Source organism: Bos taurus, chromosome 4 (assembly GCF_002263795.3).
Source record: "Bos taurus isolate L1 Dominette 01449 registration number 42190680 breed Hereford chromosome 4, ARS-UCD2.0, whole genome shotgun sequence".
Lineage (NCBI taxonomy): Eukaryota > Metazoa > Chordata > Mammalia > Artiodactyla > Bovidae > Bos > Bos taurus.
Window position 1 is genome coordinate 69,715,439 of NC_037331.1, and position 144,179 is coordinate 69,859,617.

Sequence of the window (144,179 nt, forward strand, 5' to 3'; positions counted from 1 at the left end):
TAGAAATTATCAGAAGTTTAAAAAACATTGATGAGCACAAGGGAGACCATTGCAAATTATGTGGGGGTAAATGAAAGTAGGCTTCATGATTTTGAAATTAAAAAAAAAGAGTGAATATTCCCAGATGTATTTTTATTAATTCAGGCACTTGACTTTCCCAAACTACAGCACTTTAAATTTTAAAATATATAACTTTGCCCTTTTCAGCCTTAATATGAGGTCCATATACAGAGCTTGTTTGATTTAGGGGTTTACTATTTTTTGCCTTTTAAAAATTAAGCTAAAATTTTTTGTTGAAGTATAGTTGATTTATAATGTTGTGCTACTTTCTGCTGCACAGAGTTGGACACGACTGAAGCGACTTAGCAGCAGCAGCAGCAGCAATTTTCTGCTATACAGCATAATGACTCACTTATGCACATATATACATTATTTTATTATATTCTTTTCCATTATGGTTTATCCCAGAAAACTGGATACAGTTCCTTGTACTATGCAGTAGAATCTTGTTTCTCCTTTCTAAATGCAATAATTTGCATCTATTCTAACCTCAAATTCCCAGTCCCTCCTCCTCTTGCTTGATAACCACAAGTCTGTTCTTTATGTGTATCTGTTTCTGCTTTGTAGGTAGTTTCATTTGTGCCTTATTTTAGATTCCACATATAAGTGATATCATATAGTATTTCTTTCTTACTTACTTCACTCTGAACGATAATCTCTAGTTGCATCCATGCTGTTGCAACTGGCATTATTTCACTCTTCTTTATGGCTAATATTCCATTGTATATATGTACACCTTCTTTATCGATTCACCTGTCAGTGGATTTTTCCATGTCTTGGCTTTTGTGAATAGTGCTGCTGTGAACATAGGTGTGCATGTATCTTTTTAAATTCTAGTTTTGTGTGGGTATATGTCCAGGAGTGGGATTGCTGGATCATATGGTAGTTCTATTTTTAGTTTTCTGAGGAACTTTCATAGTGTTTTCCATAGTAACTGTATCAACTTACATTCCCACCAACAGTGTAGGAGAGTTCCCTTTTCCCCATACCTATTTTAGTTTACTCTTTTGAAAGATCCTTTTGGAATTTTTGAATGGTAGCAACACTATATTTATTACAAGCCCCAATTTAAATCCAGTCTCCCCCCACCCCCTCGCTCTCTATCACTCCCTTCCTCAAACTGATGCCAGGCCCTCTTATAGGGGCTAGACACACTATAGTAAAAGACAAGTACTTGCTCCCATGACACTTATATTCTAGAAAACGACAGTTCAGAGTTCTTTTCTGCCTTCATTTGGTAACATCCACCTGTAGTGAGATCAATATTCTATTTATCCATGCTAGTATAAGAAAATATAATTTAAGAAGCCTCTCCTATTAGGGCTCTGGTGCTACAAAGTTGCTGAGGATGGCTTTCTCTGGAGAAAAATTGGATTTCAGAGTAAAACTGAGTTTTCCTTTGTATTGCCACTCTGTACAGCAAAATGCAAGAAAGCTACAGTATTCCTTCTGCAAAATTTACAGATTCTTATCCCTTTCAGCACATCAGAGATACATTTCCAGAACTCTGAAATTCCTGGTGCAGAGGAATTAGATGTCCATGAAAGCTAAATAAAGAGACCAGAGGAGTGAGGTGTGGTAGGAACCTTATGGTGACACTATTTGCTAGAAAGATGAATTCACTTAAAAGTGAGTCCACCCTGGGATCTATCCAGATAGAGTTACTGAAATACCAAAAAGGCCTTGTGAATGCTGGGAGGGATTGGGGGCAGGAGGAGAAGGGGACGACAGAGGATGAGATGGCTGGATGGCATCAGCGACTTGATGGACGTGAGTTTTGAGTGAACTCCGGGAGTTAGTGATGGACAGGGAGGCCTGCCGTGCTGCAATTCATGGGGTTGCAAAGAGTCAGACATGACTGAGTGACTTAAGTGCAGGCCTGAATCCTGAATGAAATATGTATCTTTTTTTGGCTTATTAATCACATTCTCAAATTTTTCAGTGCCCATTCTCATTTAGATTCTGCCCCTACCCAGACATCTACCTCTTGTTTCTCATTCCACTTGATTCTCTCCTACTGCTCATCAATGGCTAAGAGCTTTGAGATACTAAAAAGTGAACTTGGAGAAAAATTTAAGCTATAACATATCACAACAACCACTTCAGGACATTGTATTACGGTGCTATCAGTATCCAGTAAAGGCATCAGGGGAAGAGGAAGGAGATGGTGGATACTAATGAGCCTGATATATATAGTCACATTGGAGTATCATGGTAACGAAAAAGGTTGCTATGAAAGGTCACTTTAGTTTCAGTGTCATTATTTTCTCCTTTAAGAAGCTAAAATGCAGGATTTATGAATAATGATAAAAGATTGAATGTATGGTTTTAAGAAGTGAGGAATGACATCACCAAGATGGCAGAATAGTCCATTCCCGACTTTGGTCCCGCTGACAAGAACTTAGAACCATTCAAGAATAAGACATCACTGAGAGAATCCTAGATCATGAGAGTGAGACCCCTGCACCACATGGCCATGATGAGAGCTCTCCTTTGAACTTCCAGTTCCTGTAGCAGTCAAAGAGCTAAAAGCAGTTTTAAATATCAATGTTCTTGTCTTACTCTCGCAGGTCAATTTTCCCCCAATACTTATACATTTTGTTCATAAAAAATATCTACCATTTTTTTGGAAAGCACTTTTCCAGTGATTGATCTAACTGTATTTCTCCACACCTCTGGTTATAGTTGATAGTTCCAGGGAGGGCATCTAACCCAAGCAGATCTCTTACAGGATTTTGAATTGGCCATCAGAGAAATAAAAATTGTTTCTGTAGAAGCAGACTTGGAGATCTGGGAGCTGTCAGCACTTCTGTTTTTGATTTGCAGAAATCAGTTCCAAAGAAGAGAGCCAATAACCAGAGATGGTGAGTCTTGGGGTTGTGCCAGTCCAGGGTTGCAATCATCCTGAGGTTTACAGTGGAGAACAGTAATATTTATCTGGTTCTTATTAAGTATTGGAGATTCAGCTCTAGGTATTTTTCACTGAACACTGAAAAATCCTATGAGGTAAAAACTGTCATGATCATCCTCCTAGTTTTATGGATGAGAATATTGAAAAACAGGTTAGGCTTCAGAACACATGCTCTGAACCACTGTTCTTTTGTCTCCAGGCCAGCAAGTAACTTCCCTTATTAAAGTTTGAGTTGGTTATCTCCCACTTTTGGCCAAATTATGTAATATGTGTACTAATACACTAACCAAAGGAATATCTCAATATATGTCCAAAGCCACTTTTACTATTCTCCCCAAGCTTTTTCCTAGCTTCCCTTTCTCACTAAATGACATTGTCATCCATTACAGAAAAAATGGCATCTTAGGAATCGTTCTGGATCCTTCTTCCTAACTTCCACATCACCTCATTTTATATGCAAAACCACTTTATTATACAAGCACATACTGGGCAGTTACTACGGACAAAACTCTTACCTTCAAGCCAATCCCCTTCTCTTTATTCCCATAGTTAATGCTCTGGCTCATACAATTTACCTTGACCTTCCTTCAGCCTTTTTGTGCCCTTTTTCCTTACCTGTAATCTGGGGTCAATCACACCTATTCCAGAAGGCTATTTTGAGAATTAAATGTGATAAAGTATAAAAACCAGTAGTCATTCAACTATCAGAGTATTTCTTCTAAGAATGAAACCATTCTTATGTGTGATCAGGGAGATTTTCATACTGCTTGCTTTTACAGTAAAAACATGGGTTGCAATGGTAAAGATTCCATGAACACAATTTCTTATTTTTGTACTTTTCCAGTTAACATGATTGCCTACAGAAATCTTTTAACATAAATTCTTAGAACACACACATAAAACCCCACCATAAAACCCAACAACCCTAAATCCCCCCTCCTTATACTCTACTAGTAGATATGCTAAAGATTGTTATGTACCTGAATAGTGCAGCACGTTTACAGGAAATACAGTCACGAGGAGAACTGAGCTATGAAGTATTATTAACAGGATAGATAGGCACCTACTACAACCTCCTTGCTGCTGCTGCTGCTGCTAAGTCACTTCAGTCATGTCCGACTCTGTTCGACCCCATAGACGGCAGCCCACCAGGCTCCCCCGTCCCTGGGATTCTCCAGGCAAGAACACTGGAGTGGGTTGCCATTTCCTTCTCCAATGCATGAAAGTGAAAAGTGAAAGTGCAGTTACTCAGTCGTGTCTGACTCTTCGCGACCCCATGGACCGCAGCCTACCAGGCTCCTCTGTTCATGGGATTTTCCAGGCAAGAGTACTGGAGTGGGGTGCCATTGCCTTCTCCAACCTCCTTAGTTATACCAAATTACCTACTGGTGCTTTAAGTTGTTAAAATTGCTCTGCTTGTTTAGCAAATGCTCAAAGGTACAAATTCATTTATTTAACAGAAGAAAAGGGTCAATGTATCATATATGGTTGGGCTTTCCTGGTAGCTCAGCCAGTAAAGAATCTGCCTGCAATGCAGAAGACCCTGGTTTGTTCCCTGGGTTGGGAAGATCCCCTGGAGGGCAGGGTAACCTACTCCGGTATTCTTGCCTGAAGAATCCCCACAGAGGAACCTGGCAGACTTACACAGAGTCCATGGAGTTGCAAATTTGTTGGACACAACTGAGCAGCTAAGTACATCATACAGTGTACATATGTACACACACACATATTCACATTCAACTTATAGAGATTTTTATCTTTTCCTTGATGCCAATCTGTTCAGGTATTTGAACACTTTTCAGGCCTTTTATGAAAAACTTCAGTTTTATATATGCGGCAAGTTTTTTTTTTTGTAGTGGCATTACTTTTTTTGATCTATGAGATCAGGGAAACTGCTATCTACACATCTGACTTCTTCAAAGGAATTGATGTCCATCTTGGAAAACAAAAATCAGAAATGTTCACAATATGGAACAAAACCTTTGACTAAACACCTGACTATAAAAATGCAAGGAAGAAAATGAAAATAGATGAAATTTTAAAAGACTATCCATGTAACTTCAACTTCAGAATGGGAGAGGTATTTTCAAACATGACATGAAATCCATAAGACAAAGACTGACAAGAGTTTCCCTGCTGGTCTAGTGGATAAGATCCAGTGCTCCTAATGCAGGGAGCCCAGAGTTTGAACCCTGACCAGGGAACTATATCCTGCATGCCACAACAAAAGAACCCATGTCACAACAAAGATGGAAGATCTTCGTGCTGTGACTAAGACCTGGTGCAGTCAAATACTTTTTTAAAAGGTTGACCACATAACATTTGTTACAACAAAAGGATCTCATAAATCGTGTCCAAAAAATTGGCAGGAAAATTATTTGCAACACAAAAAATATTACATAAGTAATATACAGAGTGAAGTAAGCCAGAAAGAAAAACACCAATACAGTATACTAACGCATATATATGGAATTTAGAAAGATGATAACAATAACCCTGTGTACGAGACAGCAAAATAGACAGTGATGTATAGAACAGTCTTAGGGACTCTGTTGGAGAGGGAGAGGGTGGAAGATTTGGGAGAATGGCACTGAAACATGTATAATATCACATATGAAACGAGTTGCCAGTCCAGGTTCGATGCACGATACTGGATATTTGGGGCTGGTGCACTGGGACAACCCAGAGGGATGGTATGGGGAGGGAGGAGGGAGGGTTCAGGATGGGGAACACATGTATACCTGTGGCGGATCCATTTCAATATTTGGCAAAACTAATACAATACTGTAAAGTTTAAAATAAAATTAAAAAAAAAATAAAAATAAAAATTCTAAAAAAAAAGTTTGTAAAACTAGCAATTTATTGATAAGGAAATGCACAGTATGAAAAGGATGCTCAACAAAAATATTAGACATGCAGATTAAAACAAGATGCCACTGCACTGGCAACAAAATCAGACTCTATTAATTTGCAGTACAAATGAAGATGTGGGATAATGACTACTGATAGAAGAGTACACCAGTACAAGCTTGACTTCAAAAATTTCTGGGAATCCCATCTCTATCTACTCAAGTCTTACTATACATTATGTAAAAGACTGTTCACAATCATCTAAAAGCAGAAAACTACAAACAACCTAAGTGTTCATACTCAGTAACTGATTCAGTTGGGGAACCTCCATACAACAGCTTACAGTGTCCCTATTAAAATCAGATAAAAAAATTCTTATTACCACTTACAAGACACTAAGTGTCTCACACAATTATTATTTCATCGTGAATCGTGTTTCACACATGAGGAAACTGAAGTACAGAGAGGTCAAGTAATTTGAGACACTACACTACACTGCTAGTTTTGAAGAAGGAAGGGGCCGGGAACCAAGGAAGAGATGGTCTCTAGGAACAGAGACAAGCAGATTTTGCCATCAGAGCCTCCAGAAGGAACCAGCCCTCACACTGTATTTTGGAATTCTGGCCTCCAGAACTAGAACAAATGTGTTGTTTTAAGCCATTCAAGTTTGTGACTTTTAAAAGCACCCACAAGAAAGATACAACATAAGGAATATTAAAATACATGGACAACAGTTTGCAGAAATCTCTAACGCTTAACGCAGGGTCATCAATTTCTGATCAAAACAAAAGGTTCTGTATTGCTTACAAACCCACTGTTCAGAGCAAACAGGTCTACAAAAAGGTTAATAAACAGTTTAGTGTAATTTTTCCTTTTCTCTGTATAAACTTTCAAAATTAGTAGAAATGTGTCTGTCACAACAGTCCTCAGAATACCTATGATTCAAGATGGCAGTTTCAACAGCCTAGAATCTAAGTATCAAAATTTCACTTTGATGAAAAAAGTTCCTCTTAAGCATCACTGGAAACTAATTTTAGTAGAAAATCTTTTCATGTTAATACATATTCCATTTGAAACTACTAAACTCAAAAGGGTCTAAAACAGGTACTCTTAATGCCTTAGTGGTGAGTCAATTCCCAGGTAGGTTCATCAGAAGTCCAGGGTTCCTGAGGACAAACAGGTCTGGAGCCCTAGAAAAGGAGAAAGGGGTCTGGGGCTCTCAAGGAGAAAAAGACAATTTCTTTTCTACATTGCTTTGTCTTAGTCAATATAACAATGTTATCTTGCTAGAGGACATGTTTCTCCTTAACAAAAACCTTCTGACTAATCCTGTCATCTTAAAATGTATATTATGGAGTGGGTCTAGTAAAATCTATTGTTCATTCTAATCCTGTTAATTTAAGATGTATGTGGTGGGAGTGGGTCTGAAAAAAGTATATAAGGCCTTGATAAGACTAGCTAGTGGGGCATACCCCATCCCCCTTCTGATGTCTGTGTCAGAAGCTTCCTCTGCCCCTTTTCTTACTTTAATAAAACTCTGCTACACAAAAGCTCTTGAGTGATCAACCCTGGTCCCAAAGCTAAATCTTCAGCAATCACAAATCCGACACTGTTCACAGTAAGCTATCAGTGATACCACTGATCATATTTATAAACATGATGTTATTAATTCAGTGAATATGTCTCTACTCCCACCATAAAGGTCACCAGACAAAGAAAAAAAAAGTCTAATCACATAAAGGAATATAAAACTATTTATTGACCACTGTTCACCAGTATTTACAATAAAGTAAACAATATACAGTTGAATAACAGATTCTGATTACTACAAAGTTATTGTTTTTCTTGGCTTCTGCTGAACTAGTAACCCAAAATACTGAGAAAATTGAGCCTTCATGTAAGGAATGGATTGGAGTCAAGTCTGAAAAAACATGTAGGTCAAGCGTAGATTAGAAAAGTTTGTTCACTCATTTATTCCTGTAGATCGTAAACTGCCAATATTTAAAAACTATCTGATTAGGTTTCCATGAACAAATCTGAGACATCCCATGTATCACAACCTTTCCTAAATACAGCACAGAGACTTCAATTTCTTGTAAAACAATGGTTCACCAGAAGGAATCATCAAGTGTCCATTTAATTAAGTTTTGCTTTGCTATATTAAAACATACCAGAACTTTTATACTTTTTTCATTTGATTGGGAAGGTGGTTGATAGTGATAAAAATTTTCCTTCCAGGGTTTCTGCATATAAAACTGCATTTATATGCAGATTCTGATAGGGATGCTTTAAAAAATTACCCAATTTAAATTCCTTAATGTGTCTAATTACAAAATTATTTAATTTGAAAGGTTAAGACTTAAATTTTTAATCTAAGTTGAAGTTATTTCTTATATTGCTCAAAATGATGTACTTCCAGAACATGTGCTTATCCATGGTTATGAAAGGCTGTGATTTAAATATATTTACCAAAACAAAAACCACAACAAAAAAATTAACTTCCAAACCATTTACATATGTCTTTTATGTATACATATAAAAAACTTAGAATGGTCCTCAGGCATATGTGAGTTAAATGCAAATTCTAAATTCTGATTGAGTAATGACTATGGAGATTTCCTCCAACATTTAGAAAAACTGTTCTCTAATGCTGAGGAAATAATATACCATGGTATCAAATTATTTCCTACTGAAGGAGGCAACTACAGAAAGCTTTTATTTGTTCAAAGTAACCAGTGCTACAGATGGAAAAAAAAACAAAAAACCCAATGTAACTTTCCCAATATTACTTCAAAACAAACAAATCAAACCTGATTTTCATTAGAATGTAGTTATTTCTTCACACTAATAAATCAAAAAACCAAGACCCATGTTTTATATATATATATAAATATATATAAAAGGCAATGCAAACAATTATTGAGCCTCATCTTCTGGACAAGAATGCCAAGTTAGTCTCTCTTCATAAAAAGCAATTACAATTTGAGGACACTTCATATTTGCCTCTTTTGCCAGTACCAAGTCTGCCTCATCGGAATCTTTCCTGTCATGAGAGAAAAAAGTATTCAGTTAAAAAGCCTAAACATTTTTTTGTCAACTGATAACCATGCATTTAAAAAATTATAATTCAATCAAAACATGTTTAAGTGCTTCAAGAGGGTTATGTGGTTACTTGTGGCTGTATTCCAATAAAATTGCATTTTGCAAGACAGGTCACAGTTTGCCAATCACTGCTTTAGCTAAGTAACGCGAATCATTCTTTCAACAGATAACTACTTTCCACCTAGAGCTTCCCTGGTGGCTCAGTGCCAAGAATCTGCCTGCCAATGCAGGAGACAAAGGTCTAATCCCTGGGTCAGGAAGATCTCCTGGAGAAGGAAACAGCAACCCACTCTAGTATTCTTGCTTGGAAAACCATGGATAGAGGAGCCTGGTGGGCAATAGTCCTTGGGGTTGCAAAGAGTCAGCCACGACTTAGTGACTAAAACCAACTTGCTACCTAATGATGGTGAACTATTTATAAAGCCTAGATAGACAGGTTTTTTAAAAAATTCACAAGTTTTTTTGTTTTTTTTTTTTAATAAAAAACATATCTATTCTTACTTTAAAATATAATAGCAATTCACACTCACCATTTCATGAGGAACATTAATTCTCCACTGCTGTCTGTGGCTCCAATTATTCGTTCTGGATCAAGACCTCTGGCAAAACCTCTCGGTTTATCAGCCTGTTCAGAAGAAGTTAAATGATTATATAAATGTTTCCACACATTTCATCATAGAGCAAACTAATATTAACTTCCAATTTGTCTTCAAGACATACAGCCTTCTGATAGTGAAACAAATGACTAGATCAAGAGTACTAAACACCTTTTAATTTCCATTAAACTTATAAGCAGAAAAAATAAATTTGGATGTCTATAAAAATATTCTGAATCATAAATCAAGAAAACAGAATTTTTTTCAAAGACACCACAAGGCAGGAAAAACCCCAAATCTCTTATTTTTAATTAATGATTATAAACTCTTGAAAGTAGTATTTCAAATTACTTCTAGGAATCAGTCTAAATTACATATTTTTAAAAGCACAAACTATAAATAGCAAAATCGTAAAAAGTTTAAAAAAATTGACAGTAATCAGTGCTGTAATCAATCTGAATGATAACAAACCTTATAAAAATAAACCCGTGGCTCTCAAAAGTGTGGTCTGAGGGACCCCCAGGGATGCTGGAAACCTTCTGGACTATTTATCTTCATGATCTCCTTTTTTCATGTATCTGTGACTCTACATAATCTTCACATACTTCTACCAAGCAACATATCACAGCAAACTGAATACTGAACTAAAGTCTTATTAAGACAAACACTGACAAAATTTGCAAAAATGTAAAATGTCAGGCCTTGTTATTCTTAACTGAAAATACGGTATTTTATAAATTTGTACTTTAATTTCAAATGCAGTTAGTACTGAAAGTTACAATCCATATAAACAAGTTTTTTGGGATCCTTGAGAATTTTCTAGAGTGTAACAAATCCTTTTCCCCCCCATGAGACTTTTACATCATTACCTCAAGCTCTGGAGCCAGACTGCCTAGGTTATAATGATGTGCCTAACCTCTGTGGCTTTGGGCAAGTTAACTTGTGATTCAGGTTCATTTTCCATAAATACATACTATTAATACTATCTGTTTCATAGACATTTCGAAGTATCTGAAACACAAATTTAGTTATTCAGAACACTGCCTGGCACATTACATGGGCACAATACAGGATAACCATTGTTCCCTGGTGGCTCAGTGGTAAAGAATTCACTGGCAAATGCAGGAGATGGGGGTCTGATTCCTGGGTCAGGAAGATCCCCTGGAGAAGTAAATGGCAACCCACTTCAGTATTCTTCCATGGGAAATCCCATGGACAGAAAAGTCTGGCAGGCTACACAGTCCATGGGGTTCCAAAAGAGTACCATAGGACTTAGCAACTAAACAACTGTTATTAAATAGTGCTCCTGTGGAGCATGTGGTAGACTTTCAATTTACTTATAACTGATTCTTAACATTGCCACCTTTTTGCTTTGGTTGCTAAAGCATTCAGAACCAAATCTATAGCCCACATCTGTTTTCCTTCTATAAAAACAAAAATAATACACCTACGATCTTGACAGAGTTGCCATTAAGTTATTGGAGTACCTGTAAAGTACTTTTTTAAAGTTGAGGGTAGAAGCAAGGATGTAATTTGCCCAAAGCCACAGAGAAATCAATAAAGCAAAGGTTGGTTCAAAATACACACGCAGTGAATGAACCAGTTTTCTCAATTCATGCCAATAAAAAACTATTATGCAAGATTATATACTTCAAAATCAAAGCATTTTGGGGGAATACTAAGAATCATATGCCAAAGTTTTGGTCACTACCACTCACTAATGATTTATAATCAGAATGTGCGATGTAGACTGTTTTCACTGTATTGTAAGTGATTTTCGATGATCTAACTTGGTATTGTTTTTATTTAACACAGCTGGTTTAGATCAGAGGAAATTATCTCATCTGGCGCCAAATCCATCACTGTACCCGAAATAACAGTAGCACAATGATTTAAAGAAATTTAAGTGCTTACTGGACATTTACACAATGTAGGGTTAAATCATGCCTCTCCTTTCATCCTAAATATTATGTATTTAAAGAGCCTTTTTAATGATATTTTTGAAGTACTAGTGTCTTAAAAAGTATTTTAAAAAATCAAGCCATCCTTTTACAAAGAAGCCAGTCTGCTGGCCAATGTTTTATACTTACAGCATCTCTTTTCTTCTTTGATTTGCTATCATCAGATTCACTGTCAGACAAAGATTTTCTTTTTGTTCCATCTTTTTCTTTACCAGCTTTTTGAGAATTAAGAAATGCTTCAATTAACTCTGGACAATCTAAATTTTCTTCAGGTTCCCAAGTATTGTCTGCACTGTGTTGTTTAAAAGAAAAAAAAAGTTCTTGGTTAATAACCACTATCCAGATCAATTTAATAATACCTGACAAAAAGCCATCTGTACTGCAGATACTTCCCCCACATGAAGAATCTGTACTTCATTTTGTGTCTACTTCCACAGTCCGTGCTAAGTGGGTAATGTGTTGTATTACCTCCTAGGTAACTGAACCTGACTAGCAGAATAAATGCAGCTAATATTTTTCCAAGTTACACAGACAACTCACTTTGGAATTTCTCACTTTCTTTCAGAAAAGTGAATTCTGGATCCCACCCCAAATTACTTTATCAGGTAGTGCCCAGGGTTAAGGCCTCCAATACTGTGTTTTAAAAAACGTAGTTCAGAAGCATTCTCAAACATGAGACAGTACAGCAGAAATTGAAAATACTGTCTCGTGTTTGAGAATGCTTCTGAACTACGTTTTTTAAAACACAGTATTGGAGGCCTTAACCCTGGGCACTACCTGATAAAGTAATTTGGGGTGGGATCCAGAATTCACTTTTCTGAAAGAAAGTGAGAAAGAGTTGGACTGTGAAGAAGGCTGAGCGCCGAAGAATTGATGCTTTTGAACTGTGGTGTTGGAGACGACTCTTGAGAGTCCCTTGGACTGCAAGGAGATCCAACCAGTCCATTCTGAAGGAGATCAGCCCTGGGATTTCTTTGGAAGGAATGATGCTGAAGCTGAAACTGCAGTACTTTGGCCACCTCATGTGAAGAGTTGACTCAATGGAAAAGACTCTAATGCTGGGAGGGATTGGGGGCAAGAGGAGAAGGGGATGACAGAGGATGAGATGGCTGGATGGCATCACTGACTCAATGGACGTGAGTCTGAGTGAACTCCAGGAGTTGGTGATGGACAGGGAGGCCTGGCGTGCTGCGATTCATGGGGTCGCAAAGAGTCGGACACAACTGAGCGACTGATCTGATCTGATCTGATTTCAATTCTACTCAAAGTGGGAAATGAAGAAAGAATGTTTTTTACATTTTTAATTGGTTGGGAAAAAAACTTCAAAATAAAAATCATGTTTTGGAACCCGTAAGCAAAAGAATTATTAGAACACTGTTTACTATATTGCCTATTGTTGCTTTTGTACTATAGTCACAAAGCGGCTGGGACAGAAAGCCAAAGCCCCAAAAGCTCAGATTATCTTCTAGTATGGGCTCTTTAGGGAAAAAGCTTGCCAATCCCTGATATAAGGCCAAGATGACCATTTTCATGTTTTTCAGAAGGGCTGGAAAGAAAATGAATATCAATTACCAAATATGAAAGATCAGCCTACAACATTTGTGACAAGATTGCCAACTTTGTGTGCTTTGATTCAAAAAACTTTTACAGAACTACACACAATGAAATGAATTATTTTAGAGATGCTAGGAAAGATGCTTTAAACCTCTGGTTACAACAAGGTCTGTTGATGTCCTGAGACTCTAAAATTGGCAGACTTAAGAGTAGAGGAGGACAAAAGAGCTAAAGTGGAGCCTCCATTCTGTAGTGTTATTTCAATCAAATATTACCTAATACATTATACAGGAGATAGCAGGTCCTTAGTCACACTAGTGGCCTCAACCATGGAGAGAAAGAGGGAGGAGTTAATTTTCCAATGTTTTGATGGGTAAGATACAAACAGCTTTTAATGTCTCATAGGATAAAATAAACAAAACCCACAAAACTGTCTGCCATATGAAGGTAATCACTTCTTTAGCAAATTGGTTAAGTCTTACTTAAAATACTGCAGACTTGGTTCTAATTGTAAGAAATTTTTTTCTAGTGCCTAAATCACAAACTTACATATATATATTTAAGCTCAACTAAGGGTACTGCAAAAATAAAACAGAGAAACATAAATCTTCCACTCAAATCATAATTCCCAAATTGCTGTGGAGGTGATTTTAAATGTGAATGGTAAAAGCAGCAGTAGATAAGAGAACCATCATACTCCCCATCTCAACCAAGCTCAGAAAACTGTTGTCCACCTCCACCTTTCCATTTTCAATAGTCACTGCTCAGTCTTGTTGTTTTTGTGGTGTAAGATTAGAATTCAAGTAAACTGTACATGATAAAGTTTGAATATAATTTTTGCATGTAAGTTATTCACAAAACAGTAACATTATAAAGACTGGTTTTGATAGCAATTAGTAACAGGGAATATGAAGAACCAGGTTGCTTAAAAAATACCCAGGCTCTACTTAGAGATTAGGAGAACAGTAAGCCTAGGGTAGGATCGGAATTATGATGAGCACTTCTGTTTAAGACCCACTAGTATATCTTATATAGCGTCAATATTTTTTAATGTCCACTGTAGGGAAACAATATAATTAATTAGCACAGTATCCAACTACATTAAAAAAAGCAACCTGTACTCTATATATTTATATAAATTTGACTCTCCAAGGTAATCAACTAGTCTCAAATCTACTTGTTTACAATTGTAGGCTAAAGACTTGACTCTTTAAACAAGGTACCCTGGATTAAAGATGCCTTTAAATTCAAAGAAACCTATGAGAAAATGGATAAAAAGATTTTAGGCTAAAAATAAACATTAAACACTACTTAAGTACAGTTAAACATATAATAAAAGCACTGAGATTTCTTACTCTGTAAATCCCTTCCACTTCAGGAAATACTCCACTTTCCCGTTCACTACACGGCGGTCCAGCACTTTTTCTACTACAAATTCTTCAGGTTCTGCCTCTTCAACTTTTTTACTCTTTCCATTTTGCTTCTTTCCCATTTTTTGCTAAAACAAGAGAGAGAGATTTAAGAGATGTCTTTTTCTTGTTTGATTTTTGAGTACATTTTAAAGCCTAAAATTGCTGATATTATCATTACATTTAACACCTAAACTTTCACTTTTATATCCCAAGGCAAACACTTTCTGAAAAAGTTAACAGATAATCCACAAAATCAAGGAATGGTTGATTCTGTGGGTTTAGCTCAAACCTATCCCCCTCTACCCTTCACTAAAATAACTTAATCAAAGACATTTCTCTTGAAAATTGTTTTATCTTTTCCTAGTTTTATTTCTACATAATCTACAAGACCAAGTATAGTAGTTTTCACTCATTGTAACTATAGGACAGCAAAAAACGACTATTAGAAACTACTAGAGACTAATACAAAGGAGAATAACAGCGACAGGTCTTATTAGGTGAACCATACACCCATTAAAAATACAGCTACCAAACTCTAAGTAAGAACCCCCCTTTTCAATTCAAACACCAACGTTAAAATCTGAACAAAAAAGAGAAAAGATAGCTGCAGAACGAAAATGTGGTTCAGAACCCTGATATCAATTGCAGGGTCAACCAAGGAGACCATAAGTAGGTTTAAGAAGGACAAAATCGTTTCCCCACAATTTCGGTAAATATTACTGACCACTTGGAACAAATCTATAACACTGTTACTTCAAGAGGCCAAAATGCTAGATCACTTTAATTCTCTAATGAGAAAAAAAATCCTTTTCTTCTTGGTTTCTCAAGAGAAAGACTCTAAACTGGTCAATGAAATTCACTTAAAACAAGGTTTTAAGTGTGTGTGTAACACTATTTGAGAGCGGCAGGACACCAATATCCCAATCTACTTTCCAGTAACTCAAAATGGAGACTAAGGGGGGAAACCCCACATTATGCTCCTCTTGGAATCATTTCACCTTAAAACAGGTGTTATTTAAGAAAAATCGTAATTGTCCAATTACTAAAGTCATCCCGCACATTGCATGAAAGCAGGGAAAATTAACACCAATGCCTCAAGATTACAAAGGACATTAAAAAATACGTTATCATTTAGAAGTGTATACACACACTTCGAAATAAATATCCTATGAAAGAAATAAAAATCCTGTGAAATTTAAATAATGCAGCAAGCATCTGATTTTGTTGGATATCATTCTCCATGTTAGGGCATACAACTTTCATTTGTCAAGATACTTGGATATTGTACTTAGTCCAATAACTTTCTGCCTCTGTACAGTACAAAAAAGGTAGTGGTAGTGGGAAGAAAGAAGAAAAATTAACATAGACATAAAGCTTACTAGATACTGATCTTAAATGAAAAAACTATGTCCACGAAAGCTAAGAGGCTAACGGAGTAAAGAGACAAAAATAAACACAGAAAATTAAAAGATAAAAAAATTTAGCAGAGGAAACAAAATATTTACTACTATAGCACTCATAAGCTGGTTTCAAACGTTCATCTTTTTCAACAGAAAATCCACTCACTTTCCCACTTAAAGCACACATTACCTCACAACACTAACAAAATTATTTTAAAATGAAAGGTAGATACTGAAGACTATCAAACTGTAAGCAGGAGCAATTTAACTTTAACAGAAGCCATCTACTTCTGTATCTATATATCCAGCCCCACAGTCTCAGGGACAGGTAGCTCCTTTCCCATCCAATACTTTAGATACTGGTGATTGTAAAGCCAATTTAATTACCTACATTTTAGTTTACTGATTATGAAATTTGAAAGAGAGTTCATTCCTGAGAAGTGTTCGAAGATGCTTTGGGCTTTCCCCATGGATGACCGGGAATAAATAATGCCACCAGACAGGCTTTATATTTCATATTTAAACATTTCTCAGGATGTTTGACTTCAAAGTGCAATCTAATGATGAAACAAACAAAAAACCCCACCAACTTGTCCTTTTGTTGTGAAACCCAAGGGGAGAATTCACAAACCAAAATGAAATGTTTTGCTCATTTAGATGTTAAAACACTAACCTTCATATACTTGCAATTATTAACACAATGTATTAGAATTACATATTGTGGGAACCATAACTTTGAATTTTGTGGTTTTTATGTGACTATTTCACAGAGCTTATGTTAAAATTTGTAACTTAACATGGCTGAATACACATATGTCAACATATCTATAGAACTTTTAATGAAACCTAAGAATGCAAACTGTGGGTTTAAGAAACTGCTGGAGAGAAAAAAAATTGCTCAGAAGATCTAGTCTTCTCTCTTTTCTGGACATGTGTGATGTTTTTCATGCTGAGTATTTTAAAAAACTGCACAGCAATGATTTAAAGTCCCTCTGTAGTTCAGAATAAGCACGTTTGAAATATGACAGTGACCAAAACAATTCGAAAGACACAACGACTTTTGTCTCAATCTAAGTGTACAAGATATCTATTCTTTAAACAGGGCAATACTGAAAATACCTGCTTTCTCTAGAATTCAGTATAGAGTAACTTAGAGAACAGTATACCAATCAACAAGGCTTTATTGCTTTGTCTGTCTATGCTTGTAACCGTACTCCATGTCACATAAATTTGTGTATCTTTCTTCCAAGACAAAAATACTTGGTAAAATTCACATTGTGGTACCCTCCCCAAATTAGGTTTCTTTAAATGAATCAAAACACCATGAAGTCAAGTGAATATAATAATTTCCTTTTTTGCTAACTTCCCATAACAGTTGTGGGGGAGAGGGGACTTGGAAATATATATGGGTGTAATTTCCCAACCACAGAGATGCAGTTATAATTTTGGGAGGAAAAAAGTTTGAATTAGATCCTTAAATATTTTAGGTTTTCATTAACTTACCAATGTAGTTTTATTGGAGGCCATCTTTTATTGCAGACTTGAAGAGCTATTACTAGAAAAATGCATGACAGTTAAGAAGTTTGTAAGACATAAAAAGATACCTACATACAAGTTTTTGTTTGGATTCCAACCCCCACCTAGGTAAGCTCATGTCATCAAACATATATACAAGTCCATAGAGAAGCAGTTTTAAGATTCTGCGTAAACTAGTGATACGTGCCTGAGAGTATCATAAGTGCTGTAACTTATCTATACAATCTTACTGAGAACCTAGTATCCGCGAAAGCTTTACAGGGTAAAAATTTGACCAATTTTTTTTTTCCCCCAATCCAAATCCCATTTAAACCATAGTCAGCATTTTTAAAAACCGGCAAAATAACTTGGTTCAAAATCAGACAAGTGCCCAATCGATTACAATAATTAGTGTGAATTTTTCCTCTAGACATTAACAATCTGAAGAGTCGTCTATGTAATTTAATTCTAACTTGGGTTTCTTCTTAGAGACCTTTCCAATCACTAGTTGAAAAACTAAAACATACCGAGATGCTCCAGTTACATTTCGTGCCACTTATGAAAACAAATCAGCTATTTCTGCACTTGCATCCGCTCCCCTTAAACCCCTACCCCACCCGGCTTAAAGAGGCCTTAGCGCCCGGCCCCTAACCCCGCCAAAGGAGAGCGCGGGCCTCGTGGTCAGCGCATCCGAGGGGAGAAACAAAAGGCCGCGGCGCGGGGGCTCAAGGGCACTGCGCCACGGGGCCCGAGCCTCTCCCCACCCGCGGCGGCCACGTAACGGAGCGCCCGCCGCAGTCTGCGGACACTCGGCTGCGCGGATGCGGGAGAATGCACCGCCCTCCCTGGAGGCCCAAGTCGCCGACCAAGCACGGGACGGGAAGGAAGGCCCCCTCAACCTCGTCCGGGATGGGGGAGGGGAGGGGAAAATGCGCTTTGTCTAGAAATAAGGCGGTTGCCGCCACAGCTTTCAACCTTGTGAAGAGTCTCATCCCCTAAACCAACTACAGACGCCGGCCCGGAGCCAGGCCCGCCACGGGGTCTCTGTTCTCTTCTCCTTTCCTTCCCGCCAGGTCCTGACTCGGGGTCCGGCGAGGAAGGATAGGAAGCGGGGAAATGGGGGTCTCTGGGGCTTATGTGGCATCTTAAGCAACACCACCGAGTGAAAGCTAGAGAAAAAAAAAGACACCGACTTCACCGCCTCTGAGCTGCTCCGGGTCCCGGGTCTGCGACGTCTCCGGCCCTGCGCGCCTCAAGCTCCAGTCACATCCGAGGGGGAGGGGGGCTGGGGAGCAGCGCTGCGCGCGGGGCCGCCACTGGGGGGAGGGGAAGGTGGCACCGCCCACGCCAGGCAGCCGCGAGGGGCGGGGTGGGCGCGCGCCCCGGGGGGGGTGGGGCCGCGCGCCGCGCAGTGCCCGCCGGGAGCCCGAGCCCGGGCCCGAGGGAGGGGGGAAAGGAGGGGGGCGGTGACGGCGGCTCTTAAAGAGTTCGCGGCGTGGCGTCTGGTGGTACCCCGAGGGGAGGGCGAGCAGGGGGCTGAGGGCTTCGACCTAAGTGTACTCGGCGGGGGTGTTTCCTGCTTTGCTGCCGCCTTAGCGACTGGCGCCAAAACAGGACTCCGCCCACTTCCTCGCCCCTGGGGTTGGGTGCCTCCAAAAGCTGGGGGTGGGTGGGAGGAATCGGGAACTAATAACGAGCACCACTTTCGACTACCTGAAATGTGGACCCCAAAAACATTGGCCAGGGTTAGGGTGGTGGATCGTTAAGTGTAATTCGTTGACTAGAAGTCGCTTCGGGTATTTCCGGAAGGGGCCAGTCGGTTCTCCGCGCAGACGGGGTAGGATAGGAGAAGGTGGGGGAGGGAAAACACAGTGGAAGAGGCTACAAAGATTTTTTTAAAACTGGGGGCCGGGGAAAAGCTATCGAAGCGTTGCTGTAAGGACCACCTCCTGGGTTGAGGGGGCTGGACCTTTGGGTTGAGGATTAAGCTCCTCCCAACAGCGTTAATTTCAAACTGCGCGACCGTTTCTCACCTGCCCTGCGGGGGCAGGCCCCAATTCCGAGAGACAGAAATACGCAGGACTCGAGCCTTCCGCAATTTACAGAGCCCTTTTACGCAACTGACGTCCAGCACCAGTGCTGGCCTTAAAAGGGGAGGGGCACGTACTTGGCGCTAGGAGGTCGTAGAGCGTTCCCGCCATTGGCGGCGGTTAGGACGTTTACGCAACGGCCTGACGTAGGGGAAGACGCGTTAGTCGGGGGGAAGGTTCTAGAAAAGCGGCGGCAGCGGCTCTAGCGGCAGTAGCAGCAGCGCCGGGTCTGGAGTGGAGGTGCTCCAGCGGTGTTGTTTCTCGAGCAGCGGCAGTTCTCACTACAGCGCCAGGACGAGTCCGGTTCGTGTTCGTCCGCGGAGATCTCTCTCATCTCGCTCGGCTGCGGGAAATCGGGCTGAAGCGACTGAGTCCGCGATGGAGGTAACGGGTTTGAAATCAATGAGTTGTTGGAAAGGGCATGGCGAGGCCGTTGGCGCCTTATTGGAAGTCGGCCATCCGCCTCCGTGGGAGAGCGGCAGCGAAATTGGGCCACTTCATGAGCGGTTGGTCTCAGGGTATTTTTGGAGAGGGGTCGTTAGCAGAGGCCTAATTGTACAGCACCTTCCCCACCCTCAGCCTCACGGCGCCATTTCCCTTTGCTGTGGGTGGGGGATGGGGAGCTTCCACATGGCGGACGCAGCCCCTCTTTACTGAAAGTGGGGCGCGGAGGCAGGAATTCCTACATCGTTTTTAAGGAAGGGTGGTTTGGGGGTCTCGGCGTCCCCGCGTTGGAGCGTTTTGGCGGGTTTTGGGTCCTAGCGAACCGGGCTGCGGAGCTTCCCCTCCCCCCTCCCTGGAACCGGATTTGGCGGCCGCCATTTTCATTTCTCTCCTTCCTCGCAGCGATTTCTTTTTAACTCTCTAAATTTGACTAGCTTGACTTTTTCAGTAAGGACTAGAAGTGGGTAACTATTTATTTCTCTTTTCGGACTGTTTTCATGCTATTTCGAGGTGGATTCCGAGTGTTTACGGAGCTTGGCGCTTTAAAGTCCTGCGCACCTCATTAGAGGCTCGCTCCCTTCCCCTCGATGAAATGGCGCCATTGCGTTCAGGAGCCGCACCGAAGGGCGGGGGGAGGGGCGGCGTTCTCCTGGGCGGTTTCTCTCGGCCTAGGAGGTGAAACCCTCTAGGGTGTTGGGCCCGGTTTCACGCGAGCCATGGTATAAAGACCTCACGTTTTGTTTTTCAGTCCTTGTTTGAGTAACAGTTTTACCTGCGTTTCCGGTGATTGAAAAGGCAGTTGAATCGTAGGAAAATAAGATGAAAATTTTAGAGAAGATTATCGTTTTTGCGGGAGGCCGTGGGGAAGGTGGTCTTTGGGGGTGGGCGGTGTTCAGTACAGAATCCTTTATTTTCCTGACGGATTCTTTTTTAATCGTATAATTTGTATTTTAAGTAGTATTTTTATCGGGGAATTTAGTCTTTACTGGGTAAAACTACGGGTGTTTTTTTAGTGATAAACTTGAAATTATGAGTTTAGTTGTACTCTAATTAAAACATGGCTCGGTCCCTCAATGCGTGTTCTGCTGTATACAAAACTTTTATTAGGCTGAGCCACTATGTTTTTGAACTTTGTCACTTGCTTTTCTCGTTTATGTTTGCAATCATGGTTGATGATTACATTGATAAGCATAAGGTCTCAAGCGAAGGGGGTCTGCCTGGGTATTTTCATTGACCCTAAGCACGCTTATAAAATAACTTTGTTTGTAATCGATAGTGGACAGCGGGTAAGTTTGGAAAATGAGGTAAGTAATGAGTTTTTGCCTTTTAGTGATTTGTAATGTTGTAGATGTATTTTAGTCTCTCTATTTGGGTTTTAAAAGGCCAGTTAACTGACAAGTATTTGGAATAAATAAAATATGCTTGAGTGTACAAATACCAGTATGCCAAGTTACCGTTTTAATAGATCTTTTAAGTGTTTCGTAAGCTACTTTGAGAATTTATTTGTCTTTTCAAAAATGTCAGAATCTTAAAAGTAGCTATACAGGCAAAGAAATCTCTGAATTATCACTGTTTTCTGAACTGTTGGGATAATATCATGCATGGAGAGAAACTTCATGGAACTATGGGTTGAGTGTTGTAGTTCTATTTAATAAATTTAACTACATGCACTTGGTGGCTAATTTTCTGTGTTTCTATGTTATTTAACCTAGTCAACTGAAAACCAAATACAGTGGTCCAGGCTTCCTTAACTGATAGCGCAAAATACAGAGCTATTAATGTAGCTTATATGCGTGCTGGTTTGTAAGGATTGAGATTTCACCTCAGGCTCTCTCTTCACGTGAAAGTTGTTTTATGCTGTGTAATTTGCCAGAAGACCACTGAGTTCTACATGGTGAAGTGTAAATCGTAGTAGTGATATTTTGTAACTAGAGGGGATAGTCACAGTGGTCATTTAAATATTTTTATGGTTTTTGAAAAAAGTGATTACAGTGTCTTTTACTGTATTTGTCTTTTGGTTCAGTAATAGTTGATTGTGCCGTCAACAAAACCAGCTATATTAAAGTATGTGCTTTAGACACCGTTAATCATAAAAGTCATTTTACCTTGGTCAGAAAACATAAATTTTGAGGCTATTTTGCCACATATATTGAACATTTAAGATTTTCTCTGGAGAGTTGGTATATGAGAAAGAAAGTCAATACTAAGTTTTCCAGGGTTTTGAAAATTGAGTTACATTATAGTCACCACCAGAGGGAGCAATGACGGGAAACTCATTTTTTAAATGCTAAATCCAGAAATAAATGGGAACTGTGGGTTATAAAGCAAAAGTTGTTATATTTTAAGAATTTGTATTTGAATATGTAAAAGTGAACTTCTCTGTTCTGAGTTATAGGATCGAATGCAGATGTTGATAAGACTCTTAACTTTACAGTCACCAGGGAATAGATTTGCTCTTCTTTCTTCAGAAAGATTTTTTTTAAAACTAAGTGATGCTATATTTGTTTAAACTCATTTAATGTCAAGTAAATTTATATCAAGCATAATGGTTTTGAAATGTGTAGTTTGGTTGAGGCATTTTTTTTTTTTTGGTGTAACACAACTAATATGCAGTTTAACATATGGTTTAAATTTGATGTAAGTTTTTTTTTTCCCCCCAGAAAACTTTAGAAACTGTTCCTTTGGAGAGGAAAAAGGTACTCTGCCAGCAGGTCACCTCATATTTAAGAATTTTATTTCCAGCATACAAAAAGAAAATGTAAATAAAAATTGAAATGCTGTTTTCCTTTGCAGAGAGAAAAGGAACAATTCCGTAAACTCTTTATTGGTGGCTTGAGCTTTGAAACTACAGAAGAAAGTTTGAGGAACTACTACGAGCAATGGGGAAAACTTACAGATTGTGTGGTACGTTAATTGTGGAAGTGCTTAGGGGTACTAATCTTTCAACTGTTCGATTTCTCTGAAAGATGTTAAGTGACTTAGAGAAACTCACTTAAATTTATGTTGATTATTTTTAAATGCTGTAAGTAATAACATGGTAACATCACTGCTTTGTATTTCAAGGTAATGAGGGATCCTGCAAGCAAAAGATCAAGAGGATTTGGTTTTGTGACTTTTTCTTCCATGGCTGAAGTTGATGCTGCCATGGCTGCAAGACCTCATTCAATTGATGGGAGAGTGGTTGAGCCAAAACGTGCTGTTGCAAGAGAGGTGAGCAAATAGGCAACTTGTTTGTTCAGTAAACAATTTGGGCCTAAATTCTGTTTCACAGTTAGTGGCTTTTCAAAGAACAAGGTTCTTTATCATAAAGGTGCCTTACTTAGTATTTGGCCATAAGATAGAAGCCATGCTTATTACCCAGATAGTGTGCTCTTACTCCTGTTTGTGGTTTCTTCTGTCAGGATGACTTTTTTCCTCTTATTTCAGGAATCTGGAAAGCCGGGGGCTCATGTAACTGTGAAGAAGCTGTTTGTTGGTGGAATTAAGGAAGATACTGAGGAACATCATCTTAGAGATTACTTTGAGGAATATGGAAAAATTGATACCATTGAGATTATTACTGACAGGCAGTCTGGAAAGAAAAGAGGCTTTGGATTTGTTACTTTTGATGACCATGATCCTGTGGATAAGATTGTGTGTAAGTGTTTATAAGTGCTAGGATTGTAGTTCTTGAACATTTTGGGTATATTGACACCTACAACTTTGTTAAAAAGTGAGCTTGAAACTTAGCTATTACAGGATGCTGACTTAATGGACTCTGAACTTTTCATTCCAGTGCAAAAATACCATACTATCAATGGTCATAATGCAGAAGTAAGAAAGGCTTTGTCTAGACAAGAAATGCAGGAAGTCCAAAGTTCTAGAAGTGGAAGAGGAGGTAACTTTTAATTCCATATTTTTCTTAGGATTTATTTGTATAAATGTTCATTACTAACCAGGGTGTTTATTGTAGGCAACTTTGGTTTTGGAGATTCTCGTGGTGGCGGTGGAAATTTTGGACCAGGACCAGGAAGTAACTTTAGAGGAGGATCTGGTAAGTCCACCTTCTAAGCTTAGGAGGGTGAATGTGCTTGATTGAAAAACAGTTTTGATTGGAATCTAGGAAGTCCAACCTACTTTGTTATCTGTAAGACTTAAAGTGAGATCTGTCCTAATGGGATATTCTAATTTGGTTGGCAAGAGGTAACATTTAAAATCAGATTTGTATACCTCTAATCATGGACAGATAATGGCAGAGATTGTTTCATGGTCTTCACTTTCTGGAAGAGTTAAAAGGACATTGTAGCCATTTTAAATTTAGGAGACATTTTATGAATAGTGAGGTTTGAAGAGATCTAAAAGTTTCTTTGTTTTAGGCTTTATGTATGGGTTAATCTCAGTTAACTATGTAGTAAGTAGAAAAACTGCCACTGTCCATTGTTAACTGCTTTTTAAAAGTGGACAACCTGGAGGAAGTAGAAGCTAAAAAATTGAGTGACATAAACCAGAATGAAATAATCCTCCTTTTCTTCCGCCCTTAACAGATGGATATGGAAGTGGCCGTGGATTTGGGGATGGCTATAATGGGTATGGAGGAGGACCTGGAGGTCAGTTTTTTCTACTTTTTGATAATACCTGTCTAAAATCTTAAGCATAAACATGAAATGTCTCTTCTAAATTTTCATCTTAGCTGTTGAAAATTACCAAAAAAATTACTTGGAGGTGGTGTTATACTTTTGCAACATTAATTGGATAGATTTTAAATAAGAATTTAAAAGATGCCCAATTGTTTCTCAAGCAAAAGAATTGGAGATAGTGATATTTTGTATAGTGTTTTCCTTAAAAGTATTAAAAAGTGGTTATTGGCAAGATGAACATAATGACAGGGGAGTGTTTGTAGGAGCACTGTGTTGTCTCATCTCTTACCAAGATGAATCTACCAGGACAATGTCCCAAAAGTCCCCAAGAGAATTTTTCCAGAACATACCTAGTGTGCTGCTTCTGTGTCTAGCTAAGGTTTTAAGCCACTGTTAAGTTTTAGTTCATGTCTTTTATTGAAGTACAGAAAAGATAGGTACTTAATGACAAATGAAGAGGTTTGAAACTGAGCTCAGGATGCCTCATTCTGGTTTTGCACTGATTAGGCATGATTTAAGTTACGCTCCTACATGTCACTATTTCCAGCTTTGCTTTGAAATCCAAATATTGATTTGGTTTTATGAGAAAGATGAGTTTTTACAGTTAACTGCAAGCAATCTGAAACTACCGATTGAAGTTTTAAGTCAGTGTGAGTTTGCTAATTTCTGGTTCTTCCCCCCTCCCCCCATTTCTACTGAAGAAAAAGGTATAGTGGGCATTTTATTTAAGAGAAATGGTAGGTAATTCGCATTAGCCCACACGTCTTGTCTGCCCCAACTTACCCCACAAACTTACACAAATATAATTATTTCAAGATACCGTCAAGGGAATCCATAATATATTTATTTAGTTTTTGGGGGAGACCAGTGGCATTACAGATAATTATAAAGGTTTTACCCAGTTGGTTTGTGGGTAGGCCATCTTCACTGGCAACTGTTCACCAAGGTGGATATTCAGAATCTGCCCTTGAGGCTATTAGAGAAGATGTTATGGAAAGAATCTTGCAAAATTGAGTTTTGGAAAGCTGGAAATGGATATAATAAGACAGTTCAAATGGCGTTGAAAATACTAATTACTTAAAGGCTTATTTTATAATAGGTGGCAATTTTGGAGGTAGCCCTGGTTATGGAGGAGGAAGAGGAGGATATGGTGGTGGAGGACCTGGATATGGCAACCAGGGTGGGGGCTACGGAGGTGGTTATGACAACTATGGAGGAGGTAATAAATTCACCTGCAACCTTTATGTGGGAATTTGGATTGGAATTAATGGATTTAACACGTAAGATTTTTCATTTCATTGTTGTCAATAGTTGTCTTTAAAAATGTAGAACTGTAGATAGGTGTTTTGCATTCTGCTTTGTTTTTGTGGGAAATTTGTCTAAAATACCTAGCATGTATCATCGGTTTAATACTTGATTGTATGAGGTTCATTGTGCAAAAATTTCCAAATTTTTTTTACAGGAAATTACGGGAGTGGAAATTACAATGATTTTGGAAATTATAACCAACAACCTTCTAACTATGGTCCAATGAAGAGTGGAAATTTTGGTGGTAGCAGGAACATGGGGGGACCATATGGTGGAGGTAATTAGATTTTTCAGATTAGTGATGAAATGTTACTAACTTTCATGACTTGAAGATGACAATTGTTCATTATTTATGTTTGGGTAACGCGTCCCACCAAATACAAAGTGTTGCGGAGATTAAAGTTGTGGGAAAATAAGAATGCAACATCACTTTGGGAAATTGTAGAGGTTGGGGTATCTAGTAGTGTAAAATAAATGAACTACATGTTTTCAGTGGGATTTTTCCTTTTGGCTGACTAAGAAAAAGCCAAATTTGCTGAGAGCACTTTGCAAGTGGTATAAATTTTGTATGACTTGTATCTTTGAAAGCTAGCTTAGTAAATCTGAATTTTTAGTTCAAATTGTTACTCTTGAGATAGATTTCTTACATTTTCTTAGGCTGGTTATACTTTAAAATCTCTTAACTTGTATGATTATGGGAAAGAGCCCTCTAAAAGAATAGCAGTGATAATCTATGAATCTGGATAATTTGTCTCTTGAGTAAAGAGGTTAACTAGAAACAAGTTAATGGTCTGTGATCTGCTTGTTTTAAAGACTGGTTATAAAATAATTTGGGAAATTAAGTGTGTTTTCTCTTATTCCATTAACTTTAGGAAACTATGGTCCAGGAGGCAGTGGAGGAAGTGGGGGTTATGGAGGGAGAAGCAGATACTGAGCTTCTTCCTATTTGCCATGGGTAAGTAGCTTTTAAGTTTTACATTGTTAATGTCTTGGGAGACCTAGCTGCCAGGAGTTAAAAGCTTTTTAGGATCATGTTATCTTTCCTTAAAATCTGGTTAGATGGATAATTTCATAACCTATTTTTTTTTTACTCTTTACTTCTGTTGAAACAGGCTTCACTGTATAAATAGGAGAGGATGAGAGCCCAGAGGTAACAGAACAGCTTCAGGTTATCGAAATAACAATGTTAAGGAAAATCTTATCTCAGTCATGCATAAATATGCAGTGATATGGCAGAAGACACCAGAGCAGATGCAGAGAGCCATTTTGTGAATGGATTGGATTATTTAATAACATTACCTTACTGTGGAGGAAGGATTGTAAAAAAAATGCCTTTGAGACAGTTTCTTAGCTTTTTAATTGTTGTTTCTTTCTAGTGGTCTTTGTAAGAGTGTAGAAGCATTCCTTCTTTGATAATGTTAAATTTGTAAGTTTCAGGTGACATGTGAAACCTTTTTTAAGATTTTTCTCAAAGTTTTGAAAAGCTATTAGCCAGGATCATGGTGTAATAAGACATAACGTTTTTCCTTTAAAAAAATTTAAGTGCGTGTGTAGAGTTAAGAAGCTGTTGTACATTTATGATTTAATAAAATAATTCTAAAGGAAATTGTGTAATTATAGACTTTTTATTTTAAATAAGTTAAGGAGTGGGTAGTATAATTAAGGTCTATTGCAAAGCTGTTGTTATATTTGTGTAAGATAAATGCTGGTCAGATATAAGTGTGTTGTCTGCAATTCATGAGGATTAAATTATCTAGATAACTTAAGGGATATCTCTGCAAGGAGAAACACCTTTTTAGATCTTTTAGATGCTGCTGCTTCAATGCAAGGAAAGGAAAATAACCCCAGCGAGGTACTCTTCAGGGATACAGGTCTAGTACAAGAGAACTCTTTGACGGCTACTAAGGTCAGCCAGTCTTAAAAAACTGTGCTGTTTCTACAAAGCTTTAACTACAGTAGTTTTTAAGGATGCCAACGAAAGCTGAGGGTGTAGAGCAAAATAGTTCTAAGCTTCAGTTAAACTTCTTTAGGTAAGATCTCATTTACTTTTCCTTTCTTAATTTTCCTCCCCCAAAGATAAACTAATACTCTTCAATGGTCTTTCAGTATAGTTGGTTCTTATGTAGTATAACATAGCTATAAATTGAGTTTAACAATTTTATAAACTCAAGAGAATAATTTTATAAACCCTGTTTTCCAATCTGTCATTTTACTTATATTATTTTGGTTGTTTTTTTTTTTCCCCCTTTTTTTCCTTCTTTCCCACCCCCTCCCCCTCTATGAAGATTCAGGTGCTTAACATATCATTTTTTTCCCTGCTGGAATTTTAGCATTGATATGAACCATGGACAAGTATATTCTGCTGCCACAAAGACTGTAAAGTGCTTCATTTCAACAGCTGAGGCAAGCCAAGTGATCATTAATAAAGCTTTTCTTGGTTCCTTCAGTGGTGTTGGTAGTAAAATGGTAGGTAAAAGTTAGGCTGCAAGTTAAATCATGAAATTTCCCATCGTTAACACCCTTCTGTATTCACATTTCTTGGATCAAGCATTTTGAGTGAACTAGGGCTTTTTTTTGTTTGTTTTTAAAATAAAGACTTTTTTTTTTTTATTTCGATACTGTTCTAGCTTTACATGCATATCAGGATCAGGCTAAGGAAAAGGTAGGGCAAGATGGTTGGATCTACTTTCAGATAATATGTATTTATGAATAAAGTGTCTGCATTATAAATCTGTACATATCCAATTCTAAATACTTGGGTTTAAATGCAGTAATTCTTTCCCAATCCCTACCCTATAGGAGAGAGATAGCTTGGCTGCTGAAATTTCATTTCTTAGATGTCATCAGAGATTGATTGCCTGGCTTTATTGCCTTTTCAGGAATGTGATAATCAGGGCATATTCTACTGTATGCACCTGAGTCTTCTTTGATCCTAAGACCACCACTGAAGTTATTTAGGTTCTTTGGACAAACATGATAAACTTCTTCAGATACTTTTTTTTTCCTTTGGCAGGAAGGTGTCTTGCTGCAGGTAACTAATGAAGAAGTGGTCAACCACAGAGTCTTCAAGAAATAAGAAATTCTGTACCATCTGAAAGTAGTTCTTGTTGGTGCCTTCATTTTAAAAAAGCACTCTTTTAAGATTAAAGGGAAATGTTTTCTGATAAAACAGACTTCATTTAGTTACAGGGTCTTAATATAAAACAATTACAAATTGAGTATTGTTTGTAAAAGAGTAAACATCAAGTCAGCTAGAGAGATAAATGTTATCATGTTTTGAATTAGGTTTTGTGAGTAGACAGATTAAAATTCTATTTTAAATATAAAGTTATAAAATAAATACTTTTGTATTCAAATACTTGGTGTAATGTTTACACATAAAATGTGAATCTTGTTCTATGAACATTAAGTTGTCTAAAGGATTGCCATCCCCTAGATTTTTAAAGCAGTTTCACAAAGCAAATGCATATTGCCATTTTCCTTTCAATATTGATAGACAAATGAGAAAAGCATTGTGGACATTACTGGCTGTCCCTAATAAAATGCCATTCTTTATACACTGTATATTCAGCGTTTGAATAATGCTATAGATTTCTGGCTTTGCCTTGTATGTTTAACGTTGCTGGTGGTGGTTTTAAAATTACAGGTTTTAACCAGCTAAAGTGGTCCAAAAGAGGTGGCTATGCAAATGCATGGAGACATAAAATCTCTGAATTAGGTTTGTTTTGTTGTATTACACTAGTATCGTGGTTGTCTTGAGGGTTAAACATGATGGTATACCTGGATGTTAACTTGAAACAATGAAAAACCAAAGGGGACGAAGTAAAGTTGACGTTTTTACTATTTTGGTTCTTAATGAGGTATCTCACAGGTAAGTCAAAATGATGGCTAACAGAAGATGAGCTTTGTTTAAAATCCATCCATTATTAACTATGAACTTGTTAACATCTGGCTGTGGATTTATTAGGAAAAATAAGATGTTAAAAATGTCCAGCTCTGCGAAGAAGTTAAACTTTGAAGATAAATCAAGTTGGTATAAGATGATCTTGGAACACCCAGCACTTAACACCAGCACAAATAGGGGAAGATATTTTAATATGAATGAACAGGCTGAAATGAACTAACATTTTGAAATAGGTGATGTGGAATGTTGGTGTGTCCTAAGTGTTGAGCTGCTAATTTTCTTTTAGAAATGAGGTTTAAGGAAGTTTCCTGAAAGAGGGGAGTTAGTTCTGAGTTCTGTTAAATATATTCACCTCACTGTATTTATACATAAAGCGTTTGGAAACAGCTTAGCTGAGGTTCTAGCTGAAGCTCAGGGTTGTATAACCTGAGCTTGAAAACATAATTGGGGCTTGAAAATTTGAATCCAAAATGGCCTAATGATATGAGTTGAAGATAGCTGCTGGCTCTTTACGTCACCTGTAGTGAAGCAACAGACTTAACAAATGCAACACATGTTTGAAAGTTGTCTTGTGATCATGTCGGGGGGGGGGGGGGGGTGGGAGGAGTTGCTCACATGGTAAACAAAAAGTGCGCATTACTGGGAGCCATCTTGGGGGGGTTGCTCCCACCCCTGGTGAGTGTGTGTCTGGTGAAATGTTTCGAAACTGGATATTCTTTGGTTTTCACTATCCCAAGTAAGTGTGTGAGTACAAGTTAAAGTTGGTCTCAAATTCTTTTAATTATATTCAGTTACTGTTCAAGTGTGGGGTATATGGTGCCTTTGCAGGAGGTAGAAAATATCACTGATTTCAGTATACCTGAACTGATTTCAGTATACCTGAAGTGCATGTATACAGTTTTGTCTTGGTTTCACTTACGTGTCTTCAAAATTTGAAACATGTTCTCAGGTAGTATGTACCCGATGATTTTAATGCTGCTCTGCTGTTACTGCAAGTAGTAAAAGAAACATTCAGATCTTTGAAGATGATGGGTGAAGGGAGACTAAGGTATTTTAACATTTAAGTGAAATGTTTAAATTGTCAAACACTGATACATATTCCACAGGATGACTTTTTCTGGAGTAGGAATTTTGGCATTTAGGCTTTCAATGGCTTCTGTATCCTAAGGGTCAGTGCTGAGCTGGAGCCAGCCTTGAAATGGACCCCAAATATCCAGATCTTGTTGAGCACCCATTGTTTCAACTGCCTGGTGGCTCAGGAAAGAATCCTCCAAAGAAATTTGGGTTTGATCCCTGGGTAGAGAAGGGGATGGCTACCCACTATTGCCCAGAGAATTCCATAGGATCCCAGCAAATCCAGGGGGTCAAAAAGGGAAGACTGACTTAACATCTGCATTGCTTGAATTACTTACAGTAGTTTAATTTCACCTGGGGATTTCATCATGGCCTGTTAGGTGCCAAAAGGGATGTAAGCTTTTCATAGGAAGAAAAAGAGATTGAACCAGATTTCACCTGATTTTCAACTAATGTAATTTTATCACAAAGGGATGATTTCAGGACCAACAATGTCCTATAGGAAAGGAAAAGGGACTACTTTAACGTTGGAAGCAATTCAAAATGAAATGTTTGGGTCAATGTGTGAACTCAAGATGATCTCGGAACTAGAGCAGTCCGATTAGTCTCGGGGTATGAATTGCTAAGTAGGGAACTTCAACTAAAATGCTGGGATGACGCTTTGACTGCTAACCCCTGGGGAGTAAACATCTTCAGTACTGTACCAGAGTCCAGTGTGTGTCTTGTACAAAGTGACTGTCCAGACAAGCCCATGGCAAGTGAGATTGAACTGGCTGGTGATTGCTTCATTCATATATCTTTGGGGACAATGCACCAAATACCTTATATCTTGCAATGTTTAAATTTTACTGTGAATGTTTTGAATTCCAGCTCTTAAATTGTACCCCTTTCTTCCTCGTTTGATGTTCTATAGTTCTTTGTGATTTTGATATTTTCAGGGATTGGGGAAGATGCTGAGCCTGAAAAGGACATTCAATTGAGCAAACCAGGATAGTTGCATAAACTTTCACAAGTAAATTGGTTTTGTGGACATTGTTACAAACTTGAAATAACTTGTGCCTCTTAAGCCAGAACACATGAGTTGTGTTGCCTTCCAAAAAGCAGGCGGGTCAGCACTGAAGTGGGCATTGTTCAGAACTGGTCAGAAGAGCTGAACTTTGATCAGGAATCATTTTGCTTTGAAACAGATTCTTAGGTTCAGTTTAAAATGGAAGTTTTCTGTAACTTACTCCACAGTTCAGTAACCTAAAATAACTGACTTGTGATACTGGGTAGTGAAGATTCTAATGTCTAACCTTAGGTTTTTCTAATCAGATACTGTGTGTGTAGGAGTTCAGTTGTGCCTGACCTGAGTGAAGTGGGCAGCTACTTGTTCCAGGATCAAAGTTGGCATCTCTTGCATTGGCAGGTGAAATTCTTTACCACTAGCACCATTCAGGGAGCCCTGTCAGAGTGGACGGCATTTGTGCTACTGTTCTCAAACCATGATAGTTTGGACAGCTGTCCCCATGTTAACTCTATTCGAGTGCTGTCATTTCTAAGATGACCAAGTTTTCAAGTCTCCTTTGTTTTTATGAAATCACTTCATTTTGCTTTTATTTGTTCAGTCTACTCATTTACTGATTTATCCCTTAGTGTAAGTCTTGAGTTCTTGTATGATCCATAATGTTTTCACATTTAAGCAATTTGGTGGGGTGTTTTTTTGTTTTTTGGTGTGAACTTGACAATTTCCTAGATAAGGGAGCCAATCCCTACAGGCTGGCTTTACTGCCAGGGAGTTCCAGTTCCCCGTATGCATGTAGTTACGTGGGGGAGGCTCTTTGTCCTCAGACATTAATGTAGTACAGTATTTTGAAAGCTCCTGGATAATTTGGCGGGGGGTGCATCCTAGAGTAGAACCTGGTCTGTTTCATGTCATGTGTTAATTTTGGAGGGGTGGGGGAGGCCAATATTGTCAGTTCAGTATACTGACTTCAGTTTGGCTAGAGTCTGATCAATTTGTAATTTAATACTATTGCTGTCCTATTTGCTGGATATTCACCTGTATTTTTGTGGGTGTTTTGGAGGAGAACTATAAGGTAAATTTGCTTAGCATCTATAAAAGGCAAAAGTGAGCACTTTATAAAGTCAAATATAAAGTTTATTTCCACAGAAAAAGCTATATAAGTTAAGGATTCATAAAAATTAAAAAGGCTCTTGAAAAAACACCCAACTTCAGTGCTAAGTGAAAAAACTTAAGGTTAAATTGCATTTTAAGTCAAAAAACATTTTGAAATAATTTCATCCAGTGTTTGCTTTTTAAAAGACCATCTTAAGAAATGGCTACCAAAGTAATGCTGTTTTCATGTCACATTGTACGTACTGTTACGACTTCATGAAGTTGTGGCTTCTGCCCCAGGTCTGATACTGATACCTAAACTTGTCCACATAAGCTTGAAGTTGTAGTACTTAAAAGCTAACATGAGCTAAACTTGGAAGCAGATGTGTGAGCCTTTATCAGTTTCTGACTGCTTTTATGTGTATTGGTGTAATCCATCTTCAATTTTTTCTCTCATTTTTTCGTTTTCCCTTTTGGTTTTCCTTTTTCTGGCCTGGAATTATTAATTCCTTGGGTACAATCACAACACTTCCATCGTGGGTGCACTGAAGAGCATACTGGTTTGGACTGACTGGTCTACCTTGATCATCTCTTAACCTACTAAAAACATCACAATAGAGGTGGTGCAGTTTCTGTTTCATTATGTTTATAGCTTTGTGACACTGGGATTGCTCTCTTTTAAGGGTTTCCTTCTTTGCTTGCAAGCTACATACATCATCTTCCAGATTCAAAATTACATCCAGTTTACGCTTTCGGCAGTTCTGAGCAGCAACTTTATTTTTCCCTCTTCGTCTAATGTCACGGATGAGCGACACTTGTAAATCTGTTAGATAATGCCTGCTTAACATGCTGTTGAAAGAATCTACAGGCATGCGGATAATTTCATCCACAGAAAAAGGGATATGCAAAGCTTTAGCACGTTGTTCATCACGGCTTAAGTTTCTGTCTGTGTCATTCAGGTATCTACTTATTTTCTGTGACTTCCCAGGCATTGAGAAAGATTCTGAAGTGGATTCTAGTGCACTTGGCTCTAAGTGGTAAGTGTGGTTATGTGATACATGTTGAAATACAAGGTCTCCGTGAAAATGAGAATCACTTTTGTCATTCATGTAACAAAGCTTACTGGGCTCTGGACAGTATCCTCCTACAGCCCCTTCTAGGTCATGGTGGGAAAGGTCACTGCTAGAACCTGTAGCACCTTCACATATAGAGTGAGAAGAATTAGACTTGATAACAGAGGTGCTATTGTTACTTGAGTCTAAGGAAAGCCCAGAATCATAACCTGGTTCTTCAAGCAGCCAAGAAACTTCCATGGGATCAAAACCTGTGGCCAAAGACATTAAGTTTGTCTCATCAAGTATGTTTATATCAAGATCATACAGATGGTCTTGGCTTAGATTCCTCATCTGATTGTCAACAAATGGAAGAAATCCTGTCAAATTAGTTCCAGGAAGGGTCTGTTCAGTATTGGTAATAGAACTTAACTGTAGAATTTGTTCTTGTGGCTGTGAAGTCCTTGCTACTGGATCCCTTCTAAATGTATTGTCAGAACACCGTAACATGGCCTCGTGGAGACTTACATCATGACTTACAGCTTCGCTAAAATTTACATTATAATGTGTGGGGGAATTCATGCCATCATTGATACTTCTGGGGAGAGGAGCAATATCTCCCAGTGAGACTCCCTGAAAAAGGAGAGGAAAAATGCTGTAAATACATAAAACTATTTCAACACCAGTTCTAATACATAAAGCAGTACTTACAGTTCTCTTTGTTAACGCCTCTATACAAATAAGGATATGCTGTTGGCTGTGAACAATTTCCCTTAAATGCAGGCAACCAACTACACAATGTGAGCTCAAATGAGACTATGGTATAGTGGGGGAAAGACTGTCTTTGAACATCACATTTGATTTTTAAATAGATTGTCAATATAAAAGCTGGTCTTACATCTAGTATTATCTTCCTGTTATTTTTATTACTTATCCTAGCTGTTTATAAGCTAAGCTAAATCCACCCTGTGGACTGTCATGTAAGTACAGTGCTACCAGAAAGACTAAGGTGTGCCTTAATTTGTCAAGTATGTACTGTCTATTGATCCAACATGGATTTTATGAATCCGATTATACCTTTGTGATTATTTGGAAGGGGGAAACAATGTACAGTGGAGCCTGGTTACAACCCACGGGGTTGTAATGCACTAGGAACCATTACGTATTAAAGCTGTATATCCCAGGTAAAAATGTTAATGTTTACTCACAAAGAGGTCAGTGCAGATATTTTCCTGCTAGGATAAAAGCCAAGTTTCTAATTACCTCCAGTAGATTTTCAGGCTGCGATGAAAGCAATTGAAATAAGTCTTCCAGAGAGAAAAATGCATCTGTTCCATTTTGATATCTCTGTAGAAAAAGTCATTTAAAAGGTTAAAGTGGTTGCCTGGGACTTTTAGACTTAATCTAGAAAGGATAACCAAGTCATATCTAAGCTGAATTTTTTATCTTTATTTTAGAATTTTTATATTCCCTTTTTTAGTACTCAGTATTTTAATATCCTGCTTTCAACATTTAACTCAACTTTTCCTCTATTCCTGCCCTAATAATCTTCCATCAATTTTTTTGGCTTGTTAGTTCCACATTATTTTGTCCCTCCCCAGCCAACCTTCCAGATTGATTGAGAGGATATTGTAATTTTCAGTCAAACATGTATTTAGAGTTACCAAGATTTATCAACCTCTTTATTCGCTATTGCTTCATCTCCTGCCTTCCTAAAGGGTTTAAGTTTCTTGTTGAAATGATTTCATAGTTTTCTAGAGTGGCTTAATGAACTCTTTAGTCTTTGTAATTTGGAACTATTTTGCCTTCATGCTTAGGTCAGGCTTAATATTTTCCCTCAGCACGGTCTTGTGGCATTTAGTTATAAAATGACAGACCTATAGTAAACTAGTCTTCCACCACCCCCTTCAGTTCAATTGTTGAGTCGTGTCCAACTCTTTGTGACCCCATGGACTGCAGCACATCAGGCCTCCCAGCCCATCGCCAACTCCTGGAGTTTACTCAAAATCATGTCCATTGAGCCGGGGAGGCCATCCAGCCATCTCATCCTCTTGTCATCCTCTTCTGCCTTCAATCTTTCCCAGCATCAGGGTCTTTTCCAGTGAGTCAGTTTTTCGCATCAGGTAGCTAAAGTATTGGAGCTTCAGCTTAAACATCAGTCCCTCCAATGAATATTCATGATTGATTTCCTTTAGGATGGACTGATTGGATCTCCTTGCAGTCCAAGGGACTCTCAAGTGTTCTCCAACACCACAGTTCAAAAGCATCAATTCTTTGGCGCTCAGCCTTCCTCATAGTCCAACTCAGATCCATACATGACATGGAGAAATCATAGCTTTGACTAGACGGACACCTTGTTGGCAAAGTAATGTCTCTGCTTTTTAATATGCTGTCTAGGTTGGTCATAACTTTTTTCCAAGCAGCAGGCATCTTTTAATTTCATGGCTGCAGTCACCATCTGTAGTGATTTTGGAGCCCCCCAAAATAAAGTCTGACACTGTTTCCACTGTTTCCCCATCTATTTCCCATGAAGTGATGGGACCAGATGCCATGATCTTCGTTTTCTGAATGTAGAGCCTTAAGCCAACTTTTTCACTCTCCACTTTCATCAAGAGGCTTTTGAGTTCCTCTTCCCTTTCTGCCATAAGGGTGGTGTCATCTGTGTATCTGAGGTTATTGATATTTCTCCCGGCAATCTTGATTCCAGCTTGTGTTTCTTCCAGCCCAGCGTTTCTCATGATGTACTCTGCATATAAGTTAAATAAACAGGGTGACAATATACAGCCTTGGTGTACTCCTTTCCCTATTTGGAACCAGTCTGCTGTTCCATGTCCCAGTCTAACTTGCTTCCTGGTTCAGGATGGGGAACGCGGGTATACCTGTGGTGGATTCATTTCAATATTTGGCAAAATGAATACAATATTGTAAAGTTTAAAAATAAAATAAAATTTAAAAAAAAATAACTTGCTTCCTGACCTGCATACAGATTTCTCAAGAGGCAGGTCAGGTGGTCTGGTATTCCCATTGCTTTCAGAATCTTCCACAGTTTCTTGTGATCCAGTTAAAGGCTTTGATACAATCAATAAAGCAGTAATAGATGTTTTTCTGAAATTCTCTTGCTTTTTTGATGATCTAAGGAATGTAGGCAATTTGATCTCTGGTTCCTCTGCTTTTTCTAAAACCAACTCGAACATCTGGAAGTTCATGGTTCACATATTGCTGAAGCCTGGCTTGGAGAATTTTGAGCATGACTTTGCTAGTGTGTGAGATGAGTGCAATTGTGCGGTAGTTTGAGCATGCTTTTTGGCATTGCCTTTCTTTGGGATTGGCGTGAAAACTGACCTTTTCCAGTCCTGTGGCCACTCATGAGTTTTCCAAATTTGCTGGCATATTGAGGGCAGCACTTTCACAGCATCATCTTTTAGGGTTTGAAATAGCTCAGCTGGAATTACATCACCTCCACTAACTTTGTTCATAGTGATGCTTCCTAAGGTCTGCTTGACTTTATACTCCAGGATGTCTGGCCTTAGATGAGTGATAACACCATCGTGGTTATCTAGGTCATGACAGTCTTTTTTGTATGGTTCTTCTGTGTATTATTGCCATCTTAATATCTTCTGCTTCTGTTAGGTCCATACCATTTCTGTCCTTTATCGAGCCCATCTTTGCATGAAATGTTCCCTTGGTATCTGATTTTCTTGAAGAGATATCTAGTCTTTCCCATTGTTTCCCTCTATTTCTTTGCATTGATCAGAAGGCTTTTTAATCTCTCCTTGCTATTCTTTGCAACTCTGCATTCAAATGGGTATATCCTTCCTTTTATCCTTTGCCTTTCTCGTCTCTTCTTTTCTCAGCTATTTGTAAGGCCTCCTCAGACAACCATTTTGCCTTTTTGCTTTTCTTGGGGATAGTCTTGATCACTGCCTCCTACACAATGTCATGAACCTCCATCCATAGTTCTTCAGGTACTCTTATCAGATCTAATCCCTTGAATCTATTTGTCACTTCCACTGTATAATTGGATTTGATTTAGGTCATACCTGAATGGTCTAGTGGTTTTCCTTACTTTCTTCAATTTAAGTCTGAAGTTGGCAATAAGGAGCCTTGATCTGAGCCGCAGTCAGCTCCCGGTCTTGTTTTTGCTTACTGTATAGAGCTTCTCCATCTTTGCAAAGAATATAATCAGTTTGATTTCGGTGTTGGCCATCTGGTGATGTCCACGTGTAGAGTCTTCTCTTGTGTTGTTGGAAGAGGGTGTTTGCTATGACCAGTGCATTCTCTTGGCAAAACTCTATTAGTGTTTGCCCTGCTTCATTCCGTATTCCAAGGCCAAATTTGCCTGCTACTCCAGGTGTTTCCTGACTTCCTACTTTTGCATTCCAGTCCCCGGTAATGAAAAGGACATCTTTTTTTGGTGTTAGTTCTAGAAGGTCTTGTAGGTCTTCACAGAACCATTCAACTTCAGTTTCTTCAGCGTTACTGGTTGGGGCATAGACTTGGATCACTGTTATATTGAATGGTTTGCGTTGGAAATGAACAGAGATCATTCTGTCATTTTGGAGCTTGCATCCATGTACTGCATTTCATACTCTTGTTGACTATGATGGCTACCTCATTTCTTCGAAGGTATTCTTGCCCACAGTAGTAGATATAATGGTCATCTGAGTTAAATTCACCCATTTCCCCCCTTGGGTAGTTTTATTTCCTTAGTTTTTGTTGCCCTGTCATTTCACTGTGATAGATCTGGGACTTAATTTTTTTATTTAGTCTGCTTGGGATTCTGTGTATCCCTTTAATCTGAGTCATAAGATCATTTTAATTTTGGAAATATTTTGGCATAAACTTTGAATACTGCTGCTTCATACTTCCCAGTCTGTCCTAGGACTTAAAAATGGGCCAAAGAACTAAATAGACATTTCTCCAAAGAAGACATACAGATGGCTAACCAACACATGAAAAGATGCTCAACATCACTCATTATCAGAGAAATGCAATTCAAAACCACTATGAGGTACCATTTCACACCAGTCAGAATGGCTGTGATCCAAAAGTCTACAAATAATAAATGCTGGAGAGGGTGTGGAGAAAAGGGAACCCTCTTCCACTGTTAGTGGGAATGCAAACTAGTACAGCCGCTATGGAGAACAGTGTGGAGATTCCTTAAAAAACTGGAAATAGAACTGCCTTATGATCCAGCAATCCCACTGCTGGGCATACACACTGAGGAAACCAGAAGGGAAAGAGACACATGTACCCCAATGTTCATTGCAGCACTGTTTATGATAGCCAGGACATGGAAGCAACCTATATGTCTATCAGCAGATGAATGGATAAGAAAGCTGTGGTACATATACACAATGGAGTATTACTCAGCCATTAAAAAGAATACATTTGAATCAGTTCTAATGAGGTGGATGAAACTGGAGCCTATTATAGAGAGTGAAGTAAGCCAGAAGGAAAAACACCAATACAGTATACTAACGCATATATATGGAATTTAGAAAGATGGTAACAATAACCCGGTGTACGAGACAGCAAAAGAGACACTGATGTATAGAACAGTCTTATGGACTCTGTGGGAGAGGGAGAGGGTGGGAAGATTTGGGAGAATGGCATTGAAACATGAAAAATATGTATGAAACGAGATGCCAGTCCAGGTTCGATGCACGATACTGGATGCTTGGGGCTAGTGCACTGGGACGACCCAGAGGGATGGTATGGGGAGGGAGGAGGGAGGAGGGTTCAGGATGGGGAACACATGTATACCTGTGGTGGATTCATTTTGATATTTGGCAAAACTAATACAATTATGTAAAGTTTAAAAATAAAATTTTTAAAAAAAGTAATTTTCTTATTCTATCATTGTCTTTTCTTTTTAATGCAAAAGTTCATATTTGAGAGCTGTTTTCTATAGGAATGCCACATACAAAGTGTTTACCAACTCAGTTTTATATTTTTCTCTTCAAGGACCAGTTTTTCTATCACTTTCTACACCTTTTCTTGACTCAGGATTCCTGACTGTGATGGTAGTCTGAATCCACAACACTTGGTGGTCTGATTTCTAAAAGTTGGATGGACCGCTTCCTTGCTCTGCCTCCTAGCTCATGGCCAGAAGTGTCCTAGCTGTCATTTCCTAAACTAGAAGAGCCTTTAAACATTGAGCTTTAAAGCGGGGAACTCAGGTACCCACAGGCATGGACTTGTGATCTACTCAACCCCAGCCTCCGTCATGGCATCTGATATCTTCAGCTTTTGTGCCTGATTTGAAGATAGTATCCATTATGCCTCATCCAGGAATTCTGTATCTGGTGTGTCTTTACATGTTAGTAAATTCACATTCATGACTTGTGCTGTGTATAACTCCCACCCATAACTTTTTATTCAAGGGTTTTCTTTTTTGAAGATTCAGATCAGCTGGACTGATTTTGTGGTGGTGGTGTTCAGTCACTCAGTCGTGTCCGACCCGTTGCAACCGCCTCCCAGCCCGTCGCCAACTCCCAGAGTTTACTCAAACTCATATCCATTGAATCAATGATGTCATCCAACCAATTCATCCTCTGTTGTCTCCTCCCCCCGCCTTCACTCTTTCCCAGCATCAGGGTCTTTTTCCAATGAGTCAGTTCTTCGCATCAGGTGGCCAAAGTATTGAAGCTTCAGCATCAGTCCTTCCAATGAATATTCAGGATTGATTTCCTTTAGGATGGACTGGTTGGATCTCCTTGCAGTCCAAGGGACTCTCAAGACTCTTCTCCAACACCACAGTTCAAAAGCATCAACTTTTCAGCACTCAGCCTTCTTTATGGTCCAACTCGCACATCCATACATGACTACTGCAAAAAACCATAGCTTTGACTAGACCTTTGCTAGCAAAGTAATGTCTCTGCTTTAATACGTTGTCTAGGTTTGTTGTAGCTTTTCTTCCAAGGAGCAAGTGTCTTTTAATTTCATGATTTTGTGTGTGGTACAAATGGGTTTGCCATGTTTTCAAGGTTTCTGTGTGTCTTTCTTTGGATGTTTTAAGACATATTTAAGATAAGCTGGTGGATAGTGTTTCTTGTTCTTTAATTGGAAATTATGCATCCTTAGTGGGCAGCAAACTTCTTCACCAATTGGTGAAGATTTTAAATGATATTTTAAATGATACTAAGAAAGATATTAAGAAATTTCAGAAACTTGATTCATTCGTCCTGGCCAACCATTGACCAAAATTTGCCTGATGGTCACAAGTGTGAGAATGGGTAACATCAGCACAAATCTATATTCATTCCCCCAAAAAACCCCTTAATTATGGGTAAATAACATTGTTTGCAGAAAAGAAAGCCTTAATATTTAGAACATGGAAATATGGGTATGAAGATCATTCTGTTTAAAGTGAATTATGGACTGACCCTTCAGGCTATTCCAAGATATATCTGTCTCATTAGATCTTTTTTACCTGTTTGTTCCTCTTCAGTGCCCATCGATGGAGGCTTGAGAAGCTAACCCCTTACAACCAGCATTCTGGTTGATTCCGCAGGAGATGGGAAGATGGAAAGAAGAAGTGACGGGGTCCCTTAAACACCCATTATCTCACTATTACCACATTACCACCTCTTACGTCCACTCTCACTGAGCTGTATTTTTCCCCAGGTTCCTTTCTGCTCTGAGGGCGGTTTTGGGTTCAGGTAGTTGCTAGTCTATGGGGGTCTCCCTATTTCTTGGTATTGCCCTTAAGCCTGCCCTTAACTTCCATTACAAAGAAAATCCCCTCACTTCTCTTCAGAATCCCATGAGCCTGTACCTTTTACTTGAGGGCCTAAACTGTGGACTACATGACTGCGGTCCTACATCTTCACATAAAAGTCCTCCTTCCTAATCAGTTCTGTTTTTGGCCAAGAATTCACTGCATTTTGAACAGAGATCACTAGGAATGTAAAAAAAAAATATGGACACATTTTCTACCTTTACATATACACAATGGAGTATTACTCAGCCATTAAAAAGAATACACTTGAATAAGTTCTAATGAGGTGGATGAAACTGGAGCCTATTATACAGAGTGAAGTAAGCCAGAAAGAAAAACACCAATACAGTATACTAATGCATATATTTGGAATTTAGAAAGATGGTAACAATAACCCTGTATATGAGACAGCAAAAGAGACACTGATGTATAGAACAGTCTTTTGGACTCTGTGGGAGAGGGAGAGGGTGGGATGATTTGGGAGAATGGCACTGAAACATGTGTAATATCGTATATGAAACGAGTCGCCAGTCCAGGTTTGATGCACGATACTGGATGCTTGGGGCTGGTGCACTGGGATGACCCAGAGGGATGGTATGGGGAGGGAGGGGGGGTTCAGGATGGGGAACACGTGTATACCCGTGGCGGATGCATGTTGATGTATGACAAAACCAATACAATATTGTAAAGTTAAAAAATATGTATTGTTGCATTTTTTTTTTTTTTACTTTTTAAATTCAACTTGTCTTTAGTGAGAAAAATGTGTCTTCAGACCAATTAACCTGTATATATTTGTGTATTTTTCATTAATAGCAGTCTAGGCTTGCACTGCAGCTAGAAGGAAGTCACTGTTAATGAGTAAATTATGTCAGTCATCCTAAATATTCTCAAATGCCAGTGATTCCCTGTGGTCAGAGTAACTCCTTTCTGCTTTATCATTAGAAGTTCCTACAAGAAGTGTAATTTAAACACTGACACAAAATAGAAACATGGACCTACAAAAAAGGAGCTGAGTCTGATAATTAAGAACCAAGGCACAAATGCCACACTCTTAAGTGATTGTGTTTCTAGACAGTTTTGTCCAAACTGATGTCTGTCTGCAGTGAAATATTTCAAATTCTCCAAGGAAGCTCTCTACTTTATCTATCACTTCATTGTTATTTAATGAGTGCCTATTACCTAGCAGTGAGTGAGTTACTATAGGCAGTTCAAAAAAGGAGAAAATAAGGTCCTACTTTTCTGGGAAGCCTTGTGAAGGGGTATAATTGCAAAGACATACCCAGGAAAAAAATGAATCAACAGCATAAATCTATACACAAGGAAGTGGCAGTAAGACCAGTTTAAGGACATCTTTCACCTCAGAAAAGATGGTCTGTGAGGCACTCAGTAAAGTGGCCTGAAATGTCTCCTCCAAAACAGACATGGTTATTTCAGTACTCACTGGCACCGATGTGGCAATTCTCTGGCATTTGTGTGTGTGTGCGTGCGTGTTCACATAAGGAGCTGGTAAAGCCACATAGCAAGGTACACTAATTACAAAGGAACACAAGGCCTGGGGAAAATACCAGTGGGTAAAAGCAGAGGCAGCTGGGCATACCTCTGCAGGTTACAGTGAAATGCCAGGCTGCAGTGGGGTCTCATTTAACTAGCTCATAAAAGGGTTGAATAGCCTGAGGTAAAGTGAAAATGGAAAGGGGTTCCTTGGGGTGAACTCCACATCTTCTAAAGACTAGCAAAAAAGGATTCAAAGAGACCACTTAGAAACATGGTGTGTTTAGGGAACAGAACAGATGAGCATCCAGAGCTTGCCTGAAAAATAATCCAAGAGGCATATTTCTAGATGCAAGCATGGGTTGCAGCTAGAGAAATGATTGACAAAGGAGGTGAGGTGCAGGTTTCCAGGACCAGCAGGTGCTTGAGAGGCCACTTGGAGGTGGAGGTGCATGTGTCCTTGAGAAGGACAGTGAGAGACTCCTAGCTGGAGGGGACTCGGAGGGGTCTCCAAAGAACCTGCAAAATGAAAGTGCCTAACCAACAGAAGTGGTTTTAAATACATTCTGCAGTCCAGGGAAACCAGTTTCAGACTGGCAACAGTAAAGGAACACCTTTTCTGAGCTCTTACCACCCATCACACCCTCAGCTTCAGAGAAGATGGCTGAACAAACAAGGGAGGAAGAACTGGGAAAAGCCAAGAAGCTGGCCACACACCCTTTTCCTCCCCGCCAGGCTTTGAGGTTGCAGCAGGGAGAGGAGTGGGAAAACTACAGACTTGCTGAGAATTTACACTGGTTCTGTCTACCAACTGTTGCACTGGGATGAGCAGAGAGGTTTTGGGTCTGATTATTTAGCATAGGGCCTGTCCTAGAGTTCACCCAGCATGCAGGGAAGAACTAGTTCCCTAAAACAGGTTAGAACAGGCTGGAGGGGCGGGGGAGTGGTGAGTGAGCAGAGGGAGCAGAACTGCTTTCAGGCTTCATTCTGTCAATCATGTTATGTTCAGGGTGATGTTAGAAAGTCAAGGCTACAGTGATGATGGGCTGCCTGAGAAGGGCCAAGGCATAGTACTCTACCCTCCATGGGTGTTCAAAGCACAGCCCCAAATTCCACCTGGGGCAGTGCAGGGCTGGGAGCCCTGTCAGGCAAGACCTGCAAGGGTGCCACCTGCCAGGGGAAGTACTAAGTGGTTAAATGTCTGTGGAATGCTCACCTGTCTGGACCACTGCTGAGTAGAACCCAGATTAGGTCCCATGTTAAAGAAGGAAGGAGTTCAGCCTGGCTCCTGGAGTTCACCTTTCTCCACTCTCTCCACTACTCATGAGTGTGGTTATTAGTTGCAAGGAGTCAATGAGGCTATCTGACTCCACCTAGGCCAAAGATGCAAAGTGGGCTCATGGATGCCCAGTGAGCATGGTGCACCAGGAGACTGAGCGAGGGTATGAGCCCAAGTTCCAACCGGATTGAGAGTGATATCCCTGTAGGGTTCTCTCCTTTCCCAGACCTAGCCAACCTGTCTACTACTTCTGAAAGTGGCTGGTTTTGATTGAGGATTCCTGGGTTCAGGATGCCAGCCATCTCTGGCTGAGATGCCAGAGATGCCGGCATCCTGAACCCAGGAATCCTCAATCAAAACCACAACAAAACCTGCTAGCAGGTTTCTGGACGGGTGTGTGGGTTTAACCAGATATAATGGTCTATGGCTAATTCCTTTGTAAATAAAATAACCACATCCACAATTTTAAAAAATATGTATTTTCATATATCAAATTTACTTCTAGTAAGGCACACATATATAAAATCCATTCTCAACACAAATTGTCAAAAGACATAAAATCTACCTTAAAGCCAAAATAGTATGGTTGGAATATTCTGACATGCTTACCTCACTTCTAGATTCAGTGGTTTTTTCTGCCTCCCAGGCAGGCTTATCTGCTACTTTATTTTCATCTTCATTCTTCTGCTGTAGTGATTTTTCCTTCTGGGTTGATGATCTTTGCTCATTTTCTTCATGCTGGGGACTGTGACTCACACCTCTTAATACCTCATTCTCCTATAAAAAGGACCGACCCCAAAATGTGCTAAGTACAAATCCACATTTCATCAAATAAGTAAAATCTTTAAAACTGTTTTGTACTTACTGCTCAGTGATCAGGAAAACCCACAAGTCGAAAGCTAAGACTGACATTTCATTATTTTGGTATCAAAGAAACATTTTAATTCTGAAACAAAGGTCACTTTTGTGTCCTGTCCTTTTCAAAAACTCACTGTGAGACAGGCTGTTCTGATCTGGATAATGTAAATTATTTGCATTTATAAACCCCCTGACTTCAGGGAGGGTAAAGAGAGTTGACTTCATTTTATACATTTCTGTACTGTTTGAATGTTTTACCATAAACATGTATTTTTTTACAATCAGAAAAAATGTAAATAAATTTTTATTTTGAAAAAAATTTAATGTAAAAGCTTAAACTAACATCTCCATTGATATTTTCAACTATGCTTATTTATACAGATGAGTCCTTCACCTTTAACTTAGGAGACAGATAATTAAAAGGAGACAGATAATTAAAAGGCTAGAGAATTCTTCTGAACATTCAAACAGTTGCCATTTAGCATATAATATATATTCTGATACTTCCAATTATATTAAAAATTCTCTGTATACCATTTCCCCACTAAGCTCAATCGTGTCCAACTCTGAGTTGTGTTCCACTCCATGAACTGTCGCCTGAGGGAATGTCGCCTACCAGACTCCGGCAAGAATACTGGAGTGGGTTGCCATTTCCTTCTCCAGGGCATCTTCCAGACCCAGGGATCGAACCTGGGTCTCCCGCATTGCAAGCAGACACTTTACCATCTGAGCCACAGGGAAGCCCAACATAACATCAAGGCCTCTTAAATTCTTTCCAAGGATCTGTTTTTAGTTTCTCTCTTCCAGCAACAAAACATACTGGACTAACTCAAGGACAGCATTACTGCCCCCTACTCTAAACCACAGGAATGTTAATCTTTAAAAAGAAAATAAAAGTCAAAGAAATGTAAATACACAGATGCTAAAACAAGGAGAGAAATCAAAGCAAGAGCAAAAGGAAAAGGAGGCTAATGTGCTGATGGCCCACTTGGTTTTACTTGCTTCTCTGTTCTCTGTACCAAATTCTTGACACTGTACATGTTGGTCTTCTTACCTCAATGATCTCTTGTTCACATCCTCCATCACAAGTAGCTCATGTGCTCGAAGACATTGCTTCTGCTACCCTATCCTCTTTTCTGTATCAACAATACTTCCTTGTCTATTGGATAATTCCCATCAGCCTTCCAATACACAGTAACTAACACCTATATCCGTTGAATCATTGAAAAAGAGAGTTCCAGAAAAAAAATCTACTTCTGCTTTATTGACTGTGCCAAAGCCTTTCACTGCGTTGATCACAACAAACTTTGGAAAATTCTGAAAGAGATGGGAATACCAGACCACCTGACCTGCCTCTTGAGAAATCTGTATGCAGGTCAGGAAGCAACAGAATGGGACATGGAACAGCAGACTGGTTCCAAATAGGGAAAGGAGTACATCAAGGCTATATATTGTTACCCTGTTTATTTAACTTATATGCAGAGTACATCATGAGAAATGCTGGGCTGGAAAAAGCACAAGCTGGTATCAAGATTGCCGGGAGAAATATCAATAACCTCAGATACACAGATGACACCACCCTTATGGCAGAAAGTGAAAAAGAACTAAAGAGCCTCTTGATGAAAGTGAAAGAGGAGAGTGAAAAAGCTGGTTTAAAACTCAACATTCAGAAAACTAAGATCATGGTATCTGGTCCCATCACTTCATGGCAAATAGATAGGGAAACAGTGGTAACAGTGGCTGGCTTTACTTTTTGGGGCTCCAAAATCACGGCATATGGTGACTATAGCCATGAAATTAAGGCTCTTGCTCCTTGGAAGAAAAGTTATGACCAACTTAGACAGCATATTAAACAGCAGAGACATTACTTTGCCAACCAAGGTCCATCTAGTCAAAGCTATGGTTTTTCCAGTAGTCATGTATGGATGTGAGAGTTGGACTATGAGGAAGGCTGAGCGCCAAAGAATTGATGCTTTTGAACTGTGGTGTTGGAGAACACTTGAGAGTCCCTTGGACTCCAAGGAGATCCAACCAGTCCATCCTAAAGGAAATCAGTCCTGAATATTCATTGGAGGGACTGATGCTGAAGCTGAAACTCCAATACTTTGGTCACCTGATGTGAAGAACTGACTCATTTGAAAAGACCCTGATGCTGGGAAAGACTGAAGGCAGGAGGAGAAGGGGACAACAGAGGATAAGATGGTTGGATGGCATCACTGACTCAATGGACATGAGTTTGAGTAAACGCTGGGAGTTGGCGATGGGCTGGGAGGCCTGGAGTGCTGCAGTCCATGGGCTTGCAAAGAGTTGGACACGACTGAGCGACTGAATTGAACATGTTATTTTATTTGTTTATTGTCTAATCTGTCCCACTAGAATGCAAGTTTCCTGAGGGCAGGGACTCTGCTTGATTCCTGCTGTATACCCTCTGCCTACACCACAGCCTGGCACACAGCAGACCCTTAATAATAGTTGCTGAACAGATGAACTCCTAGATACAACATCCTAAGAGTTTGTATGCAATTTCTGATGAGTGAGATTCCATAGTCTTGCTCTTTTCTGCAACTGAAACTCTGATTCCCATCTAAATTCAGGGAAGAAGGGAAAAGATAAGACTCGTCATCACTCTTTTAACCTCAATCTTTTGCCAAGAGAAGGTTTCTTTTGTTAAGCCTTCAGTTCAGTTCAGTTGCTCAGTCGTGTCTGACTCTTTGTGACCCCATGAATCGCAGCACGCCAGGCCTCCCTGTCCATCACCAACTCCCGGAGTTTACCCAAACCCACGTCCATTGAGTCGGTGATGCCATCCAGCCATCTCATCCTCTGTCATCCTCTTCTCCTCCTGCCCCCAATCCCTCCCAGCATCAGAGTCTTTTCTAATGAGTCAACTCTTCACATGAGGTGGCCAAAGTACTGGAGTTTCAGCTTTAGCATCAGTCCTTCCAAAGAACACCCAGGACTGATCTCCTTTAGAATGGACTGGTTGGATCTCCTTGCAGTCCAAGGGACTCTCAAGAGTCTTCTCCAACACCACAGTTCAAAAGCATCAATTCTTCGGTGCTCAGCTTTCTTCACAGTCCAACTCTCACATCCATACATGACTACTGGAAAAACCATAGCGCTGGCTAGACGGACCTTTGTTGGCAAAGTAATGTCTCTGCTTTTTAATATACTCTCTAGGTTGGTCATAACTTTAAGAGAATCTAATTCAAAATTCTAAATTCCTGAGGCAGTTAACTTTGTTTACAAATAAATTTGCTGCTGGTGGGCATAGAAGCTTCTAACCTCTAAATCACAAGATCTATTTTAGAACCATGAAGCAAGGTCTCCTTAGTCTGTAATATCAGAATTAATACAACACATGTAGAGAGACACATAAACTTGCAAACATGAGAATGTTATCTATAACAATACATAAATAAACAATAACAGAGGAAACCAGTGGCTAACACCTAACTAGATCAAGCCCATAAGGAAACTTTCAAAGTGTTTAAGAGTTTGGTAACAAAAGTCTGTAAGATGGCCTGCCTTAAAACTCGGGAGAAGAATGGAAGATAGAGAAATTCTGTATGACCACAAATCACATGGCAAGAAGCAGAAAATAGGTTAAAAATCCTATTATATCATATAATAATGGATCATAACTCAATAAATGTGTTAAATAAAAGGACCGAGTTCATTTCAGTATAAACAAGTAAATGAGGAAAAAGGGAAATATCTCCCTTACAGTAGAATGGAACTAATAAATATAGAAGAATGATGGAGTTAGAAAATCATGAATGAATACTGAAACTAGGGAATAAAAACTTGATGAAAAATAAAAATATTTAAGTAGCCTCAAAGTATCACCCCAGATTACTTTTTAATTACAAAGAGAAAACTAATAACCCTTCAGGAGAAACCTGGCAAACACCATCTAAACCAAGTGGTCAAGTGTTACCCAGCAGCCCGGATGGGGTCACGGGGGTTGGGGGAAGAATGTGTACGTGTATGGCTGAGTGCCTTTGCTGTTCATCTGAAACTATCACAACATTGTTAACTGGCTGCACCCCAACACAAAATAAGTTCAAAAGAAAAATAAACTAGCAATCAAATCTATCATCACAATATGGCAATAAAGCAAGATGCCTCCTCACACAATATGAAGGATACAATACCATTTCTGTGGTGTTCATAATCTCAGTGTAATGAGGAAACATCAGACAAATCAAAATTGGGAGCCACTTTACAAAATAAAGATATTCTTCCAAAATCTAAAGGTCAGGAACTGAAAGAACTTTTCCATATTAAAGGTGATTTAAGAGATTTGACAAGTAAATGCAACATGTGCTCCTGGGTTAGATGCAGACCCAGGAGAAAAAGTAGTTACATAGGATATTACTGGGGCAATAGATAAAATTTGAGTATGGACAATAGATTATAGTCTTAGATTCATGTTAAATTTTCCTGATTCTGTTTAACTGGTTATAGATCATACTAGGAAGTACTATACGTAATGGCTGCAATTCATTCTTAGGTGTTTCAGAATGAAAGAACTGTATGTGTATATAGATATAATTATAAACAGGTAACTCAAATGGGGCCAAATGTAAACAACAGGCAAATCTGAGTAAAGGATATATACTATTCTCACAACTTTTTTTAAAGTTTGAAATTATATCTAACTAAAGTTATCCCCTAAAATTCCTATATGGCAAACTCATTTTGTCCAAGGCAACAACAGAAGGTAGTCTCAAAAAACTATTCTTCCATTATAATTCCTGTTAATTTCTATTTTTTCCCCCAAAGTGTATACAGTCATGTCCATTGCTTTACTAATTATTTTTCACCTCTTCCTTCTCACGATTTAAATTTATTTCATTTTCTTGTCTAATTGCTTTGCTCATGCTTTCAGAATACTGCTCAATAATAATGATGACATCTGATGTAAAAGAAAACACTGTGTCGTCCCTCCATTCTCAATGGTCTGCTACTTCACTTCTGGCAACAGATGTGTGGGCTGTTCATACACCTAGCAGTTCTGGGACACCACCTGCATGTTCTATAACTTAATTCAGTTCTGACACTATCTACCTAGAGGCAGCATCAGATCCCACAGGTTAAAGGCTCAGTCTCAAAACTGCTCTCTCTCCCTCCAGAGGTCAGTTCCAAATCCAGGTGGTTACCTTGCTTCCCGCCAAGTGCCTATAAATTAAAGGTCCCCATAACCCTCCTCCTCCTCTGGTGTGATTAGTTTGATAGAGTGGCTCACAGATCTCAGGAAAACATTTTACTCACTAGATTACTATTTTATTACAAAAGGACACAACTCAGAAACAAACAGATGCCTAAAAGCAAGGACTGTGGAAAGGTCACAAGCTGCCATGCTCTGCACCACTCTCCCAGCACCTCCATGTGATCACCAACCTGGAAGATCTCCAAAGTCCTCCTTCTGGCTTTTTATGGAGGTATCACTACACAAGCATGGTTGAGCGATCATTGGCTGTTAGTGACTGAACTCAATCTACAGCACCCTCCCTTCCCCAGAGGTGTGGGTGTGGGTAGAAGGGTTTAAAGTTCTAATCCTCTCATCATGTGGTTGGTTCCCCTGGCAACCAGCTCCCATCTTTAGGGGGCTCTCCCAAAGCTACCTCATCAACAGAATGAAGGGACTTCCCTGGTGGTCCAGTGGCTAATACTCCACAATCCCAATGCAAGGGGCTCAGGTTCAATCTATGGTCAGGGAACTAGATCCCACATGCTGCAATTAAGACATGACACAGCCAAATAAATATTAAAAAACAAAAAACAACCCCGTAAGTCAGGTGTGGTTAGAAGGGGCATGTTATAAATAAGAAAAACTTCCTTTCACCTTCAGGGCTTTGGAACTATTTCAGGACTGAGGACTGAGAGACCAAATATTATAACAAAAGATGCTCCCATCGCTCTCATGCTTAGGAAATTCCAAGGTCTTTGGGAGCTCTGCCACATAGGGGTGGGGGTGGGGGCAGATGAGGACTAAACACGTATTACATCACATTATCACACCTGCCATTCTTATTTTTTACTCATAATGTTCCATCAATAAGGGTATCATGCAGCTTTCCTTATTCATTCACTCATTCAATCAATACATATTAAATCCCAAATAGTATACTGGATGCTGGGGATACAATAGTGAAAAAAAGTCTAGACTGCCTCTTCACAGCTTAGATTTGAAGGGAGAGGAAGTCCAAAATACAAGTGAACTAAGAAAATTACTGCAAGTTATGGCAAGTGAAAGAGAAGAAGGGGGGACCCACCTTTAGAAAGACTGGTTAGGGAAGACCTCTCAAGGGAGTGATATTTTAGCAAAGATCTAAAAACAGAAAGAGCTGTGTACAGAGGAGAGCAACCAATACATTCCTGTCACCACAATGGATTTGATTAGTTTCTTAATGATGGATATTTGTCTCCAATCATTTCTTAAAATTAAAATGTCCTTATGCATACTTCTTTGCACACATGTGTTAAGTAAAATAAATTCCTAGAATGTATGCTCAGTTCAGTTCAGTCACTCAGTCGTGTCTGACTCTTTGCGACCCCATGAATCGCAGCACGCCAGGCCTCCCTGTCTATCACCAACTCCCGGAGTTCACCCAGACTCACGTCCATCGAGTCACTGATGCCATCCAGCCATCTCATCCTCTGTCGTCCCCTTTTCCTCCTGCCCCCAATCCCTCCCAGCATCAGAGTCTTTTCCAATGAGTCAACTCTTCGCATGAGGTGGCCAAAGTACTGGAGTTTCAGCTTTAGCATCAGTCCTTCCAAAGAACACCCAGGACTGATCTCCTTTAGAATGGACTGGTTGGATCTCCTTGCAGTCCAAGGGACTCTCAAGAGTCTTCTCCAACACCACAGTTCAAAAGCATCAATTCTTCGGCACTCAGCTTTCTTCACAGTCCAACTCTCACATCCATACATGACTACTGGAAAAACTATAGCCCTGACTAGACAGACCTTTGTTGGCAAAGTAATGTCTCTGCTTTTGAATATGGTATCTAGGTTGGTCATAACTTTCCTTCCAAGGAGTAAGTGTCTTTTAATTTCTTGGCTGCAATCACCATCTGCAGTGATTTTGGAGCCCCCAAAAATAAAGTCTGACACTGTTTCCACTGTTTCCCCATCTATTTCCCTAGGTCAACACATACATGCATTTTTTTATTTGATGGATTCTACCCAATGGCCTCTGAAAATGTTTGTGGTAATTAACTTACACTCCTACCAGTAAACGTGCCAATGTGATAGATGAAAACTGGCATCTCGCTGTAGTTTTAATTTCTACTTCTCTTATTATGAGTGAAGTTGAACATCTTTCACAAGTTTAAAAGCATTTGTATTTCCTTTTCTGTGAACTCTGTGTGGTCTCTGTCCATTTTTCTTCTGGGGTCTTTTCTACTGGGTTTTCTACTGGGGTCTACTACAGTAGTAGCATTTTTACTCACCTTCTCCCATTCAGTCTCCGATCAATGTATGTATGAAACAAGTTGCGACTATGAAGACAGTAAGGGAAGAGTCCTAGCCAGGAGTAGGGGAGAGACTAGAGACATGACAGAAAGCCTGAGTTCTCCTAAGGATGGAAGCATGCGCAGCAAAAGGGCCAAGACAGGAAAAGTTACAGTTAAAGTAGGAATCTGAGCTACAGTTATTTCTTCTTCCTCTGCAACTACAGAGAAAATCCAAGCATGGAAGTGGGGAGACCAGTTAGGAGGTTACTACAGTAATTAATTGACAGTAGGTAACAGTCTTCCCAGATGGCCTAGTGGTAAAGAATCTGCTGGCCAGTGCAGGAGACATAAGTGACCAGGGTTCGATCCCTGGGTTGGGAAGATTCCCTGGAGGAAGGCATGGCAACCCACTCCGGTATTCTTTCCTGGACAATCCCATGGTCAGAGGAGCCTGGCGGGCTATAGTCCATGGGGTTGCACAGAGTCGGACATGACTGAAGTGACTTTAGTGCGCACGCGTGCACACACACATGCACACAGAAATAAGAGTCTGGAAAAAGGTGGTGGTGACAGAGAAGTGGAAGAATCCATGATACGCTGTGTAAAATGAGACAGGGCTTGTTGATGGACTGGAAATGGGAGATCAAGGAAAGGGAAGAAAATTTAGAATGACTCCTAGATTTCTGGCTTGAATAAAGATGGTGGATAGTTACAAACAGAACCATTAAAAAGGGAAACTGAGGGGTCTTCCATTTTGGAAATGTCAAGTTTGAGACGTAAAAAGTCAAGCAGAAACATCTATTACATTACTGAGATGAGAATCTGGAATTTAGAGCAAAGGTCTGAACTGAAAGTAAAAACTGGAAACACATCAACATAAACACACACACAGGAACTAACAAGATTCCAACAAGCGAGCACAAAGCTAGAAGGGGCTCAGGACAGGGTCCTGCAGAACTGAAACATTCAGAGGTCAAGCAGAAAAGCTGGTGAGAAAAGACTGAAGACAAGAAATGAGTTGCAGGGGAAGACAGAATAGCAGTGTCTCAGAATCCAAAACTGTTTCAATAAGAATGGAGTGGTTGATTGTGTTGAATGCTGCTTGGAGGTTGCGCACAGTAAGGACAGAAAAGTATCCAATGGATTTGGCAATAAGAAAGCAGTGTGTGGGTGGCCTTCGAAAAACTTAAGGTAGAAGCCCAGTGATACGGTGTTGAAGAGTAAATGGGAGATAACAAATTGGGAACAGTATACAGACCATTCTTTCAAGAATTTTGGCTATGAAGTGGCTGGGGAAGTGGGTCAGAGCAATATTTTAAAGATGAGATGCTGGAATATGTTTGTAAGGCAATGACTGAGGAGAAAGGATAACATTCAGAAAGCTATAGATAAAGACTCCAAAGGACAAATGGCAGGACTGAGTTTGAAAGAAAGAAAAATAAAGCCTTCATTTCAGGATAAGGAGTAGAAAGTGGATACAAGACTGTATCTGAGGATTTGGTAGTATGAAGCTCTATCCTTATTTTTGAAGGGCATTTTTAAAAGTAGAAATGGATATTGAATACTTAGGTGTTTCAAAAATATCCACAAATTATATATAACACTCTTTTCTTCTTCTTCAAGAAGATTAACCCCCCTACTGAGTTGGGGCCAAACTTAATGAGTTGTTTTTAACAAAAGGAGTATTATTATGTGGGCGTAATGGTTCAGCCCCGTGGCTTCCTCTTTGCTCTCCCTCGGATCACTCGTACTGGTGAAAGCGAGCACTCACGTTGCAAGGACATTCAAGCTTTCTACAGAGAGGCCTTGGCCTTTCCAACTCTACTTGGAGTAGAGTTGCGGCCTCCTGACCACAGCTGTCAGTGGTCCACCTTGGAACTGGATCTCTCAGCTCCAGTTCAGCCTTCGGATAAATGCACTCCAATCACCATCTTCACTACAATCTCTTGAAACCAGGAAGGAGAACCACCCAGCTAAGCCACTCCAGAATTTCTAGCTCACATAATAAATAGGATAATAAATGTGGTATTAAGTCATTAAGTTTTGGAATAATCTCCTCTGCAGCAATAGATAACTAATACATCCATTTTAAAAAATGCTTTATGCACCTATATTTCTGTATGACTTGCTAACATTTTATTTAATGTTTTGCAGGAATATGCATAAAAGTAATTCCTGGATTCTTTCTTTTTTTTTTTTTTTTTTGTATCATTGTCATGCTAGTTTTGAAGAAAAAAGAATTGGGAAGCTTTATGGAACATCAGAACTCCTCACTGGAAAGTTTGAAAGAATTCTCCTTGACCTGGGAGCAAAGAGCCTCCAGCTGGGCCTTTACAGAATGCCTCGCCTACCTAGGGCCCCCTCACCTAAGGTGACACTGTTCCTGGGGCACCTACATCTCAGGACTGAACAGAGAGAGCACAAAGGCCTGGCAACCTCACCCATCATGGGACAACTGTGAAGGGTCACTTAAGCCCCAGAGCTCCTGGCACTGCCCTGCTCCAGTTTGACTCCTGCTTTTGTCCAAATTTGCTTTCTTGTATTCCCTTCCACAGCTGTAAACTGGAAATGTACTCCCTTAGAAACATCCTGCCCACTCAACTTGGGCTCAGAGAGAGTCCTCTTCCCAGGGACCGATTTGTGACAGTTAAGCAATTCTATCTTGGGGTGGGGTGGGGTGGAGACACCACGAACACAAGACGAGGAGAGGGAGGTCCAATATTATTTCTATTTAGAAAGTGAAAAAGGGCTATTGCACTTGTATACTCTGCACAGTCTACAAGGTCCCATAAAAGCCTCCTGGCTAGGAAGACTCATGTCCAAAAACAGCTGAGTAAGAGAGGCCACTCCTAATCCTACCAGCTGTGACCTTGGGCCACTCTGACTCTCAGTCTCCTTGTCTGTGACATGAAGGGTAACAGTTCTAATTCATATTTTAAGGAAGTGGTTGAGGAAAAGCACTTTATACATTTTAAGATCCTATGCAAACATCAGTACTTTCTACTGCTTTTTGATTCTGAAGAGTTGTAATTAATGACTAACTTCTGACAACTCAATTAGAACCCCAAGAGAAAGCGACCCCAGCCCCTAGTAGCCAGTAATTACTATCTCTTTGCTTTCTTCTTTTCCTGTTTTCCTCAACTCAATGACAAGGAGCTGAAACAGACAGTACAAGTGTTTTACAAGCACTGTTGTATATACTGGTGATTCATGGTCCATGCTCTTAAAGAATGGGTAAGCAAAACCCATCATTAAGTTACTTTTTATTTGTGTGTAGGTAGGTGATTTTTACTCTCAGGCTGGGACTCAATTTAAAAAAAAAAAAAAGAAGAAAGTTTCCATGCTCACCACAGGAAGCCATCGTAAACTTGTGAGCTGGGGTGCTCACCACCACCCAGGGACTTGCACTGAACTGGCAGCTGGTGAAAGGCAGGCCCTCCCGCCACAGCCCTGACTGCTGGGAGCCTAGCCACCCCATCCTCTGCATGGATCCAGACCTTCTCAGTTTGGGCCCCTTAGTTAAAACTGGGTTCTTCTGTCTCAAAAATCCCATAGCCTGTAGGTTTCTCCTATGACATGCCTTCTATTCTATGTAAAATTACAATTATATGGGTCTTTTCTTTCCTACTGGGCTGTAAATAATTTTTTTAAATGTTTATTTTATACTCGAGTTTAGTTGATTAACAATGTTGTCTTAGTTTCAGGTGGCAGTAAGACATATACATGTATCTCCCTGGGTCGGGAAGATGCCCTGGAGAAGGGCATGACAACCCACTCCAGTATTCTTGCCTCGAGAATCCTATGGACAGAAAGCCTGGAGGGCTACACAGTCTGGAGGGTTGCAGAGGGTTAGACATGACTGAGCAACTAACACTTTCCCTTTTTCTATACATGTATCTATTCATTCTCAGATTCTTTTCCCATTTAGGTTATTACAGAATATTGAGCAACTAAACAACGTCCTTGTGCTATATACGGTAGGTCCTTGTTGGTTATCTGTTTCAACTACAGCAGTGTGAACGTATCAATCCCCATTCCTAACCACCCCTCTCCCACATCCTTCCCTGCTGGTACCGAGGGCTGTATCCTTCTGACACCTGTCCTCCAGCTGTTAACTCATCTTTGCTACCACAGATGAGTTAGGGAGCAGAGCTGAGCCTCAAAGGAAGGTTTTCAGAGACAACGAAGGATAGTGGAGAGGGGAGAAAGAAGCAAAGCTGGACTCTTCTCTTTGCTGAGTCTTAGAAGTTCTGGTATCTGGCAGCATGATTTCTGACTCGGTACTTACTATCCTGTGCTGAGACCGGAAGAGGACGATGGAGAGTTCGACGCTGAAAACACTCTTTGTGAACAGTTCCGGCTGGCTTCACTGGCTAGGCCTTTCATTTAGTGATCTGGGGGAGGAGAGACTAAGACCTGGTGTGACCTTCAGGGTTGGAAGAACCTTCAGAGACAAAGAACAGTGTGGGGCCTACGAGAAGGATGATATCAGAGGGAGAGGGATGAAGGCCAGAGAATTCTGAGGCCCTGGCTCTAGGCTGGAGGCAAGCTGGAGTCATCAGGTCTAGAGAGAAACGAGGAGCCAGATAAAGAGAGACTGTGTCCTGTCTAGCCTGGGTGGTTTGCTGCAGCAGTTTATAATAATTATAGCTCACACTGATTGAGCACTCACTCTGGGCCAGGCACCACAATCATGATCTCACTGAAGTTGCCTGGCATCCCAGGTACTGCTCTTTTCTCCTCTTACAAAGGGGGAAACTGAGGCACAGGGAGGTTAAGCAACTTGCTGTTGAGTCACTGACCTGGTAAGTGACTTAACAGGGTGTGGCTGCAGGCGTTTTTACTTGACAGCCTGCTCATGGACACTGTCCTGGTTCTTATTTGCCCCCCCAGGTCCCCATGTGTTCCCCCAGAAACTGAGCCCTGCACACTCTGGGGCTCCCAGCAGGATTCACTGGTGGGAGGGTACAGGAGGAGGCTGGAGAGGGTGATGGGGGAAACAGGAGAGGCCTGGACATTTCTCCCCCTACCCGGGGCTCCGCCTTTCACTGGTAGTCATTGGGTGTCCCAACACCCCTGTCTGCTGCTGTGAGAAGTCATTCGCTGAAGGCTCTTCATTTCCTCTTCTGTAGGACGAAGGGTGCCTTCTTCCTACCGGAAAGCCAACTGCACCACCACCCACGATGGCTCCCACTTGTTTCACACAGATAAGAACTGCAGACATGGGAAGAGTTCGCTCCGTACGAATAAAACAAGTCCGTCTCTGAATATCAAGCAGAACAGCTGGCTACAGCGCATGGCACTGATCTTATTTGGATTGCAAGTCCAACAAACCAACTGTGAAAAAATTTATCATGACATAACTGGGGTTGAATACGAACTAGACCTTCAGTGGTAACAAATTTTTGCTGATTTTTTTTTAGGTGTGGTCTTGGCATTGTGTTGATGTTTAGAAGGGTCCTTTAGGGATATATACCCTAAAATATTTATAGAAGATTTTCTGAGTTGATGAACGTAGTGGGAAGAACAGGAAAGGAACAAATCCAGGCTTTTTTCTCCTCTTGACTAAGTCTCTGCAAAGAGCTGGCACAAGAATCACAAGAAATGATGTCTGGAATTTGTTTCAAACTAATGGGGGGAGGGACATGGGGAGCGACAGATGAGCCAAGACTGGCCCTGCGCTGGTGATTGTTATGCTGGTGACAGGGATGGGGGACAGGACTCCATTATCCAATCTCCATTCTCTCCATTTGCTATTATGTGCTGGAAACTGCTCACCCTAAAATGTGCTATAGACTAAACTCACTTCTGAAGGCTCCTAGAGGAAGCAGCTAAAAAAATTGGCAAGCATCCTCCACGAGGCTGAAACTAAGCCATTCAGTGTGACAGCCCACCAGGAGAAGCTGGGTATGAAGACAGCCAGTGTTTCCAAACAGGAGACTCAACACCTGGGACACAAGGGCAGGCTGAACTCCAACCTGCAGGCTTTGATTTTAAAAGGAGCTGCTTCTCCCACAAGTAATCCCCATGTGTAGGCTGAGAGCCTGGGAGAGGGGAGGGCAGAGGGGAGTGGGAGAGGGGGAGCAGAGGGACCAGGAGAGGGCAGGGCAGAGCAGAGGGGAGGGGGGGAGGGGGAGCAGGACAGATTCATGTAATGCTACATTACTCCAGCAGGCAGGACAGGCCAAGTGGCCTTCAACATGCATGATGTTTTTGTATTTTCTTCACACTGGAAAATTTCAAACACACAAAATAAACAGAATACAATATAGCAAGCCCTCCATGAACCCATCATCCAGTTTCAAAAATTATCAACAATCTTCTGCTATTCCTTTTTGGTTTTGTTTTTTGGCTACACCCTGAGGTATGGGATCTTAATTCCCAACCAGGGATTGAGACCACGAAGAGACTGGGGATCGAACCCAAGCCCCCTGCATTGGAAGCGCGGTCTTAACCACTGGGCCACCAGGCAAGTCCCTTACCTGTTGTTCTTACATCACTAATCCCACCACCCTTCCCCTCCACACAACTCAATCACTCTCTCATAGTTTTTAGGTAGGGTATACCTGGCCAGAACTGTATAAACCTTAACTGCACAATTCTGACAAATGCAGGCACTCATTTAACTTGTACCTCAACTGTGAAAGAGAATATTTAAAGTTCTCAGACACTCCCAGAAAGTTCTCATATTTGTACCCTAGCTTCACCTATTCTAGAACTTAAGCATGAGTTAATTTTGAACTGTATGTATTTGCAAGTTAGTTCTGCATTCATTATTAGTTATTTTTGCAAGTTAGTTCCTCATCCCCAGCAAGGAACTAGACAGGTCAGGCTTTAACTTTAAAACAACATCTGGCAAACCAGGGCTCTAGCCCAGGTCCTGCTGCTCAAGCAGGTAACTTTGGCTCAGTCTACGAGCTCTTTTGGGCTTTAAATTCAGAAGGATAGTTTTCAACCAGGCACCGTCCCCCGCCCACCCGCCTCTGCCCTCCATTTCTACATTGCTGGGCATCAAAAAGTCCTGCGGCAGTAACACCATGGCTAAGATCAACATAGGGTGGCAGAAGAATCATGTGGAAGTCTGAGAAACTGCAGACCCATCCCAAGCCCCATCTGAGAGGCTCTGATTCAGCCAGTCTCAGGTGGGCCCTGAAATTTACATTGTATCAAACAACCGGGTAATTTGACACAGTCACTGGGATGAGAAACCCAGCTCTAAAGTAAGGCTAAGCAGCTCTTTTTCCAGATGAGCCTTAAGGGTTCTGCCTCCTCAACAAGCCCAAGGCCTCCTGCAAGACCTCGTGGTCATCTGCCATTTCCTCCATATGTCAGGGGTTTCCTGGGAGTTCGACATTCCCCAGCTCTGGAGCAATGACAGCAAATCACTCACTGAATATCTATTACTATGCCAAAACCTGCACTAGCCCTTTAACATAGAGTATGATTTAATGCTGAAGGAACTTTCCCAGAAAGAAGTTAATATTCACCTTTTACAATTTGGACACCAAGCCTCATGGAGGTTGCCCAGGAAGAGATGGAGCTGGGATGGGGTGATGACTGGTTTTACATGTCAGTGTGGCCAGACTACAGGACTCAGAATTCCATCAGATGCTAACCTAGTGTTGCTGTGAAGGTACTGAGGTACTGTGCAGATGTGGGTAACAGTGGCCCCCAACCAGGTGACTGAGTAAAAGAGAGTGTCTTTGATAATCCAAGTGGGCCTCATCCAATCAACTGAAAGTCTTTCAGGGCAAAATGGAACAAAACTAAGGTCTCCCTGGGGAAGAAATTTTGCCTCCAACCTGCATCAGGAAACATGGGTTTGATCCCTTGGTTGGGAAGATCGCCTGGAGGAGGACATAGTAACCCACTCCAGTATTCTTGCCTGAAGATCCCATGGACAGAGAGGAGCCTGGTGGGCTACAGTCCATGGGGTCACAAAGAGTTGGTCATGACTGGAGCTACTTAGCACACATGCATGTACGCATGCACACACACACACACACACATGCACATACACACTCTGACTCTGTTCTCTAGAGAACCCTGGCTAATGCCAGGGAATCCAGTTGCACCCAATCACAGAAGGCCATGCCTTCCTTGCCTCTACAACACTGACCATGGTCTGCCAACCACCACCTGCAACTCAACCAAAAACCACCCAGGTATGTACTGGAGCCTCAGCCTGCTTCAGCTGCCCAGAAGTGTATTTGAATATCACTGTACATCTTTAATTAGATTTTGAGAACAAACTATTCATATCGAAAGGCTACCACAAATGTGAGAAGCTTGTTTTTGTTTCAATTTTTTAGTGGGTGGAGGGCGGCATAGTCTACCTCAGCACTTAAGAACAGTAACCTGTCTATTCTGGGCAAGATCATACTTTAAGCAATCCTGAGTTTCACCTCCTGATTAATTATATGCCAACCTGAAAGTCTGCTTTCCACTGCCCCATCCACTCAAATCGGCATTAAGCGATCAGATAGCCCATCAGGATTTCGTATATTTCGTATATTTGCAGTTGGAACTCTGGCCTGGAAGGTCTCAAGACACATGAGCTCTCAGCACCCGAGAAGCTCTGCAGAGTCAACGTGGAGGATGAATGAGGAGCTCAACACAGGCTGATTGAACGGGCTTCTGCTCCTAATCCTGTCCCTGGGTGCCACTTGCACATTAGAGTGAAGACCCAGTTTCCACACTTAAGGCGCTGCAGTTCAAAGTAGAGAACACAAGTCCCATAGAAGAAATGTCACAAAATGCAGTAGGGCACAAAGGAAAGAACAGGAAATGCTTGAGGTAATAGTGGAGAGGAGTGAGAACTTAACAGTAAAAGACTTGAAAGAAATGAAAGGACACATTCTGGGCAAAGGTAACCGAGTCAAAGGCAGGAAAGAACCGGCTATTTGGGGAAGAGGAAGGGAGAAAGTCAAAGTAGCCAAGTAGGCTACAGGTGTGGGCCAGCTGGAGAGATGAACTCAGAACAGGGAGCTGCATCAGATGGGGAGCCTTGAACAACAAAATAGCAAACTGGTAGGCAATGAGGACCCCCGGGGGGCTTCCCAGATGAAAACGGGAAAGAACAAGGCATGCTCTGGAGACCTGTATGTGGCAACAAAGCAGAGAGGGATAAGTTAGGAAGGGGCACTGGAGCGCCTCCTGCCCCCGCTGAGTTAACAGCAGCTGCTAACATGGAGGGCTTACCAAGTGCCAATCCCAAAGAACGCGTGTGATCTCTTTAATCCTCCTGAAGGGACTCTTACCAACCCATTTCACAGATAAGGGAACCAAGGCACAGGGAGGTTAACAAGTGTGCTTCGGATCATATAACCAGTCAGCAGTGAAGCTCCAGGGCCAGCACACTGACCACGAGAGCAGCCTGCCTGAGTCTGCCCATACGGCAGGCCTGGGCCCTGCGCTCCAATTCTGAGTGAAGCCGAGAAGTAGGGCAAGCGAGGGGAGACTCAGACACTGGAGGGATGATGTCTCTGTAACCTACCACTTTAGGTCAAAGGCTGACTGGAAGAAGTCTGGGGTTCCTTGGGGTTGTGGCACAACAAGCCAGCCAAAAACCAGCTTTGCTCAAGAACTTATACCAAGTCCTGCTGCAAATGGTCCCACATGTAGTCCAGCTGCTTCTAGACACCGTGGACTTTCAACAACTGGTACCTAGTTGGTAAGCAAGTGGAACACCCCCAAGAGTTCCCAGAAAGGGGAGATGGTGACAGCATAACGGATTGAACTGAGTCCCTCAAAATTGATGTGTTCAAAGTCATAACCCTCAGTACCCCAGAATGTGGCCTTATTTGGAAACTGAGCCATTGCTGATGTAATTGGTTAGGATGAGAAGGTGGGCCCCTAATCCTATATGACTGGTGTCCTATAAAGAGGGAAATCTGGCTACAGGCATGCGTACAGGGACAGTGCCATGTGAAGAAGGCAGAGACTGGGCTGATGCAGTAAAAAGCAAGGGCCGTCGAAGACTGCCAGCAAATGACCAGAAACCAGGAGCGAGGCCTGGAAACTCCCAGAACCTCTCCCTCACAACTTTCAGCCTCACCATCACAGCCTGGAACCTCAGAACTGCTGAGACCCTCTCTCCACCTTTTTCCCTCCAGAACTGTGAGACAGTACATTTCTGTTAAGTCGCCTGGTTCACGTTACTGTGTCGCAGCAGCCCTAGGACACTAATAGGCTTCCCAGGTGGCTCAGTGGCAAAGAATCCCTCTGCCAATGCAGGAGACACAGGCTCAATCCCTGGGTCAGGAAGATCCCCTGAAGGAGGAAATGGCAACCTACTCCAGTATTCTAGGAAATCCCATGGACATAGGAGCCTGGCGGGCTACAGTCCATAGGGCAGCAAAGAGTCGGACACGACTGAGCAACTAAACAGCAACAACACGAATACAGTGACCCATGCTCTTCTTTCCCATGAGAAGATCATAGGTGCATCTTCACTGCATATTTTAGTAAGTAAAAAGTCTACTGTGAAACGTCGTACTGCAATGCATATCATTACACAAAAGACTATTTCTGTATCATGGTTGTAAGTTGAAAACAGGCAAGTGTTTGAAATTTCATCTATCTCCAACTGCCCAGGCATCAGGGACTATCTTTGATTTTGAAACAAAAACCAACTTTCACTTTAACAATCACTTTAACAACCTGCTTTCTCTTCCCTTTATATACTCTTAGAAGCAAATATTGACTGTATCAGATTCTTCCTGTGACCTCAAGAAACCAACTCCAAAGGTCAGAGGTCCTGCTGGACCCCTCACCGGGCAGAAGGTCCCCATCTGTCCCACGGCATGAAACCACATCAAGATGACCACAAGCCCTCTCAATTGTAAAGTGGCAACAGCTCTCTGAAACACGGCTGCTGGCTCTTAAGTAGGCACCCCATCTTCAAATATGCTCACACATTCAATTCCACAACTACCGTTGATTTCTTTGTTTAACCAGTACATGACTTTGAAGAACATGTGCCTTATAAGTTGTGAGAGAATGGTTGTGGTCAGGAAGGGAAGCTTGTCTGCCCTGGGGAATTCCACATTCTGTTTGCAACTAATGATTAGCCTCACTAAGAAATGAAACCAAAACTGTACTTCTTTTGATACTTGGAAAATCCCCTACTCCAAAATATCTTTGCACATGTACAAAAATTATGGAAAGTTATACTATAAAACCAGAATCTCCTACAACTCAAATGTAAGCCATCAGAATTATCTGTAACAAACTTAAGATGTTCTTATGTCACAGCACTCCCTCTCTTTGAAGTTAACCTTGAGCATTTAAGACGGGACAGGCACAGTTCTAAGCCTATTCCATGGTATGAATCGTTTAATTCTCACAACAATCCCCTGCAGTAGGCACCTATATTATTCCTATTGTGCAGGTGAGAATAAAGCACAGATAAATTCAGAAATGGCCCAAGGTTACAGAGCAATGCATGGTGTAACTGGGATCCCAAACCAGGCAGTCTGGCTCCAACCCACCCCACCTCCTTAACAGACAACCAATCAAGCTAGACACAGAGACAAACAAGACAAAATGTTGAGTGGGGACCGGTTAAGGAGGGTGTGTTGAGGATGGGGGCAAAAGAAGAAAACAATCATATCCCAGGCACTAGGCTGGCACTTCACATATGCTTTTCCCACTTAATGGGCACGGCACCCGAGGGAAGCATTACTCTCCCACTCAACAGATGAGACACTGAGGCCTGGAGGGAGTAAGGCAGTCCATATGAGGGCACATTATTATGTGATGCCCCCGCACCCAGGTTTGCTGATCGCAAAAACCAGAGCTGTTTTGTTTTTTCTGCCCATTTTCTCCAGAGTCATGGTTTCCAAGTCTAACCTCGGCATTACTGATGGTACAATTTGCTTCTTAAAGTCAATCCAGCAGTGGAGAGCAGTGGTGCTGCGGTCAGGAATGGGGGTAATGCCCATTCCGCTGCACGCTTGCACACAAAAGTGCAGTGGAGATGCTTAATGTGCCAGCCTGGGAGTCAGGGGGGCTCAGAGTCTAGATCCACTTCTAGTACTAATTAACTGTGCTGGTTTAGCCAAGCCCCTCAACCTCACTGGATCTCTATTTTCCAAGTATGAATTGGATATGAGGATGCCTGGCCCGTGGACCTCACAAGGGGCATGTAAAAGGTGTTATCAATACAGGTGAACTGGCTGTGAAAACTGTAAGGTGCTCGACAGCTAATTATCACCAGAATGAACAAAACCAGGTCATCCCAGCAGCGACCACAGTCCTGCAGGTCCGCACATGTCAGCTGGAGGAGGTGATACCAGGAGAATGGCCTGGGGTGAACCTCACCCTCTTCCTTAGGAAATCTGGGCTCAGGGCATCCAAGGTCTGGCTCTGCCTAGGTCCCCAGAGCTTTCCCCCATGGCAGCCTTGCTGGTCTAAAGAGATATCTACCAGGAGAGCCTGGGCAGGGGAGTGAAGTCCTTGAAGAGTAGCCTCCTGTGCCTCCAGGTCCTCGCACACTTCGGAGGCCGGTTGGCACTGAGCGGTGATGGGGGCAGGGTGCCATCTGGGACAGCATCCAACACTGGGTTTCATCCCTGGGTGGCACGGAATCGGGAAGGGGAGCGGCACAGAACGCTCCACCCCTGAACTGGGAGAGATTCAGGTGAGACCACCCCCCAGGGTGGAGGCTGGAGCAGCGAGCAGAAAAGACCTACCCACCCCTACCCTCCGTTTGTTCGGAGCCCACCGAGACTCCCCCACCCCCATCCCATTAGTTCCGGCCCCAGGAAGAGGCAGGGATCGGATACGTTTAACACTGAATCACCCGGCACTTGGACACAATGACCCCTCTAGGAGAGGGCGGAGAAGCTCGTCTGGCAACTGCCTACACAAACAGGGCAATTCTGAAGAGCAGCAAACAAACCAGTCTGGCCCCATTTTGCATAAGATTGCACTCCACAAAAACAACGTCCAGGGAACTCTTGCGGATCAATACCAATTGCTAACACTGAGGTGTGGACCAATTACAGAGATCCCTTTGGAGGAACTTTGGATAAGGCGATTTTTTGGAAATTGCTATCCTGTGTCTGTAGACACCAACTCGCCGTTGGGAGCACCAGACACTTCAGTCAATAGATTCTGGTGAACTTTGTTTTAAAAGGAAGTTAAACTGAAAGGTTTGAACCTACGAACCAAAGGAAACTTGTTAGTCACTAGATGACTGTCAGGGTACCCGTGTTCTTTATGCTAAGGGGTTACACAAGTTCTGGGGGGAGGTGGATTGTTAGGTGTGGAGAATCGTTAGGTAAGAGCAGACCGGTCTGTCTGCGGGCCTCGGAGTGGACACTGACCATAGCCCCTCATTCCAGAGAAGCATCTAAAAACGAACTGCAATGGGTTCATATCCGAAGGAGGTGAGCGCGTTGGGCTGAGAGCGCAGTTAAGAGAAACGTGTATCCTCCGGGAGCCCAAGGCCGCCTTCGGTTCCGGAAAAAGATATGTCATTTTACACGAGGTACTAAACGAAGATAGTGGGCCAGAAAATTTCCAGCATACCGTCCTCCCTCATAAGCTAGCTGATGACTTCACCCACTTGGTTCCCAAAAGCCTAAGAGCCATAGCGACAGCACTAAGCCTTCTTCGGTCGAATTCACAAAAAGGAGAGGCTCACAGTTATCCTCAAACCTGCAAACCCCACCTGCCCGGGGGCGACGGGTGGAGGTGCGCAGGCGTGCCGCCCCACCCGCCCGCCATAACCAGGGCTCCCGGCCAGGTCCCCCAGCACCAGCTCGCGTCCCGCTCTCCTGTTACCTCGCTCGCGTGTCCGTCGGCGTCCGACACTTGAGCCGTCCGTTCCGCGGGTGCCTTCTCCTCCTCCTCCCCGGCGGCCAACGGGCTACTCTGAACCGCTCGCGGACCCCCGCCGCCACCCGGCGCAGCCTGGCTAACGCCTTCCACGCCGGCACCCACTCCCCCGGCAGACGAGGCGGCTGCGGCGCCGAGCAACGCGTGCGCCCCGTCGGCGTCGCCTGTAGCCACGCTGTGCACCAGCCATGCGTCCACTCGGATACTGGGGATAAAGGGGACCCCCAGCGCGCGCACCTCCCGGAGCAGTCGGCCCTCTGGCGGCGCCGCGGGGTCCCGCTCCCAGCACTTGGGGTGCAGCAGTTCGGCGCGCCCCCACCCTCCCGAGGCCGGGAAAGGACTGAGCGCGGAGATGTGGCTCGTCTGGCCGTTCCGGAGCAGCAGCTCATCTCCAAGCAGAGTGCGCGGCGGGAACAGCAGGTAGAGGTCGAGGTCTAGGTCTAGGTCCAGGTCCAGGCGGAGCTCCGCCAAGCTCAGCAGGATGGTGAGGTGAAAAAGGCTGCCGCCGTCCGACCACCACGGCTTCAAGTACTTCATCCCCCGCCGCGCGCCCGAGGACGCTCCAGCGGGCGCCCGCGGATCCCTAGGGGCGCTCAGGCCGCGGCTCTGGCACGTGCTGGCCCCGCGCGCCGCCAGCACCTGTCCGGAAGAGACAGAGCGGCGAAACAATGGACCTGGGCGCGCAGCGGCCGTCGCGGGCCCCCGGAGGAGGGTACAAAGGCGGTTCCACCGCAGCCGGCCGGGTACCTGCGGCTGCGGAGTGGCGGAGGAGGAGCCACCTACGGCCAGAGCTCGCCCTCTCGGGCTGCCTTGCAGCCCCGAGCGGCAGCCAGACTCCGCCCCGGGCCGCGGGCGCCACCGCCCGGGACACGCCCACGGCCGCCCCGGGCCGGCGCCCGTGGGAGGGGCCCGCGCGGGGCGGGGCGGGGCCCCCGCGCTCAAAGGCTCTTTATTCCGGGGGAACGCAAAGCTTCCTGGGAGCAGAAGTAGTTCTGGGCGCGAAGTGGCTTTCAACCCTGTGGTGGTCGGCTGGGCGATTGTGGCTGAAACCGCGGGATGGGAGTAGGGGGTCCGGGGTAAAGGTGGGGAGGAAGGGACAGGATGTATAGACTGAGGTGGGGGTGGGGGGCGGGAAGTCGAGGCACTGGGCGGCATGCAGAGGGCTTCCACCCACGTGAGAACACTGAGCTGGCACAGTAGGTTCAGATCCCAGCGCCACTACCAGTCGTGTGACCTTGAAAAGTTACTTCTCTGTGGCTCAGTTTTCTTATCTGTAAAATGGGGATAAAACTACCTGTTAAATAGGATGTGGGGAGATCAGAGGCAATGTATTGTAAAGCCGAGAGTTTGACATATAGATTACAAAGCTGCCATAAGGATCAAACAGAACTGTTATCTGTTCCCTCTCGCTTCCCCCGGCTTGCCCTGCCAAAGGCTAGGCCTTCCCTCACCATCTCCTTTGCTCCTTTAATGAGATAAGAGCGCTAGTGCTCCATCGTTACCCTGTATGCGTCCAAATCCCCCCTCTACTGCTTACTAGCGTGGACCTTGGACAAATCGGTCACTCTCAGTACCTGTTTCCTCACTGTGAAGTGGGACTAATGAGAGCACCCCTTCGGGACACCTGTTGTGACCCCCTAAATGAGGTGTGTATACCACCAACCACAGCACTGGGTAGATAGGAAGTGGCCTCTGAGTGTTACCCATCATTTGTATTACCCATCCTCCAAGGCTTAACCCAAAGATACATCCTTTGAATTTTCACCATTTGGAATTCTCTTCCCCAATCTGTTCTCCCACAGTGATTTCTCCATATGCCAACATTGCAACACTTGGCACATTTCACTTTGCATTATAGTTGAAATTGACCTGATTTGTCCATTATACATTCTTGAGGGCAAAAAAAACCTGTTTGGCTTACCTTTGTGCTCAGCACTGGGCCTTGCCATTGTAAGTTTTGCTAACTCACTCCCTTCCTGGGGAGGGGGCAGGGAGGGAGAGGGTGGGCATACCCAGCTGAGGGTTGGCAGTTGTGTAAGAAATTGAGCAACACTTGTTTTTAAAGGCCCCTTCCTCTACCTGGTTTTCTCCTCTGTCTTGGGGCTAATGTAATGAGAACTCCACACCAGATGCCAGTTTGCTGTATGAGAACCAGGGGAGCAGAAGCAGACTTCTGAAAAGTCGGCTTCTACTTTAAGCCCTGGAGAGTGTGTTATCAGGTGTGAAGAGGCTGGAAGAGAGATTCTCTGCCAGATTAGTGAGACTGGGGACACTTAGTCCCTGGACAGGGATTCAGGTTCTGGGCTTGGTTAACATTGCTGAATTCAGACATCTAGCTCAGTGTTTTCTGAGGACCCACTGAACTGCCTGATGGCGTGAAGGATGGGAAATGAAGTACTTTTGCTCTGTAAGTTAATGGTCTCATTGGGGAGCGAAAGAATGTTCTCAAATGCCTAAATATTTTGGAGATGTAAATGATCATAAAGTAAGTGCCGTAAACCAGGTGATAACAGAGTTGGTACCTTCTTCAAGGTAGTATGTCCCAGAAACTTTCACTCAGTTGGTACTCAAAACATTTTTTTTTCAGTTGAATTGAATCTTTTACACTTGAGATGTGTTTTGAAGGATCCCAATAGATGAACAACAGGAAGGACTTTCAAACTTCCTGATATAGTTGGAGAAGGGGCTAACTCCTCACCTTTAAAATGTGAGCTGATAATCATAGTATCTGTCAGACTTGTTGTTCAGTCACTAAGTTGTATCTGAATCTTTGAGACCCCACAGAGTACAGCACATCAGGCTCCTCTGTTCTTCACTCTCTTCCAGAGTTTGCTCAGATTCGTGTCCACTGAGTTGGTGATGCTATTAACCATCTCATCCTTTGCTGCCCCTTCTCCTTTTGCCTTCATCTTTCCCAGCCTTTGGGTCTTTTCCAGTGAGTTGACTCTTTGAATCAGGTAGCCAAAATATTGGAGTTTCAGCTTCAGCATCAGTCCTTCCAATGAATATTCAGGGTTAATTCCTTTAGGATTGACAGGTTTGATCTCCTCACGGTCCAAGGGACACTCAAGAGTCTTCTCTAGCACCACAATTCAAAAGCATTAATTCTTCAGCACTCATCCTTCTTTATGGTCCAGTTCTCACATCCATACATGATTATCGGAAAAACCATAGCTTTGATTATATGGACCTTTGTTGGCAAAGTGATATCTCTACTTTTTAATACACTGTCTAGATTTGTCATAGCTTTCCTTCCAAGGATCAAGCGTTTTTTAATTTCATGGCTGCAGTCACTGCAGTGATTTTTGAGCCCAAGAAAATAAAATCTGTCACTGCTTCCACTTTTTCCCCTTGTATTTGCTATAAAGTGATGGGACCAGATGCCATGATCTTAGTTTTTTTAATGTTGAGTCAGACCATGCAATTCAAATCTGTGGCTTACAGACTGGTGAGAATGCAGGCACAGAAAGGACCTTGAAGCCAAATGTTAAACAGGGGACTCATAATCAATCCTACATGCCTTTGACCTTCAACATAACAAAAGATCCCATTTTTAGGAAGTCAGAGAGAGTGGGGTTTGTTTGTTTGTTTGAGGTTTTTAAAAAATTTTTTCTAGAATCCCTCTTCCCAGGAATAGCCAAGTGAAAAGTATGAATCGCTGACTTGTAAAAGCCTTGAAAAGCCATCTGTGTTTATTCAGATCCTTAAGCCATTGAAAGGATGGTCCATTACTGAGATTAGTCCATAAACTATTTGTTTCTGGTCCAGATGAGGTAAGTAATAGAATTGAATGTTTAGAAATGTTTACAGTCTTTTGACATTGTTGTAACAATGAAGCCATGATCAATGGGTTTGCTTTTATATACTGTAGTTAATTTTTCTAAAAATGAATTTTTTTTTATTGTACAAAAGTACTGACCTATAACAGGGGAAAGAAAGCTGATCTATCGCCAGGATTAGTTTGAGAAGCACTGCTTTAAATGCATTCTTGTAAGGCAGACATGTTCTGAAATGACTTCCTGTCTTCCCCTTTCCTCGGGTGTGGGCTGATCCTGGTTACTCGCTTCTAACAAATAGAGTATGGCCAAAGTGATGCAATGTCATTTCCAAGATTGGGTTATAAAAAGACTGTGTCTTATATCTTGCTTACTATCCTAGTCTGTTTGGGCTGCTATAACAAAATACTATAGAACTGGGTAACTTATAAACAGCAGAAGTTTATTGCTTACAGTTCTGGAAGCTGAAAGTACAAGGTTAAGGTGCCGGCATGGTTAGTCTGGTGAGAGGCCTCGTCTGGGTTGCAGACAGCTGGCTTCTTGTATCCTCACAGAGTGGAAGGGACAAGGGAACTTTCTCAGTGGGTTTTTAAAAATTAATTAATTTATTTATTTTTGGCTGTGCTGGGTCTTCCTTTCTTCGTGGGCTCTTCTCTAGTTGTGGCGATTGGGGGTTCCTTTTCGTTTCTCGTTGCGGTGACTTCTTTTGTTGCAGAGCATGGGCCCGAGTGCTCTCGGGCTTCAGTAGTTGTGGCTTGGGGGCTTAGTAGTTGCGGTTCCCTGGGGCTCGAGCACAGGTTCAGTAGTTATGGTGTGCGGGTTTAGTTGCCCTGTGGCATGTGGGATTTTCCCAGACCGGGGATCTAACTGCATTGGCAGGAGAACTCATTACCACTGAACCACCAAGGAAACCCCTCAACAGCTTTCTTAAGGGGGCTCATCACCTAATCACCTTTCAAAGGCCCCACTTTCAAATACCATCACCTTAGGGGCTAGGTGTCAATACATGGATTTGGGGGCAACACAAGCTTTCAGACCAAAGCACTTACCTTCTCTATGCATCTCTTGCTCTCTCCCTCTTGGAGAGTAGCCCTATATAGAAGCTCATGTGGCTGTGCAAAATTGATTGCTAGTAGGAAGCTGCTATGTAACACAGGGGAGCCCAGCCTGGTGCTCTCTGATGACCTAGACGGGTAGGATGGGAGGGATTAGGGAGGCTCAAGACAGAGGGGTTATATATATAATTATTGCTGATTTGTGTCATTGTGAGGTGGAAACCAACTCAACATTGTAAAACAATTATCCTCCTATTGAGAAATTTAAAAAAAAGAAACAGCTCACATGGAAAGGCACTGATATCTTCAGCCAACAGCCAGTGAGGACCCGAGGCCTGCCACAGCCACTTGAACAAGCTTAAAGCAGGTCCTTCCATGCTTAAGGTTTGAGATGATGATAGCCCTAGCCAACTCCTTGATCACAGCTTGTAAAAGATCCCCAAGTCTAAAGATGTATGTAAGCTGCACATAGATTCTGACTCAGAAATGACTCTAAGATAATAAATATTGTTTCAAGCCACTAAGTTGTGGAGTAATTTGTTACACAGTCTCATTAACTAACACAATCGGTGTCAGAAGAGAACATCAGACAAGTGGAAGGAAAATCTAAAAATGCAACTGCAGCTGTGTAATATGGTTAGTGAAATATTTCATGAATAATTAATGACTGAATTAATAACATTACAATAGTACATTCTGAGTCCTTCATGCAATAATCTGGCTTATTATTTGTATATATTATAAATAAATATAAGATTGCAACTTGACATGAAAGAGATCACTGAAACATTTCTGGTGTGAGGTGAACACAAGTATTTTTTCTCATGACAATTTATCTATTTGAAATTAGTAGGAAAGAGAACTGGTCAAAACCTTGTATCCTTCTTTTAGAAAATTTCTGCTAATATGAGCCACAAGAAATATAAATTCGTGGTAAAAATTCCAGGGTTAAGCAAAACAATTTCCAGGATTAATAGCATATTTTAAATCTAGGATATAAATTAAGATATAAATCATATTATCTACGAAGAATTACATAGCTATTCTATTAAGCTATTAGGATAGCTATTAAGCATAGCTAGTTTTGTAACAGGCATAGTCACAGGAATTTAAATGAATCTGCAATTGTTGAGACATTTTGCCAAAGGCTTCTGCAAAATACGTTCATGAATGACCTGATTTGTAGTCTAATATCTACCAGTCTTGATGAATCAATGATACTTCATGAAGAGGAACTTTATTCTTGCTCTCTTGTTAGTCTGTAATCTTCTGAAAGTTGCTTTGGACATTGGGATGGTGATGATCACCATCTGTGAGCCATGGTCACACACGGCTTTCATTAGAAGAGCTGCAATGTACTGAACCCCACTCTTCTGGGACCTTTCCAGGCAGGATCTCATTTACTCCTCACAGCAACTCTATGAAGTAGGTACTACCTCCGTTCTGTATTGTCTAGACAAGGAACCTGAGTTTCAGGGTCGTGACCATGGACATGCCCTCGGTCAATGCCAGAGTCAGAATTCAATCTCTCCACTTTCCACCACAGTCCACACTGCCTCCGTGCTGTTCCTTGTTTACTCCTGACTCATCCTCCTCTTCCTGCAGGAGAGGATGCCCTTTCTCAATCACTGCGTTCTTCCCACGGCTTTTGAAGGTGTAATATCTGCTCACATCTTATCTTCTCTGCAAAGGGAAATGAAGTACTGTTTTTGTCTCTTAGTTCATCATTGCTCTGTCCTTCTTGATCTCTTACACAAAAATAACCAGCCCTGTTTTTACAGCAGCCTGTGTGGTGTGGCTCTTTGGTGATCCCTACACTGTTTTGACTCCTATTCGTCCATGTCAGCCTCAATTACTATCAGCAACACAGTAGGCACCCATTGGTGACAGTCACTGGGATACAAAGTAGGGGAGGACAAGAGCTTATAGTCCTATTAGGGAAGCAGGATGTGAACGGGGCAAAATGCTGCCACTGATCTGGGCATCTAAGTCTCCTCCTGTGAGAAGTATGCTTGTGTAAGGCCAGGCTTATGCCGGGAAACTCAACAAGCTGAGTAGCTTTGCTGCCCCCATCCCCACCCCCACACCTTGTCTCTGTATGTGAATTGGAATTCTTAAAAGTCAGGTTAAGGTTTCAGAGTTTGCAGTTGGGTGGGTAGGTGGGTGGGTGGGTGGGTGGGTGGGTGTATGTGTCTGTGTGTGTGGCTGTGTGTGTGTGTAAGGGAATTGCAGGGACACAAAGGGAATTAAGAAAAGAGGTCCAGGAAACAATGGAGTGAGGTCAGTCAGCAGCGAATGACAAATCTACAACAGTTTGCAATAGAGACACGTGAGAGTAAAGGGAAACAGCTGTAACCAGCCTTGGTCCTGTCTATGAATGGTGGATCCCTAAACTATTGTGGGCCTGTTCTGTCTAACCAGTCACACAAACCTAGTCAGGGTGGCTAACCACTATCATAAACAACCCCCAGACTCAGTGACCTAACCCAGTGAAAGTTTGCTTTTTTATTTCACAGTCCAGAAAGGGGTTTACAATAGAGGAAGTCTGTGCTCTTTGGGGTCATTTGAGGACACAGGCCCTCTTCTCATTGGTAGCCTCCTTTAGGTCCTCAGCCTTCTCTCCATTCAGCTGGCAGATGGAGAGAGTGAAGATCAAGCCCGGTTGGGAGGATTTTATGGGCCAAGCCTGGAAGTGGCCCCCATGACTTTTGCTCACATGTCATTGTCCAGAACTCAGCCATGTGGCCTCACCTAAGTGCAAAGGAAGCTGGAAGATGGGGCTGATGGTCTTCCCAAGACCAGGGTGGAGAGGGTGGATATCTGTCTTTGGCACATCAGGTGAGCTGCTGCCCCTTGGTCTGATTTTTGTATTCTACTCATTCAGAAACCATTTATTCAGTACTACTGGGCATCTAGTTCTTTTTGACTAAAAATATTATTTTAGCCACTCATAGTAAATTAACATACAAATGTAAAACCAGAATGGTTTGTTCAAAGTAGAGCAGCACTTCACACTGACAGTCTGAGTATTTAGGAAATGCTGCCTAAACAATATGGATGGACCTAGACATGATCATACTGAGTGAAGTCAGTCAGACTGAGAAAGACAAATATTATATGATATCACTTACATGTGGAATCTAAAATGTGACACAGAAGTAGACTATGAAACAGACTATCTATGAAACAGAAACAGACTCACAGACATGGAGAACAGGCTTGTAGTTGCCAAGGGGAACTTGGCATTGGAAGTTTGGGATTAGTAGATGTAAACTATTGGGAACTTGACATTGGATTGGGACTTTGGAGTTAGCAGATGCAAACTATTATATATAGCATGGATAAACAACAAGATCCTACTGTGCAGCATAGGAAACTATATTCAATATGCTGGGATAAACCATAATGGAAAAGAATATAAAAAAGAATGTGCATATATAATTGAATCACTTTGTTGTATAGCAGAAATTAACAAAACATTGTAAATTGACTTTACATCAATAAAATAAAACTAATAAGAAAAAAAGAGCTGCCTGATCAGATTGATCATAGCCTATGGTACATATGTGGGGAGAGCTTGGGATTTTTCAGTTTAATCCTAACTTGCCCCAAGCAAGGAGAAGGCAATGGCAACCCACTCCAGTACTCTTGCCTGGAAAATCCCATGGGCAGAGGAGCCTGGTAGGCTGCAGTCCATGGGGTCAGGAAGAGTCGGACACGACTGAAGCGACTTAGCAGCAGCAGCCCCAAGCAAATCATCTTGGGAAGGGTACCTACATCTCTGGACCCTGTGCCTCTTGCCAGCGCAGTCAGAACTTGAACTGGACAGGTTTCTAAGTTCCCTTCTCACCTTGAGTGTCTCAAAGTCTTGGTGAGCAATGAGGAGTTATGTCAGATTACAACCAAATTCATGTTCTTACTTAATTATGAGGCTTTCAGTCTGATGACACCATCACACAGCTTTAGAAAATAATTCTTAATAATCTCCAACTGGAATAAGAATCTGAACAGCATCCTCTCTGACAGCTTTCCATCTTTGTGATGCATCCTCCTTATTTTTTGCACACGCCTCTGCCTGATGACATTTTGAAAGTCTAACACTCACATTGGTTTTCACTCTCCAACTTTACACTATTTGATGAGGGAAGCAGCAGATAAGGTGGATTGTAGGGAAAGTCACTGGTCATCCACAAAGTAGGAAACCCAAGCAACCAGCACTGAGAATTCATATAAGTGCAGTTTGCTGAGGACCGATTTACCGCTCCTTTGTTAATAAGAAGCTCATTTTGAGGCCAACAACCCTGATCGTTATTTAATAAGGTTGATGGTTTTTTTAATTATCTAACAGAAGTTTAGTTTAGCACCTGAATTCTCTCATTTGCTTAATCATCTCTCAAGCATATTTGTATTTTTGATCGCAGCTATACTATTCTCTTTACTAATTCACATCATTAACCAAGTCCTGCCTGTTTCTTTGTCCTTGCTGGTTTTTTCTAATTAGTAGCTTTATCTTCCCAAATTCTGGAATCTCTATCTGATCTTAACTCAGCAGCAGCTTTCTGATTGCCAAACTACAAGAACAGAAAGCAGGCCTTCCTGGGCCATCTAGATCTGCTTCTGAGCCCCCGCCAAACTTTGACTGCCTTCATCTACCTTTTTTAAAATAAAATAATTTTAATATTTATTTATTTGACTGCATCAGGTCTTAGTTGGGACATATGGAATCTTTTCTGTGTCACTTGGGATCTTTCCCTGTGGCACACAGGCTCGGTACCTCCATGGCATGTGGGATCTTAGTTCCCCAAGTTCTCTGCATTGCAAGGCAGATTTTTTTTTTTTTTTACTTTACAATATTGTATTGGTTTTGCAAGGCAGATTCTTAACCACTGGACCACCAGCTAAGTCCCTTTACTCACCTTTTTAAAAGATAAATACTAGCCATAGTTTCTGCTTGCTGACCAAATCTGGTTTGTGATTTTGTAGTGGGTTGAATGTGCATGCATGCTGAGTCGCTTCAGTTGCGTCCAACTCTTTGTGACCCTTTGGATTGTAGTCCGCCAGGCTCTTCTGTCCATGGGATTCTCTGGGCAAGAGTACTGGAGTGGGTTGCCAATAGACCCTCCTAATTGATGTCACCATACCAGACCTCAAAATGTGACCTTTTTTGGAAATAATGTCTTTGCAGGTCAGGACTGAGGTAAAGCACACTGGATTCAGGGTGGGGCTGAATCCACAAGACAGACAGGGACACACACAGCCCTACAGAGAAGAAGGCAACGTGAATATGGAGGCAGAGGTTGGAGTGACGAGCCACTGGAAGCTGGAGGAAGCTCAGAAGGGTTCTCCCCTTGAGCCTGCAGAGAGCACGGCCCGGCCCGCCCTTTGATGTCAGACTTTCTGGTCCCTGGAACTGTGAGAGAAACACCTTCTGTCGTTTTAAGCCACCAAGTTGTTGTGTGGTAACTTGTTAGGGCATTTCTAGGAAAGTAATAAAGATATTTTTCAATTTTCCTTCTGTTTTTGTTTTGTTCTTGTTATTATGTAAGAACGATATTTTTTCCTGAGTAAAGACTGCGATACTCTGGATGCTGCCAAGTTACTGGCAAACTCAGAGCCAAGGTAAAGGAAGGAGTGTTGTGGAACAGGAGTTACAACAATGATGTCAGCACTCTGGAGGCCTGCTCAGGTAAGGGCAGACAGGTTGGGGGCTTGTCTGGGAAGCCGCCTGAACCCTGTACCTCATGTCTTACCTTCAAGGCTCCATCTGCACTGACTCTTGTCCTGTCCCCCACCTCTCACCCGCTGGGAGGTCCCAGCCAAACAGTGTTGGGCTTTTGTAAGAGAAGTGGATAAAACTTATCAGTGACTTCCTTTCTACAACTTGAAATACTTTTTAGTTTTTCTCCTGCTGATAAAAGCGATCTATGTTCCTTGTTAAACAACACCAGTAGATAATACAGAAAGGTAATAGGAACTTAAAATCACCTAGAATTTCACCACCCAAGATAAAATTACTTTTTTAATGTAATACCCACACCTGTATTTATATTGTTTTTATAAAATAATTTTTATAATTTATATAACTTACCATATGTAAGTTATATAACAATTTTTATAAAAATAATTTGTTTTGGTAACAATATTTTTGGTAACTGCTTTATAAAAACCACTTATAATGCTTACACCACTTATTGATCTTCCATATAAACAAATATAGTTCTATACTGTCATCTTTACAGGGTGCAAAATATCTCAGAATACACATGTACCTTAATTTAAATAGTTTCGACTGATAAATAGGTTGCTTAGTTGTTGTTATATTCTATTATAAACTACTTCACGATAGACTTCTTTTATATATAATTTTGGGCATGCATCAGATTATTTGCATAGCATAAATTCTCCCAAATTTTTGAGTGAAAGAATATAAACTTTTGGAGGAATTAGACATATTATGCCAATTGCCCTCTAGGAAGGACAGTGTATGATGGATTTTCAGTGCTTTTTACCAGTGTATCCTAATTTTGAATTACAGCAAATATCCCCTGATTTTCTGAGTAAAACTATCATAGCCTTGCTGTTACTGACATCTAGATTAGAAAGAATCTTTAAAAAAAAAAAAGTTTCATACAGTAATTGGAATTTTTTTGGAGAGCATTTTCCTTCAGTTGTCTCCTCTTTCCCTCTCTGTCTTATTTCTGTTTGAAAGTGCTTTGTGATCAGTGTGTTGCTTACTTGGTGCCTTTTACAAGCATCAATTAACTGTGAACATGACTCTCCCTGATGTATGTCTTTCTTAATTCAGTGGCAAGTGCACTTTCCCAATTCTGCTGCCCTATATCTCTCCAAACCTTCAGGATTGCCAAGATGAGTTAGGAAGAAACAGTATCTGGATCTGTTTCCTACAAAAGTGTCAATATTTGCTAAAACAAAGAGCTGGGAGTACCCCCATGGAATGCCATCTGTCCTTGTCTTTGAAAGCCTGCCAGAAAACCATTTCACAGCCAAGAGATGGTTACTTGGCATAAATGACACTGAAATTCCGCAAGGTGGCTTTCAGAGCTGAAACTGGTTGATGTAAAGAGAGGCTTTGCTATGGGTAAACCGGAAAGTATAGAAATGCAGTTCATGTTTGAAACTCTAAACTAAGGGTTGTTTACCAAAATATTTCCCATAGGAATCTTTGAATCAGCAGGATCACCTAGCTGATTGAAACATTCAGATCATGAACATGTCATTTTCTTGTATAGTTTTTCAGGACACGAGCATCTGGTAAGATGAGACACAGTTTCCTTCTTACAGTCCAATTATTTCACCCATGCTGTTTCCTAAGCAAATAAGCCTCCTACTTTCTTCTACGACATATGGAAGCTCAGTTCTGTTGCAGTTTTAGAGGGGAGGCATAAGACACAGAGCCCTGCTTCTGAAGTACCGTTGGTTGCCTGACTTAGGTTCCATAGGGAACCTGGCTACCTGATTTCCCTTGGAGAAAACCCAGATTCCCATGAGCCGGAACCTGAAGAGTAATTCAAGACATCATCTTGGGTCTGAGTGAAATCCTTCAAAATACATTAGATGGCTTTCAGGGCCCGGTCCTCCTCCTTCTCCAGAGTAGTGCTCAGTGGGATGTTTGCCACTCAGAATGTCAATCCATCTGTGTGTTGTCCAGCTCTCCCCAAGAGAATACATTCATTTGGGAATCTTGAACCATCTGTAGAGCCCGAGTCCACAACATTCTCGTGATCCCCAAACACGCCATTCAGCTCAGAGTCAGACACAACTGAATGACCAGCACTTTCACTTTTCATCCATTGGGAGCAGACAGACAATAAACAAATAGTTTGTCAGGGGTTGAAATATGCTAAAGATAAATAAATAAAACAGGGGGGAAAGGCTGCAGGGAGCAAATTGGGTGTTCAGGTGAACATTACATAAGGAGGGAGATATGGAAAGTCTGACCTGCAGGAGGTGAGGGAGTTCAGTTGGGGGAAGGAGAACTTCAGGAAGGCAGAATAGTAAGTTCATAGGCTCTGAGGCAGGAGAGCACCAGCTATGTTCAAGGAATAAGGGGGAGGCTGTGCGGTATGAAGGGAGAGCAGTGTCAGGTACCAACTCATGCTGGACATCACACCATCGTGAAGGTTTTGTATTTTGCTCTGAGTGGGATGGAAAGCCAATAGAAACTGTAACAAGAGATTAATACATGTAAGACACTTAAGGCTTGCCAGGAGGCATTAGTGGTAAAGAACTTGCTTGCCAATGCAGGAGACATTAGAGATGTGGGTTCAATCCCAAGGTCAGTAAGATCCCCTGGAGGAGGTCATGGCAACCCACTCCAGTATTCTGGCCTGGAGAATCCCATGGACAGAGGAGCCTGGCGGACCACAGTCCATGGGGTTGCAGAGTTGGACACAACTGAAGGGACTCAGCATGCACACAAGACACTTAAAACACCGTGCACAGTAAGTATGCAAAATTCTAGATTTTTACTTTCCTTGACTCTAAAGGTAACCTCCATTCTGCTTTATGAGAAATCATTTTTATTCTAAAATATGGCAGAAGGGATAGAAATCCTGATCTTAGAGATGAGATTTGTGGTTGCCAGTGGCAAGGGGTGAGGGGAGTGGGGTTTGGAGGGCGGGGGGTGTCAAAAGACATAAACTTCCAGTTATAAGACAACGTAAGCACGAGGGATGTAATGTACCGCATGATAAATACAGTTAACACCACTGGGCTTCCCCGGTGGCTCAGTGGTAAAGAATCCACCTGCCGGTGCAGAAGACACAGGAGAGATGGGTTTGATCCCTGGTTCAGGAAGATCTCCTAGAGGAGGAAATGGCAACCCACTCTAGTACTCTTGCCCGAAAAATCCCATGGACAGAGGAACCTGGTGGGCTACATTCCATAGGGTTGTAGAGTCAGACACAACTGAGTGAGTATGCACGCTTGTCATGTATGAAAGTTGTTAACAGAATAAATCCTAAGAAGAAAATCACAAGAAGAAAAATTTTTTCTATTTCTTCAGTTCTGTACCCATATGAGATAATGCATGTTTGTTAAATACTTAAATACATGAAGTGATAATCACTTCATGATGTATGTAAGTCAAATCATTATGCTATGTGTTGTAAACTTACCTGTGTAAGTGCTGTATGTCAATTATATCTCAATAAAACTGGAAGAAAAAAACTTCATTAATATTGAAAAAATCCTGATTGTACAACTTTAGGTCCAATTTTAACATCCTCCATCTACAAAGAGGATTGGTGATTAGAAAATTATCCCATATTCAAGACTGGGTTCTTTACCTTTGCTGTTTGACGATTTATTTTCTAAAAAACTTCTTATTATGAGTATTTTCAATCTTAAAATTAAGCTAGAACCACCCAGCTTCAAACAATTATCAATTCATGGCTAATCTTGTTTCTCCTATATTAGTGTCTATATTCTTTCCCCTCCTCACACTGAATTACTTTACAAATCTCAGACACATCTTCATCTGTGAATGGCTCAGTATATATCTCTGAAAATAAAATCTTTCTTTTTTGCTTTACCACATTACCATTATCACACCTACCAGTTTAATGATAATTCCTTGAGAGCATAAAAAAATCCAGTCAGTCATCAAATTTTCCTGGTTGTCTCCTTAATGCTGTTTAAAAATAGTTGATTTGGGGACCTCCCAGGTGGTCCAGTGGTTGAGACTCAGCACTACCAACGCAGGGGGCAAGGGTTCCATCCCTGGTTAGAATAGAATAGAATGGGATAGAACAAAACGTAAAACAGCTGATTTGTTTAAATTGGGATCCAAACATGCACTTTGCATTTGGGTGTTAGGTCTTGTAAATGTTTTAAGATCTGACTATTCACCCCCTGTTGTTGTTTTTTCTTGTCATTTATTTGTGAAGAAACTTGGTCTCCTGTTCCTTAGATGTCCCTCATTTGGGATTTTGCTGACTACCTCCCCATAGAGCTGTGAACATGTTCCTCTTTCCCCTTGTTTCTCCTTTAAACTGGTAGTTAGTTCTAGGGGCGTAACCAAATTGGGTTTTTTGGCCTAGACCTCGTGAGAAGTTTCTGAACTTCCTGTTACACCCCATCAGGAGATATGTCCTGCCTCTCTTTCTCTTTCATTTGTAATACACATAATATGAAATTAGCATTTTAGCCACATTAAAGAATACAACTCAGTAGTATTTAGTACATTCACAATGTTGTACAACCATCACCACTATCTAATTTCAGAACTCTTAGGTCACCTCAAAAAGAAATCCTGTACCCATTAAGTAGTCATGTCCTAACTCCCACCCGCCAGCCCCTGGCAGCCATGAATGTGCGTTTGGTCTCTCTCGATTTTTCATATGAATGGAATCATAGGACACATGTCCTTCTGCGATTTGCTTCTTTCACCTAGTATAATGTTTTCAAGGTTCATGCAAGTTATAGCATGTAGCAGTACTGCATTCTTTTTATGGCTGAATACTACTCTATTGTGGATATTTTATTTACGCCTTTCTCTACTAATGGACGTTTAGGTTGTTTCCACCTTCTAACTTCTGTGAATAATGATGCTGTGAACATTTGTGTACCGTTTTGCTGGCATGCCTGTTTTAGTCCCTAGAAACGCCTCTCTTTTTGTGGTGCTAGGACTCATGAGTGGGTTCAGTTGGCTTCAGCTTGATCCATATAAGATAACGTTCCCTGTGGGCCTTTCATCTATTGATTTCAGCCACCACTGATAACCACTGCCTATTCCAGTAGGGATCCAACAGCACAATTCTCATAGAAGCAGGCATAGAGGTCAAGGTGGCCTAACCACTTTACTTTACATGGAAGCCTCAGTTAACATTAAAGCAGCACTGTTTTGGGCAATGAAGCTCATGCATACCTCCAAGGGGAAGAAAAGGGGGAGAAAAGGGCTGGTGACCAAAAAGTGTGGGAAAAGCTGATATGATAGATGCCCTTGCTGCAGACTGTACTGTCCGCTCATGTGCTAAAGCCCCCAGGAAGTTATGCAGTCAAAAATCCTGTTTCGCTAAACCAGTAGGGCCTAAAAACTCACGTGACCTAGCATCAAGCATTCTCAGACAGGTGGCATTGAGAGGCAGGATAATGGAGTGGTTGAGAGCACAGATGTCAGTGCTAGATTTCTATGGCTCAAATCCTATCTCTGCTGCTCAATAGCTGTGTGACCTTGGGCAAGTTGCTCCACGTCTCTGTGCCTTGATCTCTCCATGGAAGGGATAAAAGCAACACCTATCTCATAGGGTCTTTTACAAGGATTAAAGGAGTTAAGATATGTGAAAGCACTGTGCCTGGCCAAAGGAAGGTGCTGAGAGTTACCTGTTATGATTAAATTGTGGGCCTAGAGGACAGATCAGTGCTTTCAGGCTGCTGGCTCTGAGAGCTGCTGGGGTGCTGGGTAAGGAGGCAGGGCAGGGTCGCTCCAGGGCAGGTGAGCAAAGGAGGGACGGAAGAGACTCTGCACATGGGCAAGTTGGTGAAGGGAGAGCTGGATCCTGGACTCAGCAGACTTCCCTGGTGTTGGAACAGGGAAGGCTTCAGTGCCCCCTCCACTCCAGTGGGCCCAGACCACAGTTCGCTCCTTTTTCCTGAAAAAGGGGGGTCATGGCCACACTCACATCCATGTCCCTAGGTTGCCTGGGGCTGTCCTCCTGGCCTTCTCTCCAGTGGTTCCCATATATCTCTCGTCTCTTCTCTCTAGTATCAGGTTACAATTTTTTCATGATGACTCAGCTTGTTTTCCTCTTTATTTTCTACATGAGAAATGGAGAAGGAAATGGCAACCCACTTCAGTATTTTTGCCTAGAAAAACCCATGGACAGAGGAGTCTGGTGGGCTACAGCTCATGGGGTCGCAAAGAGTTGGACATGACTGAGTGACTAAGCACACACGAGAAGAGAGAAAACCTTCCCTGGGATCATTAACCACAGCTTTCCTTTCTATAGGTGGTGAAGGTGGGGTGGGGGAACTGCCTGGAAACTGCCAGGTGAGTAGAATCCAGTGTCCGCCCATCACAGTGTCCAGAGGCTTTTGTGTCCCCTTACCCCTGCTGCCTGGCCTGTCGGCTTGGGGGCTCCACGTGCTCAGTGGCCCAGTTTTCACAACCAGCCTCTCACCAGCCAGCCCGGCGGGGTACTCCAGCTCCATCCCTCCGTGGTGACATGGGACCTGTTTCATCTCATTACATAATTAGCTAAAACTAGACCAAGTCACTGCTTTTACCAGGTCTTTTGTGTCCTAAGCCTACCTACTCCCATTTTATTTTGGAAAAATCTAGTCCTTTCCACTTTGGGCTGGAAAAAATATATATTTGGTTTATGTTTAAAAATTGTTTAAGGATGTCAATGCAACTAACTGCCTTCCTCTCCACTCTGCCGGCACCTTCCTGCCTCTTTTTCTCATATTTGCCATGTCCTCTCTAGGCTGTGTCCTCAGCCCTGTGCTTGGGTAGGAAAGCATCCTGGATATTGGGCATCTATGTCTTCCCGCCTCTTGCCTGTTCTGTGTCCCTCTGCCCTCTATCAGCACCACCTCTGGACCAATTTGGCAGATCCCAGCCCTGGGTTCATACTTTTCTGTTGTGGAATCATACAGCAGCTTGGTATATTTAGGACAAACTTCACTGGCATATAGGAAGCTTTGATGGTTTCCCATCCACTACTTTCCTGTTCCCACACCAGCAGCAGCCTCAGTCCCTGGGTCAGACTGAGAGCCAACCCCCAATTCATAATCACCATTAACCTTAAAAAGTAAGTCGAGGGACTTTCCTGGTGGCCCAGTGATTGAGACCCGCTGCTGTCAATGCAGGGGGCCCGGGTTGGATCCCTAGTTCAGGGAACTAGATCCCACATGCTGCAACTAAAGATCCTGCACTCCACAACCATGACCCAGAGCAGCCAAATAAATGTTAAAAAAAAACCCAAAAATGTTAGGTCCGTAATTGACATTGCTCATTCAGAAAGCAGGAGATGCTAAGTCTAAACTATTCAAGGCTAAGCTCTTTGTGAATCTGAGTCAGCTCCTTATTGTCCCTGTTGTAGGGTAAGGGAGTCAGAGAAGGCGAGGTTCGGAAAAAGAACAGGACTGGCACTTTACAGGAACATCTGTAACACCTTTAATGAGTAGAGAAGGGGCAGCAGTCAGATTAGTGAGCTGCTGCACTAACCCAAGAAAAGAGTAAGTATATATAGGCATATATGTGGAAATCTACTGTCTTAAGGAGGCCTGTTCTTCTCCAAGATTGTTTGGAGTTGTCATCTCTTAAATGGCTGGGGCAAGGAATTCTGGAGAAGCTGGACCAGCTGGGAGCTGGGCATAATCAACCTTAATGTCCACTTTTTTTTCTTTGGGTGAGAGAGTTCTTTGTTTTGCATAGAATGGTGGGGAGGACCCGGAGGGTAGTTTTAACTCCAGGCTATTTTGAGCCATGTAACTTTCCTTCACCTGTTGTATCTGACTCTTTGCAACCCCATAGACTGCAGCACGCCAGACCTCCCTGTCCTTCACTATCAGAGTTTGCTCAGGTTCACGTCCATTGAGTCAGTGATGCTATCCAAACATCTCATCCTCTGCCACCCTCTCCTCCTTTTGCCTTCAGTCTTTCCCAGCATCAGGGTCTTTTCACTGTCCCTGAGAAAGTTGCTCAGTCATGTCTGACTCTTTGCGACCGCATGGACTATACAGTCCAAGGGATTCTCCAGGCCAGAATACTGGAGTGGGTAGCTGTTCCCTTCTCTAGAGGATCTTCCCACCCCAGGGATCAAACCCAGGTCTCCCGCACTGCAGGTGGATTCTTTACCAGCTGAGCCACCAGGGAAGCCGTCCCTACCCTGTCTCTAAAGGTGGCCTGTGGTTCTTTTCCCAGATTCACACTCTGGGGTGAGGAGAAAGGTAGTGAGATGCTCCTAAGACGAAAGTCATGACTGCTCCCCTTTCCTGAGGGTCTCCAGCCCTGGGCTCCGGGCATGTCTAGGCAGTGCCCCAAACTGCTGGTGTGTTCTGAGGGGAGAACTGATTCCACAACAGAAAGAAGTTGCCTCACAAGAATGAAAGGACAACTTCAAACATGCTGGCAGAAACGCATCAAACGTCAGCCATGAAGCAACCCTCCAGGTCATGCCAGCAGCCAACCTGTCGCGGGCTGTGGAAACCAATGACCAAAGAAAGAAGGAAGCACACCTGAGCCAGCTTGCTCTCGAGCTGCAATATGCAAATGAAGGCACAGGTAGTTGCTTAATTCCTACACCTGTTCTGACTTAGTACCAAGTGGAAGTGCTGAACTAGGATTTTGACAGGTTGCCAGTGCTGGCAGTGGATGCGGAACATTTCACAGTGATACCACCCACCCGGTGCCAGGGAAGGGACACAGAGCCCATGGAGTCTGCCTTCAGCTGTGTGGAGAAGCCTTCCTCCCGCCCACAGGGAGGACTTGGGCTGCTGCTTGGCTTCCCTGGAGTAGCTTACAAAATAAATTAGCAGGACCTGACATTTAAAATTTTATCAGTTGTAGATTTTTAGAGTGTCAATGGGGTTTGGGTTTCATGGTTGCTGCTAAAATAAATGTGAGCAACTCGCATGACTATATTCAGTTTTCACTGATTTAATTACTGCTTAGAAAAGAAATTGCCAGATGGAAAAGACATCGGCATCATGCCTCACATTCTTCCTGGTGTTCGAGTCAGAGTCAGTATTGATCAAAACCTTTCAGTGGCCTGTAGTTTCCACCCAGTGGTTTTAAAGTGACATGTAATTAGTTGGCTTATTTGTGGCCCCTTCTTCATGGCTGTGCCTTGGACAGTATCAAAAGAGACCTGTCTGGGGCCATTTACTAAATCTTTAAGTTCAGTATCTTGTGAGCTTCCAGAACCTTTGTTGGCAGAATATGGAAGTGTTTTAAAATGCAAGTGGGAGAAAAATCTTGAAAAGATGGTAGACTCGTTTATAGAAGAGCTAGCAAATTATGACTTTTCTGAAACATATAAAAAAGTGTATGCATCTGCTTTAAGTGGCTTTTTCTTAGTGGAGTGCATGGCCTGCTTAATAGATAGTAAAACCTAAGACCTGGCAGCAGTTTTAACTCTCTGGGGAGCACAGATTATGTTCAAAGGGCTTATGTGGTTCGTGGTAAGATCAGAATGGGTTATGAGAGAAAACCCAACTCAAATGTCAACGCAGTGGTTCTAGGACTAGAGCATTGTTACTGGCAGGTGGGGTGTCAACCATTTGGTGGATTTGAACTATCGTCACAGATTGGGAGAGGACCTTGGCCATTACTGTCTCTAGCTTCCCCAGCCTCCAGTCCTGGAATCTGTGACAAGCTAGATGGTTGACCTTGCTCAGGACTTCACAGGCAGCCTACTTCATGGGTGCCTGCCCAGATCTAAGCTTATACAGTTTCCCTGTGGCCTTTAACCACCCAGCCTGCTCTCTGAATGTCCCAGAATGAATGCACTTCTATAAGACAGGTTTTCTAACATCTGAAGTTAGGTCGCGTGTGTCTTCTAACTTGCCTTTTCCTTTTTCAGGATCATTCTGTAGATCCAGATCCTTCTGAGGTGGCTTCGTTAATCAAAGAGAATGAACTTGCCAGAGACAAGAGAACAGTGCTGCAGCCAAGCAAAGAACAGTAGCTGTGCTTCTAAACTAGACTCTCCAAAGAGCCCATGAACATTTTCTAGACCAGCATCCCATCTCATTCAGCCCTTCCTCCCTCTCAGAGTTTCCAGATGTTTTACCATCCTGAGGTCCAGCATTAGCCAATGGTCTTAAAAGGGACGCCTAGCAAAGAAAGGAATATGGGAGGTATGGTCTGGTAGGGTGCCCTTTTCTGGGCAGTGTACTTCTGGATGGTTGGATGTTGAGACACTCACCTATCTCCTAACTATACTTTAACATTTCCTGAACATCTTTTGAAAATCATTATTTTCATGATGTACATTATGTAAAATAGTACAACCACTTTGGAAAACAATTTGGCATAGTAAAGCTGACCCAGCAATTCCATTTTCAGGTATATTCTCTATAGAATCTCTTGCAAATACACATGTAAAACAATGTACATAGTAACACTGTCTACAAAAGCAACAAAAACAAACAAATGAACAAACAAAACTGGAAATAGGTCAAATGTCCACTGCCGGTTGGATGAGTAGATACATTGTACATTCTTTTTTATTATCATGGTAAAATGTACATAACACATAATGTACCATTTTAACTATGTTAAAGTGCACAGTTTGTGGAATTAAGTACATTCACATTGTTATGCAACCATCATCACCACCATCAGCAGAAATTTTTCATCTTCCCAAACTGAAACTCAGTACCCATTAAACATTAGCTCCCCATGTCCCATTTCCCTCAGCCTCTGGCAAACTCTATTCTGCTTCCTGTCTCTATGAATTTGACTGTTCTAAGTACCTCATGTAAGTGGAATTGTACAGTGTTTGTCTTTTGTTACTGATTTATTTTACTTAGAATAATGTTTTTAAAGTTCATCCATGTTGTTATCATGTATTGGAATTTTACTCCTTTTTAAAGCTTAGTAATATTCCACTGTATATTTATACATAGCACATTTTGTTATCCATTCATCCATAGATAGATGCTTGGATTGCTCCGAGCTTTGGCTCTTGTGAATAATGCTGCTATGAACATGGCTCTACAAATATTTGCTCAAGTCCCTGTTTTCACTTCCATGCAGTATATACCTGAAAGTCAAATTGCTGAAAGCCAATTCCATGTTTTGAGGAATTGTTATGCTGTTTTCCACAGGAACTACACCTGATCACTCTTTTTTAACTGCATATATTATAGTATAACTACTTATTAGATATTGCCAAACTTTTTCCTAAGATTTTATCTATATAGATATATCTACATGTATTATATCTACATTTTTATAGAGGTATCTCTATGTATATCTATAGAAATATCTCTATATCTATTTCCATATCTGAAGTATATTTAGAGTTTCTGGTGACCCAAACCTTTCCAACACCATTACCAGATTTCTTAACTTTGGCCAATTTAGTATTTTTTAAATCATTTTATCATGGACTTAATTTTTATTTCCATAATTACCATTGCAGTTACTCATTTTATATATGTGAAAGTTTTATTTTCACATGGAAGTCTTTAATCCATTAAGAATTAATTTTTGTATGATAGAGGTCTAATTTTGTTCCTTTTAACTTGATAACCAAATGTCCTGACTCCATCCTCTTCCCATTACCATTATCTCATATATCAAGTTCCCATATAGTTGATCTGCCTCTGAGCTGTTTGTTCACTTGGTTAATTTGTCCACCTTCATTACTGGCATCTGTTTTATTTATTAGGAGATAACAATGAGGTATTGAGAGAGACTGATGCTGAACACTTGGGTACTTTATTGTCCACTGTTGTAACTGCACCTGGGGATGGACGAAGTGGTTGGAATTGGCCTACTGGTTGATTAAAGTGCATGCACTCATAGAGCTCATATATTTAAATATGAACACACATATTTAAATCCTGATGATGCAATGTGGTAAGTGTGGTAATACAGGAATAGCTGCAGTGATATGAGGAATCACAATGAAGGAAACAAGTAACTCCAGTATTTGGGTATCCAAGAGGGTAACAGAAGCAAATAGCATTCCAAATAGCAAGTGTATGGTGTCATAGTTGAGAGCTGAGGTCTAGGGTTAGACAAATTTAATATTGAATCCAAGTGCCCACACTTATTAGCTGTGTGACTCAGACAGTTCTCAGGGTTGAACTTCAACTTCCTTATCTATTCAACAGAGATAATAATACCTCAGAAATTTGTTGGGAAAATTAAACCCAAAAAAAGAAAAACAAAGGAAAAAGAAATGAACAAAGAAGAAATACAAAAACAATTGGAAAACAAGGATTAAAATGGCAATAGTTATATACCTATCTATTATTTTAAATGTCAATGAACTAAATGATCTGATCAGAAGACACAGAGTGGCAGATTGGATAAAAAAACAACCAAGAACCTACAATATGTTGCCCAGAAGAGACTCACTTCAGGGCAAAAGATACAAACAGACTGAAAATAAGGGGATAAAAATATACTTCATGCAAGTAGAAATGGCAAGAAAGAGAGGGTAGCAAAACTCATATCATACAAAATAGAGGTTTTTAAATAAAATTTAAGAAGGCCATGAAGAAAGACAAAGAAGGCACTATATAATGATAAAGGGATCAATATCAGAAGAGGATGCACCCAATATAAGGGCACCTAAATATATGAAACAAATACTGACAGACATAAAGGGAGAAACTGACAACGTACAATAACAGTAGGAGACTATGACACCCCACTGACATCAACAGACAGACTAACAACAAGGCAGAAAATCAAGAAGGCAACAGAGGTCCTAAATAACAGTCCAATTGGAGTTAATTGATATCTACAAAACACTACATCCAAAAAACCCCGAATACACATTCTCTAGGTTAGACCACATGCTAGGTCATGAAATAAGCCTCAACACTTTTAAGAGGATAGAAATTATTTCAAACATCTTTTCTGACCACAATGGAATGAAACCAGAAGTCAACCACAGAAAGAAAAACAGGAAATAAATGACCATATGAAGATTAAACAACATGCTACTAAGGAAACCAATGGGTCAACAAGGAAATCAAAGAAGTGAGAAAATATCCCAAGACAGATGAAAATGAAAATACCACCTTACAAAATCTATGAGTTGCAGCAAAAGGAATTCTAAGATGGAAGTTCATAGTGATATAGACCTTCCTCAGGAAACAAGAAAAATCACAGAAGACCACAAAAGACCCAGAATTGCCAAAGCAATCCTGAGGAAAAAAACAAAGCTGAAAGTGCAAATCTTCCAGACTTCAGACAGTACTACAAAATACAGTACTGAAAACAGCATGGTATTGGCACAAAAACAGACATGCATCAATGGAGCAGAACAGAGACCCCCAAATAAACCTTGTTTATTATAAATAAACCCCATATACCTAGGATTGATTAATCTATGATGAAGGAGGCAAGAACATACAGTATGAAAGACGATCTCTTCAGCAAGTGGTATAGGGAAAGCTGCATGTAAATCAACGAAATTAGAATATTCCCTCACACTAAATTCAAGACTAAATTCAGAATGGCTTAAAGACCTAAATATAGGACATGACACTATAAAACTCCTAGAAGAGAACATATGCAAGACATTCTATGATATAAACCATAGCAAAATTTTCTTAGATCAGTCTCCCAAGGCAAAAGAAATAAAAGCAAAAATAAACAAATGACCCCTTATCAAAGTTAAAAACTTTTGCACAGCAAAGGAAATCAACTCCAAATAAAACAACAACCTACAGAATGGGAGAAAATATTTGCAAATGATATGACCAACAAGGGGTTAATGTCTAAAATATACAAATAGCTCATACAACTCAATTAAAAAAAATTGAAAAATGGGTAGAAAACTTAAATAGAGATTTTTCCAAAGAAGATATACAATGGTGAATAGGCACATGAAAAGATGCTCAACATTGATAATCATCAGAGAAATATACATCAAAACTACAATGAGCTGTTAATTCACACCAGTCGGAAAGGCTATCATCAAAAAGTCTACAAAAGATAAATGCTGGAGAGGATGTGGAGAAAAGGGAATTCTCATACACCATTGGTGGGAATATAAATTGATGCAGCCACTATGAAAAGCAGTATTGAGGTTCCTTAAGAAACCTAAAAATAGACCTACCATATGATCCAGTAATCCTACTCCTAAGTATATATCTGGAAAAAGTAAAAACTCTAATTTGAAAACATAATGCACCCCGATGTTCATAGTAGCACTATTTATAATAGACAAGACATGAAAACAACCCAGGATCTATCAACAGATGACTGCCTTAAGAAAATGCGTTATATATACAGAAGCCCACATATATACATATATATGGGCTTCTCTGGTGGCTCAGACAGTAAAGAAGCTGCCTGCAATGCAGGAGACCTGGGTTCAATCCCCTGGAAGATCCCCTGGAGAAGGGAATCCAGATGGCTGGGAGAAATATCAATAACCTCAGATATGAAGATCTCTCCTTATGGCAGAAAGCAAAGAGGAACTAAAGAGCCTCTTGATGAAAGTGAAAGAGGAGAGTGAAAAAGCTGGTTTAAAACTCAACGTTCAAAAAATGAAGATAGAGGCATCTGGTCCCATCACTTCATGGCAAATAAATGGGAAAACTGGAAACAGTGAGACTTTATTTTCTTGGGCTCCAAAATCACTGCAGATGGTGACTGCAGCCATGAAATTAAAAGACACTCCTTGGAAGAAAAGCTATGACCAACCTAGACAGCATATTAAAAAGCAGAGACATTACTTTGCCAACAAAGGTCCATCTAGTCAAAGCTATGGTTTTTCCAGTAGTCATGTACGGATGTGAGAGTTGGACTATAAAGAAAGCTGAGCACCGAAGAATTGATGCTTTTGAACTGTGGCGTTGGAGAAGACTCTTGAGTCCCTTGGACTGCAAGGAGATCCAACCAGTCCATCCTAAAGGAGATCAGTCCTGAATATTTATTGGAAGGACTGATGCTGAAGCGCCAATAGTTTGGCCACCTGATGGGAAGAATTGATTCATTTGAAAAGACCCTGATGCAGGGAAAGATTGAAGGCAGGAGAAGAAGGGGACGACAAAGGATGAGATGGTTGGATGGCATCACCGACTCGGTAGAGATGAGTTTGAGCAAGCTCCGGGAGTTGGTGACGGCCAGGGAGGCCTGGTGTGCTGCAGTCTGTGGAGTCACAAAGAGTTGGATGTGACTGAACTGAACTGAGCAACACAGATGGAACTAGAGAATATCGTACTTAATGAAGTAGGTCAGAAAGAGAAGGACAAATGATACATCATTTATATATGGAATCTAAAAAAAATACAAATGAATCTATATACAAAACAGAAAGACTCACAAGTATAGAAAACAAACATGATCACCCCTTTGGAGAGGGAAGGGGCAGAAAGATAAATTAGAAGTATGGGATTAATAGATACACACTACCATATATAAAATAGATAAGCAACAAGCATTTACTTTATAGCATGGGAAATATTTGATATTGTGTAATAACCTATAATGATGATATTCCATTATAGGTTATTACACAATTATTTTATAGATTATTACTTCCATTATTTTGCTGTACACCTGAAGCTAACACACTATTATAAATCAACAATAATATTGTGAGGAGAGAGGATCAGCGGGTGTTAGCTCCATTTGTGACACAATCTATAAACAATAACTGAATAAAAACACTTCTAATAAACTTTTGGGGGCTGTAAAAAATAATTTAGACACCCTGGCTGTTCCCGAGGCCTAGGTAGGTGTTCTCAGGGTCCTGGGCTCCGTATTTTTAAAAACCTCCAGAGAAGACTCTGATGTTCCAGAACACTCTTTGAAAGAACCTTGTAGATTAAGCATTTTCAACTGTCCCCCGATCTTTTTTCGTCTCTGACTGCAAATTCTTCTTTAGAAAAGTCTCAAGAATTGCTTTCTTTTCCATTCTCGCTTCCCCCGCCCCACAACTCGGTCCCCCCACCCCCAGCAGCTGAGGGTCTCAAGCACAGTTTCCTGGGTAGGTCAGGTGGCATCTCCGTGTCACTGCCGCCCTGTGGCTCCTCTGCTAGACAGAGAGAGCCTGCTCAGAGACCCCTCTCTTTCCACCGCAAAACAGAGCGACATTCTCTTCAAGCAACAGTTCTCTCAGACAGCAGCAGTTTGCACTAAATGTGATTCCACGCATGTGTCTTTCTCTTTTGTCTTGAAATACAGCATACAGCTTTCCGATTTCCTGTACCTTAGCTTTCTGTCTTCTGGAGTCACTGTCTCCAAAAGAGCAGCTTTAAAGGCGGAACTTGGGGCCTGGGGGCTTGATGTTTGATTTACAACTCCCTTCCCTTTTCTCCCGGGAAGCCCAAGGTCATTAATGCAATGCGCCCTCTAGAGGCCGGCTGAGCCATGCCAGTTAAATCCCGCGGAGGTTCTCTTCCACCTTGACAACAAATGAAATAACCTAAGCAACCCGCAGTGAAGTGGGTCAGGGAAAACGTTTTAAAGTCGCTGTTTCTCTTAGAAAAATAATCTTAGCCTAAAGTCTGACGGTCACTTTCTCTGGACAACTCCAGTTTCTTTAGTACATTTTCACGTGAAGCTGGTCTACCCTGTCCCAATTTTTTTGGCGGTATCTGAGACCCCCAAATGCCTAATTTTCAGTCTAGATTCCTTGTTTGTATGAGGGAGTCTCTTCGTAAGTTTGTCAAACCCAGGTTTTCGAGGTTGACTTAATTTTACCCTTTATGAAACAGCTTAATTTAGGATGAGAGAAAAAAAGATGAGAAAAAAAAAAAAAACCCATGGAAAAACATCCGCCCTGTGTGGATACGTTCCCAAAAACTTTACCTACTGCCTGCAGTTAGTTGCTGTGGTCTTGATAAGTTGATGAATGAAAAAGAACTGGAGGTTTTGCAAGGTCCTCTTCAGGAGGACATTGAGAAGGACCAGAATCCTGCCCTATCTGCACCTGAGGTGTGGCCTTCTTGGAGGAGCCGGACATTTCACAGGCCCATGACTCTGTAAGAGGCTTGCACATACGCACTGCGCTTGGGAGCCAGCGTCTGAAGACCACGTGAAGTGGCCTACCCTGGGGAGAAAACGCGCCCAGGTGTTCTTAGTTAAGAGGTTGCTAATACTCACCTTGAGGGAGAAATTCACATTAGTTTAACCAACCTTGTATGCTTCCAGTTCAAGTCAAAAACCTGATGCTGCCAAATAGCAACACTGGCCCTTATTCATTTCTCAAGTAGAGTGAAATAAAATTGATTGTCAATAAAATATTTAGCACATCTAGGCTAGTGTTTGAATTATAATGTCTCCTGCAGGCTTTAAAATGTCCTCTCTCTGCTTATTTCATTATTGATTAGGCAGACAAAATTTTTACTTAATGCAGTGACTATAATGTGTTTACTGGGATTAATTTACTCACTCTTGAGGATTAATTTAATTCTTTTATGATAGCAATTTTTCCTGGGACTTTTTTCCCCCAAAGGGTCACATCCAAATTTATTAGACTGCTACATGGTTCACAGTAATCTGGGTGTAACTGAATAATTTACGCCTGTGTTTGCTAAGTCTGGCTGATCATTAGAATTATCTTGGGGAAAATCTTAAAAATACAGATTCCCAGATCTCACCCTAGACCCAGTGAAGCAAAATCTCTGGAGGTGCAGCTGGGACATTCTTCCATTTAAAGGTGTTCCTCAGTGATTTGGGGGCAGTAGCCAGGCCCCTCTTGATGGTCTAGGGTTTGGAAACTAATCAATATAGTTTAGTCTTGGGTAATTTTAAGGCTAAAATATTATTGACGTTAAATGTAGAATTTTCTGCTGGTAACACCATATGTCCTTATTTCTTTGCGTCATACCATTCACTTGAATTACCGAAGCACCCCTCATGTATTAGCATGAACTTCAGAGGAGGTGAATGGGTTCAGAGTACAACTGTGTTGTCACTGGGAGTGGTCACTGTGGGTGGAGGAGGCAGCCTGAGCAAGCGGAACAGCCACTTTTTTGATGATGGCTTTTCTCTCTCTCTCCTGCTGGACTAGACTCTTTGGGTCAGTGTCACTCCACTTGACTGAACCCCTAAAGATTCCTGGGATCTTTGTCAGTTTGGGACTATCTGGACAGAGGAGCCTGGTAGGCTATAGTCCATGGGGTCGCTAAGAGTCGGACTCGACTGAGCAACTTCACTTTCACTTTTCACTTTCATGCACTGGAGAAGGAAATGGCAACCCACTCCAGTGTTCTTGCCTGGAGAATCCCAGGGACGGGGGAGCCTGGTGGGCTGCCGTCTATGGGGTCGCACAGAGTTGGACACGACTGACGTGACTTAGCAGCAGCAGCAGCAGCCAGAGGAGTTCACCATGCTCAGTGATATGAATTGGTACCTGGACGTAGCACTTGAAGAATATTGGCCTGTAAAGTCACTTGGTGAGTAAAGACACAGTCAGAACATTTCAAAACTCTCAAGACTTAAAACACTCAATTATGTTTCAATTAAAAATAAAACACAAGAGCAAGCACAACAATGACCTAAAACACTAAAAAACCTAAAGTGTTGTTTCTTTCCCTCTCTTGTCAATCAATAGGTTTTTCTTTATTGAACAAAGGTTGTCCATCTGTTTGATCAAGGATTTCGTGAAAAGAAATGTATCCATTAGAAATGATCCAAATTTCACCCTCAGTCCCCACCAAGGGTTGTGACAGTTTACCAGTCATTGAGAACATACGAGAGTCCTCTTATAAAATACTGTCAAGAGTTTTTCTGTTAATTTTCTGTTTCTGTGTTTTTCCAGTTATATAATTCATCATCATAGATAATGATAATTTTACCTCCTTATTTCCAGTTTTAAAACCTCTATTTCTTACTTTTGCAGTGACTAGTAATTCTAGAGCAATACTAAACCATAGTGGGGAGAGTGGGTATCTTTGTTTTGTAACTCTAATAGGAAAATTTCTATTATTTCCTTATTAAATGTGAAATTTTAAAAACATTATTTGCTTTACTGAGAATTTTTAAATTGGAGATAAAATTTTAGGTTTTATCAAATGCCTTTCTGGAATCTATATAATTTTATTGAAAATAATTTTTTAGGGACTTTCCTGGTAGTCCAGTGGCTGGCACTCTGCACTCCCAATGCAGGGGGCTTGAGTTCAATCCCTGGTCAGGAAACTAAATCCCACATGCAAAACTAAGACCTGGTGCAGACAAATAAATAAATAAGTAATAATGGTTTATATTAAATTAAAATTTCTCAGGAGGTCTAAGACTTCTGGTTGCCCTGAATCTATCAAAAAACATTATGGTGACAACATTACTTGTCATACAAAACAAAAACAAAAATCTAGAAACTGTGAAAATGCCTCTCAATGGGGAAATGGTTAAATAAATTATAACACTTTCATATAGTGGAAAACGATTCAGCACTTTAAAAAATAATGAAGTAGATTAGATATGCCAAGATGGATCAGTCTGCCATCTGAAGTCAAGTAAAAACAGCAAGCACAATACAGCGTGTGTCCTCATAAAAAGGGACATGCATATATCAGTATGCTTGTATATACAAAGGAACTTTCTGGAAGGATGAAGAGGAGCTATTAGAAATGTCTGCTTCTTGATAAAGGATACTTGTCTGGAGATAAGAGATAATCTACTCTGTGCTTCAGTGAAAAGAAAGCCACATGCATTATTCCTTTTTCAATGAAATAAAAAACTAACAAAAAAAGTCATGATTAAAGTTATTTCAAAAGAAAAAAAAGCGAGTTCCTTGGTAGTCTAGTGGTTAGGAATCGGAGCTTTCACTGCAGTGGCTTGGGTTCAATCCCAGCTCGGGGAGCTAGTCATGTAGTGTGGCCACACACAAAAAATTTTCCTTTAATTCATGTTAAAGGTTTAAATGCTAGTAACTAAGAGGTGAAAGATAAGCAATATTAAATACAACTCATTATGGGTCAAATTTGTCACGTAGAGGTTTTTGGTTTTGTGTTTTTTGTTGTTCTTTTTGCACATGAGGTGGGCACTTCTCTCCTGTTACCCTAGTCCCAATTCTAGTATGGAGCCTCAGCTTCTGGAATTTTCCACAAGCCCCTAAGCCTTCTGCAATGGGCACTTATTCCGGCTGAGTTGGCCTCACTCTCGAGGAGTCACGTAGAGCTTATATAGTTAATGTTCTCCAAATAGAATTCCCAATTCCATTCTTAACAGCAAATGGAAGCTCCTTTGGCTTTGTGCTAATAGGGACTCTTTCAACATGAATTAGTAATAGGAAAATGAATTACTAAGTTAGGGTCAACAATATGGTGATGTATGCTTTTGTAAAAATTATGATTATGACACTTGAAACAGGGGAAAATGCCTGCCATAATGATATGTAAGGGCTTCCCAGGTAGCTCAGTGGTAAAGAATCTGACTGCCAAGCAGGAGACATGGGTTCAATCCCTGGGTTGGGAAGATCCCCTGGAGAAGGAAATGGCAACCCACTCCAGTATTTTTGCCTGGGAAACAGAGGAGCCTGGTGGGCTACAGTCCATGGGGTTGCAAAAGAGCTGGACATGACTGAGTGACTAGACAACCACGACAAATGATAAGTAAAGAGAGCAGACAGACAGTGCACATAGCCACTATGGTTTTAACTTTGCAAAACTAAAGGAGGGATAAGGTAGCTTGGGTAGAGCAATTTGATAAAGTGATGGGTTTTCCCCAAGTATCTTTTTAGTATTCACATTACATTAGAATATTTTATTTAAAAATTAAAAAGAGGTAACAAAATAAATTGTTCTTGAAATCTTGATATGAAAAGGAAAATATATTTTCTTGTTTCCCTTTATGGCCCAATACAGAGAAGGGAAGTGCCCAGGCTCAAGGTCACACATAGCTGAGAAATTTCAGACAGCAAGTCAGGCAGGCCTTCCTTTGGTACTTTCAAGCAAATGAATTGAGCTTTTGCCATGGCAAGGCTGGATTCCTCTTTGGTGCTTCCTAATGGGTGGTTGCCCCCATGGTTATAGTTCACCCCAGAGTGACTGGTTCTGCTGCTCATTCATCACTTCAAGTGATCTGTCTCACCACCAGACTCCCTCTCGCTGGAAATGCAGTCTTGGTGGAACTGTCAATCATGGAAGATAGGGGAGGCAGGATCTGAGACCCAAGTGGGCCAATCAGACTCTTCTGCAAATTTGAATTACAAGTGAAATAGCATTAGATTAGGAAATTGATTCAAGTCCAGTGAGGCACCATTAAGTCCTGCTACTTAAACTAGCAGATGGAGGAGGCAGTGTCCCCTTCAGAGCAGGGTTTTTGGAGCTAGATTGAGTTGAAAACCCAGTTCTGCTGCTTTCAAACGTAATGAGCTTCCTATGCCTCAGTTTCCTCAGATTGTAAGCAGGGAATAATAATACTGCCCCCTCTAATAGTAGGGTTGTTACATGAATCAGTGCAAGTGTATCAGGCAGAGCTCTTGTCAGGAAATAAGAACCACTCTGAGTATCTGAAGCAGAAAAGGAATTTGATGCATGAAATTAGGAACATAGAAATCAATGAAAGGCTAGAGCAGTAGGCTCCTGGCTGCAGGAATGGTTTAGGGAACACAGTTCCAAACTGGCCTGCTGGAGAGCTGCCTTGTGTGCCACCATCAGGAAGGTGACCACTGGACTGTGACAGGAACACCTGACTTCAGGAACACAGCGCCCTAGCTGTGACCCAGGGACCAGGGAGCCGCTTGGCTATTACTGTACCCACTTCTCATCATTCAGGAAGCCGAGGATCAGACAATGGACAGGACTGTATCCAAGGGCATCAAGATCACTGAGTTTCTGTTTTTAAGTTTGAAGCCATGGCTGCTAGTAAAAGTGTTTGCATTTGTAAACAAGCAGTACTTATAGCTGAATGATCTAACTTTGAGGACCCTTTCAGCTCTATAATTTCATAATTCTCTGGTCACATGTAAAAATCAGTTTCATTAACTTGTAATTATGTGTCATATCTTCTGTATTGCAAAGAAGGAGGACGGTAATTCACAGTCCCTCCAGCAGAATGGAAGCATTTATTTCTTGCATCTTTCTGTCTCTCTTGAAATGCAGTTTTAGTAGTGTAATTCAGTTTTTATAGAGCAGCCTGGTGAACTGGAGACTTCAGTAGTTCAGTAACATATGTGGTTGGAGCTTTTACTGAGTGAGAGAAGCACCTGGACTGCAGCATTGTGAGTCTGGCAGGAAGGAGGAGAGAAAGAGGATGGGGAAGCTGATTGTGATAGAAAACTCACAGGCATCAACTCTGGGGGAGAGTGGGGGAACCCACCTGCCCTGTAGAAGTGGGTGGAGGTGGTGGTGGGCTGGGCTGAGCAACACCTTGGGTTCAAAGGCTCTAAATTCAGCTGTGATTCAAGTATCCATCTACACCAGGAAGTCTGACCTAACAACAGCAGAATCCTTCACAGGGATCTAGACACTGCAATGTTCAGAAACTTGGTGAAGTAGCTGAGTTCAGGGGTCTTTGCGTAGCAGGACCTCCCTGGGGGTTGGGGAGGAAGGGCTGGAGTGTGAGGAGAGGGAGAGGTGGGAACAGGGGATTTGCAGAGCTAAGCAGGTATCAGAGCCCCTTCCTCTTGCAAAGTCATCACTGAGATTTAGGCTGGGTGCTACTTACCCTGAGCAGAAACCATGAGATCGGAATTTCTTTCACTTGGATAGACTATAGACCTTTTTTTTTTAATCAAGAAAAATTCTGTGTTAGCTAGACTTATTGTGGTGGTCACAATATATATAAATAAGGAATTATGTTGTACACCTGAAAACAGTATAATGTTACATGTCAATTATTCCTTAAAAAAAAAAGAACTTCTCAGCTGGGTATTGGATCAAATGGTTTTTACTGTAACTACTTAAGTATGTAAAAATACGAAGCTATGTAAATTTTTGTCCATAGTGTTTACTTAATTCCATATTTATATTTATGTATGAAATATATGTGGGTGATCCTTGAACAACATGAGTTTGAACTGCGCAAGTCCACTATGAAGATATTTTTCAATAATTATCTACTCTAGTATTCCTCAGTACATAATCAGAGGTTGGTTGAATCTGCAGAGGGTTGACTGTAAAATTATAAGCGGGTTTTTGACTCTGTAGGGGGTTGATGCCTTCAAGGGGCAGCTGTATATTCCATGCCATGCCAGTCCCACTGTGATACAATTATAAAACAGTACAGTGCTGTGGTTAAGAACACGGGCTCTGGAGCCACACCCACTTGGATTCAAATTCTAGAGCCACCATTTACTTGGTATGTAATCTTAGGCAAGTTGATCTCTCTGTGCCTCAGTTAGCTCACTGGTAACATGAGGGTAATAGGACCTATCTCAGAGTTGTTATGAGAATTAAATGAGCTAAACCATGTAAAGTATGCAGCACAGTGCCTGGGCTGCAGGAAGCTCTCCATAAGTACTAGCTATTACGTTATCTTTAAAACAGAGTGAAGCACAAACCATGTATGAGTGAAGCACAAACACATCTGCAAAACCAATATTATTCAAGTAGGTCACAGTCATTTAACATAACAGATGATGCTATTGTTCTGAAACTAATTGGTCATGTTGGGTTTAACAGTAGGAAGATGTGGTCTGAGGTTCAGTTCTGTATTTATTTTGGCCCTGGGGTTCAATGCTAAAGGAGAGAATACCCGTTAGCCTGGTCTTGTTTGCTAGTGCAGAATAATTAGACTTCATAGTTAATTAAAAGTCTACCCTTGAGCATTTCTGAAATGCCAGTTCTAATGAAATGCCACTTGATAACTCTGTGGAACTGTCTTGTTCATTCGTAAGTAAGGTTAGCCCTGACACATCCTGGAAGTCTGCATTAAGTGAGCGTCTAGCAGCATGAGTGCAAAAGTGAGGAACAGAAAAGTTCCTCATTATTCGTTTACTGCTATGTTCACAATAAATGAACTTTTATAAGCTGCCAGGTGCAACACAGACTCTGCAAACAGAATGAGAATGTAGTTCTGCTTACTACAAGGTTTCCTTCAGTTTGGACACCAAAACACTTGGCATTCCAACTACTTCAGTTCAGTTCAGTCGCTCAGCCGTGTCCGACTCTTTGCGACCCTATGAATCGCAGCACGCCAGGCCTCCCTGTCCATCACCAACTCCCGGAGTTCACTCAGGCTCACGTCCATCGAGTTAGTGATGCCATCCAGCCATCTCATCCTCTGTCATCCCTTTCTCCTCCTGCCCCCAATCCCTCCCAGCATCAGAGTCTTCCAACTACTTAGATTATTTAAATTATTTTAGATCTTCATTGTTCATCATAAGATGGCATCATTGGCCATTCACTTGATAAGATTATGTTTACAAATATAAATATGAGCTCTGAATTATATGGGAGAATATCAATTTAAAAAAGATTATCATCAAAATGAAGATAGAAAATTGGAGGGAAAAAAAAGAACAAATCACAACCTATACTCTTTTGGAGAATTGAAGACTCTAGGGAATTTAGAACTCTTTCCCTTTGGTTACTCAGTGCCTGGTATACAGTGGGTGCTCAATAAATATTTGGGTCTCCAAGAGGAAAAGAAACTAGTAAGGGAAAAGAAGGCAATAGCCATTTCTGTGGTTATTATGGAGAGGCGGGTAAGATGCTGGGATGTAGAGGTCTGTGGACCCACAGGGCTCACTTCTGACCCTCTGGGTTGGGAACAATTAGGAGCTGGGCTGACTGGGCCCACGACATCAGGTCTTGAAAGGATGACCTAATTATCAGCGGCCGTGGGTAGAGGGTGGGGCTGAGATCCTGCTCTTGGGATTAGGGCAGAAACTAGGACTGCCCGCCCTGCAGCTGGGGCCTGTGTGTAAGACAGTCTGGGAAAACCAGTCCAGGGTGCAGGGTGAGTGAGAGAACCTCCACCCTGGACCACATCCCCCTGAACAGTGGACCAGTCACATCAGATGCCTTTATATGAAGCCCATCAGTGCTTCTATTTTGTTCAACTGGAGAAGAATTACTTTTAACCTGAAGTTCCCAGTAAACAGGATTCAGGATGCAGCAGTTTCTTGAGTGGATCCAGATGGCCCACATCTGTAGCACTGCAGCCCACAGCAGGGTACAGATTCCTGGGTCCAGCCCCGGAGCTCAGGATTCCTTCTGGGTTCTTTGGAGCCTGGTATATCTGCATTTGAAACATGCTCCCACGTGATTCAGATGTGTGAGGGCCGTTTCCTTGAAGGCACGGCAGATCTGTTTTTAGCTAAATACGCTGCTGAGTCAGTCTTTATTGATTTGCTACACTGCACAGGGCTCTGGGGCTGGGTCTCTCTGCAAGAGGCGATTGTACAACTGTGTTCCCTGTCCTCTCCTCACTGTATGCCCCACACTGGGCGACTGCTATCTTTTTCCTGTAATTAAGCCTCCCTCTGGTGCCCTGGTTTTACTCCCTGGCTACCTGTATTGTTCCCCTGAGTCAGAATCCATGCTGGCATTTGCCTCTTTGTTCCCCTGGGATCCAACTTCCTGAAGCTGCTGGAGTCACCAGGTTTGTGGAGCTTGCCTGCGCTGAGTCCCATCAGCTAAGGAGCCACGCCAGTACCAGGGCGCTGCTCCCTCATCAGCCATGGCCCATGGGATAAGAGAATCAAGGACAGCCATCTGGGTCGGGCTGGAGGTATATTTTGCTAGGCAAGCTGGTTCTTTCCTTGGGAATTTGGAGTCTAGTGTCATCACAGACTATGAGGAAATTAGGTGCCAGTTTTGTAAATTTTTTGGATTAATTTTGAAGTTGTTTAATTTATACCTAGAGTTGAGGAACATAATAAAAACAACAGACAGTAGAAAGGAGTGTGGCCAGTTAGCTGTGGCAATCCCAGCCTTCCTGAGAGACCTGGCTGCTTAACTCACCCTGGGCATGAGAGTCCTGTCTATACACTCTGCTGTGGACAGGGCAAGCCCTGACTAGTACAGTCCATCTGCCTGCTGCCCTGAGCCTATGTCTGCTCTCCATGTCCCTCCCCACACGCCCAGACAACCCCCAACCCCAGTCAGCACAGTCTTACTTTACCGCTCGTACTGCTCGTCCCTGTGTGGGGTGTGGCCCCAGGGTCTCAGGTGCCTCATTTGGGGACAAGCCTGTCCTGTGACCAGTCGTAGCCCACATTTAGACTTCAGAGTAAATGCTGTTTTCATTTCTGATCCACTCTTATATTTTGGAAAAGAAATACCATTTCCTGATTTTTGAAAGATTGGGCCTTCTCTATTTCCATCTTTTCAGCTAATATCAGAATTATCTGAGGAAAGAAGTGTGATTTAGGAAGGAAGGCAATGGCACCCCACTCCAGTACTCTTGCCTGGAAAATCCCATGGACAGAGGAGCCTGGTGGTCTGCAGTCCATGGGGTCGCTAAGAGCCGGGCACGACTGAACGACTTCACTTTCACTTTTCACTTTCATGCATTGGAGAAGGAAATGGCAACCCACTCCAGTGTTCTTGCCTGGAGAATCCCAGGGATGGGGGAGCCTGGTGGGCTGCCGTCTATGGGGTCGCACAGAGTCAGACACGACTGAAGCGACTTAGCAGCAGCAGCAACATTTATTTTGCAGGATGCTGAAATTTTTATTTGAGGCCTTGATTATATAAAAATTCTGGCACAGCTTTCTTCTCTTCTTTTTTTTTGGTAGAGGGGGCTTTAGAGTTCCACATTTGTGGCAAAAGGGTTCCCTAGTTGTGATTTCTGATGTAAAAGTTGCTAACTTTCATGCTTTCTATATCCTGCTTTCACAAAGCAACAATCCATAAGATTATACCTGTTTTTCCTTAGCAGTTTCCCAGGACCTGTGATGTTTCATGCTCCTAGAAGTCATTGCTGATGTGTAGTTAGTGTGTGCCTGTTTTTAATTCTGGAATATATCTGTTCCCTTTTTCCTCTCCTGTTCTTTTCTCTTTAGCACTAGAGTGCTCATCTCTCTAGAAACTGAATCAGATTGTTCCTAAAATCAGGACTGTATCTCATTGTCAAAGTTTATATCTGAGAGGCTGCAGTCAGCGTGGTTGGCATTTACTGAGCTCTTGGAATTCTCTCAAGCTGAAAGGCAATGATATTCAAGAAGATGTTTTCCTGCTGGTTGGGACCATCACTCAGACCTGGGACTTTCGCTTTTGTTGGCGCTAAAAGATGGCACCAATGATGGCACCAATGTTGGAGTGTGTTCTTGAGGGTGTGTTGGAATATAAGAAATACTTAGTGGGACTGAACTAACTGTAAGGCCCCATGCTGGGGGCTATAAGTAGGGCAACAGTAACTTTTATTCTAGGATCTTTTACAATAATAAAAGAGAAAAATGGTTTACAAAAATGACTTCTTTAGGACTGCAAAATTCTAGAGCCAGCAGGAAACTAGGAGATGATCTAATCTGTTGGTTTAAATGTTTGCCTTAAACCCACACCAAGCAATAAATTTAACATCGAGACCCAGTACACATGGCCATGGGCTTCCCAGGTGGTGCTAGTGGTAAAGAACCTGCCTGCCAATGCAGGAGACTTAAGAGGCGTGGGTTCTATCTCTGGATTGGGAAGATCCCCTAGAGGATGGCATGGCAACCCATTCAGGTATTCTTGCCTGGAAAATCCCTGGTGGGTTGCAGTCCATTGGGTTGCACAGAGGTGGACATGACTGCAGAGACTTAGTACGCAGGCACACAGACACAAGGACATACATATGTAATTGCAGCATGCTTTACACATACTTTCTTGTCGTGTGCAATGTCCTCTAATATTTTCTGCTTGTTTTGATCTATTTTATTTCATTAATTAAAAATCCTGTTTGTAATAAAACTCCTAGAAGAGATCATAGTAAAACATTCTCTGACACAAGCTAATGTGTTCTTAGCTTGTGGTCAGTCTCCCAAGACAATAGAAATAAAAACAAAAATTAACAAATGGAACCTACGGACTTACAAGCTTTTGCACAGCAAAGGAAATCATAAACAAAATGAAAAGACAACCCTCAGAATGGGAGAAAATATTTGCAAATGATGCGGCCAACAAGGGCTTAATTTCCAAAATACGCAAATAGCTCATACACCTCAACACAAAAAAGCAAACAACCCAATTGAAAAATGAGCAAAAGACCTAAATAGACATTTCTCCAAAGAAGACATACAGGTGGGCAATAGGCACACAAAAAGGTGTTCAAAACACTAATTATTAGAAAAATGCAAATCGAAATTACAGTAAGGTACTACCTCATACCAGTCAGATGGCCATCATTAAAAAGTCTACAAATAACAAATGCTGGAGAAGGAGTGGAGAAAAGGGAACCATCTTATAATGTTAGTGGGATTATAAATTGGTACAGCTACTATGGAAAACAGTATGGAGGTTCCTCAAAAATCTAAAAAAAGAGTTGCTGTATGATCCAGCACTCACTCCTGGGCATATACTCCCAGAGTAATGATGCTTATGATGTGTTCTTTGTTCTGGCTTTGTCCCCAGTCTGGGAGTGAGGAGATTGACCAAATCAACCTCTCAAAGACCATTTCTGGACCTGCTTCTTGGGATTTGCTTCAGGGCCAGTTTATCAGCTATGTTAGAAAATTCTAAGTCTTACTACATCACCATCACAACCCACCTTTGGCTTTAACCTAGAATACTCAATCACCTATCTGTTCCTAATGTTTTTGACCTCTCTAAAAGAATCAAATTTACCTTCCAAATATGAAGATTTGCCACAGTAACATATTAAAAAGACTAGGCCTCAAGCTCTGTACAAAGTTCTGAACAGGAACCTTAGAGGGCAGACTTCTCAGGTTTGCACTCATGAAGCTGTGTGAGTTTGGGTGCATTTGTTTAAACATCTGTCACAGTACTTAGTGTCTCTCTAGATGCAAATGACATCTGAACCATGCAACAGCTTGCTGTTGCTTACATGCTGTCTTCAGCCTGAAGGAATATGAGTATGGCTCTCTAAATTATTCCTAATGGAGCATGAACATTTTCTATAACTCAAAATAGTCATAATTTCATAGGATTCTTCATTTTTTTGTGATTTGAAACTGTTATGCCAACCTGGTCTTTGGGACCTGTTTCGTGGATGTCAGGACAGATTTGAGTAAATAAAGTAATTTATTGGGCCATATAGTAAATATTTACTGAGCACTTACTTTGCACGTGGCTACGCAGAAGGAATGATTTGAATGCCTTATGCTTCTAATGAGTTGAATTTCCCTTTGTGTTTGAGGACTTCCTCTAACCCCAGACCTGGAGTGAAATTCAAGGATTATAAATGCTATTCAAATGAGAACAAAAACACCCACCCCCACCCCAAAGTCCTCTGTAAAGTGAAACTTTGCTTCTCCTGGCAGGCAGGAGAATTCTCAGATGACAAGGGGTATATTTTTTTTCCTTGGGCTCCACTAATCAAAGTGTTAGCTTGTCTTGAACAAGCTTTACCCACCTCTGGTACCTTTCATCTAACACACCGAAGTTTTCTATAAATAGCAATTATGTCTTATAACACCCTTGTTGGCTCCATTTGATGGAGAAGAAAAGTGAGGTGGTGCAAGATTCCATTGCTTACAGAGGAGCCTCTAGTGAGGCATGATGCCTTGTTTGCTGAGTCCGGCTCTGTCTTCGGGTAACCAAAAAGCACAGTACACAGCTCAGCAAATTAAATGCTTTGGTTTCTTGGTTTGCTTTTCTGACTAGCTGGGTTCACAAAGTGGGCTGATACTGTATGATTCCATTTATATCAGACAAAGTTAATCTATGGCGTTATTTGTCAAGATAGTGGTTATTCCCCTTATACATGACTGGTAGGACTGTTAATTGGCATAGTCACTGGGAAAAACAGTATGCAGGTTTCTCAAGAAACTAAATGTAGAACTACCATATGACCCAGCAATCAAACTTGAGGGTATATATCTGAACAAAACAAAAACACTAATTCTAAAAGAGGCATGTACCCCAAAGTTCACAGCAGCATTATTTATAATAGCCAAAATATGGAAACAACCTAAGTGTCTATCAACAGGTGAATAAAGATGCGGTATATGTATATGCCATGGGATACTGCTTAGCCGTAAAGAAGAATGAAATTCTGCCACCTGAAGCAACATAGACGGACTCGGAGGGCATTGTGCGTAGTGAAATAAGTCAGGGAAAGACAAATACAGTATGATATCGCTTATATGCAGAATCTAAAAAAACACAAAACTAGTGAAAAAAACAAAAAAAGAGGCAGACTCACGGATATAGAGAACAAACCAGTGTTTACCAGTGTGTGTGGGGGCATGTGGGAGCGGAGAGTACAAAACACTGAGTGTTAAGACAGGCTCAAGGATGTATTGCACTACAAGGGGAACCGAGCTACTATTCTGTAATAACTATAAATGGAAAGCAACCTTTAAAATTGTGTTAAGGGACTTCCTTGGTGGTCCAGTGGCTAAGACTCCGAGTTCCCAATGTAGGGGGGCCCAGGTTCATTTCCTATTCAGGGAACTAGATCCCACACGCCTCAACGAAAACAGAACATGTGTGTCACAACAAAGATCAGAAGATCCTGCATGCTGCAACTGACTTGGTGCAGCTAAATAAATAAATATTAACAAAAAAAGAATTCAGACGAAGTGGTGAATGAGTTTTAAAAAAATTGCATTCGATGCATGATACTGGATGCTTGGGGCTAGTGCACTGAGACGACCCAGAGGGATGGTATGGGGAGGGAAGTGGGAGGAGGGTTCAGGATGGGGAACACATGTATACCTGTGGTGGATTCATTTTGATATTTGGCAAAACTAATACAATTATGTAAAGTTTAAAAATAAAATAAAATTAAAAATAAATAAATAAATAAATTTCTTTATAAAAAGGTGGTGATTTGAAAAAATTCACTGCATTTATAATCTGTGCAACTTTTCTATGTACATTATACTTCATTAAAATGTTTACTAAAAAATGTATCCATTTACTATCTGCAGAACAGTGTTCCTATTATATTTGCAAGATAGATTTTGTTATTCCCATTTTACAATTGAAGAAACAGCTTGAAGGGTTTAAGTGCCTTGTTGAAGGCCACACAGTTACAAGTTACAGAGTCAGGCTCTAAGGGGACCTGCCTGGCCCTCAGGACCACAACTTCACAGCCTTTCCCCGGGTTCCTCCCTGCCAAGTTTGCAGCCCCGCTCCCACTTTGGCCATGAGTGAAGATTTCTTTGGAGAAAATCGTTCCTTTTGTACAACAGCTATAGAGCTAGAAGGCTTTCCAGCCCACTTCCTCCAAGAGTCCAGGAGGGTGTGTGGGGCCAAGTCTTCTGAGGCCTGTCCTGACATTGTGACCAGCTCTGTGGTGTGAGTGTGGCCCTCTCTATTGCTAGCACCTTTTACCAGCTCTCAATTCCCCTAAAAGATTCAATAAGGGGAGCAGCATTCGGAACAGACGGATGGTATTCACCTGTCACATAACAGCTAAAAATAAAAAAAGGGGAGGTGACAGTGAGATGCCATTGGTGGCGTATTACCAGCTGATTGACACATTCTCATTGTTATTTCAAGTGAAAGGAAATACCTAACGCACAGTTGGCCCTGTCATCCAACATGGCTGTAAATTCTGGTCACTCATTAGTACAGTTTGAGCCAGAAAGAGGGTGTTCTGCATCTCATTTATACAAAGGAGAATGGTACATTGTGAAAAAGTGAAATTTAGACTGCTTAGCATAGGCTAATTGGATCAATGCTGCATCCAAGGATGACTCCCTTCTACATCCTGGAGAGGTAAGTACTAAGAGGCTGGGCCAAGATCCTGCTGCAAGAAGACAGCTGTGTGTGGGCTGATGTGCCTTTCATTTCAAAAATGTGTTTTTCAATATAAGTTGACTCGTTGAATTAAATCAGAATTTTAAGTGGAATTTTGAGATCTTCTGAATAATTATTGGAAGTCCTTGAGGCTTTATTTCCATTCGGGTACTGACCCTAATGTGCTCCTTTTTATGTAGATGTGTGTTTTTAAGTGATGAAATAGGAATTGATGAGTTTGGCTTAGTGGTCAGGATGTAAGAAGGTGTCACCATAGAAACCTGAATCTTGAAGGGAACAGTTTGCCTGGGGCATGTTTTGAGTATTTGGCACTTGACATTCGGAGGTTCTGGATGAAGTTTTCCTGTCTCACGAGGGTTCTGTTTACTGAAGAGTTCCAGCAGGACTGGCCTGCTTTGATACAGGGGATATATTAAACATGGGGCCCCTATAGAGAGAAAAACCTCAGCAAATACTATTATTTTTACTTAATTTTAAAGTTCAGATTTCTTAAGGAGGGGGGAAAGGCATAGCAGGAAGGAAGTAATAGAACCTCTGAACTGCACTTTGGGAATATTTTAAATGAAAAATTACTTCCATCATAAGGTTCAGTTCTTTTCTGGCAGCTCTTCTACTTACAGAGACTTTCACAAGAGTGTGTTCCATCTCTACTCAAGCTGGGCTTTTTAAAGTATTAACAAAAGGTGGTCCATTCAGAAACTTTTGCTTTGAGCGCCTAGAATTTCAACTTTTATCCTTGGGATGACTCTACATTCCTTAAGCTACTTCTGCCAGTTGTAGCAAAATTTGCCAATGAGTAGGATTTATGGTAAGGACTAAAGTTGAGGATAGCATATCCTAGTATAGGCTTGGTTTCATAAGATTTACTAGAAATGGGTGTATGAGACTTGAATGCTGATTTTTAGGACACATAGACTCTAACTCACTGTATTTCTTATTTAAAAATTAAAAAGGAAGGGAAGTTCTCTGCTTTTAGACAAAAGTGTGTTGGGATCTATGGGGACAAACTGAGAACTGGTTTTTATTTCATTGCTTCTGAGATGCAGTGGCTGAGAAGGGACAGCTAGTCTTTCAGGAAAAACAGAGCCATCTGCTGGTAGATTGGCAGACTTACTTTTCCAGATGATCCAAAGACTGGGTACGGGAAATACTTGCAAGCTGGCAACAGATCTGTCACTGTTTATGCTGTCTCTGTTTTTAAAGAGCTGTTGTGTCACCATGGAATGAGAATGTTCAATAAAATTTACACATACAGTGTACCGAGCTATGTTGCTTTCGTAAGACTTTCTCTTGACTATATCAGGATCAGAAAAGGTGTGCTTTTGTCTACTCTTGTTTTTTGCCTTCTTTTAATCAGCAGCCTGCAGTGAAAAGCCCCAGAAGGGAGCAGCTCTGTGAGAAGGGGTTGCTCATTTCTAGTTGAGCCAGCAGCTTCTGGAACAGGAAGTGTTTGACCTGGGTCTAAGCCAGCATCTCTGCCGGGCGGGAGGCTTCTCAAGTCTCAGGGTGGACTTCCGGGGGGACTAAGCAACACTCACTTCTAGGACTGTCATATAGATTAGATGAGCTTTTTAGATGCAAAGGTTAAGCATGGTCTAGAAAGGCTCTCAGGGGCCCTCCTAGGCACAGTCACCGTCTCTCAACTGGCCTCCAAGCTCAGAGTTGAGCTCTGTTCTTCACCTGGTGTTTTAAACTCCCTGCACAAAAGCAGTGTAAGCTCAGACCCAACTAACCCCATACAGAATGCATTACCTCCAAGAGCCTCCCTGCCCTCACCAGGCTTTGAAGCCGTTAAAGCCATCATCCGTGCTAAGAAGTTGAGGCATCTGTTTGTTGCCAGAGCCTGTTCGTGTCACTATGAGCACAAGCTCTGGAGTCATGACCTTGGTTTTCTCTTCCTTTGATGGGGACAATAACACCCCCTGCCAGGGCTGCTGTGATGGTGCCACAAGATGAACTCACAGGTTCTTAGCACAGAGTCTGGCCGACGGGAAAACTCAGCACGGTTACTCACGTTTTAATAACATGGTCTCACAGATGCTTCCTCTTTTCCCCATTTCTATTGCCTCCAGGCCTGGCTTAATGCAGCCTCTGCCATCTTGACCTCCCAGCATTCAAGCTGCTACTCTCTTCCCTTCTTCTTATAAACTGTCACCAAGCTAATGTCCTTTATAGCCCTTGCCGGGCTAGTTCCTACTCAGGAAAACAGACAGACTTCTTAAGTAATCAGCCAAACTCCCTCTCCTGGTGTAAGTCCTTTAAACCTGGCTCCACCTGCTATTATCCAAGGATTCTCACTAATCCTGATGTACAGACTCCACCCCAGGCAGTAACACACCTTGACCATTCCCTCTGTATCCTGGTCCCTTCTCTTATGCTATTTCCTTTGCTCTTTATGCTCCCTTCTCCCATCTTTTAACCTTGCCTGAATTTTAAGATGCAGCTCAAATCTCACCTCCACTGTGAGTTTTCCTCCAGCTCTGCAGCTTATAATGATTTCGCCTAAGGACTAACTCCTATTACCCTGCTGCTGCTGCTTTTAAGTCGCTTCAGTCGTGTCCGACCCCATAGACGGCAGCCCACCAGGCTCCCCGATCCCTGGGATTCTCCAGGCAAGAACACTGGAGTGGGTTGCCATTTCCTTCTCCAATGCATGAAAGTGAAAAGTGAAAGTGAAGTCGCTCAGTCATGTCCGACTCTTAGTGACCCCATGGACTTCAGCCCACCAGGCTCCTCTGTCCATGGGATTTTCCAGGCAAGAGTACTGGAGTAGGGTGCCATTGCCTATTACCCTAATAATCCTAAATTCCTATTGCACTAAAAAATCCTACCCAATAGCCATAAATTAGAAGTTACTTATTCTCAAAGTTTTATTACAAGTTCAGTGAAGGGCCTGTGTTAATTCACCTCTCTGTGCCTCAGTTTTCCTCCTCTGTAAAATGGTGGTAATGACAGTTCCCGCCTCACAGGACTGTTGGAATGATTAAATTAATGTATGCAAAGCCAGTGCTCAGCACCTAGAAAGTGTTCGATAAGTGTTAGTTATTATTTTTCTGGAAACATGAATAAGGGATCAATACTGCTTATTTGATTGCCAGCTGTGTATTACCAAGAAGCCATCAGGTGCTAGACTTGGGCCCTTCAATGTCTATCTGATCCAACATTGCGTATCTTTTAAAGAAGACAGTAATGCTCTTGACAAATATTTATGGAGCGCCTACCACGCTCCAGGGACACACTGTACTGTTGTCAGTGCCAGTCTTTGTTTATTTTTACATATGTGGCCAGCCAGCTATTCACACCTGGAATGAACAGTATAGATCAAATATATTCATCATAGAGGATTTGAGTTCAAGTCTAGGCTCCTCCACCCATGTGGCCATGAACAAATAATTTACTACATCTGACCCTGACCTTTAGTTCCTCTATGTAAAATGAATTCTAAAGTCTTTCTAATCATGATCTGTCAAAATAACCAACTATGGTTTAAATCAGATGTTTTCAGGCAGATAGTGGCCCTCACACATACACACACACACACACACACACACACACACACACACACACACAGTTCATTTACATGCTCTTTAACACGAGGCCCTATGGTATATTTTTAAAAAACTCTCAGTGCCAGCACCCTCCTACTTCCTTACCGTTGTTTAATGCATACTTACCAACAAAGGGCAATTGCTCTAACTGCCATCTTGGAAAAGGAATGCTTTTGTTTTCCAGTGGCTTCCAGGTATGGGTGAGCCATAAACTCCACCACCTCCCTCTCTCCCTTCCCTGTCTGAGTCAGAGTTTCTGGAGATAGGGCTCAGGAACCCGTGCATTTGACAAGCACCCAGGTGACTCCCCTGCACATTAAAGTTGACAGTCCATGGAGTCTGGTCCACGCATATCCAGTTTAAACCAACTATAGCTAAACAGAAGCTAGATGTGGATGAGGGCCCCATTCAGTTCTGGTTGTCGGATGGCCTGGATTACCAATGCTGCCTTGTTACATGCCAACTCCCTGTCACCCAATCCTCAAGTATGGTGTCCTCATGAACTCTCTCCGTGGTCTTAGTCACCAATGGGGCTTTTTCTTCTATGCTTGGCCTTCATGATGCATGGCTCCCTTAAGGAGGTTAAACTCCTTTGAAGGCGAGATCTGCAACCTGGGCATGATTTGGGTGCTTGGATTTCTCAGAAATAGGTTGCTGCATTCTGGCAAGTAGCAGTTTCTAGAGCAGATTCTAGATTTTGGACCATGACTCAATATGAGAAACCCATTTTATATGGAAACTCAGGGTTCATACAAACATGCATGCATGCTAAGTCGCTTTAGTCGAATCTGACTCTGCAACCCAGTGGAGCCCACCAGGCTCTTCTGTTTATGGTATTCTCCAGGCAAGAATACTGGAGTGGGTAGCCGTTTACTCCTCCAAGGGATCTTCTCGACCCAGCAATTGAACCCGTGTCTTATGTCTCATGCATTGACAGGCACATTCTTTAACACTAGTGCTACCTGGGAAGCCCCCATACAAACATACACCTGTATAAATATGCCCAGTGAACAGATAAATACATCCATCATATCTTTGCCCTTTGATATTTTCTTTTTTTTTCCAGTGTCTATCTTTTTTAAAAACTGTTTATTTTGTATTGGAGTATAGCTGATTAACAATGTTGTGATAGTTTCAGGTGGACAGCAAAGAGACTCAGCCATACATATACATGTATGCATTCTCCCCCAAACTCCCCTCTGATCCAGGCTGCCACATAGCATTGAGCAGAGAGCCCTGTGACATTTTCTATTCTATTTCATCAAGTAGATGGTCATTAGGAGCAAAATCCAGGCAGATCTAGAATCTGTGTTGAAAATCTGATGGAAGCTGCAGCTCTAACCTTCATTATTTGTAAATGATTTTGGGGTCCACAATCTCCCCAAATCATCTACAGATTTTAGGCGATGCAGTTTCTTGCTTGCATTTAAGGAAGCATGCCACGCTGCTTATGAAGCAGGGTGACACTGGGTTAGGCTTCTCTGAGCTAGATGCAGAATTCGTTTTAAAGTATGACGCTCCTGCAATGCACTTTCAGAATATCCATGGCAAGGCAGGGGTTCTCCGTCTTGGGAAAATAGTTGAAAATCTTCTCAGATGTTTCCTACTCTCCTCAACTGTCCTGGGGGCAGGACATCAACCCTTTGAAAATTCACTGCAGTTGGAAGCCAGTTTAGTATTTTCAAAGTGGAGACAAAGCTGGGAATCTTTCCACTATTAATAACAAAGTACTTGCAGTATATCCCACAACCAATAGTGCGTGGTCACACCATGGCTGAAAAGCTGGTTCTGCTTGACCTGACTATACTTTCCCCGGGGGCCTTCCAGACACTGGCCTCCCCTTTCCACATGCCATTCCTTCTCCTACAGTGCTTCCTCCCTGTCTTTCTGAATGGTTCTTACCTTCCAAGATTCTCTGTTTGAACCTCAATGACACTTTCTGTCTGTGCTGGGTAACTCCCTGCTTATGTGATTGATAGCAGATATATACTTCTTAACTTCAAATGAATGGATGAAAGGAATAGGTCTTGCTCTTTTTTTTTTTTTTTAAATTACCACCATGCCCTAGAAAAACAAATGCTCAATGAGCATTTCCTTCTACAAGTCCAGACACTGAGGCTGGCACACAGGCCTTAGCTTACCCTCCTAACTGGTGCCCAGAGGCAATGTGGCGAAATGGTCATCAGAACAGATTTGGGTTCTGGGTAGCCTGGTTCAAGTTTCAGCTGGACATAGAAAGTTCTCTAAAAAACATGGGAGAAGCAAGGTATAGGTCAGTGAGTTTACTCTGCTACCATGTATGAGTGAGAGATCCTGTGCTCACATGTTTGTTAATGCTTGAAATTTCTTTGGATGAATCCAAAAGAAATTAAGCAGTAGCACTTTCCTAAAGGGCAGGAGATTTGATTATTTTTCACTGTAAAGCTTATAGTTACCCATGCATGTATTGTTAAGTTGAAAAGTTTAAATTAAAAAATTTCCAGTTTTGTTGCTTCCTAGGGGTGTGATTTTTAGAAAATTGTTTGATTTTCCTGATCTTCAGTTTCTTCATCTGTAAAATGTAGCTAAGAAAGCCTACCTGAATGGATACATGCTAAAGTTGTTTCAGTCATGTCTGACTCTGTGAGACTCGATGGACTGCGGCCCGTCAGGCTCCTCTGTCCATGGGATTCTCCAGGCAAGAATATTGGAGCGGGTTGCCATGCCCTCCTTTAGGGGAATCTTCCTGACCCAGGGATTGAACGTGCATCTCTTAGGTCTACCTTCAGTGGTAGGCGGGTTCTTTACCACAAGCGCCACCTGAGAAGCTAACCTGCGTGGACTGCATGGGTTAAATATGATAATATATACAAAATACTTAGCAGAAGGCTAAACACATTTCTTGGAAGAATTCACAAAATGGTTAACTGACCCAAGTCCTTGGAATTCAGTCCCATGCTCTCCTGTTTTAACCCAAAGCTTAGAATCCTAGAAACTTAAGTCCATTTCATTTCCATTGCTGTGTTTGGCGGTTCTTAACAAGGTCAGTGAGATCAGCCCTGGGATTTCTTTGGAAGGAATGATGCTAAAGCTGAAACTCCAGTACTTTGGCCACCTCATGTGAAGAATTGACTCACTGGAAAAGACTCTGATGCTGGGAGGGATTGGGGGCAGGAGGAGAAGGGGACAACAGAGGATGAGATGGCTGGATGGCATCACTGACTCGATGGACATTGAGTCTGAGTGAACTCCGGGAGTTGGTGATGGACAGGGAGGCCTGGTGTGCTGCAATTCATGGTGTCGCAAAGAGTCGGACACGACTGAGCGACTGAACTGAACTGAACAAGGTCAGTGTCTGGCGAGGGCACTGTAACTCAGCCACCCGCACCAGGGGCTGACTCTTGGTTTCACCCCCTCAACAATCCTCCTGCTTCCTTGTTACCTGCAAGAACTCTCAACTATGTTCCTTCCAATGTTTGTTCTTTCATTTAATCCTTCATATACGCCTTAGATGACACTAATGAGCATCTTAAAAAACTGGAAATTCTTGAATTGAAGCAATGAGCTTCTATCCCGAGGTCCCTAACTTCCAGCTGGTTGCTTTTGCCAAAAGGAGAGAGCTCTTTAAGCAATGATTCACTTCAGCTCATGTTGCCTGAGTTGGTGTAACTTTGTTAGAATTTTCATGAGTCATATTACTTCTCTGCCTTAACTTTATCTGTTCAAGTGGTTACAGGATGATTTACTTGCTTTTACTTAAGTCATGGGAAATAAGTAGAAGGTTGAATTTCCGGGGGCTAGTTGTTGGTGCAAAACGATTGTCAACTCCTGCTATTCAATCGCTTTTCCTGAACTCTTTTGGTAGTAGTGCTATATCGAATTGGATGACTTTCCATAGTCTTTTTCCAGAACAAGATGTATTCTAACCTGAAATGGAGGTCAGGGAGGTCAGGGAAGAATACTATAATGTGCCACTGTCGAATCACATTAAAACAAAAATAGCTAACATTTGTTGAATTTTTTACTATACACCAGACCCTGAGCTAAGCACTAGGTTTAGTTCTTACCCTCACTCGACAAGAACTGGTCCCCATTTTTTCAGCTATGGAAAGTAAATGACTTACCTGAGAAGTTAATCAGTGCCAGTGCATCCACCTGGACCACTTGGCCGCAGAGCTCATGCCCTGAAGCACGACATAGATCAACAAGAAATAGATCAGGGATCCAAAACCCTTTAAAGGGCTAGACAGTAAATATTTTAGGTTTTGAGAACAGAAAAGCACCATAGACACTATGTAAAAAAATGAGACCATATTCCAATAAAACTTAATTTATGAATAGTGAAAGTTTTCCCACAAACAGGCCAGTTTGTGGGGAAAAGGAGACTCTCTATTAGAGGTTTGCTCAGCCTATCCCAGAACCTTCTGGACTTTAGCTAAGGCCTGAAAGGAAGACAGGCTTCCCTGGTGACTCAGCGGTAAAGAATCCACCTGCCAATGCACTTGATGTGGGTTCTATCCCTGGGTCGGGAAGATCTCCTGGAGAAGGAAATGGCAACCCACTGCAGTATTCTGCTATTCCAGTATTCTTGCCTGGGAAATCCCATGGACAGAGGAGCTTGGCAGGCAACAGTCTTTAGTCACTAAGTTTACACGACTTAGCGACTAAACAACAACAAAAGAAAGAGATAAGGAGAAATGTGACCATCCTTGTCTGCCCCGATTCTGACACTTGCATTTCCTATTTGTCACTTTTCACCGGAATTCACTCTTTGAGCTCCCAAAGCTCCCTGTGCTCCTGGGTTGCCTGGAGCCTCTCTTGGGTGCCCCACTTAGATCACCCTTCCCTAAGTAGTTTTTCTTCCTCCTTCTCCCCCATCTTCCCATTCCTTCAGATAACCAACTTAGCTAAAGTGCTTTATAAAAATTTGCCTTAATGTATTTGCATTTTTAAAGGAAGCTTTTGGACAGAGGAATTCAATGGTAAGACTTTCTGAAGCCTTTAGCCTGGGAAGATGAGTGAGGTGCACTGAAGGTTGGGGAAGAAACTACTCACACTGTCTTAAAATCATACTTGGACAGATGTCTAGTGAGGCTGGTCCTGACCAGAGGACCCAGGGCTTCCTAAGGCCCCTGGACTAAGCTTGGATGTGGCAAGTGATGGGCTATTGGGGATGTGCTGTGAGAACCTTCAGGGGCTCTTTACAGAAAGGCTGAAGAGGCCAACTTGGTTCAGAACTAACAGCTAAAGGATCAATGAGCTGAGGGCTGCGTGCAGGAAGTGGTGACTTACCTCCTAGGCCCACTTAGGTAGATTTCTCTGAGGTAACAACCACTCCAGGCACTTACCTCAGCAACCGAAGAGCCCACGGGAAGATGCTGCAACATCCCTGTGGTTCTTTTAGCTACATCCAGTGGTTCTTAAGTACTGTATGCGGTGGAAGCTGGTTGAACCCCTGGACAGAGCAGAGGAGGAGAATGCCGGTATTTTGAAAGGGGCATGTGCTTCCCTGTCTGTTTTATGTTTCCTGAACTTTCCTATGACTTGTGATCACTTTCAGCCCGCTACCCACCTCCTCTCCAAATGTAAACTACTAACACTTAATCTTGTGTTAATTACAAATATGTTTCTGAGCCTACCAGATCATCTGCACCTAGCTGTTTCCTCTTTTATCCTATGCCAACCTCACCAAGCATAAATACAGGTCCTTGTTGTCAGTCTTCCTGTGAAGGTTGTAGGATACATGACTCCTTCTATTAAGGATCCATCTAAGACTAGACCGGTCCAAGGAGGTGTGTGTGTGTGTGTGTGTGTGTGTGTGAGTGTGATATTCTTGGAGTAACTGCAACTGGGTAAGGATAGAATTTGGCAGGCTCATATTTAAGGAATAGCAAGATAGAGAAAATGCCTGACCATTATCCTCACTGAGGTAGAATTTTCCCAGCAAAATACCTTTCTTTGCAATAGGCTAAGTTTTTTTGTTTTTGTTTTTGTTTTTCCTTTCTTTTTTGGGGGGCTAGCTAAATGTGTGTGTGTAATTTTGGATTTGGAGAAGCAATGGAATGTACTGTTGTATTTTAATTTTCTTAGGTTTTGGTTTCTTTTTTCTGTCTTCGGGTTAGGTCAATCGTAGATAGACTTCTATAAGCCCAGACATTTCATTTTCTGGGGAGGAAAAAAAGTAAAATGAATAATCTGTGTTATTATTTGATTGTCCCATATAGCTTCAGAAAGGAAATGTGTACAGAAAATATCTGTCTTTGACCCTTCCTCTCCCCACCCCTCACCCTGGGGTCAAATTTAGCTTTCAGAGGTGGCCTATAATAAATATCGTTATATTGACACAGTGAGTTGGACACTCATCAATATCTGAACAACATTGCAAAGTGGATGATATGTGGGAAGCATTATCTTTGGCTTCTGTGTCTGCCTCTGAAGTGTGGATTGAAGATGGTTTGATTAATTCAGAATGTTAAAGCTAGAATGAAATACTGGGAAGCTCTGAGTTCCAGGCTCTATATATAGACTTTTTTTTGGCTGCTAAACAGTTTGGTGATTCCATTCACTTCATGCTGCTTTTTAAAGACCTATGCTCTTTTAGCACACCCACAAGTTTGAATTTCTGTTCCTGTTTGAACAGAAGAGAGGAGCAGTGAATACAGGCAAGATAAAGCACAAGAGGAGGCAACCCACTCAGACAACTTCATTTTCAGACGTCCTAAATTCTAAAAGAGGGATGGGTATTGTTTAAACTTGTCTTTCAATTTACGTTTCTACATGATCAGTCTAGGGACACGATGTTGCACGGTGACGTCCCTTACATATTTGGAATGATGATTAGAGCTATGAAGGTGTGTGGTAATAACGAATACCATTTATTGAGCATCTACCACATACCAAGAAGCTATGCACGTGTTTCTCTTTAGTCTCACAATAACTCTACCGGTGGATTCTGAGACTAAGAGAAATTATGGCACTTGCTCCAAATTACAGTTAGTGAGTAGCAGGACAGCACTCAATCCCGGTCGGGCTGACTGCGTCCGGGCGGAGCTGTTTCAGCTTCGTTGCTGGGCGCCACCTGATCCCGCTAGCACAGCGCATGCGCTAGGCCCGCCCTGCGCCTGGGGAGCTTCTCGCTTCCTTTGTCTCCCCGGGCTGGTGTCGGCTCCAGGTCCTGAAGCAGCTGGGCTTTGTTTTCTTGTGTGTTGTGTTGTTTGCGAGCCCTTTACTCCCTGAATGGTTTCTTCAGCGTACAATTAAGAGATATTTAATGTTACCGAAATGTATGTTCACCATCTTGTGAGATAAAATGATTCTTGGGGTTCAGACACAAAAGTCGGCTAACAGAGCAGCAGGACTGTTGGCAAGGAGTAACATTTAATAGGTTGTTACAGAAACACCTGGTAGCATAATGAGTTACGTGAGATGAGAGAACCAAATATGTGGACTTCTGGGCTGTAGAAACAACAGTAAAATGGGGATAGCACAAGCCCGTGACACTGATCTCTCGTTCTGATTTTTTTTTTTTTTTTACGATGCATTCTTTGAGATACCGTTCCTATTTGTAATCATGCCTTACTCTATTAAAAAACGATCCTTCTATCAAATATGATTGATTTAAAATTGCTTTTAAGAATAACTGTTTTTAGGAATACTGTTTCAGGGAACAGTTTACAGAAATCTCTACCATGATAGTTTCTTGTTAATATATTGGGGAAGTTGGGGGGCACTCCATTATAGTTTGTAAATTACCCAGGGTCTAGGATTAGAATCGTTAACAAGAGTACTGCTGACTTAATGTAAGCTGTAAGAAATGAAAACATAGGAAGGAATTTTGAATTTGCTTGGTCATTTTCTTTTCAAAAATGCATTGAAATGATAAAGCAAGGCTTTGTATCGTGTTACCTAGCTCTGCTTTTACTTATTTACATTTCCTAAATACTGCAAAAAAAAAAAAAAAGCCAGAATCCTAGTTATTGTAAGTTTAAGCCTTCCTCCCTCCCTCACCTCCTCTTCCTTCCTTCTCCCCACCCCCTTCTTTCTCCCTGGTGGGAATGAGACAAGCACTTGAAATATATATTAATCTTTTTATTTGTTTACAGATATTATTTGAAGTTTAGCTTCCATACTTTTCTTCCTCTATATTAAAAAAATAAAATGTTTATCCTGAAGCCAGTCTTGTTGAAGACTAAGACAGAGACAGATCTTAGTTATAAGGCGTTTTTATAGAGACTGTGATAGCAAATGAATTGAGAGAAATGCTATTTGATGCACCATGGAAATGTAATGTTATTGTCTTCCTGTCAGTGTAACCTGGAGTGATATATAGCCACCTCTCCCTGGCATGGGAGATTAATGAAATGACTCTAATTTTGGCAATCCTTGCACACTGAGAGTGGGTAACATAACTCTAAGTTGATTTGTGTAAAGGGTGGAGCTGACCTTAAAAAGCGTATCATAGTATCTAGTCATCTTGGTGACATTCAAACTGCTATTTCAGCCCTACTCAAGGCAGGCTGCCCAAAACCTCTCTGCCTCTTTTGTGGTGGTACCAAGATGACACTGTGACTGTAGCTGAACTCTCATCCACTATCAGATGATATACCCTTTCAATGATTGTGCTTGCCAGTTAATAAAGTCACTTGGTACTTTGATCTGTTTTTAAAGGAATAAATGTATACTGCATTTTTAAAGATTCAACCATTTTTTGGCTGCAGTTTCACCTCCACTTCTTTCAATTATTTATACTACCTAAGGTGCAAGGGCTTCTCCTTTTGTAGCTCATGTGATTTGTTTCTGTGGTAGCTAAGAGAATGGGCTTTGGAGGAAGACTGATGAGGTTCAAATTCTCCCCCAGCACTGCTGCAAAACACAATGCCTGGCACAGAGTACAATTATTATTATTATTTTTTAAACAAAACTTGCTGAGTGTTTTGGTTCAGTACTTTTCTCTAGACCAGTGGTCCCCAACCTTTTTGGCACCAGGGACCAGTTTCATGGAAGACAAATTTTCCACAGGCTGGGGTTGGGGGGTGGGGATGGTTTCCAGATGATTCAAATGTATTACATTTATTGTGCACTTTATTTCTATTAGTATTACATCAGCTCCACCTCAGATCATCAGGCATTAGATCTCAGAGGTTGGGGACCCCTGCTCTAAACACCCTATATTAACAGAGACCATCGATCATCAGTGGCCACTAATATCACAGAAAAAGACAACCAGATACCATGACGATTCTGATGGAAGTACATGACACCTCTAATAAAGTGGTCTTGTCAAAAAATCAAACCTGAATCTAATCAGGCTCAATCTACCACCACTGCTCAGAAAATAATAGGGTACAGAGGGCAAAACCAGAATGTGGGAAACTCTAGGACAGATGACTCTGTGTCTTCAAGAAGTGAATGGCCAGGAAAATTAAAGTGGGGAGACAAGGACTTATAGACTAAAGAAGATACGAGTCATGACAACCAACTGCAACATATGGACCTTATTTGGACAATTCAAACAAACTGTAAAAAGCATTTAGGAGACAACTGGGAAAAATGAACACTGAGTGGATATTTGATGAAATTAAAGAACTACTGTTAATGTTTTAGTAGTGATAATGGTTTTGGATTTGTGGGTTTTTTAAAGTTTATTTTTAGAAATGTGTACTTAAATATTTTAGAGATATGCACATAAGTATAATATTTATTTAAAATTTGTAGATGAAATGATATGATGTCTGACTATAGATGAAATAAAATAGCTCTGAGTTAGTAATTATTGAAGCTCCATGATGGGGAGGGAGGGATATTTAATCCTGTTTTCTCTACTTTAATGCATGCTGACATTTTCCTTGAGAAAAACTAAAACAAAAGAATGCAAAACATTCTTAACCACCAAAGGCAAAAACTCTGCCAAAATTTAGTAAGCACTTGATCTGAAGCAGCAAACTCCCAGAATGCCTTAGCACCTGATATTTTCCATCCACATCATGGTACCTGTTTCTAAGTCATTGATTATAAGAGGCTTCCCTACTCAGGTGCGTGATTTTCCCCCCAACATGGTTTATTACCCTTAACAGAATTTGAGAAAATGGCTGTTTCAGGTTAGTTTCTGTCACCTGCCTCTGAGGTCAAATACTGCTATCAGGAGTTGACAGTTGCTATTTGGCTCTAGTACTTAAGGTCACGGTCATTCCATTATCTTCCCAAGACTGCAATTTTTGAATCTGACTTTACTAGATATCAGGTGCTCAGTTGGCCGTCTTTTTATAGATGACATCAATATCAAGTGGTATAAGAAAGCTTTCCCAAACCATGATTGCCTTATTCATCAACTCATAAAACTGATCAGGAAAATGTGCAGGAATCTGTTAATGTGGTAATTAGGAAATAAATCTAAAACCTACCTTTGTTGAATAAATAGGCTTTGAAAAAGGGGTGGTGATAAAGTTCCGACAAACAAATGCATCTTACTATTTAATTTGCTCTTCTTTCTCTTGACCTATACTTTTTCCTCTGTGACAGTCTCTCCAGATAGCAACTAAGAATACTTCTCTTATCTGAGTGAAGATAGCCATAATTTGATAGCCTGGGTTCCTTTTGTTGTTATTTTCCTATCTTGGAGAAATCCAGAGCTAAAAGATTAGATACATTAAAAAAAATTTTTTTTAATTATCAATTCATTTGGCATAAATAAGATCCTGTCTTTCTTTATGCCATCACATTTTATCAAGATGGGCAACCTAAGTTTTTCAGAAATAATAAGCAGTTTATCAGAATTCTGGACCAAAACATTTAGTGTTTAAATGAAAGAAAAATACTTATTAAAATCACCATATTAGGGAATTCTGATTAGCTCTTAAAAATCCGTGGCCGCATTAAAAGTTGAAAGGATAAGTAAATGATACAAACATTCTATCAGAGAAAGTATGGTGTGAATATAGGTAACATTTATTTAAAATTCCACATATTTAATGAAGGATGTTAAATTTCAGTATGAGGTTGGAATTGAAGAGTTTCTGATCCCTGACAGCTTTAGAAGTTTCTGCAGAACACTGTTTCACTCTCCTTTTCAAATCTTGACTACCCATGTGCTCCTGGTTCCTGAGAGCAAATCAAATGCCTGTTGGTGTTTTCTCCACCTCCTGACAGTGGTCTCGGAGCCAGCGTGGTCACTCATCTGTGTGGACCAGGAGTCTCCCTTCTCTGTTTGTCTAATTCCTTTAGATTCTGCAAGAGCCAGTTTCAATGTTACTTCTGTGAAGTTTTCTACTTTGCTACCACACACCTCCCACCTCCCCAGATGATTTATACTCCTCCTCAGGACTTAATCTGCTGTGTAAACACTGCAGAGTTTAGATAACTGGCAAACTCAGGTCTGAACTCCCCCTAGGTCTCACCAGGTTGCTCTTCTTGGTTACTCAAAGGGCTCCCATGGATGTTTATTGAATGAAGGTGTTTCCTGTTTCCCTTAGGCCTCCATTTTGTCTTCTGAGCGCCTTCTCTATTTGCATTTGTAGGGTGCCCTTTGCTTCTGGGGTGGGGTGGGGTGGGGTGGGGTGGGGTGGGGTAGTGGTGGTGGTGGTGGTTTCCTTTCAATTAACCCTTTAGCACCTCATACCCATCCTGAGCGGTGGATACAGAAGCTGTAGCCCTGAGTGTACAGAGGCAGACAGTTTACCCAAGGTCCAGTGTCAATCTGTGGGAGAAATATGACTGCTACTCAGAACCCTGTGTTCTCCTAGGCTAGGTGGATGACTTTATTTTGCTTTTTGTTTGTACCAAGCAGTGGTGAAAATAAATATTAGTAATATTTCTTACATATTCCCCACTTCTGAGAGATAAGACTCGATCCATTGTTCATTGCTCCACATCAACCCCGTGGCTGACTTTGAAGCTGTGTGCAAAGCACTGGGCCTCAACTCTCTCCATGGACTCCCGGGGCTCCCGGAAGGGGAAGTGACCTGAGATGTGGGTGAATCACCTCTGAGTTCTGGGTGCTACTGTGTTTAAGAGTAGGAGTCACAGTGGAGAAAGGAAACTATACCACAGTCCCTTGCATTTCTCTTTCTGATTCTAGTACTTTGGAGTCATGAGTATTTCCACTGAAGTGTGTCACTAAAATGTGACAAACTCCATTTCATAAGTTTGACCGCTTCTACTGGAACAGAGTAGCCGAGTTCCTTACAAAAGAGAGAATCACCCAGGCCAGGCAGTCACTGAGTCAGGTCTGAATTCGCTAGCCTGCCTTGCCATTTGGGGGTACCTATGGGGTCACAAAGAGTCGGACACGACTGAGCGACTGAACTGAACTGAGCTGATGTGACTGGTGTTTCAGGGTTGAAGTTAGATGCATTCCCTATGAACACAATTCTATCTAGCTAAAAAGAGTTAGACCAAGGACTCCGTGTATAAATTGCACATGACTCTGCATCCCAGTTTACAATAAATGTGTCATAAAAATTGCTTAGCCGAGAGTTGCTATGCAGCACTGTTTAGCAGCTTGCTTCCAATATTGCATTTACAAAAATTACATATTTCATATAATCAAGCCTGTCTCTTACTTAATCATCCCACACATCATATAAATCTTTAAAATGGACAGGTCTATAAATCACTAGCATTTTTCATTTACCACTTATTCTAAGCCAGGCAGTTTCTTATTTAAATTGCCATACGAATAAATCTAATAATCCTTATTCACTTACATCATCTCAAACTTTAAATCTTATTCCAGCTGAGGTCATAAGTGAAATCAGTATTGAGGGCAAAACTAGCAGCTGTAACAACTATAATAGCTTGCCAAATTATATTAAAGGGCCCAAATAACATTAAAAAAATGAGGAAGAATTGAATTACATTATTAAAGTGTGATCTGCTGAATCAGGCAAATGCAGGGCCTAAACAGAGCTCCTGAATAGTGTGTAGCTCCTGTGTGGGGCTTGTGCCAATTGGAAGAGAGGGACACTTGCCTGAACTCTCATCTACACACCTCAATTAAGATCTAGATCAGAATTTTTCAACCTTGACACTACTGACACTTTGTGTCAGGCAAGTGTGTCTTGTGGGAGCCTGTCCTATGCATAGCAGGATGTTTAAGGGCATCCCTGGTCCCTGTCCCCTACCCCCAGTTGTGATGATCAAAAATTTCTCCATTGTCAAATCTCCCTTGCAGGAAAAATTATCCCTATTGAAAACTACTGGCCTCAATGATCCAACAGGATTGAACTGGGGCCTCTTGCAGGGAGAACCCAGGATGTTCTGATGACTCTGGGTTTCATAGACAGATGTGCTCCACATCGCACCACTTTCTGTAACATCAGTGCTGCCCGCTTTTGGGTGAGCAGTGAGTCCACTACAGTTCTCCGATTAATGGAGGTGGTAACAGGGAGAGGGACAGGGGAGAAGGAACCATAAGAAGGAGAATAGGGAGAACATTCACTGAACAGGTCAACTCTCTGAACTCAGGCACAACATCTCTCATGTTAGGGGCAGACCTTTCCTCACCTTTCCCATTGAATTAGCAGCCTGCATCTCCACTCTTTATGAGAATCAAGGGCATCACAGCCCTGACACTCACAGCAGCTCTATCAGTATGGCTGTGGGGTACAAATGATTTTTGTATGCAACTTACATGGTTCAGAAAGGTCATGTGATTTCATAGTGATCAAAGGAAAATGGTGAATGTTTGTCAAGGGGACTTTCAAATTTGAATAATTGGTTCATGAGAAACTTAGGATTATCAGGCATGTACAAATGCTGAGGGTGAGGAATCTGGCTTCCTCTCCTCTTATGGCTGGCAGATTGTATCTTATGATGGCTGGCAGAACTGCCGATAGTTCATCTCCAAGCACTGGAAGGAACTGGCTGCAATTAGTTTTCCCAGAAAGATTCTGCCAGGTCTTTGACAGACTAAGGACTTATTCCCCATATAAATCATTCTTGCTCTGCCACCTTAAATGCACACACTTTTCTAGAAGGGCATCCATCCTGTATCACCCAAGCCTAAATAAAGCAAATAATGCCATTACAATTTGAAGATGAAACTCCCTGACAGCTCAATGTAACAGAGTGCTGGCTGAGGGGCTTGGTGGTGGTGGTGGGGATTTGTAATTATGGATTGGCAGTACCTCATGCCTAACTAATGGGAATGGTGATATCATTTATACTGGGGACCAAAAAGACAGAACCAGGAAACAATATCAGAATGAAATCTGTTGTGTTCAGGAACTCTCCTTTTTGAAAGGTTTTTGATTAGCACTGAGAATGGTAAAGCCATTCCATTGTCTTAAACCTGTGGTGACTTCTGGGTCATTGAGTTGTCGAGCCAATTCACTCTGTACAGGAAAGAGGTGATTAATCTAGCTCAATTTTACCTGTAATTTTGGGAACATCACTACAGCTTTCCTTTTGTTTCTCTGTATAAAACAGTATTTTCATTTGTGCTCTTTTAGAAATGAAACCAGTCCATTCTAAAGGAGATCAGTCCTGGGTGTTCTTTGGAAGGATTGATGGTAAAGCTGAAACTCCAGTACTTTGGCCACCTCATGCGAAGAGTTGACTCATTGGAAAAGACTCTGATGCTGGGAGGGATTGGGGGCAGGAGGAGACAGGGATGACAGAGGATGAGATGGCTCGATGGCATCACCGACTCGATGGACGTTGAGTCTGAGTGAACTCTGGGAGTTGGTGATGGACAGGGAGGCCTGGCGTGCTGCAATTCATGGGGTCGCAAAGAGTCGGACACGACTAAGCGACTGAACTGAACTGAACTGAGAAATGAATTTAAAGCTCTCAGTTATTTCATTTAATCATTGTATGGAAGACCCAGATCATGCGTTCTGGTGCCTTCCCCCCTAATGAAAATGCCCCAGGATGCCTTATATTTAAGGTGGCATTATTACTTCAAACACAGAGTATAAATCTCCCCGTAGCCTATTTTCTACGTGTCTGCCAGTAGACGGAGTCAGGACGAGAAGGCAGGGAGTATCAGAAGCTTTCTTGGTGGCGTTGGGCCCCCTTGCAATGGTCGTCACTATCTCAACCTCTGCTTTATCTTTCTACTAGCAATGAATATTGGCAGTACTTGGCACTGAGGCTCTTAGAGTGCTTTCTACACCTTTGTGAAACATGCTAATGTGTTTTCTGAGTTCCAACACTGATACTCTGTGATTCCAAGGCCTGGAATAAAGAGGAAGAGATGGACAGACAAGATTCCTTGGCCTCTAAATTGCACCATCCATGGGCTCTGCTCATCACCAAGGACGTGAACCCCTTCATTCAAGGTTCCATGTCAGCGGTATGGGGAGCATGTGCTATTTGAGAAAACTCTTCTTTCAAATAAACTTCTAACAGTAACATCGTTGCCTTTTTAGGAAAGTATCAAATACTTTTAAATCAGACAAGCAGCCAGCTGTGTAAACAGTCCATTCACTGACTTACTCTTTAATCAGAGAAGATTACTGAGCCAATGCCTGTTTTATTGACAGATCATTTTGTGTCTCAATAAGAATATTTTGCATTTTAATGAGCCTTTGCATTCTAAGAAAGGAAACATTTATAGGCCCGAATCAGCCTGTTTTTCTCCATAATTCTTGGTGCATGAGGTGATAATATTCAGGCTCTGATGTTGACACTTGAACGTTCATGGTGGGATAATGCTCTATACAAAATTTTACTCTGGAGGCCCAGAGAATTTGTCATGGCTTATAAAATGGGCTACTTGCTAGACTGCTTGCTGCTGGTGGCAGAATCCACGTCTTTTTTTTTTTATTCATGCCTAGTTCAAGCCTATAATATATATTATTGTATATAATGACATTGATAACTTCCATTAGGCACTGCTCCATGCCAGGCACAGTGCTATACACTTTACGTACCTCTCGTTTAAATCTCACAGCAGCTCTGTGAGGTCCTGAGCTGATTGCTACTCTGTTTGCTGCTCCCAGATCCAGTCTCTGCCCTTTTCCTGCTCTGCTCTGTGCCATGTTTCTTAGACTCCTGGGCTTCTAGGTGGGTTTAGCCAGTAAGAGGCAGTGGTAAAGGCTGATGGGCAGGAAGTGGGGAGAAGCAAGGGGAATTTCTCCTTTCTTGCTCTGACGCAGTAGTGGCTCCAGGAGCAGTTGGGTCTTCTCCATGGGTCCAGCCCCCACCAACCCTGGCTTCTGAGCTGGTACCTCTACCTGCTCCGACATCTACAAGGGGTGGTAGTGGCTTCCCAATGCAGCTAATTTCTGGTTTGCCTCCCCCTCCTATTTGGCTTGACAGCCTTTCCATCACCCAGGTAATCAATTCTCCATATAAAGTGCCCTCTCTTATAAGTGTCTGGAGTGATTTTCTCTCCTGACCGGGACCTGACTGACAGAGGCAAGTACCATACTACCCACTTTCTCCATATGAGGAAACTAAGACTCAGAGGCATTAAGAGACATATCAGTTCCTAAGTCTGGTCATTCAGTCCATGCGACTTAACCGAGAGAAAGTCCTGCCTCAATGTACAAACAAAAAGTCATCAAGTGATTAACATAACAACTAGAACTTGGGCTCATGGGGCTAAGCAGACATCAATTACACCCGCATCAGGTCAACTGAGAAGACCTCGGTTCCAGTGCTACTTATTCCTCCTCTAGCTAATTGTATGATTTTGGAGACATTCCTTAACATCATAAAACTGCCTTGATCATCTTACAGACTGATTCTAATATAAAATATAAGACAAATAGGAAGTTGGACTTAGCAATTTGAATTCTTCCAAGAAACTATATCCCCCTAGCTGGATCTTAACCATGTCAAAACATTTCTGTGGCATCTGTATAGAAGATGCTACATATCTCAGATCAACCACAAGTTCAACACATTATTTCTGAGTGCCTGCCATGTGCCAGGCGCTCTTCTAGGCTCTTGCAGTTTAGCTGTGAACTAAACTGACAAAAACTGCTGCCCTGTTTGTCAATGGGATTTTTGGTTTTAAATACCCACCATGTTAACAACACTGTTCCTTAGAACCTCAACGCTGAGGTGCAGTCCTAGACACCAGTATCACTTAAAAATGTGTCTTATAGTTTTTTCCAAGAGCGTTCTCTCTAAAGACTATAAAAAACAGATAACACTGGAATACCTGTGGGTAAAAGGGGAAGAAAGTGGAACATCTGTCCTTCCAGGGTGCAGTGCTGTGCAGATGTTAAGAGCGTGGACCCCAGAGTTGAACTGCCTAGGTCCAAATATCTGAGATACGACTTACCAGCTGCGTCACCTTGGGCAAATTACTTAACTTCTCCAACGTAGTTTCGTCACCTGAAAAATGGAAATAGTAATACTAGTAAACCTAATCCATGGGGCTATCAAGAAGATTAAATGATAATACATGTAAAGTTCTCAGAATGGTGAGAACTGTTAACATTTCACTTCATGAAATTAACTGGGTTAGCAAAATTTCATGGAGGTCCCTCAGGTCATGTCTTAAAGCGTTATACAGACTAGTTCCATTAACGTTGAACACTGCTTGTGTTTCTTAAAATCTTACCCTTCGGATTCCTTCTTCTCATTATAAGAAAATGTCCCTTTTCCTGTAATTTTCATATCCTCTGCGCCGAGTAATTTTTCTTCTTCTGATGTATAAATGCTTTTTTATAAGAGCCTAGGCATTTGGGACCCCACTAATAAGGCTTCATTGTAATTGAACTCAATCCAAAGGACTTTTATTAAGTATTTACCTACCAAGGGCAACTGGATCGCTGAGAGAGCTCTAGGAACTAGCACACATTGAGGGGATGGGGTTGGGTGGTCCAGTTTAGTCGGGCTTTACAGGCCCTCAAGCTGTCTTTAGCCATCTTAATAATCATACTTGCTGGTTTTTTTGTTTACTTCATTTGTAACCCTCCTTGTACCAGTTTTTCATTCATTCAATCAAAACATACTATGTGTTTCGGCCTCTCACTGGGTTCTTGGGGGTACAGTGGGGGAGCAAACAGGCTTGATCCCAACCTTGCCCAGTGTCAGATAGGTCAGATACTATAACGAGTTATGTGAAAGCACATTCTCTTTGGTAAGAAGAGTAATTCACTGCCCCCCATACCTCCCAATTGTTATATGGGAAACAATTCCCATAAATATAGAAAGTAATTCCAATTGTTTTATGGGAAGGCCTACTGGGCTTACAGAGAGATCACTCAGCCCTGGGAAGTCTAGTGAGACAGCCCGATATGAGATGGAACTCTGCCAGGCATCTCATTGACAGTGTCTCCGGATCCTCAGAAGTTCTTCCTTCTTGGGAGCAGCAGGAAGGGCTCTTGTACCCCATCTGTGTTCCCCAGCTATGAAGAGAATGAGGGTGACTTTTGAAGACCACTGCATTCCTCCTGATGGATGAGGGCAGGGAAATCTCTCTGCAGCTACCGAAGCCAGATTAGTGCTGTTGGGTTGGAGAGTGGCATCCATCTGTGCGCTGGAATCCAATGAGATGCATTAATCTCCCAGGGGGACAAATGAAATTAATCCTCTCTCCAGATGGCAGCAAAGTGACAAGGGTGTAGAGATTAAAAGAGATTGTGAGGTTGGACAGCTGACAAAACCATCGGTCGGGTTATGACACCCAGCACTTTGTTCTCACCTTCTCACTTTTGGAAGTTGGATGGGTCTGGGGTTCTGGAGAAAAGCCCATTCCTACTAACTTTCCTTAGATTTAGCTCTAAAGTTCAGAATTTCTATGTATAAGAAATATAAATTTCTATTCATCTTCATTCATCTGTTAAATTTTATTTATATATCAATCTCCTTGTGTCCAACTCTTCTCTTTTTCATTTTTACTGGGTTCCCAGGGAAGCAGACTGTGAGATGGAGATTAGCTTGTGGGAGGTTTACTAGGGGGCGCTCCCAGCAACAGCACCTGTGTGGGGAAGGATGGGGTGGAGGTTGGGCCACAAGGCAGTCACAAGGCTGGGTGTCAGTTGATTTCATAGCGAGCTCTGAAGCTGGGATGACTCTTCTGAGTTGTCGGTATTTCTGGGAAAGAACTGGGTCTTCATAGCCCCAGGTCAACCCGTCACTGATGCCAGCTGTCCCAGGAAGGGGCATGGCTGAGCCAAGATGGCTTTCCTCAGGGAAGCAGCTGGGAGCTGTCAGCCAACAACTTTCCCTGGGGAGTAAAACCTTGGGTCCTGAAGGACCTGAAACTGCATGGCACAGCGTTCTTGACTGACACTTAACGGATGCCTTCAGGATGACCTGCGATTTGGAAACTTTCCTGACGCCATCAGTCACCTCATTGTTACCGCATCCAAAGGCATTTTCGTCATTCTTTATCTCGTAGTAGCATTTGGCAGTAGCTGCTCCATCTTTCTCAATAATTTGCTTCTTTTGCTAACCTTATAATTCCTCCATCTCTTTCACTGGCCTCTTTCCTAATCCATAACTATGCTCATGTCTCCTGAGATTCCTTCTTAGAGGTCTTCTTTCAGTTCCTCCTCTCTAGGTTATGTCAGTCATGGCTTCAAGGACAGTCCTCGTAGGAGGGGCTTCCAAACCCATCTTCTCTCTCTCTCTCCTAAGCACCAATCTGGCAGCCCCTAATTGCCCCCACTTCAAACATAGCATGCCTCAAATCAAGTGTGCCTGTCTCTCAAACCAATTCCCCTTCCTGACTTCTTATTTTCTTCCCATGTTACAGTTTTCATAACCATTATGCTTGATATCTTCACTCGTTTTGAACCCCTTCATCTGGCTCATTTACCATCCTATTGTGATCATACTAGCTACCCGGTTTATTCCAGTGCCACAGCTGCTATTTGTTCAAGTCATCATATCACAGCTGGACTACTGCATCAATAAAGATAATAAAAGAGTGATTTTAGAGACATTTCTTCCATCTATGCAGTATTTATAAAGTGTCTAGCATTGATCTAAGCACTTTGTACATATTAAGATATTTATTTCTCATAACAATCCTAATAAGCTACTATTATTAGACCCATTCTACAGATGAGAAAACTGAAGAACAGAGAGGTTAGTAACATGCGTGAGGTCACACAGCTAGAAAGTGGGAATGTCAGAATTAAGAACTCCCTCCAGGGCTTGTGCTCTTAACCATTAGGCGAAATCACCTCAAGCTCTTGCTTGGCCACTGAGAGTATCAGCTTCATCATCTTCATCATCATCATTCTTGCCTACACTGCTTAGCAATCACTCACCATGGAGCAATCACTCCTAGCCCTTATAAATTTAATTTAATGTATGTCTTATTTCTCTGAGAGAAATCTGAGAGCAGAGGTCATATCTGATTCTTTGAACATCACTGTAAATATCAGGAATGTGGTAAAATTCCCCAGTTGAATTGTTTGAAATACTATGTCAGTAGCATCATAATGGGCCTCTCAAGTTAATTCTCCTTGTTGCACACAGAATGACCTATTTAAAGTGAGAAGTAGAATTACTTAATTCTCTGTTCAACACTGCAGTGAAGTCCTGTGATAACCAAATTTCCTACTATGCAAGGTTCTGTATCATTGAGCTCGTCTCCAAACCTTTGCTGCCTCCCTCCCTCTAGCCACGTGGCCTTCTGGCTGGACTGCTAACAGTTCCCGTGCAGCCCACCTCCCTCTGTGCACCTCCCTCTGTGCCTGGCCTAGAATGCTCCTCCCATAGATCTTCCTCCCACTTCCTCCTTAGCTTCATTCAGTTCAAATGTTCAGTCTTCTGTCTAAAACAGCATCCTCCTCCCATCACTCTCAACTTCCTCCTCTTGCTCTGTTGTAATTCATAGCACTTCTGATAGTATCGATCCCTACTTGACATTATATTATATATTATAAATAAAACATATATACATATATGTTTTATTTCTCCTTTTACATTGTCAGAGCTCCAAGAAGGCAAAGACTTTGTCTGTCTTGTTTAATGTCTGTGCCAACAGCCTAGAACAGTGTCTGGCACATAGCAAGCCTCAACACATATTTTGCTACATGAATGAAATAGGAATACTGGCTATCGCAAAATGACTGCCTATTCTCAAAAACGTGCCCATTTTGGCTCTTCTTATTTCAGCCAGCAGGGGGCTCTTCTACTCTCTTTAGAATTCAGTATCCTCTTCAAGTACCTTGTGAGATTACCTGAAATTCTACAGCTTCCTGAAACCAGAAATACTAACCTCCTCCTTTCTCTCCCTGCCCCTCCCCCCGACCCCACCAACTAGGATTTTTCCAACCCAGGCAAATATTGAACTTTGTGTTAGCAAACAGAATTTTGTTTTTTATAGGTGGTTTTTCCAGGATTTTTTGGTTTTGGTGTTTGAAGGGTGTTAGGTTTGCTGCTAGAAATTCCACTTTTAAAATTCACTCACAAAGACACGTTGTTGTTATAAACAAAATGTGTGCAACCAAGGGGACAACAGTGCAGCAGTAATGTGAGTTTATGTAAGTGCTTAAGCCCCACAGGTTAAACTGCTGACTGAACGAAGCCCATCAATTATGATGTGCATTTATATCCTTTTGAAAGGGAGGTGCCTCTCTCTGTCTTCTCTAACCACCTTCTCTCCAATAACCTGACAATACATCTTGTTGAGAACAGATGTCAGAAATATATCGGTAAATATAAAATCTTCTTTGGGAAAATAAATCTTCCCCTACTTAAAATAGGGTGGTTTTTAAGTTTGTGTCAATTTAAAAATTGAAAAATCCCCACTGGACAACACTGCTAATGCACTTGAATGGGCTTATTGTCTCTTGCCCATTTCCTTTAGAGTCGATTCTGGCAGGAGAGCACCCGCTTCATTGCCAAGACAAGAAGAACTATATATTATGGTGTATGCTCTGCCAACACAAAGTAAAGCTAGTTTGGCAACACTTAACTGTTGTTGGGAAAGCCCAGGAATCATAAAGATATTAATATGGCTAACAGACTCTTACTCATGTCTGTTTCTGTAAAAACTGTCCTAAATTTTGTACACAAGAAAATTCACCTCTCTTGCGAGGCAGTAGTTTCTTGGAAAAACCACAGTAACCTTCTATAAATGAACCAGAATAAATGGGTTCTTGTAGAGGAAGGAGTAAAGAAGAACTCATGGCAATGGACAGCTTACCTCAATGGAGAAAGCTGCCGATTAGGTTATTTTTAACAAAGAAATCCCCTCACTGTATCAGCTTCCAAAAGGCAAACCAATTTAGGTGTGTGTGTATCATTTTTTTTCTTTCTGGCAAAAAATGATTGAAACTGTTGACTCTAGGCAGGGGGAAATGAACGCCAAGACTCGTATGGATTGAGGTAGCAGGTAAAGACGTGTGTGTGTGTGTGTTGAGTCTGATGACCTAACTTAGCAGCTATTGTTTAAAGAGATTTCTTGGAATGAAGTGCTTCATATGTATGTTAAAATCATATGTTTTGTCAATCGATAGTATTTGCCCAGTGTGGGCAGAGATCCTTACCAGGCAGGTAGTGTGTGTGAGCAACAATTACACCAATGAAATAGATACAGTCCTGCCCTTAGAGAGTTTATGAAACTGTACATATAGAAAAGACACACCTGGAAGAGGATCAAGACATTATGAAGCAGGGTATTAATGGCTGTGACCCAGACTCGTCTTTTTCCAGAAAGTGTTGTCTTCATCCCATTTTAAAAAACTGAAATTGGGCTGAAGTCTGAGTGTATCTGGTCTCTGGAAAACACATCACAATATATCTGAAAGGTATTTTAGCAGTGTGGCAGCTCTCCCGAGCACAAAAGCATCACCTCTTAAGTCAGATCTGGAGGTGGTTGGGGTGAAAGTTCAGTGTATTTTAATCAGTATTTAAAAGTTTATTCATTCCAAGGTATTTAATGAGCACCTACTGCGTGTAAGGCATAGTGCTTGGGACTTCAAGTTATTTATGATTGGAAAGAAGATATGACTTGTGTATAAATTGTTAAAATGAACATAGAGATGAGTGTCTCAAGGGAGGTACATACAAAATACTGAGGGAGTTCAGAGGAAGGTGACTACTCGTAGATGAGAAACCCGATGAAGGTGTCAATGGCAGGTGGGTTACATAACAAATAGGACTTGAACACTTTGGAGACCGTCACGGCCCGAGGGCTAAGTCTGGACCAGTAACAGGTTCTGAAGCTTTGGTTCTCTGTCCTTCTGTATCAGATGCCCATCCAGAACTCCACACTGATCAATCAAACCTGGGACATGATTGACACTTCACTCAGTGTCTTCCCCCAGTCATAATCTTCTCCTTGCTAACCTTCAATAGTATTTCTTCAGATTATTTTAGTCACTCTAAGAAGACATTTCTTCCAGTAGGAATGAATAAATAAATGGTGTTTATCTTCCTGATCCTTTCATTTCCTCTTTATATACAAAGACAGTTGTCCCTCAAGCTCGTAAGATGATGGGCTTTTTGATAGATATAGCACAGCCTTGCTCTGAACAGAATGATTGTGAAGGTGCTCTCTTTTGTACCACTTGTATACATGATGGTCCTGTGCTCTCATGTAGAAAACTGGGGACTGAAAGCTGCCCCCACCTTCTGTTGCCTAAATAGTAAAACTGATGGACACCTCTTGAAAGAAAAGTAGAAAATGGAAGGGAATGAATGATACTGGGATTTGGGGGAATGAAACTTCCTGCTGAACCACTAAGCACCGAGCGCAGGTGTCAGCTTCCCTGAGAGACCTCCCACAGACACTTCAGGTTTTGAGTGGATTCAACATTGCCATGGGAACCTCATTTTATATAAAATGGCAAGTTGGCAAAATACTGAAGCACACTGAGATCACCAACCAGGAATAGGGCTTGCTTCAACACAACTAAAAATGGAATTACATGTCCTGGATATAGAAATGACATGATAAACACAGAGCTTTTAAGTTGCAGAAGCACTCAAATAGTAATACTTCAAAGCCAGGAGGGCTAGACACATACCAGATACTTTACAAATGCCATTAGTGTCATCTTCCAATGGAAAGCATGACTTTAGAATGAGCTTGAGGCTACTGTCTACCTACTGACAGATGCCCTTCAATGACTGGCATTTTCAAATAAATCCAGCTGTGACCACACTTCAAAAGAACACTAACTCAGCTGTTCCCAAAGCCATATGGTTTTGTACCCATTTCATGTATTTGGAATCCCTGCAGAATCTTTCTAAGCTATTTGCTGGAAAACAGAGACAGCCAGCTCTTCTGACTGCCAGTAGACTTCAGACACCACCAAACAACCTGACTACTGCATAATTCTATGATTATTTCTACATTTATGAGAATACCCACTCACTTTCGTTATCCATCAGCTGTGATGCCATGAGTCACTATCACACCTGAATTCTTCTAAAAGGTGTTTCTTAGGTGTAGAGTTACAGACCAACTTGGGTTCACCCCTTGGTAAACCCGTAACTGCTACTTCTTTGTGGCTTTGCTGAAATTCTTTCTCTACCTCCTCTCCACCAGCAGGCTGCTTGCTGTCACCCATGGCAGTTTTCCCTCAGGATTATTTCTAACCATCAATTCTTCCACCCTCTGCCCGAGCTAAAACTGACTGCCTCTTTGTGGATGTGTAGCAAAAAATGTGGTTACACCCTGTATTTCTTTAGAGTCAGCTAATTACGAATTTAGAAACTTGGAAACAATTACAAAACGTTCTTTAAAATAAATTGCCATCCAGACTGAACTTTGTTATCTATGAGAGCATTATGTGCTAATTCTGATTAAGGGCATAAAATCCGTATTTTTGTTTTAAAAATGGATCTACTTTTATGCAGCACCCAAATTTATTGTTAAAGCTTTTTAGGATCCCAGATGAAAGATGCTACTGCAGTGGGAAGTTCTAATATTATTTATTTCTCTAGTCATCAACATTAGTTGGTTTCTTCTTTCTTGAAACCTATTTTTCATTTCTATAAATATAGTATTTGGGGGAGCTTCCTGCATTAGATCATCTCCCGTCCTTTTAGTGCCCTTGATGTTCATTGCACTTTCCTGGTGAGGCTTGCTGAGACATTAATGCAGTGGCTCTCCTGTTTTAATACCTTTGTAAAGTCTTTATGTTACTTATTGCTACAGAGATGAGCATTGACAAGTATTTTTCTTGCCTTTCTCCTATGCAGAACACTATATTCTTTCTTACCAGGGTGATCAAACTTTTCTCCTGATGTCAATATTCATTCACAAGCATTTACTGTTTCCTCCTCTGGTGCTAGATACTGCTAGGTTGTAGGGCTGTCAAGCGAATTCTGGGCCCTTTGCCTTCTTCAAAAGCCACGTCAGATTGTGTGTCCTCTGAGAGGTTACATCTGGCATGGTCTCTCCTACCAATTCACCTTGTAGTATGGCAGACAGACTCTAAGATAGTGCCCACGATCCTGTCTTCTGGTATTTATACCCTTCTGAAATTCCTTCTTGAGTGTAGGAAGATCCTATGACTTGATTAAGCAAATAAGATACAGCAAAGGTGATGGGGAGTCATTTGCCTGACATTCTGTAAGACTGTGATATCTGTCCTCCTGGGAGGTCTTTAAGGAAGCAAGCAGCTATGTTGGGGAGTTATGTGTGGTGGAACTGAGGGTGGCCTCTGCATGACAATCAAAAAGGATTTGAAGCCCTCAGTCCAATACCCAACAAGGTGTTGAACCACTAAGCATCCCAGCATGGGTGTCAGCTTCCCTGAAAGACTTCCTATAGACATCTCAGGTTTTGAGATGCTGTCAGAGACCACATCAGCTTAGACACAGATCCTTCCCCAGTCGAACATTTGAATGAGGATCCATCCCTGACCAATACATCCAGTGAAGTCATTTCCTTCCCCAGGCAATCTTCCTGACCCAGTGACTGAACATGTGTTACCCGCATTGGCAGGCAGATTCTTTACCACTGAGCCACCAGGGAAGCCGTGAAGCCTTATAGAAGACCCAATTAAGCCATGCCCTCACTCCTGACCTACAGAACCTGTAAGATAATAAATGTGTGTTTTAACCTGCTTAGTTTGTGGTAATATCATTGCAGGACAATAGAAAAGTAATATATGTAGCTAATTTCCCCCTCCTCTTTGGACTCTGTGTATATGGTACATAGCTTACTATATTTAGATTGCACTGTAACCTTTTTTTTCCATATCTGGCTTCCCCATATACAATAGGGACCACAATAATAATCACTGAAGCAGAGTAGAATTGAACACTGTAGCTCTCAAATGGGTAGAAAAGAAAAAGCAACTTTCTATTGTTTTCTCTAACTGCTCTATTTCAGTCTCAAGGCCCCATCCTGTTGACGGCTGTGTATACAGGGGAGGAGGAGTTCCTTAAACCTGCTAATGAAACATAACTCTTTATGTTGGCTTGGTCTTTAGTCAGTAAAATTCAAGAACTGATTCCCTTATCAGAGCTGTTTCTCTCCGTTCAAAGCTTTCCTTCCTTCCCTCTCCCAAACTGTGAAGTATAGGGAAGGCTTATGTGTTCTTAGGGCCCTTTAGGGGAAATGGCTCTTTCACATGATGCTCCTATATGCTGCCTGCACTTGCACTGGCCTCCTCAGAATTGTGCATTGTCCACCTTGTCACCAGACACCTTGCTGCCATCTGCAGGATGTTGAAATCTGCAGCTAACAAGAGTCATGGCCAATCTCAGTTTGATCACAGGCTGGTAGACGTGTTTGTTGACCAAGCTTCACATCAACCCTAGCTGGCTCTGCAGGTACTCTGGTTCTCTTCCTTGTTCTCCATCCAGTACCGGCCTGGAGTGTTTATTCTGTGGTCTCCTCTGTGGTTCGCTTTGACATCGGGCGTGCCAGCACTGTGGTAGTCCGGTTGCCTCTCAGTGGTCAGCTAACATCTGTGTCAGTCATTGGAGAGCCCACTGTATCACGTGAATTCCTTTTACACTGCAAGGGAGCAAGGGGAGGCTTAGGATGTTCTCTGCCTCATTTTGGCAAAGGGATACCCTATGAAGTGACTTTCTCCCACAGCTCTATAGAAGGAGTGGCACAAGCCCTGCCTACTTTCAGTTTCCCTCTTACTCTGTACAATAATATTATGGCCCGTGTGAGGTCCAAGGAAGAGACAGTGCCGAGTTTCTATGCGATTCAAGTAGTTGTCTCTTTATCTGCTTCTTTCCAAATCCCTCTCTATGATAATCACTTCTGGAAGAAGTTCAGGCTCCTCATTCTGCCTGGTGGGAATGCTCCCTCATACAATTTCCTTCTGCTTTCCTTCTTTACTAAGTGAGACTTGACTTTTTCTTCCCTGGGACACTAGCAACAGGGACACCAGGGACAGGCTAAGCCTCATGCCTTAGCCTTGATGGTACGCAGGCTGCAGGAAAAGAGATGGCTTACCCGTTAAGAAAGACGCATCAGGAGCTTAAGCTAAAAAAGCATCCCTAAACGGGAAAGATGAATTTATTTTACTCCAGTGAGATTAAGAACTGATATTCATCAAAAATTCTATAAGAAAATTAGAAATACAACTCAGGAGAAGATATTTATACACATACTACTGACAAAAGGTTAGCATCCAGAATATACATTGTTTGCTTTAGAGGAAGAACAGAAAAAGATACATTTCAGTAGAAAAATAGGTGTAGGACACCAATAGGAATTCTCCAAAAGAAGTATAAACAGATGTTTAACTTTCTTAATAATCAGTGAGATGGAAATTACAGCCACAGTGAGATACTATTTACATCCACCAAGTTAGCAAAAATCTAAAAGTCTCATAATGTTTAGCATGGTAGCACAATGGGAATGCTGATATAAGGATGGGAGCACAGATTGATACAACCACTTCAGAAAACACATTTCCATTACCTGAGTGTGCATACCCAGGAATTCTACTCCCAGATAAATCCTGAGAAACTCTTGCACTTGTGCACCAGAAGCCATGCAGAAGAATGTTCACAGCAAAGATCTGGAAACAATTCAAATGACCACCAGTAAGAGAATGGATAAATACCTCAACTGTGGTATACTTATACAATAGAAGACTGATTGGCAGTGGAACAGAATGACTGGGCTGCAGCTACACAGGTCAACATGGATGCATCTCCGAAGCATAGTATTGAGTGCGAAAAGGAAAGTCACAGCAAGAGAGAAGGAAAGCAAGCATGAATTCTTTCATGAAAAGGTCAAAAACAGGCAAAACCGAGTGTATTTTGTTTAGCAAACACATTAAAGCTGAAAATAAAAATAAAACATTAAGACATGATTCAGGATAAAGGTGACCTCTTTGTGGGGAAGGAAGGAGGAAAGGAGAGGCAATCAGGAGGGATGGATACCCCAAACCTTCAAATTTAACAGTATCTTTCCATTTCTTAAGCCAGAGGTACAAACTTCCAATTTTCCATGGCCAGGGAGCAGTTATTTTAGACTTTGAGGGCTGTATAATCAATCCCTATCACAATTACCACTGTAGCCATAGACAATGGATAAAGAATGAGCATGACTGTGTTCTAATAAAACTTTAAGGACATAAACTTGAATTATAATTTTTACATGTTATGAAATATCATTCTTTAGATTTTTTTTCAACCATTAAAAAATGTAAAGCCATTAGCCTGTGAGTCATATACAAAAACAGGCACAGGGCCATCAGAGTTTATATGTATGCTGTTTATGTTTGTGTATGTATGTATATCTATTTATCATCCACTTACCTTTAGACTGTTTTGTGTATGCTTAATATTGTTTATAAAGAGATTTTTTTAAAGAATAAAAAAATTGTTACCCATCTCTTACTATCACCTGTTTATTATCTGCTTTGTGCCAAATACCATGGTAGGAGCTGTGGATGTTATTTTTAATTTGGGCAATAAGAATGAAATGAAAGTATTTTTAAAAATTCCTTTCAGGTGATGAAACTAAACCACACTGGGGATAGCTGACTTGAGCAAGGGTCCATAGATGTAAGGGCAGGATGGGGAGGTGAATCTGGATCTGTCCCAACCCCATATTCTATACATTCTAACAGAAGTACAACCTATATTGTATTCATCTCTGCACCTTCATGCTCAGCCTAGAGTCTGGCACATTGTAAGCATTTCTTAAATATTAGTAATGTGCTGCTTCCCTATTCCCCTTTCTTTCTTCTAGCTAATTCTAACCATTTCACCTGGTTAGAAATTGGACAAATGAGGCACAGATGTAGTGGCTAGAATTCTGGTTTAAGCTGTTCAACTATCTCTGGCTGTCACAAGAAAACAGACCCTTTTTTGGGAAAGACACTGAGTGCAAGTGTGCTTGCTAAGTCATTTCAGTCACGTCCGACTCTGTGTGACCCTATGAACTGTAGCCTGCCAGGCTCCTCTGTCCATGGGATTCTCCAGGGAAGGGTACTGAGTGGGTTGCCATGCCCTCCTCCAGGAGATCTTCCTGACCCAGTGATCGAACCAACATCTCTTATGTCTCCTGCATTTGCAGGCAGGTTCTTCACCACTTTATTTTTCTGGGCTCCAAAATCACTGCAGATGGTGACTGCAGCCATGAAATTAAAAGACACTTACTCCTTGGAAGGAAAGTTATGACCAACCTAGATAGCATATTCAAAAGCAGAGACATTACTTTGCCAACAAAGGTTTGTCTAGTCAAGGCTATGGTTTTTCCTGTGGTCATGTATAGATGTGAGAGTTGGACTGTGAAGAAAGCTGAGTGCCGAAGAATTGATGCTTTTGAACTGTGGTGTTGGAGAAGACTCTTGAGAGTGCCTTGGACTGCAAGGAGATCCAACCAGTCCATTCTGAAGGAGATCAGCCCTGGGATTTCTTTGGAAGGACTGATGCTAAAGCTGAAACTCCAGTACTTTGGCCACCTCATGCTAAGACTTGACTCATTGGAAAAGACTCTGATGCTGGGAGGGATTGGAGGCAGGAGGAGAAGGGGACAACAGAGGATGAGATGGCTGGATGGCATCACTGACTCAATGGATGTGAGTCTGGGTGAACTCCGGGAGTTGGTGATGGACAGGGAGGCCTCTGCGATTCACGGGGTCACAAAGAGTCAGACACGACTGAGTGACTGAACTGAACTCAACTGAACTCTTCACCACTAGTGCCACCTGCGAAGCCCAAAGATATTGGTGAACTTTGTACATATAGCTCAATAATCAGAACAAGGGAAGAACTAGGGAGCAGGACTGAATGGGCATTTTCTCTGCAGCACCTTCATTAGAGTAACTCACTCCCTTTACTTCCATCTCTGTGCTCCTTTATGTCTGGGAGGGTGAGTGCTTGGCCTCTCTGGGGTCAAACGCTCACCCTTTGGGTGAAAAGAGGCACCATGATTGGTCATCCCACCAAGGCCACATGGGATGGGGGAGAGGATAGTTCCCCAAAGGGAAGGCAGCTGTCCATTACTTCTTGGAAAGAGATAATCCTGTTTCCCTGTTCCTGATTAGAAGGAGTAGCCTTTGTCCTTCCCCACTCTTAGGAAGGACTTAGAGTGCTGGCAGCAGGATAGCAGCTGTAGGCTTATGCTGGAATACTTTCAAGATAGAAATAGTTTTTGTTAACAGAGTTTATTTATTTTTTTTGCCATGCCATGTGCCTTGCGGGATCTTAGTTCTCCAATGAGGGACTGAACCCAAGTCCTGAGAGTGAAAGCACCAAATCCTAACCACTGGACCTCCAGGGAATTTCCTAGACTTTATTTTTCAGAACAGTGTAAGTTACAAGGAAAAGATAGGAGCAGATAGTACAGAAAGACCCCATATAGTACCTCCCACTAGTTTCCCCTCTTATTAACATCATGCATTAGTGTGGTGCATACAACTAATGAATCAATATTGATATATTACTATTAACTAAAGTGGATAGTTCACCTAAAGGTTCACTCTGTGTGGTACAGCTCTATGGATTCTCACAAAAGCATGATGTTTTGTACCCACCGTTACAGTATCATACAGAATAGACTCACACCCCCAAAATCTTCTGTACTTCAGCTGTTCATCCCTTCCCGTCCCTTTGGAACACCTGACAATTACTAATCTCTTTATTCTGTCTCTAGAGTTTTGCCTTTACAGTATATGATATAGCTGGAATCATGCAATATGTAATTTTAAAAAATAATTAATTTTTATTGGACAGAGGAGCCTGGCAGGCTACAGTCCTCGGGGGTCGCAAAAAGTCAGACATGACTGAGCGACTAAGCAACCAGAGTGCATAGTAAGTCTTGAGGTCGGGTGCTGTCAGTCCTTTGATATCCTGTTCTTCACTGTCAATATCATGGTGGCTATTTTGGAGTTCTTCCTTCTTCATATAAAGTTTGTAATCAGTTTGTTGATATTCTCAGAATATGGAAATACTTTTAAAAGTAGCAATTCTAATTAGAGATACCTAAGGGGCAGCAGAGGGTGAGATGGTTAGCATCACCAACTCAACGGACACGAATTTGAGCAAACTCTGGGCGACAGTGGATGACAGAGAAGCCTGGCATGTTGCAGTCCATGGGGTCACAAAGATTTGAACATGACTTTGCAACTGAACATGGACGGAGGAGCCTGATGCAGGCTACTGTCCATGGGGTCGCAAAAAGTTGGACATGACTGAGAGACTTCACTTTCACTTTGCAAGAACAACAACAACAACTGTCTTCACAGGAGCCTTTCTATGCCATATTCATTTTCACACTTTGTGACACACCAGGGAACATGTTCTTTGGAAAGCCATGTGGTTACTGTGACTGTTTTTAAAAATGTAGATTCTATAGTCGATAGTGGCAATAACACATTTGTACAATTTCAGTGCACTGAAAAAAATTTTAAGATTTTTAATTGTGGTAAAATACACTTAAAATAGATAATCACAATGGTGTGATCACTCACCTAGAGCCGGACATCCTGGAA

General features: G+C 41.6%; 3 protein-coding genes and 1 long non-coding RNA gene across 17 annotated transcripts; 1 reads left to right on the plus strand and 3 right to left on the minus strand.

The window, feature by feature from the left end:
- Positions 1–7,557: 7,557 nt before the first annotated feature.
- CBX3 (chromobox 3) lies at positions 7,558–18,631 on the minus strand. 2 transcript variants are annotated; one of them, NM_001101198.1, is made up of 6 exons: positions 18,555–18,631; positions 17,350–17,401; positions 14,390–14,532; positions 11,610–11,772; positions 9,454–9,548; positions 7,558–8,864 (listed from the first exon to the last, which is right to left on the minus strand). In NM_001101198.1, the coding sequence occupies exons 2-6, from the start codon at positions 17,371–17,373 to the stop codon at positions 8,738–8,740; spliced, it is 552 nt and encodes a 183-aa protein (NP_001094668.1). In that variant the 5' UTR covers positions 17,374–17,401; positions 18,555–18,631; the 3' UTR covers positions 7,558–8,737. The 2 variants fall into 2 exon arrangements, with proteins under 2 accessions (NP_001094668.1, XP_024846602.1); XM_024990834.2 differs by lacking the exon at positions 18,555–18,631 and adding an exon at positions 17,889–18,538.
- A 1,001-nt stretch (positions 18,632–19,632) lies between these two features.
- HNRNPA2B1 (heterogeneous nuclear ribonucleoprotein A2/B1) lies at positions 19,633–29,383 on the plus strand. 13 transcript variants are annotated; one of them, XR_806166.4, is made up of 13 exons: positions 19,633–19,835; positions 22,556–22,591; positions 22,689–22,799; positions 22,959–23,105; positions 23,322–23,532; positions 23,671–23,772; positions 23,848–23,928; positions 24,419–24,481; positions 25,611–25,730; positions 25,974–26,096; positions 26,692–26,774; positions 26,932–28,285; positions 28,833–29,383. XR_806166.4 is itself a non-coding variant. In XM_005205521.5 (12 exons), exons 1-11 carry the CDS (start codon positions 19,830–19,832, stop codon positions 26,751–26,753), a joined length of 1,062 nt encoding a protein of 353 aa, XP_005205578.1. In that variant the 5' UTR covers positions 19,633–19,829; the 3' UTR covers positions 26,754–26,774; positions 28,833–29,383. The 13 variants fall into 13 exon arrangements, 4 of the variants coding, with proteins under 4 accessions (XP_005205578.1, XP_005205581.1, XP_024846327.1 ...); XR_234326.5 differs by having other exon boundaries at positions 27,619–28,285; XR_234325.5 differs by having other exon boundaries at positions 28,150–28,285.
- Positions 29,384–32,919: 3,536 nt separating this feature from the next.
- NFE2L3 (NFE2 like bZIP transcription factor 3) lies at positions 32,920–67,352 on the minus strand. The gene is made up of 4 exons (NM_001077899.2): positions 66,556–67,352; positions 45,050–45,217; positions 35,211–35,294; positions 32,920–34,580 (listed from the first exon to the last, which is right to left on the minus strand). Exons 1-4 carry the CDS (start codon positions 67,144–67,146, stop codon positions 33,336–33,338), a joined length of 2,088 nt encoding a protein of 695 aa, NP_001071367.2. The 5' UTR covers positions 67,147–67,352; the 3' UTR covers positions 32,920–33,335.
- Positions 67,353–123,313: 55,961 nt separating this feature from the next.
- Positions 123,314–123,897, minus strand: LOC104972115 (uncharacterized). The gene is made up of 2 exons (XR_806191.3): positions 123,786–123,897; positions 123,314–123,615 (listed from the first exon to the last, which is right to left on the minus strand). It is a non-coding gene; the product is annotated as an uncharacterized lncRNA (long non-coding RNA).
- Between the last annotated feature and the right edge of the window lie 20,282 nt (positions 123,898–144,179).

Coding starts and splice junctions, on each gene's coding strand:
- NFE2L3 (NM_001077899.2), bottom strand. CDS start 67,146: ATGAAGTACTTGAAGCCGTGGTGGTCGGACGGCGGCAGCCTTTTTCAC. Junction 45,218..66,555: donor CCGACGGACACGCGAGCGAG/GTAACAGGAGAG, acceptor TCCTTTTTATAG/GAGAATGAGGTATTAAGAGG. Junction 34,581..35,210: donor AGCCTGAAAATCTACTGGAG/GTAATTAGAAAC, acceptor CTCCTTTTTCAG/GGAGTCTCACTGGGAGATAT.
- HNRNPA2B1 (XM_005205521.5), top strand. Junction 23,533..23,670: donor TCCTGTGGATAAGATTGTGT/GTAAGTGTTTAT, acceptor TTTTCATTCCAG/TGCAAAAATACCATACTATC. Junction 23,929..24,418: donor TAACTTTAGAGGAGGATCTG/GTAAGTCCACCT, acceptor CGCCCTTAACAG/ATGGATATGGAAGTGGCCGT.
- CBX3 (NM_001101198.1), bottom strand. CDS start 17,373: ATGGCCTCCAATAAAACTACATTG. Junction 14,533..17,349: donor CCTCCAATAAAACTACATTG/GTAAGTTAATGA, acceptor CTCTTGTTTTAG/CAAAAAATGGGAAAGAAGCA. Junction 9,549..11,609: donor CAAAGAAGAAAAGAGATGCT/GTAAGTATAAAA, acceptor TCTTCTGAACAG/GCTGATAAACCGAGAGGTTT.